At 48.7% G+C, this 107,514-nt stretch overlaps 5 protein-coding genes across 11 annotated transcripts in view; 4 read left to right on the top strand and 1 right to left on the bottom strand.

Annotated features, from left to right (window-relative positions):
* Window positions 1-2,397, bottom strand: part of LOC115639354 (SLAM family member 5-like) — a 4,848-nt gene extending 2,451 nt beyond the window's left edge. The window contains exons 1-3 of one of the 2 annotated variants that reach the window (XM_030542022.1): window positions 2,377-2,397; window positions 992-1,312; window positions 1-197 (exon numbers count right to left, since the gene is read on the bottom strand). The exon at window positions 1-197 is cut by the window's left edge and continues 70 nt beyond it. In XM_030542022.1, the coding sequence (XP_030397882.1) occupies window positions 1-197; window positions 992-1,286 (492 nt within the window). In that variant the 5' untranslated portion in view covers window positions 1,287-1,312; window positions 2,377-2,397. The other variant, XM_030542021.1, reaches the window with a different exon arrangement.
* Window positions 2,398-17,746: 15,349 nt separating this feature from the next.
* On the top strand, window positions 17,747-45,778 carry LOC115639352 (natural killer cell receptor 2B4-like). Of its 2 annotated transcripts, none has more exons than XM_030542018.1 (9): window positions 17,747-17,815; window positions 27,872-28,189; window positions 28,280-28,576; window positions 32,152-32,262; window positions 33,791-33,864; window positions 37,325-37,390; window positions 40,031-40,066; window positions 41,559-41,618; window positions 45,423-45,778. In XM_030542018.1, exons 2-9 carry the CDS (start codon window positions 27,883-27,885, stop codon window positions 45,501-45,503), a joined length of 1,032 nt encoding a protein of 343 aa, XP_030397878.1. In that variant the 5' UTR covers window positions 17,747-17,815; window positions 27,872-27,882; the 3' UTR covers window positions 45,504-45,778. The 2 variants fall into 2 exon arrangements, with proteins under 2 accessions (XP_030397878.1, XP_030397877.1); XM_030542017.1 differs by lacking the exon at window positions 17,747-17,815 and adding an exon at window positions 20,133-20,572.
* A 6,884-nt stretch (window positions 45,779-52,662) lies between these two features.
* Window positions 52,663-73,338, top strand: CD48 (CD48 molecule). Of its 2 annotated transcripts, XR_003997639.1 has the most exons (5): window positions 52,663-52,971; window positions 64,145-64,465; window positions 66,291-66,554; window positions 67,308-67,553; window positions 73,252-73,338. XR_003997639.1 is itself a non-coding variant. In XM_030541754.1 (4 exons), the coding sequence occupies exons 1-4, from the start codon at window positions 52,905-52,907 to the stop codon at window positions 67,400-67,402; spliced, it is 747 nt and encodes a 248-aa protein (XP_030397614.1). In that variant the 5' UTR covers window positions 52,663-52,904; the 3' UTR covers window positions 67,403-67,619. The 2 variants fall into 2 exon arrangements, 1 of the variants encoding a protein (XP_030397614.1); XM_030541754.1 differs by lacking the exon at window positions 73,252-73,338 and having other exon boundaries at window positions 67,308-67,619.
* Window positions 73,339-73,368: 30 nt separating this feature from the next.
* LOC115639264 (SLAM family member 5-like) lies at window positions 73,369-78,592 on the top strand. Its single transcript, XM_030541755.1, has 5 exons — window positions 73,369-73,455; window positions 74,403-74,524; window positions 75,492-75,818; window positions 77,324-77,581; window positions 78,472-78,592. The coding sequence occupies exons 2-5, from the start codon at window positions 74,476-74,478 to the stop codon at window positions 78,567-78,569; spliced, it is 732 nt and encodes a 243-aa protein (XP_030397615.1). The 5' UTR covers window positions 73,369-73,455; window positions 74,403-74,475; the 3' UTR covers window positions 78,570-78,592.
* LOC115639262 (signaling lymphocytic activation molecule-like) lies at window positions 78,575-105,964 on the top strand. Of its 4 annotated transcripts, none has more exons than XM_030541751.1 (7): window positions 78,575-78,668; window positions 93,434-93,766; window positions 94,524-94,808; window positions 97,810-97,908; window positions 100,408-100,481; window positions 102,668-102,760; window positions 103,872-105,964. In XM_030541751.1, exons 1-7 carry the CDS (start codon window positions 78,590-78,592, stop codon window positions 103,926-103,928), a joined length of 1,020 nt encoding a protein of 339 aa, XP_030397611.1. In that variant the 5' UTR covers window positions 78,575-78,589; the 3' UTR covers window positions 103,929-105,964. The 4 variants fall into 4 exon arrangements, with proteins under 4 accessions (XP_030397611.1, XP_030397609.1, XP_030397613.1 ...); XM_030541749.1 differs by having other exon boundaries at window positions 102,665-102,760; XM_030541753.1 differs by lacking the exon at window positions 78,575-78,668 and adding an exon at window positions 81,254-81,641 and having other exon boundaries at window positions 102,665-102,760.
* Window positions 105,965-107,514: the final 1,550 nt, after the last annotated feature.

Below are 107,514 nucleotides of genomic sequence, written 5' to 3'. Positions count from 1 at the left end.
ATTCAGGTGAGCATCACGGGGGCTGAGAGAGATGTGCAGAATGGACCCATTGGGTACAACAGCGCCTCCTGCTGTGTGAGTCCAGCTGTAGGTCACGTTGTCCCCTCCATCCCTGACGGTGCAGTGCAGGTTGTAGTTACAGGTTTCTTTCACACAGGTCACTGAGTCACAGACGATAGTTGGCTCTGGTACTTGCTCTGCAGGGGGGAGAGAAACATGGAATGGGGTGAAATTTCTTCAGTATCTTCCTAGTCACAGCCCGGATGTGCTGGAGGAAGCTGAGCGCAAGGAGCTGTCTGGCTCTCTGCAGCACGGTTGCAGCTAGGGTGACCAGGCAACAAGTGTGAAATATCGGGATGGGGGTGGGGGGTAATAGGAACCTATATAAGAAAAAGATCCAAAAATCAGGACTGTCTCTATAAAATCAGGACATCTGTTCACCCTATTTGGAGTACAGCAGAGGATTAGAGCGACCCTGCCCCAGCTGGAGGTGGGGGGAAGAAGGGAGGGATCATTTTGGGGTGCTGGAGAAGTGTTGGTCAGAAGGTCCAGCCCAGAGGCTGGTGGTGGGTTTGAAATTCCTCAATGAAATGTGTTTCCAACAGCAAATGTGGTTATGCTGCAATTGAGGGGATGGGGGTTGGGCCTGGGGAAAGTGGCCAGGCAGGTGAGCCCTGGCTTGGGTGAAGGAAACCTGCGTGCCAAGAGGAGTTTGGGTTTCTGATGAGTCAGGGCTGTGTGGGGCGGGAGCAGTGGGGCAGCAGCCAGGGCTGGGGAGGAGGGGAGGGAAGAAAGGAAGTTGTGGAGGACAAGTGGGCAGAGAGGCAGAGCTGGGGGTGACGGGGAAGGAACAGGAGCGAGGGGGAGGAGAAGCAGCTGCACTCAGAGGTCCGCACAGACACTGGGACCCTGCGGCCCTTCATCTCCCAGAGGAACTTCCTGAGCAGGGCGCGTTCCAGCTTCCACCGGGGTTCATTGGCCCCACGCTTACTGTACATGCGCAGCAGGAAGTGTCTGTTGCTGATGCCTGAAGCTGTGGTGATTTGAGCTCCGTAGGTGCCCGTGTCCTTCATCCTCAGGCTGGTGATCTGAAGCGAGTTGTTCTCGGGGACTCTCAGGCGTCCCTCGTAGGATGAGTCTAACACAATGACATTGGGGGGGGTTCCTGCTGTTACAGTTACTATACTCCTCGTTGCGTTTACTGTCCAGGCTACAGTTCTAACTTGCTCTGCTGGGATCTCCAGGAGGAAGGTGACGGAGTCCCCCAGAATCCGGCTCAGCTCCATCGTGCCTGCCTCTGCTCTGCCGGACCCTGTCCCAGAGAGAAGAACAGGAGCCTTTAGGACCAGATTGACTACATGCCCCATCCCGGACATAACAGGCCAGTTCCCCTCCTCTGTCCTTGTGACATGTTTCCCCAGGAACCAGGGGGCACTATATGGGACGGAGAGAGAGAGGGGACAGTACCATTTCCTATGGAGCTGGACCCAAACCCTCCCAGATTTCAGATCCTGGTATCCAGCACACCATGGCCAGGCTGCCTTCAGCCCTGGGGCTGGGGCTTGGATATTACAGAGCCAGGGGCCACCTGTCAGATGTGGGTCTGGATCTGGCTATTGAACAGGTCCGATCTCAGGGGGTTGAGATCCATTAGCAGTAGGAGGTTCTTTCCCTCTGCTATGAACCAACCACTAGAGGGGGACAGAGAGCCGCACGGTGCCAGAGCCGGTTTCAGGCTTTTGCCGGCGTTTTTCCTGCGCAGGTTGAGTGGAGGCTGATGATCCTATTACAGCCCATTGATGGCCGAGTCTGTCTATCCCCTGACCCACTGTCTCCCTCTGGGGGTACTTACACTGGGGCCCATCACCCCGGTATCTGAGCATCTCCCAAGAGGAAGGGAAACTGCTTTGCTTCCTCTCTGCCTTCCCAGCAGGCTCGAGCGGTTTCATGATCCCCACCGGACATAGCTCAGCATGCGGTGACGGTGTTGGCTTGGGGCTAATGCAGGAAATTTGGCTGAAGAGGTGAATTTGCACCTAGCTCTGAATGTGGGGAGGTTTTAGATCCTCAGGGCTGAAGGACCTGCCTAAGGGATGGTTCGAGGGTTTGGGCTCACAGAGGAGGGGGCTTCAGGATTCCCCAATGAGCCTTGGGGGGCTGGAGCTAGGGGTAGACCCAGAAAAGCCGCCTTTGGCTGGAGAGGGGCATGAATCTCCCAGGCCATGGCAGGGGTTGTTTGTGGGGCCCCCCATTTCCCTCCTAACTTTGCGGAGGATTTGAGGAGGTTCTCCCAAAGCTCCATAAATACCCCTGATGCCCATCCCGTCTTTGTGCACCTTCTGTGGGCAGTGTGAGATGAGGTCACCCCCAGCTTACCTGAGGGGGTGCATTAGACACTCTCTGTCCAAGGGCGCCAGTTAGGTAGGGAAGGAGGTGCTGCCGCCCCCCTGAGATTCATACAGGAGCTCTGCTCCTGGCGGAGCTCTTACCTGCACAAAGTTAGGCCTTGGCTACACTGGAGAGTTGCAGCGCTGGTGGTGGCTTTACAGCCCCTGCAACCCACTCACCGTCCACACTTGCAAGGCACATACAGCGCTGCATCTCCCTGGCTACAGCGCTGCATGTTCCCCACCCCTGCCTGGGGAATAACGACTGCAGCGCTGGTGATGCAGCGCTGCTCCGCAAGTGTGGCCACCAAAAGCGCTGTCATTGGCCTCCACAGATATTCGGAGGTATCCCAGAATGCCTGCTCAGCCACTCTGCTCATCAGTTCGCATTCTACTGCCCTGGCCTCAGCTGACCCCACCTTTAAATGCCCCGGGAATTTTAAAAATCCCCTTCCTGTTTGCTCAGCCAGGTGTGGAATGCAATCAGTGAATCTTTCCAGGTGACCATGCCTCCACGCGCCAAAAAAGCCCCAGCATGGAGCAATGGCGAGTTGCTGGACCTCATCAGTGTTTGGGGGGAGGAAGCTGTCCCAGCTGCGCTCCAGCTGTAGGAATTACTATACCTACGGGCAGTTCTCAAGGGCCACGCTGGAAAGGGGCCATGACCGGGACGCGGTGCAGTGCAGGGTTAAAGTGAAGGAGCTGTGGAGTGCCTATTGCAAAGCCCGTGAGGGAAACTGCCACTCAGGTGCTGCCCCCACGACCTGCCGTTTTTACAAGAAGCTGAACGCGATACTTGGGGGTGACCCCACTGCCAATCCGAAGACCACGATGGACACTTCACAGCGGGGCAGGGAGGATGGGTTAGAGGAGGGGTAAGGGGAGGGGGTTGAGGAAACCGAGAGTGAGGGTACTGCGGTGGGGGGAGACACCCCGGAGTCCCAGGAGGCATGCAGCCAGGAGCTCTTCTCAAGCCAGGAGGAAGGTAGCCAGTCACAGCAGCCGGTACTTGGTGAAGGACAAGCAGAGGAGCAGGTTCCCGGTAAGCAGCTTTTAGTTTCAGGATGCAAATGTTTCAGGAGAGGAGGCGGGGGTTGGGCTGCATGCATGCCTAGATGTGGAATAGCCCATTGATGTGGTCTATCATGTCGCGGTAATCGGCCTTGGTAATCTCTTCAAAAGTTTCTGCCAGAGCGTGGGTAATACACTTGCGCAAGTTTATAGGGAGAGTCACTGTGGTCCTTGTCCCAGTCAGGCTAACGCGTCCGTGCCACTGTGCCGCGAGGGGTGGGGGGACCATTGCTGCACACAGGCAAGCTGCACAGGGGCCAGGGCGGAATCCGCATTGCGGTAGAAGACCCTCCTGCTCTTCCCAGGTCACCCGCAGCAGCTAGATATCTTCCAGGATTAACTCCTGTGGAAAATGTGGGGAGAGTGTTCAGTGTAGGTGCCCCCTGCAGCATTTTGCTCTCCCCAACGCACAGAAACCCCTGCACAGCCCTGAAGCAATCAATACTCACCATTTCCTGCCTCCTGTGGGCTAGGTGCGCTCTGTTTGGTATGGGAAAAATATGCTAAAGTGAAGAATGTCAACTCCTTCAATGTGTGGGAATAACTGTCTGGGTGAGATTTTAAACAATGCAGCCTGTGTCCTGTTTTAATTGTTCCCATTTCTGTCTTTCGAACAGTGTCCTTGACTACTGGACTGCCCGCATCATCCACGGGGCAGAGGCTACAGAACCTCAGGAAAAAGCTGCGATAAAGCAAAGAAGACATGCTTAAAGCAGTTATGGATCACTCTGCCAGAGAGAATAAAAAACTGCAGGACTGGAGACAAAGGGAAAGCAGGCTCCGCCAGAGAAACGCAGCGGCTAAGAAGAAAAGCACAAAGCAGCTGATAAGCATCCTGGCGCGCCAAGCGGACTGTATCCAGGCGCTCGTAGCCATGCAGGCAGAGCACTACCGTGCCGGCCCCTCCCCATCCCAAAGCTCTTTCCCTTGTGCCCCAGTGTCAGCTCCAAACCCCTTTCCCCAGCATCCAGGTTCTTACCGCCACCAGCTGCCCCCAACACCTGTACGTTCACCAACCAGCCCTGAGAACTACGACCCTTACTCTCTGCCCTCAACCCCCATCACCGTGCAGTATTTTCATCCTGAAGTGCAGCAGTCATTGCAAAGCATTCCAGACAAGACATATTCAAACCTGTGACTCTACAGTTCACCACCCTACCCCCCCTGCCCTTTTAGGTTCCCAAAATGTTGTGTGTCTGTCAAGAAAGTTATTTTCTTTTCATTAAATGAATTCTTGTCTTTGAAAACAGTCTTTATTATTGCAGAAAGTGAAAGATACCATAGCCCAGGAAAGAAGCATGCACTGCAAATCATTTTAGGAAAAACAGATTCCTACTATTGTAACCACTGCACTTCACTCTCGTGCAAGGCACCAAACATTACTGTTAGTTTTCAGCCTCAAATTCCTCCCTCAAGGCATCCCTAATTCTTGTAGCCCTGTGCTGGACCTCTCTAGTAGTCCTGCTCTCTGGTTGTGCAAATTCAGCCTCCAGGTGTTGAACCTCGGAGGTCCATTCTTGACTGAATGTTTCACCCTTCCCTTCACAAATATTATGGAGGGTACAGCACGCGGATATAACTGCAGGGATGCTGCTTTCTTCCAAGTCTAGCTTCCCATACAGAGACCTCCAGCGCCCTTTTAAACGGCCAAAAGCACACTCCACAGTCATTCAGCACTGGCTCAGCCTGTAGTTGAACCGGTCCTTGCTCCTGTCAAGCTTCCCTGTGTACGGTTTCATGAGCCAAGGCATTAACGGGTAAGCGGGGTCTCCAAGGATCACAACGGGCATTTCGACGTCCCGTACTGTGATCTTCCGGTCTGGGAAAAAAGTCCCTGCCTGCATCTTCCTGAACAGGCCACTGTTCCGAAAGATGCGTGCATCATGCACCTTTCCAGGCCAGCCTCTGTTAATGTCAATGAAACGCCCATGGTGATCCACAAGCGCCTGGAGAACCATAGAGAAATATCCCTTCCGATTAATGTACTCGGATGCCAGGTGGGGTGGTGCCAGAATAGGAATATGCGTCCCATCTATCGCGCCTCCACAGTTAGGGAAACCCATTTGTGCAAAGCCATCCAGAATGTCCTGCACGTTCCCCAGAGTCACGGTTCTTCTTAGCAGGATGCGATTAGTGGCCCTGCAAACTTGCATCAACACGATTCCAATGGTCGACTTTCCCACTCCAAACTGGTTCGCCACCGATCGGTAGCTGTCTGGAGTTGCCAGCTTCCAGATTGCAATAGCCACCCGCTTCTCCACTGACAGGGCAGCTCTCAATCTCGTGTCCCTGCGCTGCAGGGTAGGGGCGAGCTCCGCACACAGTCCCATGAAAGTGGCTTTTTTCATCCGAAAGGTCTGCAGCCACTGCTCGTCATCCCAGGATTGCAGGACGATGTGATCCCACCACTCAGTGCTGGTTTCCCGAGCCCAAAAGCGGCGTTCCACGGTGCCGAGCATTTCCGTGAATGCCACAAGCAATTTCGTGTCACGCGCGTCAGGCGACGCGAAACCACCGTCGGACTCCTCGCTGTCACTTTGGAGCTGAAGGAATAGCTCAACTGCCAAACATGATGTGCTGGCGACATTCATCAGCAAAGTCCTCAGCAGCTCGGGCTCCATTTCCCACAGAAATCGCGCTGCACAGAGACTCACAATGGCGCCAAATGTGGATGGAAAAACTGTGACTGCTGGGATGTGAAGCGATGCACTACGGGGCGTTGCGACAGGAAGCGGAATGACCCGCACCCTTCCGTCCCCTTCCCACAACCCACGGCGCCAAAATGGGACGAGGTGCTGTGCGGGATAGCTGCCCACAATGCACCACTCCCAACAGCGCTGGAAATGCTGCAGATGTGGCCACACTGCAGCGCTGTCCCTGCACAGCTGTAACTCCCAGCACTGCACATTTGCAAGTGTCGCCATGGCCTCAGGGATGTGAAAAAAAAGCCCCTGAGCGCTGCAAGATACAGTGCTGTAAAGTGTCAGTGTAAGCAGTGCCGCAGTGCTGCAAGCTAATCCCCACGGGGAGGTGGAGTACATGCAGTGCTGGGAGAGCTCTCTCCCTGCACTGGCGCTGAGACCACACTCACGCTTCAAAGCGCTGCCACGGCAGCTCTCCCGTGGCAGCTCTCCCGTGGCAGCGCTCCCATGGCAGCGCTTTGAAGTTTCGAGTGTAGCCATACCCAGAGGCAGGGTGATTAAGATAAGAAAAGGCTGGTAATTAAATGAAGGACCTGGAAGTGGTTAGATGAACCTGTCAAACAGAAATCCCTGTGTGGGAATGGGGGTGAGGAGAGAGCCCAGGGGACTCAGAAGAAACACTGCCAAGACATCTGAGCCCAGGCTACATTCAGAACAGAGGAAGGTATGAGGGGCATAGGAGAAAAGAAGGGGCTGAACCCCAGGGCAGGGCTAGCAGTGGCACAGAGAAATTATCATGCTACCTGTGGTCCTAATGTGGCCCCATCACCACAGTATCTAAGCGCCTCACAGCACAGCCCCTGGGTGAGGCAGAGCTGGGCTGTTACCCCCATTGCACAGATGGGCACTGAGGCACACCCAGACTAACAGCCAGACTTTCACAGGTATTTAGGCACCGAGTGGGATTTTCAAAAGCGCATAGAAGGTTTGGTGCTTTGTAAACCCCACTAGGTGCCCGGCTGCATCCTTGGGTGCCTGAAAACCTTTGAAACTCTGTCCCTAAGGTGCTGATCTCAGGTGAGACAGGAAGTCCATGGGGGGAGAGGGGAGTTGTGTTTAAGACACTGCTGGAAAGTAACTAGCCTCTAAACAGAAGTGCAAGCTGTGTTGCCAACTCTCATGAGTTTGTCATGAGTCTCATGATAAATATTGTTTTCCTTAAAACCCCGGTGCCAGGAGTCCAGTGATATGTGATGATTTCAGCCTTCAGTCTTAAAGAACAATGAAGTTTCCAGCTCTTGTGTCTGGGGAGAAAGTTTCAAAATGTGACCCCAGTGCACCTTAAAGGCTCAAAAAGCAGAATGTAAAGGAAAAACCACCAAATGTATTATGTTTTTATGCAATCTGATTATTTTAAAGCCAATCTCAGGATTTTTGGTGAGCTGATTCTTCATTTTTGAAAATTTGGGGTTGGCAATAATCTGCAAGTGACTTGAAAGTGTCAGTTTCACTCCTGTTTAAAGTCAGTTTCTAGTCTATTATTTGTAGTGAGGCAACACCCCTAGAGCCCCAAGCAGGAGCAGCATAAACTCCCGGGGCCTTCCCCTAATAGGACGTTTCCAAAAGCTAAAGGATCTAGGCCGAGCTCAATGAGCTGCAAAAAAGAGAGAGAAAATCTTCTAGGTTCTTCTACAATCCTTTCCAGAGTTGTATTCAAGAGTTAGTAACAAACTAGGAATATACAATAACATTTTAAACCTAACCAGTGTCCTATTAGTGACCTGCCACAAGAGGGCCGAACATGTTAGTATTAGAGCTGAGTGAGTCTAATATTTATTTAATTTTCTTTCTCTATATAGGAATTAGAAACTATTATCTGACAGCATCACTGTACCTCTTATTATCTGCAAAAAACCAAGAGTTTTCAGGTGCCCAAGTAGCCTCTGGAATCACAATTAAAGTGCTGCCCTCCCACCCACCGCCTCCGAAATCTGAAATGACACCAGTGTCTGTGCCACCTTTTCCTGCCCTGGAATTCAGAAGATCACTCACCGCTGGGCTGTAAAACCAACAGGAGCAAGAGAAGGGAAGGCCACAGAGCCCCCTGCATCCTGACAGCGAGGGGCAGGCAGAGCGGGCAGCCGTCAGTCCATATAATGGGTGTCCTGACCGAGCAGAGCTTGCTGAGTGACCGATCCCTGATGGTGCCGAGGGCTGCAGAGAAATGACCCGCCTCACAGCTCTGCAACTTCCCCCAAGAGACGTTATTTCCTTTGTGGTAAGTCACTCAGTGAGCTCAAAGCAGCCCAGGGTGCTGGGTTGGGGAAGGTTCCTCTAATTGCTCAGGGCTGAAAGGGTCTGAACAGACTCGGCTCCTGCAATACTGGATGGTTCTGTCTATTGCACCGGAGAGCCTGTCATGCTAGGAATTCTCAGTTACCCGGGGCCCCTTGACACGGCTCTGGCAATGGAAAGGCCCTTCGACGGGGCACCCAGTACATTGACACCCACTGTCAGGGCCCTTGGTACAGTCAGGGGGGTGTGATGGGGGATTGGCATGAATGAGAATCTGGCCCTGCATCCTGGGGGGGCTGCAATCCCCTCTGAGCAGAGGGTCTGTAGGTTCTCTGCTAGACAGAGGCCTGCACAAAGGAATTGAAGGCGCCTCCCCATGGCTGGCAGCTCAATGCTGGGACAGGGACACAAATCAGGATCGGGTGTGAGCAGGAGGTGCTGAGCATTGTGGGCAAGATGGTGACTGAGCCTGGGCCCCAAGGAAACCCCGCAGTGAGTGTGATGCCACTAACAGGGTTACCCCAGTGATACAAGGATCATGACCCTGTGGAGTGTAGAGGTGGAGACTTTATTTACATGATGGAAAGTTATCCCGCGGAACTCATTGCCGCTGGATATTATAGCTCTGTCAAGCTTTTGCAGGATCATAATACAACACACCCTCGACCTGTCTGAATAACAAGGACATTCACGGCTCTGCTGGGGAGGAGAAATAGAATGTGGAAGGGACATTAGCTCTTTGGCACCACGGTATAAACCAGCTTCCTTTTGTGCGTGGGTGAGAAAAATTCCTGATGTGGGCAGTTTATTCCAGAATTTCCCAGCAGAGGGAGTGTTTCTCCTTCCACCCCACTGACCTGCAGAGGGACACTAGTGCAGCAGCTGGGTCTACGCCAGGCCGGAGACCCTGTTTTTAGGGCCAGTTCTGGGTTCACGAGGCAGCTGAATTTCATCTGGGACAAACTCCTCCATATCTCAGCCTGCGCACTGTTCTCCTTGGACCCAGGCTGCTCCCCATTGACCATGCAATGCTGCTCTGGTGACACAGACAAATCAGGGGCCAACTGCTCCCTGGCAGGTTTATAGGCTAAGATCTGCAGCAAGGTGGCTTCTGGGGTTGTGGGGGGCCAGGTTCTATTTGGGATCAAAGCCCTGAGACTGGTGCAAAGACAGCGACCCGATGCCAGCTCCCCCTGTGTGAGCACTGGGCAGCACGACCCTGCAGAGGGAGTTACCTGCACAAAGGCCCTTTGCAGAGGCGGTTGTGGCGCTGTTACTGACAGGGTTCTGGGCTGTGCAGGTGGCATTCAGGTGAGCATCACGGGGGCTGAGGGAGATGTGCAGAATGGACCCATTGGGTACAACAGCGTCCCCTGCTGTGTGAGTCCAGCTGTAGGTCACATTGTCCCCTCCATCCCTGGCGGTGCAGTGCAGGTTGTAGTTACAGGTTTCATTCACACAGGTCACTGAGTCACAGAGGATAGTTGGCTCTGGTACTTGCTCTGCAGCGGGGAGAGAAACAAGGAATGGGCTGGTTTTAGAGTGGTAGCCATGTTAATCTGTACCACCAAAAACCACAAGGAGTCCTTGTGGCACCTTAGAAACTAACAAATTTATTTGGGCATAAACTTTCATGGGCTAGAATCCACTTCATCAGATGCATGCAGTGGATCTCCTGTCCCTGCTCCAATGGTGCTTTGAAGATCCAGACAGCTCCTTGCACTCAGCTTTTCCCCAGCACAACCTGGCACAGGCTCTTGCTAGCCTCTGCCTGGATCTGCTGGGGGAAGCTGAGTGCAAGGAGCTGTCTGGCTCTTTAAAGCACAATTGGAGCCAATGTTTTCCCTGGGAATTGAAATGGTGTGTGTGTGTGTATTTGGATTTACAGGGTGGCAGGTCAGGGCCGATGAGGAGTGAGACCGTGAGGGTGAAGGGGGGTTGTATAGCACCATAGTGAAAACTGAAAAACTGAAAAATGTTATTAGATTTAATTCATATTTTAGAATCATCACACAAATTAAAGTTGGCTACTCAAGCCTTCTATGAAGCATGATATCTACATCCTTCTTGGTTTCTAGTTATAATTTTGCACAACTCTGTTAAGCAACTTCTTGAATGCGATGTCTTCATCTTTGGTGGCTTCTGATGTGTCTGGTACGTCCATTCCTTCAACTGATCTGCTCATTAGTTCATTCACATGATCAGGCAGAAGGCGACTCTTTCAGAACACAAAACTCTATTCAATGAGGCAAAAGAACACTCAACTGTAGCTGACGTGACTGGCAGCAGCAAGAGATGAATTCCTACTTCTTTCATCCCAGGAAACAGAACACAAAGATCGGGTCAAGCCACTAACGATGAGAAAAAAGAAGTTGAAGTCAAATCTTCATTCCTTCGTCGTATGATATTCCACTCTGTGTTCAAATTCTCCATTCTGTCCTGAGCACATGGCAGCCCCGTTGCTGGTAGTGCCTCGCTCTACTCAACTGTCGGTGTTTTATAGAACAGGGATCTGTAAAAGCTACATAGAAGTTGAGTAGAATCTAGAAGTCGATGTTGTCGATTTTTAAGAATCAAGTCTGAGTATTTTTTCAGTTGTTTTAACAAACACTTCTTGTCCTCTTCACTTAAGGCTTCAATATAAATGCCTTCATTAGTCAACTTCTGGACTGAAGTCTTTGCTTCTTCCAGTAGTTTTTCAATGGATCTCTCTGATTGATCCAAATGTAGCTTCTATTGCTGGACAAAGATGTACTACTGTTGTAGCAGATGCCCGGATGGCATTGTTTAATGACCCAAGTGGTTTCAGCAGTAGACTTACAAGAGAGAGGCTGGCAATAATCTTCTCTGAATGTATTAGCAAAAATAATCCACCCTCCAAAGCCAGTAATAACGGCTGGAGTAATTTTAAGACAACAGCCAAGGATCGCTCATGAGAAATCCAGAGGGTTTTCCCAGGTTAGACTAATTTGGACTTCAGTCCAGTAAAAAGCGACAAAGAGTCCTGTGGCATCTGATAGACTAACAGACGTATTGGAGCATGAGCTTTTGTGGGTGAATACCCACTTCGTCGGATGCATATAGTGGAAATTTCCAGAGGCAGGTATAAATATGCAGGCAAGAATCAGTCTAGAGATAAGGAAGTTAGTTCAATCAGGGAGGATGAGGCCCTCTTCTAGCAGTTGAAGTGTGAACACTAAAAGGGAGGAGAAAGTGCTTTTGTAGTTGGCTAGCCATTCACAGTCTTTGTTTAATCCTGAGCTGATAGTGTCAAATTTGCAAATGAACTGAAGCTCAGCAGTTTCTCTTTGAAGTCTAGTCCTGAAGTGTTTTTGCTGCAGGATGACTACCATTAAATCTGCTAGTGTGTGTCCAGGGAGGTTGAAGTGTTCTCCTACTGTTTTTTTTATATTGCCATTTCTAGTATCTGGCTTGTGTCCCTTTATCCTTTTACATAGGGACTGTCCAGTCTGGCCGATGTACATAGCAGAGGGGCATTGCTGGCATATGATGGTGAATATTACATTGGTGGACGTGCAGGTGAATGAACCGGTGATGGTGTGGCTGATCTTGTTAGGTCCTGTGATGGTGTCGCTGGTGTAGATTTGTGGGCAGAGTTGGCATCGAAGTTTGTTGCATGGATTGGTTCCTGAGTGAGAGTTACTATGGTGCGATGTGTGGTTGCTGGTAAGAATATGCTTAAGGTTGGTGGGTTGTGTGTGGGCGAGGACTGGCCTGCCTCCCAAGGGCTGTGAAAGTGAGGGATCCTTGTCCAGGATGGCTTGTAGATCACTGATGATGCATTGGAGAGGTTTTAGCTGAGGACTGTAGGTGATGACCAGTGGAGGTCTGTTGGTTTCTTTCTTGGGCTTGTCTTGCAGCAGGAGGCTTCTAGGTACACGTCTGGCTCTGTTGATTTGTTTCCTTATTTCCTCGTGTGGGTATCGTAGTTTTGAGAATGCTTGGTGGAGATTTTATAGGTGTTGGTCTCTGTCTGAGAGGTAGGAGCAAATGCGGTTGTACCTCAGCGCTTGGCTGTAGGCGATGGATCATGTGGTGTGTCTGGGATGGATGCTGGAGGCATGAAGGTAGGCATAGTGGTTAGTGGGTTTTCAGTATAGGGTGATGTTAACATGACCATCACTTATTTGTACCGTGGTGTCTAGGAAGTGGACCTCCCGTGTAGATTGGTCCAGGCTGAGGTTCATGGCGGGGTGGAAGCTGTTAAAAGAATTCCACCATGATTTCAGAGTCTTCTTATCATGGGTCCAGATGATGAAGATATCATCAGTGTAGCATAGGTAGAGAAGAGAGCTGAGGAAGCATTGTTCCAGGTCAGCCATAAAAATGTTGGCATGTTGTGGGGCCATGCGGGTACCCATAGTGGTGCCACTGGTCTGGAGGTATATATTGTCACTCAATTTGAAATAATTGTGTGTGAGGATAAAGTCACAGAGCTCAGCAACCAGTTGTGCTATGGCATCATCAGGGATACTGTTCCTGACAGTTTGTATTCCATCTGTGTGTGGGACGTTTGTGTAGAGAGCCTCCACATCCATGGTGGCTAGGATGGTGTTTTCCGGAAGATTACCAATGCATTGTAGTTTTCTCAGGAAATCGGTGGTGTCACGGAGATAGCTGGGAGTGCTGGTGGCATAGGGTCTGAGTAGAAAGTCCACGTATCCGGATAGTTCTTCTGTGAGGGTGCCGATTCCAGAGATGATGGAGGCTCCAGGATTTCGGATCTTGGGTAGTAGATAGAATAATCCCGGTTGGGGCTCTAAGGGTATATTGATTTGTTCCTGTGTTTGTGTAAGGAGTGTCCTGAGTAGATGGTGCAGTTTCTTAGTGTATTCCTCGGTGGGATCTGACAAAAGTGGCCTGAAGAATTTGGTATTGGAGAGTTGAATGGCAGCCTCCTTTTGGTAGTCAGACCTGTTCATGGTAAACAACAGCACCTCCTTTATCAGCCTCTTTGATTATAATGTCATGGTTGTTTCTGAGGCTGTGGATGGCACTGCGTTCTGCATGACTTAGGTTATGAGGCAAGCAATGTTGTTTTTCCACAATTTCTGCCTGTGCATGTTGGCAGAAGCATTCTATGTATAGGTCCAAACTGTCATTTTGGTCCTCAAGAGTCCACAGGGAGTTCTGCTGGTGGGAGATCTGTGTATCATAGAACATCATGGTTGGAAGGGACCTCAGGAGGAGTCATCTAGTCCAACCCCCTGCTCAAAGCAGGGCCAATCCCTAGACAGATTTTTACCCTAGTTCCCTAAATGGTCCCCTCAAGGATTGAACTCACAACCCTGGGTTTAGCAGGTCAAGGCTCAAACCACTGAGCTATCCCTCCTCCTGGACATTTCAACCTCCCTGGACACACACTAGCAGATTTAAAGATAGCCATCCTGCACAAAAAAACTTCAGGACCATACTGCAAAGAGAAACTGCTGCAAAGAGAAACTAACATGGCTACCCCACTGATACTTCAGTCCCAGTGTATCTTCTATATTTTCCAAGATCTTCAGTCTTTTTAAACTCTTGCTGAAAAGAGAATATAATGAAGACATTAAATTTATAGCTTTTTAAATGTCTTTTGAAGAGTCTGCAGCTCATACTAACTAGCTGGAGTAGATGGCTTCTGCAGTGTGTATAGGAGAGATTCAGGGTTACACTTTTCTGAGCAAAGCTTCTACTCTACCGTGTCTTCCAGAGAAGTTTGCAGCTCCGTCAAATGCAGAAGCAGCCATCTGTTTGGGGTGGTTACCTCAAAGTTCTATAAATTCCCCTGATGCCCATCCCATCTTTGTGCACCCCGTATTGTCAGGGGGAGATGAGGTCACCCCCATTAGATGCGCTCTGTCCAATGGCACCAATTAGGTGTGGCAGAAGGGGATGCTGCATCCCTCCCCCACCCCCAAGTTTCAGACAGGGGATATGCTCCCAGGAGGAGCTCTTCACTGGATTTTGAGTTTTGTAGAGGGGTGTTTCTCTCAGCTTGTGTCCCTGGGGCAGGGAGTCAGTGTTTTGTTTACGAACAGAGGCAGGGTGATTAAGATAAGAAAAGGCTGGTAATTAAATGAAAAGTCTGGAAGTGGTTAGATGAACCTGTCAAACAGAAATCCCTGTGTGGGGATGGGGCTGAGGAGAAAGCCCAGGGGACTCAGAAGAAACACTGCCAAGCCCTCTGAGCCCAGGCTACATTCAGAACAGAGGAAGGCGTAAGGGGCATAGGAGAAAAGAAGGGGCTGAACCCCAGGGCAGGGCTAGCAGTAGCAGTGGCACAGAGAAATTCTCACGCTACCTGTGGTCCTAATGTGGCCCCATCACCGCAGCATCTGAGCACCTCACAGCACAGCCCCTGGGTGAGGCAGAGCTGGGCTGTTACCCCCATTGCACAGATGGGCACTGAGGCACACCCAGACTAACAGCCAGACTTTCACAGGTATTTAGGCACCGAGTGGGATTTTCAAAAGCACCTAGAAGGTTCGGTGCTTTGTAAACCCCAGTAGGTGCCCAGCTGCATCCTTGGGTGCCTGAAAACCTTTGAAACTCTGTCCCTAAGGCGCTGATCTGAGGTCAGACAGGAAGTCCATGGGGGCTGGGGTGTTGTGTTTAAGACTCTGCTGGAAAGGAACTGGCCTTTAAAGAGAAGTGCAAGCTGTGTTGCCAACTCTCATGAGTTTGTCATGAGTCTCATGATAAATATTGTTTTCCTTAAAACCCTGGCACCAGGCGTCAAGTGATATGTGATTTCAGTCTCATTCTTCCAGTGCACCTTAAAGGCTCAGAAAGCAGAATGTAAAGGAAAAAAACACCAAATCGATTATTTTTTATACAATCTGATTATTTTAAAGCCAATCTCAGGATTTTTGGTGATCCTGTTTCTTGATTTTTGAACATTTGGAGTTGGCAATACTCTGCAAGTGACTTGAAAGTGTCAGTTTCACTCCTGTTTAAAGTCAGTTTCTAGCCTATTATCTGTAGTGGAGCAACACCCCTAGAGCCCCAGGCAGGTGCACTATAAACTCACGGGGCCTTCCCCTAACAGGACGTTTCCAAAAGCCAAAGGATCTAGTCCGAGCTTCATGAACTGCAAAAAAGAGATAGGAAATCCTCTAGGTTCTTCTACAAATCCTTTCCAGAGTTGTATTCAAGAGGTAGTAAGAAAGTTGGAATATACAGTAACATTTTAAACCTAACCAGTGTCCCTTAAGTGACTTGCCACAAGAGGTCAGAACATGTTAGTATTAGGGCTGAGTGGGTCTAATATTTAATTTTCTTTCTCTACATAGGAATTAGAAACTGTTATCTGACAGCAGCGCTGTGCCTGTGTTATCTGCAAAAATCCAAGAGTTTTCAGGTGCCCAGGTAGCCTTTAGAATCATGGTTAAAGTGCCCCCTCCCATCAGAAATGGTGTCCCTGTCTCTGCCACCATTTCCTGCCCTGGAGTTCAGACAGATCAGTCACCACCGGGCTGTGAAACCAACAGGAGGAAGAGAAGGGAAGGCCGCAGAGCCCCCTGCATCCTGACAGCGAGGGGCAGGCAGAGTGGGCGGCCGTCAGTCCATATAATGGGTGTCCTGACCGAACAGACTCAGAGCCAGAGCAGGTTGCCCAGCAGGGTCTGGCTAGTGGTCCTGAGCCCTCCTTTTCCTTTCCCGAAGTCCTCCTGTCTCCCAGCCCCAGAGTCCCTGATGGTGCTGAGGGGCTGCAGAGAAATGACCTGCCCCACAGCTCTGCAACTTCCCCTGCGAGATGCTCTTTCCTTTTGTGATAACCCGCGTGGTAAGCTCAAAGCAGCCCAGGGCGCTGGGCTGGGGAAGGTTCCTCTTACTGGCCTTGCTCAGGGCTGAGAGGGGCAGCGGGCGTGTCTGAAATGGACACGGCTCCTTCTACCTTTGATGGTTCTGTCTATTTCATCGCAGACAGCCCCCGAAGGCAGGAAAGAGTTAATGCCCAAGACGACCAGCAGGAGGCGCTGCGCCAGTGAGTCGTCACTTCCCTAAAGGTCACAAAATGGATTTCATACAAGTACAATAAATCATAATGATCTACACAAGACAAACAAATGTTAGGAATTTGCCCCTAACAATGGAGGGCCGGGGTCTCTGGACACTAGGGTCCCTGTTATCTCCAGCCTACAAAGGCCTGAGATCGGGCTTCCAGGGGCCCCACATTCATGGCAAGGCCCCTTCCCGCTGGCAGTGAGGGGTCAAGGGGCTGAGTGCCTGAGTCACTGGGAGCCGAGTGCCTGGCCGTTCCCTAGCCAGAGGCCTGGTCACAGGGATCCAATGACTCCCAGCATGGCCGCAGCGCGGGGCGTGTGCCAGAGCAGCGGCTCAGGCTGGGAGGGAAATCCAGGGCGGGTTCCAGCAGGAGGCGCTGAGCATGCGGGAAATGAGGCTGACCGAATCTGGGCCCATGTGGGCAGCTCCTGGCCTTCCCTTGCAGGTCTCTCGCTCGCTGACCAGTCCCAGCCCCGTCCACTGATGCAATCGGCACGAGCTGCAACGGCCGCAGGTCTGAAGCTGCAGGTGCCATTAGCAGCTGGTGCCAATGTAGCAAATCAGCCCAGCTCAGAGCAGTCCCCCGGCTGGCCAGGTGCAGCAGGCCCACGTCCGCCCCAGCTTGACTGTAGCAAAGTGCCCTGGGATCCTTAGACAGGACCAACAGCACTAAATAGCAGAACCTCACCCTCTCCCCACGAAACAGAAATCCTTGATGAGAACACGATAGCTTTAGCAATTGCAAAAAATGCAGCCGTGAAATTACGGAGCTGTGCCAGCATCCCCCGAGCCCGGTGATAGCTGCTGTCTGAGACCTTTCTTCACAGGCTGTACCCAGAGGTAGGAAGCAACATTCACTTCCTTGGGTGAGTCGTACCCCGCAGAGGGTGCTCAGCTCTGTTCTCTGTTTTGTCCCCCACCCCCACCATCAACATGGAGTGCCCCTGCAGCCAGTCAGTATCTAGAGAACCCATGTAGGCTGGTGCCAAAGATCACCTAGCATTTCCTCTCCAAAGCTTAATGCGGCCATCACCCTGAGAAGCTTGTCTACATGGCGAGTTATTCTGCAATAGCTGTTCCTGCTTAACTCCATGTACGGCTGCTCTTATTCCAGAATAAGAGTGTTTTATTCTGGATTATCTTCATCCATTTAGGAAGCGCATTAAACTAAAGTGCTTTAAATTCACACCCTATCTTATTCCAGATGAACTTTCATGTGTACACAATCCTAAAAAAGAGTGTAATCCTCAACGCTCACCAAACGCAGAGACACAGAACTTTGTAACGTCATCATGGCCTGATCCACTTCAACGTAGAGGAAATAGAAGATGCCGAATGACTCCTTAAAAGGACTAATCAGCAGTGAGAGATCCTCTGGGTGAAGCGACTCTGCTGGCGAAGCGAGAGCTTGTAAGTGCACCCCCCTCCCTTCCCTCCTTGTGAAGGTTAAAAGTCAAAGTTCCTCGCCGAGTCCGGTGAGAACTTCCCCCTGACTTCTCCATGTGTCTTTGGCCTCTTAGCTAGTGGTGACAGGACTGAACCCTCCGCAATTGCAGCCACTTCCATTACTTTGCGGCCTGGTAGTCCACAAATACCAGGAGCCAGGTGGTGGGTGAAGGGTTAACGGATTACAGAGCCTGTGGGGAAAGTGGGGGATAACATGGGAACATGTCAATAGCTTGGAATTTAGAACCAGGGAGAGGGGTTCGGTAGCCCTGGAGAAGGAGGTCTCCGTTTATCAGTGGAACAGGTCATATGAACATCCCACAGATCTGACTTTAACCCTCTGACTTCAATGTGTAAGATGAGGCATTTGGTTAGGGGGCTTGCTGGACTGGGGCCAGAGGGCTCATCGCCTTTACAGGATGGAGCCCTTTGCCTCCCCCAGATCTACTGACCCCGATCTCCTGACATGCAAGGGAAGCTAAGTGCATGTGTAACATACATGGAGCCCTTAAATAGCCCCCATCCCTGATTTAACGCACGCCTGCTGTTGCCTTGACCTGTAAGCAGAACTGAAAGGAAGCCAGTACAGCGTACCGGTAAGATAGTGGCCGCCGGTACGCAGCCGACTGTACTGGCAGGGCCACTTATTGGTGGGGGAGGAAGAAGGGGCAGCCCAGAGCTGCCCCCCACACACACACTTGCCCAGGACCTGCTACTGGTAAGTCCGTTAAGTTACTTTCACCCCTGCCTGTAAATGACAGTCACAGACACAGGAGGGAGCGTTAAGTAAGTGCTGAATGTCAGCAGGGGAATGGGTCTTATTTATAGCCCCTTCAGACACAGGGCCCTGCATCCTGCATGGTTTGGCCTGTGGGAGGCAGAGAGACTCTGACCATCAGGCATATGCTGTGGTGGGGAAAATCCCACCCATGTGGCTTTATAACTTACTTCCTCCAGTCTATTCTCCTCTGTGGTCCAGCCCAGGGTAAGCAGGTGCGATCGCCACAAGAACTGTGAAACTGCATGGGGAAACAATCTCTCCCTTTTTTAAAAATGAGAATATTAGCTATATAAAAATTAGGGGAGGGGTTGAGGATACTTGAATAGGCTAAGACAGGCAATGGGGGCTGGTCAGGGAATAGGAGGCCTGCTCCTGCCCTACTGAAGTGAATGGGAACTCTGCCATTGACATCAGGGGTCTGGGACCCAGTCCTGCAAAAACTGCTGCACGGGCTTAATTGTGAGGCGTCCCACTGCAGTGCACTGAGCTACCTGCAGAGGCTGGTGCAGACTGAAATCAGTGAGCTAGGACACCCAGCACTAGCTAAAACCATCCTCCTTGCCATGCATAGAGAGAAGTGTGTGCATAAGTCCAGGGCTGGCGCAACCCATTAGGTGACCTAGACGGTTGCCTAGGGTGCTGACATTTGGGAGGGCGGCAACCACGGTGGCCGAACATCCGGTCATTGTCGGTATTTTGGAAGCGGGGCCTTCCACCGCCTCTGTCGGGGGCGCTATTTTAGGGGTGGGACCTTCCACCGCCTAGGGTGCCAAAAAGGCTGCCCTGCATAAGTCTTTTCAGGATCGGGGCCTCTGGAGGGGACTGAAACAATGGTGCCGCTGGAAGTGAAAGGCCCAACTCTGCCCTACACACTCTTGCTCCAAAACATTTCTCATCAGGGGCAACAGAATGAATTCTGGTCGGAGTTTGGTAGGTGGTAGCATGGGCCAGCCAAATGAGACTTGGGACTCCTGGGTTCTGTTCCTGGCTCTGCCATGGACCTGCTGCATGCGTTTGGTCAAGCCACTGCCCAATTCTGTGCCTCAGTTTCCACATCTGTAAAATAGGAAAAGGCTACTTACCTTGGCCCTGAGCCTTTGGAGATGGAGTCTATAATAGCCTGACTTTGTCAGCCTTCAAACCATGCTGGAAGAGCCATCTTGCCCATAAACAGATGGGTGATTGCTAGCAGTGATGCAGCTTCTGGGCAGGTAAATTAATTTTGTGTTATTACCGATGCTATCGCTGGGCTATTTCATTTTATTTGGGTCTGTTTATAAATGATATGTGTAATTTAAGATAGTTACGGGAGCCCAGAGTATCGCACTCTTCTAGTACAAGGAAGTAAAAACCGAAATAAATAAATAGAAGGAGCTTTCTTCCTAAGGTATTTTGTGGTTTGCAACTGAAAAGCCCAGTTACGATGAGAAGCAATTTCTTCCCCAATTCTTCGCAAGTCACATCTACCCTCCTACTGGAACTAGTTCTTCCCCATTGCTGCTCCTGGAACTTTTTTTAGTCACTTCTCTTCCAAACTCTGCCTGGATTGGAAGCGGCGAGCAGCAAGGCGCTTGCATATAGCACTGCTCGGCTTGGTTGCTAGCGTGTGTTGGGGGCTTTTAAAGGAAGCTGGGAGGATATGGCGCGTAGGCTTTTGTGAGCAGAGCGGTCAATGTTCTACTGTGAAATGACAGGGCTCACTGCAGAGAAACCACACGGAGCAGAGGAAGTCGTTGACCGACCATCTCGAAGGAGTCTCTTTTCTGTCACTCACTGGCAGAAATTCGCCTCCGCTGTCATCTCAGGGTGTCAAGAGCAGGGAGGGAGACATGAAATATTCCAGCTTTTAACAGCGACCGGTGCAGCTGATTCTCTCTTCTGGAACCAGATCATGAGGATCTCCTTGTGCCTGCTGCTTTTCTCTGTGGTCCATGGTGGAGGTATGCAGTGTTAATTTTTACATCAGGTTCGAGGGAACCCCGCTACCTCACCGGTCATGTCACCAAGTCTGTGCAACAGACAAAGGGGAGGGGGGCTACGTGGCTCAAAGAGCTCAGCTGTAGGCTGCAGAACGCTTCACCAGGAGGGTGCCAGCTCAACTCCACCCCAGCTTGGTGGCCATGCAACAAGCCTGGGGGAGTCTCAGTCCCGAACGGATGAGCCTCCTCGGCACAAAACAGCCACTGAAGCTGGGTCTGGTTATCTCCCCTTGTTGGCACTCAGCAGAACAGTCCAGGGCCAAAGGCTTGGCTCCCCTCCCTCAGCCCCAGAGCAGGAGAGGGGGAAATGGATGGGAAGGGAGAAGATGGTAAGGGTGGATGGGAATGGGAGTGCAGGCAAAAAACTGGCCCTTTGCATCTTAATTTTTTTTGTAGTGCTGCAATGAGCCATGGGGATAATTCAGAGCAGCACCTGGGCAAAGGGCAAATTGTGAGCGTCGTCTTTAACCCCATTCTAGGGGTTGATAGAGAGAGAATCTATTATACATCTATAACAACTCTAGGAGCCTGTCCTCGAGTGGGGTAAATCAGCATAGCTGTATTTACTTCAGTGGAACGATGCCGATTTACATGTGGGGAGAATCCGGCCTCTTGGTTTAGCTAAGCTGTGCCATCGGTTTGAAATGCACCATTTGCAAACACGTATATAGAAAAAAAGCTGCCTGAATGTTTGCAAACAGCAGCTAATCACAAGGTGAACCTAGGCTCATTCGAAACTGCGAGTTGAGTTTGGCGACTTGTTTGCACTTGGGTTTTCACACCATTGAAACAGCTCTGCAGTGGAATAACAGACCTGAATTGCACAGACGCAACAACTTTCTTAAACTCTGGGGACAAGGCTGGGGCTAAAGTTACTGGCCTAAATCTTCCCAAGTGATGAGTGATTGGGATGTTTCAATTTCTAGAGGCCTTCAAGGGATCGGTCCTGAGCAAGCATCCCCTGAAACCTAGCTCCCTTTGAGGGGTCTCGAGTCGGGCATCCACGAACGGAGATGCCAGGGATAGCCAGTCTCTCTTAAAATTCAGGCTGATTCGTATCATGCTGTCAGCTCATCTGGGGCTCTGCACACCATTTTGTGTCATGGCCACTGAGGGGAACGTTTTCAAAACATGCAAATCCCACTGGCTTTCAGTAAGGCTTAAGGACCAGATTTCAAAGGTGTTTAGGTGCCTAAAGATGCAGAGAGGTGCCTAGAAGAATTTTCAAAATCACCCTGGCACCTAACTCACATAGGCACTTAGGTGCTTTTGAAAATCCCACTAGGACACCTCAGCACCTATGGGAGTTAGATGCCTGAGGGGATTTTCAAAGTCACTATGGTACCTAGCTGTATCTTTAGGCGCCTAAATATTTTGGAGAGCTGACCCTAAGTACCTAAGTCACTTTTGAAAATGGGACCAGGTTCCTAACTCCAGTGCTTTAGAAAATGTTACCCTGAGTCTATTTGTGTAGCAACATTTTTGGAAAACGCTGCCTTGTGTTTTAGCTCCCCCTTGAAACAAGGATGTCTGTAGGCTCCCAGGGCACTGTCTACCCATCTGGGGCAATGCTGATTTACTTCAATAGCCTGATGGGGCCGGTGCTTTATACTCAGGGGTGATTTGGATGGGCGGGCTGGCAAAAGATAGGCTGCAGGCACAACTCCAAAGTGGGCTGATCTCTGAAGACTGCGTGGTGTAGCAGGCTGGTATGGGAACGCAGAACCTTTCCCTGGTTCAGATCCGGTGCAGGTCTGTAATGACGGACAGGTATCGTCATCTGGAAACTGTTTGGTGGGGTGCACTGCAGGAAATGCTCTCAGCCCACTTCTCAGAATCCACATCACAGTGTTGTGCCCCAGTCCTAGTAGAGATACCAAAGAGAGCCTGAAAACTCGACCATCCCTCTCACTCCTTCAGGCTGATCCCTTTAGGACAGGTCTGTGGGGGAGCATGGGGCGAGCTTGCATTACCTCTGCTGAATCAGGTCTGAGGGAGCCTGTTCGATAGTCCTTCCCTTGGATCAAGGCCTGGATTAACAGAGGATTTGGCAAATTATTCAAGTGAACAGATGCGGTTTAAACAACTCCCTGTCAGCCAGTTCCTGCTCCTAGTGACACCTGTGTGAACCGTGGAGTCATAGCAGAATTCAGCCCAGTGTCTCTGCAATGTGTGTCTGTTACTATGCCTTGTCCTGCACCAGGGTGCGTGCTTGGGGCTGTGCAGACAAATCAAAATGCCTTGCGTTCTCTGAGCCAAAGAGTTTAGCTACTAAAGTGGAGAACCTCGGCTGGGGCCAACTGAAATTGCCTGAGGGATTTCCATGGAGCTGTGTCGACTGACACCTGCTGAGGTTCTGGCCCTTAAAATATTAGACATGGCACAAGGGAGAACAACAAGATAATAGAGGAAGGGGAGCAAAGATAAGATCTTGCAGTTACAATGGTTAGTTGTGTCCAGTACAGACGGTAGCTACTGTACATACTGTACATATACAGAGCCTGGGGCTCAATTCTCCTCTCACTTTTTGCACTAGTCTGACTTCACAGGGCTTGCTCCCGATTCACACTGGTGTCAATGAGAAGCGAATCAGGCTGGATGTGATCCTCAGCATCTGTAAATCCATTGAAGCGAGCAGTGCTATGCCAATTTACACCAGCTGAGGATCTGACCCGCGGTCTTTAATCTGGTGTGTATGGGGGAGTGGGGAAATATATCTTTAAAAGAACTGTTCAGTCCCAGAAACAGGACATGTTTCTAAAAAGCCATGATTGGAAAGGGTTAACTATAGCCTGGCAAGCAGCCCCTCCTCAGTTGATTAGCCTTTATGGAAGGAATCAGGATTAACACAGGATTTGGTAAAAGATTAGAACAGAACCTTACTTGAAAACTGAATTTCCATTGACCTGGCTGTTCACACCATCACACAAGTTGCAATTAAACAGCAATGGGTTGGGTTAGGGTGGCCTCATGGGTAGGGCCCTACCAAATTCACAGTCAATTCTGGTCAATTTCATGGTCATAAGATTTTAAAAAATCATAAATTTCATGATTTCAGATATTTAAATCTGAAATTTCATGGTGTTGTAATACATTTAAGTTGAGCCTACAATTTAAGGTGGAAGTGGCCTATTCTCAACAGTTGACAAGAAAGGAGGAAAACACCCCTTCTTGTCAACTGTTGAGAATAGGCCACTTCCACCTTAATTGAATTAGCTTCGTTAGCACTGACCCCCCACTTGGTAAGGCAACTCCCATCTTTTCATGTGCTGTAATATTTATGCTGCTTTCTGTATTTTTCACTCCATGCATCTGATGAAGTCGGTTTTAGCCCTTGAAAGCTTATGCCCAAATAAATTTGTTAGTCTGTAAGGTGCTGTTGTTTTTACCCTCAGTCAGTTGCACTGGTATCTTAACCCAAAGACAACTCTTGTAACCAATCCTGTAACAACCTAGCTAAAGGTTTGCTAACTAGGAAAAAGAAATGAGCGTTATTGACAAGGTTAAAGCAGGTGAACATACACAAAAGGCAATAGAAGCATCTGTAATAAGCAAGCTTGTATGTCCTTTAGGGCTAACCCAAGCCAAGCAGCTTGGGGGATCTCTTGCTTATGTTTAGGAATCTTTGCCCCTCAGAGTCCAGACAGCATAAAGAGACCAATTTATCTTAAACAGTCATTTTTACTCTCTTCCCCCCACATTCAAACTCTGCTGGGACATGGGCTTGCACATGTCCCCTCTTCAGAAGTGTGGGGGAAGCAAAATCAACAAAGGCTTCTATCCACAGCGGTTTGTCTGGTGTCTGTACATCTTGTGGTGGTGGGCAGGAGAGAACCCTGCTTGTGGTAAACTAGCATTTCACACTTAATATTGCTTCTTCCCTGACTGGGGGGGGATCTACAGTCTCGGCAAACTTAGCAAACATTAGAACATCACCTTCTGGCATGGGAGACAGATATTATGAGTAAGATTAATACATGCAGCATCCTACAAGCATTCCATAAAGTCCGGACACATTCTTATGATTCTATCGATGGTAATAACACACAGGTGAGCCAGGTGAGTTTCCTGCTATGCATTTGTCAGGGTTGAGGGAGGCCTAGAGGCCTTGGCATGAGCTGTGAATGAGATAGGCACAGCAAGAGGCAAGCTGATGTGCTTTGGGGATGCATATGCAGAAGTATCACGTCATGGAACAGAGAGGTGATTGTGTGTTTCTCGGTCGCTAGAATATGCGGGTCAGTGTTGGATAATTCTGTACAAGAAAGTTTACAAACTGAAGGGAATTCACAGATAAGCAGCTCAAATTATCCAGGGGCCAGAAAAACTCATTCGTGAGGAGAGGTTAAAAGTGCCAAACATTTCGGGCCAGAATTTCATTTTCATGAGGGCCCCTTTATATCCCACTGGCCATGTTAAAGAGGCCGTATGTAGATGTAAATTACAGATGTTCCCACTTTAAGGCTGCTTTACGATGGCAGAGGGGTGTAAAGGGGCCTTAGGGTAAATGAGAATCAGGTCCATAGCTGTGTGCTCTCGATGGATAGGGCTCTGGAGTGGGGTGGGGCTGAGCGAGAGCAGATCTTCATCGGGTGTAAACTGACATAACTCCATTGCCTGCAACAGAAATCTGTTTTCTGACTGACACCAGCTGGGGATCTGCCCCCCCTTCCAGGTTCTGTTCCCAGCTCCACAACGATGCATAGTGTCAGTCACTTCCCTGCTCTGTGCCTCAGTTTCCTCACCTGTAAAATGAGGATAATGATGCTGACCCACTTTTGCAAAGTGCTTTGAGATCTATGGACGAAAAGCCCTGTATGAAAAACGGGTTCTTATTTATTACAATATTCCGTTTCTTAAAGAGTAAACCTACCTTTTGGTGTCCTACCGAGCATGGGACAATACTTATTCTAGCTTCTTCCTTTTGATTGTTTTCATGTAATTCAACCTTGTCCTTGTGGCTATTTATGTAGAAGTGTGTGGGGAAGAGAGGGCAGGGGGCATGTGTTAACTAGGGCTGCCAATAGGATTGTCCTGGAGGCTCCAGGAATTCAAGATTAATCTTTAATTAAAGACTGTCATGTGGTGAAACCTTCAGAAAAATGTCCAACCCCAGGAATACCTCCAACCCCAATGGTAACCCTAGTGTAAAGCTAACACTGACTGCTCTGCTGTGGAGAATGCGTCTCAAGGAGAGGCTGACCTGCGAGTGTTATTCTTGAGGCAGCGGCTAAGTGTGTGATTCACTGTACAGTGGCCAGCCCTGGATCCTGTGGGCTGAAGTGAGACCTCACTTCCACGTAGGCCCCGTGCAAGGCTGCTGTCCGGGAGTCAGTTTCACTGAGAGGGTCAGGTCTCTGTGCTACTGAGCCCCCACGAGGCTGCTGGAAACGGGCAGCTGAGGGCTCTCCCTCTTTCAGGGGAAGTCTTGGGTGGGAAAAGCCGGTGTAGGGAATGTGTCAGGGAGGACCGAAGAGGGGGCATGCCAGGTTCAGGAGGGGGTGGGACAGAGCCCATAAAGCTCCGACAAATGCTTGGTTGCACAGGATAAGTTGGAGCAGCCCTGAAGCTGGTCTAAGTTATGCCAGGGACTGTTCCAGTCTCTGGGATGCCCAAGATAAGCAGAGAGGTAAGGTCCCATGTACCCACCCACCCCAAAGCTGAGCCAAATAGAAACTGAGCACAACTGAGAGCTGAGCCCTGAACATCAGAACCTTATTTACACTCTCAGGCCATGTAAAGGAGCCTTGGTGTGAATGACGCTCAGGCCCTCTGTGTCCTGCTTTGGCTGCCTGCATCCCGGGGAGTGGATGTGGGAGGAAAGTGTCTGTAACAGCAGCGCTGCCCTCCTACCGACACAGCAGCTTCTGCCCTGCACCTTGGTGGGTGCTGCTGGAAGTGGGAGGTTGGGCTAGATGGACCAATGATCTGATCGAGTGTGGAAGCTCCAGTCCCAGCAATCCTGCTCATTCCAGCGGCTTCCTCTAGGTCCCACCCTGTCCCCCAGCAGCTGTGATGGGAAAGAGGGAAGCTGTTTAACAGCTCCATTTGCACACTCCTGTCCCTCCTCGGAGGGTCCCTAGAGCAGATTACCTGCGTTGCTGGCTTGGAGACAATGGCACCTACTTAACCACACACAGGAAAAGGCAGATGAGCAGAAAATGCTCATGTTCTTAGGGGTTATTTTTCAAGAGCTTCTCAGCAATGCTTTGCAGGAGCTGCTAGTGCCCAGGGCCTGCTCCGGGGCTTGTGTGAAAAGAGAGCGTGGGGCTTCGTGCAGCTTCTGGGGAAAGGGGTTGGCACTGTCATCTAAATGCTAATAAATGAAAGCTCATTTCCAAACCTTGCTGACAGACTGAAGAAGGAATCTGGGGCCCGGATGGGCCAGGGAGACTGAACATCTAGCCAGGAGTATCAGTGATGATATTCTGGTAGTACCCAGGAGCCATCATGTGTGGCTGAGTGGTTAGAGCACTGGGATTATAGTCCGCAGACCTGAGTGCTTGTTCCTAACTCTCCTGCTCAATGACCATTCCCTTCCCTGTGCCTCAGTTTACCCAGCTGTAAAATGGGGCTAATGAAAGTGACCTCCTTTGGAAAGCATGTTGAGATGTACCGATAAGAGCCAGGGGTTATTAAAATGTGGAATGCTGCAGGTACACAGTCCTTGCCCCATAGACCTGACACTTTAAATAGACAGGACAGAGAGATTGGAAGGAAAGGGCATCTCATGAGTAGTCCTACTTTTAGGAAGGAAACTGAAGCATAGATAGGTGAAGCGAATTGCCCAAGGTCATCCCTGGAGTCTGTGGCAGAACTGGCAACACTGTACCCAGGTGTCCCCAGGCCTGGCTCAGTGCCTTAGCCACAAGCCCATTCCACCACTCCAAGAAGTGTGAGACAGTGGAGTGGGTGGGGCTGAGGATCAGCCTCCCCTGGGACATGGTGGAAACCTCTTTGCCCATGACAGTGAAAAGTGGAGTGGAGCAAGGATTGAACTGGCCACAGGGGCTGACCCCACACTGGTACAGGTCAGCGCTGATGCACAGTCAGGGAGCAGACAGGGGAGCCTGGGGTGCAGCCACTCTGTGGTTTAATAGAGGATTCCAGGCTGACCAGTTCAGCATCTTTCACCAGCACTAAATTCCACCTACCTAAGCCAGGCCAGGAAATGATCCCGTTTTATCCCAGGTTTCCCTGTCAAACTGAGGACTCAGTTAACCCTGCACTCACCTGCTCTTTGTACTTTTGAACCCCCAGGTTGTAAAGAAATGGAAGTGGCTGCAATTGCAGGGGAATCCGTCCAGTTACTGCCACTGAAATTGCCGGAGCCTTGGGCAGAAATCACCTGGGAGGTGACACTAGACTCAGCAGAGACGTATCGGATTGTAACATTTAACAAAGGGGACCCTGACCATGGGTCATCCCCACATTTTATCAACAGAGTCACTTTCTACCCTGAGAATCTCTCACTGCAGATTGATCCCGTTAAGAAGTCAGACAGTGGCCTATATTCCTTGCAAATTGAAACTGGAGGAGGCCTTATCGACATCACAAAGTTCCATGTCTCTGTGTTTAGTGAGTAGCAAAGATCACGTTTTTCCCTAGTGTGTGTCACTGACAGTAGCCCCCTTCCTCAGCATCTCTCACAAGGGTCTCTCCTTTCAGACCGAGTGCGGCAGCCAAACCTCACGGTGCTCTCTACCCACCCGGAGCTTGGCCAGTGCAACGTTACCCTGTCCTGCTCGGTGCCTGGCGCAGACAGAGTCACCTACAGCTGGTCCCGAGGCACGTCCCGGATCCCGTCTGACAGGGACCATCAGCTCCCTGGGAACCAATCCCTGCTGCACGTAGCAATTAATGCAAACAGCAGTGACATCTTCTACCGATGTAACGCTAGTAACCGAGCCAGCTGGGCCACAGACGCTGCAGATGGCAAATCATTGTGCCACTCCCCAGCTACAGGTAAATATTCCTCAGTAGAATAAATGTGTGGATTTTTTGTCTTCTGCATTTTAAATGCCTGGGGCTCTGGGTCTAGGTTTCAGTGATACAGATGTGTTTCCAATAGTGTGGATCTTGTTCTCTTTGACTAATAGCTCTTATATAGCACGTTTCAGCTGGAAATCTCCAAGCACTTCACAAAAGAGGGCAGTATCATCACCCTCATCTGACAAATGGGGAAACTGAGGCACAGAGAAGTGATGTGACTTGCCCAGCGTCACTCGGGGCAGTGGCAGCTTGGAAGTGAGGTAGGGATTGTGGGATAGGTAGAGCTCTTTGGGAAACATTTCTCCCCCCTCCCCAAATATGGAAAAATTTACACAAAATAACAACAAAATTGTTTCAATCTAAATTTTCCACACAACATTTAGACTTTCCATCAATAAACCAAAACCCGAACATTTTTGACCAAAGCCAATGTTTTTTTATTTTTGGGGTTATTTCCACATAAAACTCAAAATTTTCCACTGGAAGCAGATACTCTTCATGAAAATATTTTATTTAACCAAAAAAAGGAATTTTTGGTCAAAACACATGTGAAGGAAAATTTTGGACCAGCCCTTTAGCCAGGATTGGGATTTTCAAATGATCCTGTGTACATCCAGCTCCCAAACCCAGATACAGAGGACCCTGTGAGCGAAACAGTTTAGAACAGGGTAAAGCTCATCTGTGAAGGCAACAGGTTTTTGAGGTGGTCCAAGATCATGGAAGTTCCTCCTGTGGGATTTAAGAACCACCACAGACCTTACACTACTTTCGGTTCCCAGTGCAGGGGACACATGTTTGCAAGTAAAACCACTGGCTAGGGAGTTGTAATGCTGAAAAGGTCTGAGGGTTACACTGGCTCACAAATTGAATGAGTCAACAATGTAATGCAGTTACTAAAAGGGCTAATATCATTCTGGGGTGTATTAACAGGAGCATCATATGTAAGACATGAGAGGTCACTGTCCCGCTCTTTTGATCACCGGTGAGGCCTCAGCTGGAGTCCTGTGTCCAGGTCTAGGTGTCACATTTTAAGAAAGATGGGGACAAACTGCAGAGAGTTCAGAGGAGAACAACAAAAATGGCAAAAGATTAAAAAAACCTGACATGTGAGGAAAGATTAAAAAACACTGGGCTTGTTTAGTCTTGAGAAAAGATGTGGGGACCTCACAGCAGTCTTTAAATATGTGCAGGGCTGTTATAAAGAGAACTGTGATCAATTGTTCTCCATGTCCGCTGAAGGTAGCACAAGAAGCAATGGGCTTAATCTGCAGCAAGGGAGCATATCCTAGCTCCTAGAACTGGAAGGGACCTTGAAAGGTCATCAAGTCTAGCCCCCACCCCCTGCCTTCACTAGCAGGACCAAGTACTGATTTTGCCCTAGATCCCTAAGTGGCCCCCTCAAAGATTGAATTCACAACCCTGGGTTAGTAGGTCAGCGCTCAAACCACTGAGCTATCCCTCCCACCTGCAGCAAGGGAGTGTACCTACTGGGTTCTGGGAAGTGGATCCCCCGCCAGGAGATACCCGTGGTCCACCCTGTCGAACGCCTTCTCCGATCCAGGGACAGGAGGGCAAACGACAGACCCATCCCTGCACCCAAGCTCCAAGAGATCCCGCAGCAAGGGAGTGTAGCAGGGCAGTTTCCCCGCTCCTGAGAGAAAAGGCTAGGCTGGTTGGAGAAGCAGCCACAGCTGGGGCCACACCCCAATCAGGCCACAGCTGGCCCTATAAAAAGACTGTGAGCCAGGCACTGAGTCAGTCTTGCTCTAGCTCTTGAGAGAGAAGGATCTGGCTACCTGGGAGAGAAGAGTACTTGGAGACAGAGCAGAGCAGGGCTGGGCAGCCTGGGCTGATCCAGCCTGGCAACTCCCCAAGTTGCAGGTCTTGATAGAGGCCTATGCAGGTATGGGGACTGGGAGGACCAGCCTGGGATATTACAGGAGTAGATCATGGTAAAGGGGTCCGGATGGAACATGGGGCCTGAGGCAGGTGAGCCACTGGCCTGCAGAAGATGCTCTGGGCTGAAATTGAGCTAATTCCCAGGATAACCAGCAGGAGGTGCTGCACTGGTGAATCTTGACCTCTCTATAGGGAGGTTTAGGTTAGATATTAGGAGAAACTTTCTAACTCTAAGGGTAGATAAGCTCTGGAACAGGCTTCCAGAGAGGTTGTGGAATCCCCATCACTGGAGGCTTTTTAGAACAGGCTGGACAAAACCCTGTCAGGGCTGGTCTGGGTTTATTTGGTCTTGCCTCAGTGCTGGGGGCTAGACTTTATGACCTCTTGAGGTCCTTTCCAGCCTGACATTGCTGGGATTCAAATAGCTCATCCCAGTAAAGGGCTAGGCAGGGATACACCTGCAATTTCAGATGTCAGTGTTCCCAGTCAGTGCTAAGGAGGGTTGAGGTGGTTCAGTAGTCGGATGGGAGACCTCAGGAAAACTACTAATGTTCTGCAAGGAAACAGACCTGCTGTTATTCCTCTTGATTATAAGCAGTGTCTCTTTGCTATAATTATGATTGAGGTAGCACCTACAAAGTCCCAGTGGAACAAAACAAAATTGAATTTTTCCTCCCAATTGAAATTAAAATGAAAAAAGCTGCATTTTAGGTTGATCAAAACATTTCATTTCAATCAGATAAGAACATTGTGCTCCTATTTGACCTTTTCAACTTTAAAAAAAAAAAAGCATAAATTTGTTTCAGAATGAAAAGCAAAACATTTCCTTCTGAAAATGGCGTGTTTTGACAGAGGAAAAAATATAGCCTTTTGATAACACAATTTCACTAAAATCTATTTTTGTTTTCAAAAAATGCCTTTTTTGTCAAACCCTTTCAATGAACACTTTAGACCCACTCTAGTTGCAAGTATTGTAATGGGTTGTGTGCCTATAGAACGAGAAATGAGGGAAAGAGAGCTGATTGGGGCTGATGAGGAAATGTCACCTTACTCGGAGGAACCTGGCCTGTTGTAAGACATAGTAGGGAGTATTTTGGATGAGTAAACAAGTTGATTGTCAAAAAGTCAGTGGTTTATTATTATTTTTTTTTGCTGTGGATATGAATAGTATGTGCATGAGCACATCTGTAGAAGGTGTTACAGATGGTTATATACTAGAGGCTAGTGTTGCAAGCTCTTAAGCATTTTTATTACAGCCCCAACTCCTGGAGTCAGGTGACGACGTGAGACCCTCTGCTTTCTTTCATATTTAAAAAAAAAAATTCTAGCCATCCATGGGTTTTGGAGACAAATATGATCCAAGTCAACTCTAAAAGATTGGAAACCAGAGGGCAAAATAAAAGGAGGAAAAACATGGATTTTGTAACCCAAACTCAGGATTTTATTGAATACCAATGGCTGACAATATTTCTCAGCAGTCTGTTGGGCTCTGTGACAATTCATCTATCATTTACCAAAGCATCTACTGCCCATTAACTAATCCATTATAAAAATGCTAAAAGTAGGATGGAGAATAAGGGTCAGGAAAGGCTCTGGCATTCTGCAGTGTAACTAGAGCTCGCTCGACTTGTCACCTTTCTCTCTTACAGACTTTTTTCAGAAAATCCCACTGTGGGCAATTGTTGCTGCAGGTCTGGGGCTGCTGCTTCTGCTCACGGTGCTCACCCTCATCTTCCTCTGCAAGCATCGGAAGAAGCGAAGTAAGTGGTTAAAAGGAGCTCATCCAGTAGAGGAACCTCACCTTCAGGTCATGAAAGTGACTAAGATGACAGCCACATATGGATGGTGGACAGCTGTCTATGCACCTCCAGCCCGCCCTGCTGACACCTGTTACAGTGGCAGTCAGGCTAGAGCAGGGGTTTCACACTCAAATGACCATGAGGGCCACATGAGGACTAGTACATTGGCCCAAGGGCCCCATTACCTGACACCTCCCCGCTGCCACCATCAGCCCTGCCCCCACTCCACCCCTTCCATGAAGCCCTGCCCTGCCTCTTCCCATCCCTTCCTTGAAATCCTCACCCCAACTCTGCCCCCTCCCTGCCCCCAGGGGGGGTCAGGTGGGGTGTGGTGGGAGCTCAGGTCAGGGAGTGGGGTATGAGGTGCAGGGAGGTTGAGGGGTGTGGCAGGGGGTCAGGATGGGCAGAGGGCTCAGGGCAGGGGGTCGGGGTGCAGGAGCGGTGTGGGGTGCAGCAGGGGTTCAGGGCAAGGGATTGGGGTGCAGCAGGGGATTGGGGTGCAGGAGGGGTGTAGCAGGGAGTAGGGGTGTGGGGTGTGGCAGGGGGCTCAGGGAAGGGGGTTCGGCTGCAGGATGGGTTTCGGGGGTGGGCCCTGGCTCCCATTGGCCACAGTTACCTGTTCCCGGCCAATGGGAGATGCTGGGGGCAGTGCCTGAAGCAACAGCCACATATGCCCCTGCAGCCCTCCTTCTGCAGGTCCCGTCGGCTTCCCGGAGCGGCATGGGGGCAGGGCGGGCAGGGAGCCTGCATTGCCCCCGTGCACGTCGGGCTGGAGCCGCTGTAGGTAAACACTGAGGGAGGGCCACGAGGAGCTTGCGGGCCACAGGAAATAACTCCGAGCCGCGTGTTTGAGACTCCTGGGCTAGATGGTCACGCTGGTCCTCTGACTCCATTCTGGACTGAATCTATGACTCAGACATGAGAAATTGGCCCTGTAAACCCATAGTCAGGGCCGGCTCCAGGCACCAGCTGACCAAGCATGTGCCTAGGGCGGCACCCTCTAAGGGGCAGCCAATCTTGGGGTGGTGGGGCAGTGCTCAGTTTTTTGTTTTGTTTTTGGTTCAGCGGGGTGGCGCTTGGGCTAGGGTGTCTTGGCGGAGTGGCGCTCGGTGGTTTTTTTGCTTGGGGTGGCAAAAAAGTTAGAGCTGGCCCTGCTCATAGTAACCCCTTGAAACTGCCTCTTGTCTATAGGTAAGTTTTTTATCGTTTTTTTTTTTTTTTAAATGCTTGTCCTGATTAACTGCACTGCAGCCTGGAACCCGACCCTGAGGTAGGAGACCAAGAGACTTAGAGGAAATGTTAAGATCACTGGGACCAGGGTGGCTGGCTCTGGGAAACATCAGGGCTGAGGGTGATCTGTTAGTGGCAAGCTGCCCACACCCCATGCAACGCTGAGCAGAGGGCTTTGTCTGGGGTAACTTTCACCCTGTGTGAGACTAGGATGAGATGGGGTTTCTTACACAAGTTGCTTTGTTCTGCCTCTTCAAAGGCTCCTCCAAAGACGGTGACCCGTCCCTCACCATCTATGAGGAAGTGGAGGACGCCCGCCACAGAAGAAATGCTGTGAGTCCTGAGGGAATCCCTTTGTTTTCCCCCTTTGTAGGCAAGGCCAGAGCAGTATTGCTACAGCTCAACCGGCTTAAGGTGGCAAAAGCTGAAATGTTTTGCAGAGAGAGTCTCATGGAGTGCCACCCTGCTTTGGCAGAAGGAACAGATATAACTGATAGCCTTCCCACCCGGATCAGATAGAAAACTATTCCTAGGAACATGGGCATTGCCAGACTGGATCAGACCCAGTTCCATCTGGTCCAGTATCACATCTGTGATAATGGCCAGCACCGGATGCCTCTGGAAGAGGGAAGAACCCTTCTCTAGGTGTAGGATAACCAGCTATCAAGGAAGGCCTCATTTTCATCACTAATAGTCAGAGACTGTTTTAAGCCCTGAAGAGTGAGGCTTTTAGCTTTTGCAAACAGAATTTTGGGTTAATTTTTATAACTCTGAATATCCTTGTTCTCCATATAAATGTCTACCAACAGGCTCTTACTAGCTTCTTGGCCTCAATGACATCCTGTGGGAGTGAGTTCCACAGTCTAATTACGCGTTAATTGAAAAACTAGTTCCTTTTATTAGCTTTGAATGTGTCCCCTTTTACTTTCATTGAGCGTCCCTGTTTCAGCACAAGCCCAAGGGGAAAACAGAGACTTCTGCACTAACCCCCTAGAAAGTCCCATGTAATAGGTGTGGCAGGTTGGACTCCACCCCCTCCATCCAGGATGCCACCTGATGTACTGGGATTTCACTGAGTCTGTCTGCTCCACTAGCTTGGGCTCCCTCTCTCTGTTTTGCTGAATTAGGCTCTCTGGCCGCAAACACACACAGGTAGGGATGCACCAGCAGTAGAATACCACAGTCTGCAAACAGCTCCCTATGAGAAGACTCAGCTAGGAAATGGCCCAACACTCAAGTGCACTACCCCTCTGGAAAGTACACCCAAAATAATATTGTTTTGCGCTGTAGAGAAATCTATACAAGATAAGCTCATCAATTCACCCCTTCCCTCAATGTGGAGGAAGATAAGCACAGCTTCCCTTTTCCCTCCCCCTCTCCCTCCCCCATATGAATTGCACAAACTGAGTTTTGGAATAAACTAAAACAAGTTTATTAACTATAAAAGGTAAATTGTACGTGATTATAAACAATTACTGAGCAAATAAACCAAAACATGCAAACTAAGCTTAAGATCTTAATGAAATGAGTTTCAAGAAGTAATTCTCACCCTAAATGTTTTAGGCAAGTTGCAGAGTTCCTGGAGCTTAGAGTTCTGGTTATTTCTCTTTACAGACTGGACCCCTGTCATAGTCTGGACTCAGCCCTTGCCTTTCCCTCTGCTCAGTTCCTTTGTCTCTTCAGATACTTTTAGCAGCCTTTCTTCTTGGGCAGGAAGGCAATGGAGAAGAGTCCTGTTTGCCCTACTCCCTAGCCTTAAATAGAATTTACATAAGGCGGGAAGCCTTTGTTTCCAGTGGAAAAGTACCAGCAGTGTCCAAGGTGGCACTTTTTACCAGGTTACATTATCACCTGATCTTGCAGTGTCAAAGCAACCATGAAACCAGGTTTATTTGCAATGTTCACAGGAAGGAACTCCGGGAAGTTGGAGAGCCACATCTTCAAAGACTCATTGTCTTTCTCCTAATGGCCCATTAAGGCTGATCGCTTATTGTCTGGTGGGTGTCTACAAGTATAACCACAGTTGTAATTGTTAATATTCCCAACTCCAGATACAGAAATGATACATGCATACACACTGAATAATCACATACAATAAATTATAATCTTTCCAGTGATATCTTACATGTGCCATCTTGCATAAAATGTATCTTAATTATGCCATATTCATATAAGCATATTTCTATAAAGAATATGGAGCATCACATCACAATACATAACTTAGCACTTCTGTTGCTCCCTTTTACCTGTGGATTACAAAGCACTTTATGAAGTCAGGTCACCATCATTACCCTCATTTTATTGATGGGGGAACTGAGGCACAGATTGGGGGAAGTGACTTGTTCAGGGTCAAAGCTGAGTGTGAAACCTGGATCTCCTGATTCCCACTCCAGTGCCATTTCCCCAGGGCTGTGTATCCAGTTGGGGTGACTGAATTCCCCCTGAAGTTTTGAAAGCCACAGACATTCTTTCCTTCCCATCTAAATATTTGTATTTGCTGCATAGCTGTTAAGCAGCAGCTGTGCTCCACCCCAGAGCTGACTGCCTTGCAGGGCTGGGGGAAGTAAACCCTGTGTATAGTGTAAACATTGCTTTGCAGTCCTGCAGGATAAAAGTGCTATAGAAATATGCTTGTTGTGAGATATGAAAATAAGAAATATATTTTCCAGACAGGTGAATAGAACGTCTAGTAACATGCAGGATTCATTCATAAACACCTGCTGCCACCTTCTGGCCAGCTTTGAGCATAGCTGCTCCCTTTCTGATCCTCTGCTGCCCCTTGGAACTCATTTCATCTCACGCGTTTGGAGCTGTTGCAGTCTTAAAATCCTTTCCTTGTATTTGTCTCGTCTTTCCTGTTTTTGTTACATTTCACGTCTCTGTATTTCTTGGATAATTGGAGCGAATGTCAGATAAGCAATGGGTTTTTCATAATAAAAGTACAGATATTTAATGTATAAAAGCAGCATAAAAATCAGACGTAACACTGTTGGCTAATGTGTATATGCACCACTGTCCTCTACTGACTGGAATCAGAACTCACCTATGTGTCATAGGCCCTGTACTGCTATTGGCTAATGGGATTTTCCTTTAGGTCAGGTTTCAGGGACGGGGACTGCTGTAGCAGGGGGACTCTGAGCTCTACCCCTGCAGTTACTGAGACATTCTGGGTGACCACAAATTTTTTAGAGTGATCGCTGAGGGCCTGACCAAATAAGCAAATGTGCTGCTGCCTTCCAAACAAGCTGTAGGTGATGGAGCTACCCCTCCCCAGAGGGAATGGCCAGACTGAACCTTGTGGTCTGGAGGGCATGTTTGTCTGTGGAAAGTTGTCATGACTGAGTCCCCTCCGGTCAGTTTAGTCTGCACCACTGTGGCTTATCCACACTGTATGTCTTAACTTTGTGAGTTCATCTTTAAGGAGAGATGGCATTCAATGCTTTATGAAACCCCAAAGAGAGTAATTCTACCACATTCTCACCATCCACTCCTCTTGTATCTGCTTTAAGAAAAGCTGATCAAGTTTTTTCAGCATGACTACTTCTTTGCAGTCCCTCAGTGCTGCTTGTCATTCATGAGTTCATCCTCTGACAACCTGAAGTCGGTGGAATGGTTCCTGTTGATTTTCATTGCACCTTGGATCTGGCCCTAGAGGGAGGTTGAATTTTATTCTCTCAGCAGTTGAGCCACTGATCCTGACTGAAGAGACAAGAAGGAAATTAAATCCCTCCTCCCTTTTCCCCATGACTAAGATATTTAAACCAACCCAGTTGTTGTTTTTCCCCCTGTACAGAATGGAAATGCACAGAGCAGAATAGTAGGAAACACCATCTACGCTGAGATCAACTCCAACCCGCAGGTAAGTGCCCAGTGGTCCTCCCAACCCAGGTTCACTCTGCTGCTTTTAAACCATAGGTGTTCTTTTACATCAAGCTGCTCCATGTGCAGGCGTATGGATGAAAGGAGTCACCTCTCAGGCCTGTGAGACAAGATCTTCTATTGGTGTAAATTGACATCACTCCATTGACTTTTGTGGTTTTATGGAGTGATAACAATTTACGCTAGCTGAAGATCTGGCTAATGGTTCTTGAAGAATTGTAGCAATGCTGGGGTGGAAGAGCCCTTGAGAGCTCATCAAGTCCAGCCCCCTGCGCTGAGGCAGGACCAAGTAACTGAGACCAATCCTTGTCCCACCTGTTCTGAAAACCCTCCAATGACGGGGATTCCGCAACCTCCCTCAGAAACCTATTCCAGAGCTCAGCTCCCCTGAAAGTTTGGAAAGCTTTTCCTACTAGCTAACCTGTTGCCTGATTTTTGTTGAGAGGTTATTAATTATATTGACCGAAGAATTTCCAATTGATCGCTGATTAGATTTGAGGTTTGAAAGGTTCTAGTCCTGGTATCAGCACAACAGAATGAAGTTCAATGTCTTGTTGGGAACCTGGACATACACAATGATCACACTCACCTGGATGTTCTTATCCTGAAATATCCGCAGCTGGCTTCTGTTCCTATTCCTAGGTTTCCCTGATCTCATTTTACACCCCAAATTCCCTAAACACAATATTCTCAGTTCCCCGATAGCTCAGGGTTACTGTTGGGTAACTCAGTTATGCTCAGGCTCAGAAGCCTCGAAGCTTTATGCTAACTACTTAAGGGAAATAGCTCGCAGGGTGTAGATCTGTGAGTTCCTCACATCACCGCTCCATAAAATATCTTCAGGATTGCTCTGAGCTAGGCTATGTCTACACTACAGCTGGGACTGACACTCTGAGATCAATCCACCAGCAGTAGATTTAGCAGGTCTAATGAAGGCCCACCAGATCAACAGCGGAACACTCTCCAGTCAACCCCTGTACTCAAGGCCGGCGCTACCATTTAGGCAGCCTAGGCAATCGCCGAGGGCGCCAGAATAATTGGTGGGCGCCGTTTTGCCGGAGGGGGCGGCAGGTGGCTCTGGTGGAGCTGCCGCAGTGGTGCCTGCGGAGGGTCCGCTGGTCCGCGGCTCCGGTGGAGGTGCCGTAGTCGTGCCTGCGGACGGTCGGCTGCTCGCATGTCTCCGGTGGACTTCCTGCAGGCACCACTGCGGCAGCTCCACCGGAGATGCGGGACCGGCGCGCAGGGCTGCGAAATTGCCGTCCACCTAGGGCGCTCAAACCCCTAGCACTGGTCCTGCCTGTACTCTACCCCTGATGAGAAGAGTAAGGTAAGTCAACAGGAGAGTTTCTCCCATCAACCCTATGCAGTGTAGACCCCGCAGTAACTCAACCTAAGGTACATCGACTCCAGCTACATTATTCACGTAGCTGGAGTTGTGTAGCGTAGATCGACTTACCGCGGTAGTGTAGACATAGCCCTAGAGACTGGGATCTCCCATGCTTCAGATTAAGCCCGTTACTACTTGCTCTACCTTCAGTGGACATGGAAAACCATTGACCCCGTCTTCTCTATAACAGCCCTTAACATATTTGAAGACTTATCAGGTCCCTTCTTTTCTCAAGACTAATCCTACCTAGGTTTTTAACCTTTCATAGATTAGATTTTCTAAATCTCTTATTTTTGTTGCTCTCGTGGACACTCTTTCTCTCTCTCCAGCTTGTTCACATCTTTCCTAAAGTGCGCCACCAGAACTGGACACAATACTCCAGCTGAGGCCTCCCCAGTGCTGAACAGAGCGGGACAATTATTCCCCGTGTCTTACATACAACATGCCTGTTAACACACCCCAGAATATTAGCCTTTTTTAAAAGCTGCATCACATTGGTGGCTCGTATTCAATTTATGATCCACTGTAACCTCCAGATCCTCTTCAGCAGTTCTACCACCTCCTCATGTTATAGTTGTGCATTTGATTCTCTTTCTCCCTCCCCCACCACCTTCCTAACTGAAATACTTTGCACTTGGCTTTATTGAATTTCACTTATTGCTGAATTCAGACCAATTCTCCAATTTGCCACAGTCATTTTGAATTCTAATTGTCCTCCACAGTGCTTGCAATTCTCCGCTTGGTGTCATCTGCAAATTTTATAAGCACACTCTCCATTCACTTATCCAAGTCACTAAGGAAAATATTGACTAGTACCAGTCCCAGTACTGCCCTCTGTGGCACACCCCCCTCCCATATGCCTTCCCATTCTGACAGTGAACCATTGATTACCTTCAATCCATAACATTTTTGCTCTGTTCAAGGAAAGAGTTGGTTAGATTAGAACTTAAACAGCCCCTGATAAAGAGCTGTATTCTAGTGGTTTGTGCTAGTCATTGGGGTACCTAGTCTTGAATCCCAGCTCTCCAGCTGACTCACTGGGTGAGTGAAGTGTTCTAATGACTCAGAAGCACTACGTTATTGCTAGTACAAGGATCCTTGGGTCAGGTCCTCAGCAGGTGTGCATTTTGCATTGCTCCGCTGAAGTCAATAGAACTATGCTGACCTACGCCAGCTGGGCCCTTTGTCCATCATTTGCTCTTCACTGATTTTGATTGTCTTGACTTTCCCCAGGTAGCAGACTTCACGGTGTACGCTGCTGTCCAGAGGGTGAGTCTGTCTTGCTGTGGTGGTAGCAGTATCTGGGCAAGCCACAGCGAATGGCCGTATTGGGTTCTGCAGAGGTTTCATCCTATGTAGCTGGGCCCACTGGTGTGTGAAGGGTAAACTTTCAAGGGGCTTGGCAGGATTTCCCATCCACGTTAACGGGAGTTGGCAGCGTCGTTGTCGCCATGCCGCTCCCAGGATATATGAGACCAGGTGGGGAGGTTGTCTCTTTTATTGGACCAGCCTCCATTGGTGGCAGAGATGCGCTTCCAAGCTACACCGAGCTCCTCTTCAGGAGAAGGTCTTGGGATGCCCATCAGTGTGTGAGCTGAATACAAGTTGGGGCAGATTGTTAAAACGTAAGGGGTCAGGCATGTGGCAGGAGGTCCCCTGAGATGGAGCAGGCAAAAAAGGCGAGTTTGTTATACAAAAGGGGGGTTGAAGGGGCCATTAAAGGTGAGGAGGCAGGTGTGTTACACGTCGTTGACCTGGACTGGAGCACTGCATGATTTGCACCTCTAGGCTGTGGTTTGCAAAGGGCCCTAAGGGAGTTAGACACCTGCAGTGAGATTTTCAAAAGGTATTTAGGTACCTAATAATGCAGACAGGTGGCTACTAGGTGTCAACTTTTTGAAAATCCTATCTGCATTTTTAGGCTCCTAAATACCTTTGAAAATCCAACCCAAACTTCCATTGACTTAGGCCCCTTTAAAAATCCAGGTTGTAATGGTTGGAGGGCAACATTTTCAAAGGCACCTAATGACTTAGATGGTCCCCACTAGGACTTGTGCTGCTGACATTAACGGTGAAGTCCTGACCCTGCTGAAGTCAATGGAGCCAGGATTTCACTCCATCCTCTAACCTTGAAGGCTTGGCTAAGTCCCGCTGCCAGTCGATGGGAGTCCTGCTCCTACGTCGCGTAGGTGCTTTTGAAAATCCCAGAGTCTAACACACAATGCCTAGCTCAGGGTCGGCCCATCAGCGGTGGAGGGATTGTTTTGCCCATATGCAATCCCTGGATGGCCCCACAGCAGCTGCTACACAGCTACTGATAACACAGCCTCTTAGCCAGTCCCATGTGTGGAGGCGGCAGAACAGGAGTTGGAACTGAGGTGAACATGCAGATGTTTGTTGGGCTTGGCATACAGATCTCCACCAGCCTTGAAGGAGTTACAGGGGAAGCACTCAGCACTTGGCAGGATCTGGCCCTTCGCCTGCCTTTGCTTTGCCATTCTGAGTCCAGCAGCCCCATCCAACAGGGGCATGAACTGTACTATTTAGGCACCTGTCCCTTTGGAGCATTACTTTTCCTGATGGAATAAGAGCTCTTTGCAGCCCTTGTTCCCTGACGGCTTTGTCAGTGATGAATGGCGAGGCAGACTGATTGCTGAGTAACAATCCTTTGCATGTGTCCTTGCTAGAGCAAGGCAGGGAAGCTGGGGTTTATTGCCCAGCTTATGAATGTTATAACCAACCGTCTTGCTCTGCTTCTCAGCCTCCTTCTGTCAAGAGGAAGAAAATCAACCCGTCCTTCATCTCGACCATCTACACGGAGGTAAGAGGTCCAATCCTGCCACACTGAACCCCTCTGGTGCTCAAGGGACAATGAGCCCTACTGGCAGCTGAATGCCCCCTTCCCCATGCCCCACAGAGTGGCCACTAACCACAGGGCAAAATGGCTAGTCTTGTTCCCGTGACCTCACTCCCTGCAGTGGGGAGAGGGAGGGAGCGTTTACCCCTCCTCCAGCTCTTCAAAGGGAAGGAAAGAGGAAAATTCCACATAGGTGTGGGCCAGTGGTTGAAATTAGGGGAGGTGTTCGCATTTACAGGGGGTTGTCAGGACCAATGAGATATATAAAAGAGATATGAATAAAGTAAATGTTTTGTTAGGATTATGCAAATTTAACATAAGAATAATGCAAGTTACACCAAACACATAACAGGTCTAGATTTCTAAAAATATATACATTTAAAAAAAAAGTATTTAATTTAAATTGACTTTTGAAAAGTAAGCCATCATGGAGTAAGAGGAAAGTCCTCTCATGGATCAGTAACTGGTTAAAAGATAGGAAACAAAGGGTAGGAATAAATTATCAGTTGTCAGAATGGAGAGAGATAAATAGTGGTATTCCTGAGGGGTCGGTACTGGGACTATTACTGTTCAACATATTCATAAATGATCTGGAAAAATGGGTAAACAGTGAGGTGGCAAAATTTGCAGATGATACAAAACTATTCAAGATAGTTAAGTCCCAGGCAGACTACGAAGAATTACAAAGGGATCTCATAAAACTGGGTGACTGGGCAACAAAAATGGCAGATGAAATTTAATGTTGATAAATGCAAAGTAATGCACATTGGAAAACAATCTCAACTATACATACAAAATGATAGCACCTGAATTAGCTGTTAACACTCATGAAAGATCTTGGAGTCATTATGGATAGTTCTCTGAAAACATCCGCTCAATGTGCAGCAGCAGTCACAAAAGCAAACGATGTTGGGAATCATTAAGAAAGGGATAGATAAGACAGAAAATATCATATTGCCTCTATATTAATCCATGGTAGGTGCACACCTTGAAGAGTGTGTGCAGATCTGGTCACCCATCCTAAAAATATATATATTGGAATTGGAAAAGGTACAGAGATGGGCAACTAAAATAATTAGGGGTATGAAACAGGAGGAGAGATTAAAATGACTGGGAATTTTCAGCTTAGAAAAGAGATGACTAATGGGGATATGATAGAGGTCTACAAAATCTTGACTGGTGCAAAGAAAGTGAATGAGGAAATTTTATTTAATCCTTCACATAACACAAGAACTAGCAGTCACCCAATGAAATTAATAGGCAGCAGGTTTTTAAAAAACTAAAGGAAGTACTTCTTCACACAATATAAAGTCAACCCAGGGAACTCTTTGCCAGGGGATGCTGTGAAGACCAAAACTATAACAGGATTATAAAAAGAACTAGATACATTCCTGGAGAACAGGTCCATCTGTGGCTATTAGCCAGGATGGGGATGGATGCAATACCATGCTCTGAGTGTCCCTAGCCTGTTTGCCAGAAGCTGGGAATGGGCAACAGGGGATGGTCACTTGATGATTACCTGTTCTGTTCATTCCCTCTGAAGCACCTGGCCTTGACCACTGTTGTAAGACAGGATACTGGGCTATATGGACCATTGGTCTGACCCAGTATGACCATTCTTATGTAAAAATTAATAATAATAAAAATGTTTAGTACAGAAACGCCCCAGCATAATGACCTCCCAAGATAACAACAATGTGAGATAACAACCTTGGCAAATAATGCATTTACAAAATCTTGGCCTACTAGGAAACATATTTATATAAGTTTCCATTCCCAGTCACAAATCTAGCATTCTGGAGCAAAGTGACTAAAATATAGTCCAACAAACAAATGTTTATTTAACATGCCCCTCACTATTCCCTCCACCGTACTCCGCTCACCGGTGTTGTCCTTGGTCAGTGGACACTCAGAGTTCAGAGGTGCTTTCACGTGAGTACACCTTCCAGGTGGGGGACAAGAAGGCACTTTGCTTGTTCCTCCAGCTGCTCACTGCTCGCTCTGGCCACGTCTGTTCGTTGTGCCACCATTCACTCCACCACTCTGTTGCCAATGGCCCTGCGCAGTCACCTTCGGCTGCCACCTGCCACTGTGACCTCTGCGAGTTGGTCTCTTGAGGTTCCACCAGCTCTCAGTGACTTCAGCTGAGCTCTCAGTGTGGGAACCTCGCTCGCTGCTAGCACAGTGTGGGCTGTCTCTTACACAAAAACACTGTCCCCACAGGAACACTGTCCCCACCACAGGACTAAGCACTTAGACCTGATTGTCACTGATTTCCGCTGCAGTGGTTGCTTAACAGAACAGAAGATTATCTGTGGAGCCTAATCAGCTCTGTCTTTAAACAGTGGAGAGGGACAGGTCCCCACCCTCTCTCTTGATGCCTTCAGATCATCACAGGTTAAGTACAGTTCTACTGCCCTTTACTCATACAATAAGAACAACATTACATCCCTCATTGCCCCCACATTCAAGTGGTTTGTAACCCAACCCCAGCCAAAATCTATCACTTGGACAACACAGCTCTGTTTGCTGGATACCTAGGTGGATTAGATTTGAATGTAAATATAATCTGGCCCTGAAGCCTTTCCCTGCACCTGTCACTATCTGTCAGGGAGAGCTCATTTAGACTTTGCTTACAAATCATCATTTGAAATTATTAGGTTGGCCAACACCACCGAAATGAATGCACTGACATCATAAAAAACAACAGCTGTATAAGGAAGCAAGGAAGCTAGTCTATGTTCATACTTTTAAAATCTATTATACTTTTTCAGATACACATATTTTATCATACACTCTATAAGCTTTTAAAGTGTGTATTAATGTTTCAGTTTAAATTCAGATTTCCAAACAGTCACTAAATTGGTATGTAACTAGCTCACAAAACTTGGGGGGGTGTTGGGGAAATTCAGGGGGAGTGTACACCCCCCCTGGGAGGGGTGTAGGGAAATCACTGGTGTGGGCCAGATCCCTGCTGGTGTAAACCAGCTGTAATTCCATTACAACTTCTGGCACCCTAGTTTCAGTTGGCTCAGATTCTCACCCGGTGTCAACAGCTGGCATAAGTCAGCATGGATTGCATCTAAAGATCTGGCCCCATATGTTTATTTCTCCTGCCTGGGGCCTGATTCTTCCACTGCTGGGCATTAGCAGCTTCCACTAGCTCCACGGACAGTGACTCCTCTCCGGCTGCAGCTCCATTTCAAAGCAGTGTGAGGCGGTCTTGCAGGCGCAGTCTGACCCTGTTCTTTCAAAGCAACTGCTGAGGTTCTTATTCCCTGCAGCCTGTTCTCCAGGGCTCTGTCCCTTCCACCAGGCAAGCCAGCTAACGTGGGCTAATGCTTGCAGCAAGCAGTCATGCTTTCGAAGCCAAAGCCATGTTGAACAGCCTGCTAATTATAAAGCAAATGACACAAGAACAGAATCATCAGTCTTGCGTCACCCGCTTGCTGCCAGATACCAATGAATGTCTCTTTGTTAAAATTCAGGGCCAGGGTCCCCACCTACTGTACATCAGCTCCAGTTTCCTTTTCACAGACCTGCTGGGCTCATCTCCCATCCAAACACTGTCCTTGTCACTCCCCATCACTGCTTGATTTTTGACGTGGCTAATTTCCTTGCAAAAATTCTTATCCAGCCTCATGGACCTGTCTTCCATGCGCTGCCCCTCCCCGGGATTGTAAAATCAGTAGATTTGGTGCCTCTGGAGTTTGTGTTTAAAGTGATTTCCCATTGAAGCACATTCAGGGTGGTTGGTTTTTTTTGTAGGTTCAAGAAGCCCCTTCCAAACCCAGGCGTCCTCAAATGCAGCGTCCATCTTCACCTAATCCTGGGCATCTGTATTCATAGCTTCTGCAGCCCCTCGCTGCAGGACACCACCTTCCTTTCTTTAAAGGCCTTTTCCCCATGGAGCGAGCTCCTTGTTGATGGACAGACCTTCGCCTGTGCGGATAAACACAGCTTTGATCAGTGCTGCTTGGATGCACAAGACTTTGGTTTTTTTTTCCTCATTGCACTCAGAGCGGAAATATCCCAATAACAGCGTCTTCATTCATATCGTGCAGTCCCAGGCCAAACCATGAAGGCTCATTGAAAACAAATAAACTAAGGGAGCAGAGAACATACCTGAACTTGTCTTTCATTGGGAAAGATTGTTTGAGAAGGTTTGATATGGAAAGATGGTTGATTTGGGGGTATTTATTTTGTTAATTGCATCTGGTTCAACACTCCTGTGCCATTTGCACACACACGTATATGGATTTAACTGTAAGCAATAGGCATTGTGGGTTAATTACCTTATTTATAGCTTTAAAATATAGCTAAGCAGGACAGCTGCAGGGTGTAACTCTCACCTTAATGCTAGTGTAAATCGGGGGTAACTCCACTGAAATCAACTGGGCCAGACACACTTGTGTAAATCAAGGGAGCTCCAAGTTACAGTTGTGTCAAACCAGGGTAAGTGAGAGGAGATTCAGCCCCTGCTCTTCAGGGAGGTGTCTCAGGGGCAGGGAACGGCACTGGAATTTGATGTTCTAAGTTTTGGTGACTGAGTTTTATAAGAGCCCAGCCCCAGCTCTCACGTCATTCTGAGGAAGTTGATGACTATTACCAATTGTTTTGTTTTATACAAGGAGTGCCCAGTGTCTTGTTAGAGTGACCAAGAGTCAAACTGACTAGAAACAAAAGTGAAATGGACCACCAGGTTTGTCCTGACTGAGAGAAATGCAAACCGGCAGAATAGAGAGAATCAAGAAGTTTTGAACCTTCCCGTGACTTCCCACACTTGTTGGGGTGATGGCTTTGGGCTGCTCTTAATGATCTGAATCCTGGGTCAGGATATTCCCCTCCAGTTGCACCCTGTGACGCATGAATTAGAATCACTAACAGGAAGCTGTATTGAGAGCCCTGAGCGAGGACTTTCCATGCCCGCTACAAGAAGAAAGTTCAGCAGGCCTGGGGAATTGTAGTGTCCTGGTGCTCTGCAGAATTTGTGTGTATAGAATTTCCAGCCCAGATCCTAAACTGGTATAACCTGGCACAGCTCTACTGACGTTAATGGAGCTATGCTGATTTAGGACAGAGCTTTAGCTGGTATAATGTATTTAAAGATGTAGCTGTGGGAGGAATACCTCTTGTATTATATTATAGGTGAGGCCAAATGCCCAGGAAAAATAAATACTACTTTCTGATGAGTACATGTGGTCAAATTTCTCTGTAAATATCTATTGTGACTAATACCTAGCTTTTGTACAGCATTTTTCATCGGTTCTCAAAGCATCTGACAACTGTACCCTCTTTTCTGACTGTAAGTGGTTCATAAGGTTTAAGTGGGATGTAAGTATTGGGCAGACTTTGTCTTGGCCCTTGGCATGGGGGTGAATGTCAATCTCTAGACACATTTGCCATTGACTTCACCAGAAATTCTGCCCAGAGGGTTTGATCTTACATCCATTGGAGTTAATGGGAAAGCTCCTGATAATGTCAGGGGGGGAGAGAGGAAGATGACCCTTTGTATACAAGCCAAGGGGTCACAGCAACAGCTCAGCCAACAGAGCTAAACAGTAAAGCTGGTTGGGAAGTGTTTTGGGTGGAAAATGCTGATCGTTGACAACAAAACCTTTTGTGGAAATGTCCTGGTGTTCATGAGAAGGCTTTGCAGATGCAGGGTGGGGAAAGATAGTAAGACCTCCGGTCAGTCAGTAGGCTGGGGCTCCGGGGAGGGCATTCACGTGGCATGTGGAAAACCCAGGTTGAAGTCCCCATTCCAAATCCAAGCAGAGCAGGGCTTTGACCCTTCATCTTCCACCGAGTAGGTCAGAGCTATGCTGTATCGAGCTTATTGCAGAGAGGAATTCTCATTTTCCGGCCAGCCCTATTAAATGGACGGATTCACTGGAGCAGCAGTTCTCAACCCATGGCCCATATCTGCTTGCAGCCCAGTCCGCCCCCAGCTGCAGCCCATGTGACATCCTCAGGGCCATACAGGTATTATATTTATTGTGTGGGTGCAGCCTACCTAACACAGAGAGAGCTGCCTATGTGGCCCATAATGACAAATAAGTTGAAAACCACTGCACTAGAGCAATCCCAATGGGTCCTTCTTTTGCTGCCTATAAGTAGAAGCAGACATAACATAGCCTGATCTATGGATTGTGTATTGATTATATTGATAAAAGCAATTACTTAAAAATTACCAGAGGGTTGACAGGCCCCAAATCAGGACCAGTGTTATTAAAATTACTGTTCCCTTGGGAACCCTGCTGTGCACAGTTGTGACACTCACACCTTAGGAACCCTTCGGTATCAATGAGTTATCACAAATACATTTAGCAAAGTCACAAACACTCGAAGCCTGCAAGGTAGGTAGAAACAATGCGGAATGTCCATTGGAACATCCATATACGTGCACCGTCCCTTGCAGACCAACCTGAAATGTTAGTCATCGTCTTCCCCCTCACCTTCCCCCTCATCACCAGTGGCCATCACTTCCCCACAGCTACATCTCTCTCCTCCTGCCCACAGGCTGGGATACAACCTTTATAATACATTACGCTGATGCCACTCTGTCTAATGCCTGTTCAGTAGGGTTTCTCCCCTCTTCCGTGTTTGTGTTTCCTCACCCTACTAATGTTAGGGTGTCCTATAGCTTAGTATATTAACGAGCTCACCTTTTCGTCAGTTTGTTGCTCTGGTATCCGTGTGGTCAGACATTTGTAGATATTCTATCCAAAAACCGGTGTTAGCTCATGTTCCTGTGGTTGGCTGGTGTTGTTATGGACAAATTCCTCCCTTACACATTCTATTCCCAGTTCTCCAAAACTTAGAGGTGGCTATTGGGCCATTTATCTGTGCCAAAGTTCATAGGCTGCAAGCCTCATGCTAACTGCTGAAGCCAGTGTCTTACAGGAGACAGGCCTGTGGGGTCATTGCATTACTGCTGAATAAAATAAATGCTAAAGCTTGTTCTATGGGCTATAGACAGAAATTGAAGTCCTATTGCTGCCTGGCATTGAGGCTGATTCTTTTCTTACTGGGGGGGTGTAGCGAGGCGGTGGGATCTCCCACAGCCCCGCTGAGGGAAAGCCCTTCCCCAACCCCGCTGTGGGCTGAGCCGCTGGGTCCTGCACCTGCCCCCTCAGAGGTCACGGCGCAGACCAGGAAGGTTAAAAGCTGACCTGCAGAGCTCAGTAGGAGCCCAGACACCACCAGGACCAGACATCTGCGGCCACAGCCAGCTGAGCCTGCCTCTTGCCCGCTACCCTGAGGACGACTGGCCAAGCCTGCCTCTTGCCCGCTACCCCGAGGACGACTGGCCAAGCCTGCCTCTTGCCCGCTATCCCGAGGAAGGCCGGGCCTGCCTCTTGCCCGCTACCCTGAGGACGACTGGCCAAGCCTGCCTCTTGCCCGCTATCCCGAGGACGACTGGCCAAGCCTGCCTCTTGCCCGCTATCCCGAGGACGACTGGCCAAGCCTGCCTCTTGCCCGCTATCCCGAGGACGACTGGCCAAGCCTGCCTCTTGCCCGCTATCCCGAGGAAGGCCGGGCCTGCCTCTTGCCCGCTACCCTGAGGACGACTGGCCAAGCCTGCCTCTTGCCCGCTATCCCGAGGACGACTGGCCAAGCCTGCCTCTTGCCCGCTATCCCGAGGACGACTGGCCAAGCCTGCCTCTTGCCCGCTATCCCGAGGACGACTGGCCAAGCCTGCCTCTTGCCCGCTATCCCGAGGACGACTGGCCAAGCCTGCCTCTTGCCCGCTACCCCGAGGACGACTGGCCAAGCCTGCCTCTTGCCCGCTACCCCGAGGACGACTGGCCAAGCCTGCCTCTTGCCCGCTATCCCGAGGAAGGGCCGGGCCTGCCTCTTGCCCGCTATCCCGAGGAAGGGCCGGGCCTGCCTCTTGCCCGCTACCCAGGGCCGGCGCTACCATTTAGGCGACCTAGGCAATGGCCTAGGGTGCCAGAATTTTGGGGGGGCGCTATTTTGCCAAGGGGGGCGGCACGCGGGTCCGATGGACTTACCGCAGTGATGCCGGCGGACGGTCCGCTGCTGGAAAGGCTTCGGTGGAGCTGCCGCACTCATTTCGGTGGACGGTGCGCTGGTCTAAAGGCTCCGGCGGACCTACCGCAGTCATGCCGGCCGCAGGTCCACCGGAGCCTTTAGACCAGCGAACCACCCGCCGGCATCACTGCGGCAGCTCTGCCGGACCCGCCGGGGGCGGCGAAATGGCCGTCCGCCTAGGGCTTCAGAAACCCTGGTGCCGCTCCTGCCGCTACCCCGAGGACGACTGGCCAAGCCTGCCTCTTGCCCGCCACCCCGAGGAGCCACTGAGCCCACCCTCGAACGCGTACCCAGAGGAGCCGATGGTGGCTGAGACCGCTGGCGATGCCTCGACGACTCCGGTACCTGCCGAGGGGGGGAGTGGAAGTGGCCCGGGGGCAGCCGACCCCAGTCTGGCTGCAGCACTGCCAGAGCCAATGTCAGTGGTGCGGCCAGGACCCCCCTGACAGCAGCGAGTCTCTGCCGCTGCTAGGGCCCCGGCTGGGACGCAGTGGAGTGGGAGGGCCTGCGTCCCCCCTGCTACCCCTCCAGGGGTAGCAGACTCCCCCTTCCCCTGGCCTGAGGAGGCCGAAACCTACTAATACTGACTCTGTGTTTGTTGCCCGCCCTGACCTAGGGCTGGGCTAAAGGCAGCTTGTAGCGAGGCGGTGGGATACCCCACGGCCCTGCTGAGGGACGAACCGCGGCCAGGCCGCACTACAGGGGGTTTCAGCTTGAAATTTCAGCTCTTTGTGTTTCTAGCAAGCGGAAAAAGTTTAAGGGCAGCTGCTGAAATGCCACAGACTCGGGCGTCCATCAGCACCTTCGGCTCAAGTGGAAGCTGTCATGTTATCGTAACGTATATTAGTAGGCTGGTTTGCACGTGGAGACAATCTGCAGTGTGCGCTGTTAAGGCTGATCCACTGGTTTGCTACATAGCCGTAAAGTTGCGCTCATGTCTTTGCACATTTCCTTCATCAAAATATAATAAGGCACACGGTAGATGTTCGCTCTCCCACCAGTTTCGCAAGCTTAGGCTCTCTCGACCTGTGGATTTTTGACTGTGAGTATCTATCTGACTGTGTGCAATGTGAAGACAACGATGTCGCCTGGTAATGGTTTGTTCATAATAGCGTCTCTTCAGTGTTAACATCACATCTTCCCAGTAATGGATGTGAACCACTCGGGGCTGAAAGGAAAGTGGGTCAGTTCTCAGCAGGTGTCGCAGATTCCCCTTTGTTTAATTCACTGCCAGTTCATCACTCCAGCTAGGTTCTAACTCTTGGAGACTGCTGGCTTCCAGCTACCGCGTGTGGGAGCATCTTAGCATTCTCTTGTCACTGGCCTCCCTTGAACTCAGCAGCTTAAATGCACTAGCCCAGCACACTGGCTCGCAGCGTGAATTTCACCACCATTGCTGCTGACATCAGTGATTAAAAATAAGGATTTACTACTTCATGCTGTGGTGTTGTAGCAGGTCAGGCCCAGGATAATAGACAAACAAGGTGGGGGAGGTAATATCTTGGACCACGTTCTGTTGGCGAGAGAGCCAAGCTTTCACGCTAAACAGAGCTCCTCTTTGGTTAATAAAAGATATTAGCTCCCCTTGTCACTCTTTTTACTACTTTGACACTTCTGAGCCATGCTTCTGTGAGCAAGGAGCTGGATATTACTAGACTTGTGTACTGCTCTGTGGGTGATGAACAAAGCCCCAAAGTTCAGACAAACATCCCTGTTCAGGAAAGAGAGCAAAGCATGGGCTTAATTTTAGGCATATGTTTAAGAATTGTCAATGTCGATGGAGCTTAATCTCATGCTTAGAGTTAAGCAAATGCATAAGTGCTTTCCTGAATCGGGGTCTACATTGCAATTACTGAGCCGATCAGCTACTGCCCTGTGCCACCACTGAAGGCATGATCATCTACCAGAGCAGATGGTGGCTAAAACTTTATGGCGGCTGATGCTGTGAAAGAGGGCAGGCTGAGATTATCAACCCAGCATTTCCTGAACTGCCTCTCTTGTGAGTTGATCACATCTGAAGCAGAGTGGCTGAGACACAACGCATGCAGGCCCTGCTATGCCATTCGTAGGGTCACTTGTGCAGAGCCATGAATCCAGGGGGTGACTCTGGGGATTTCGAGTTCACTTGCACTTGCCTTATGGCTGAAAGTCCAGTGCAAAAGGACCACAAATGAACAACAGAGACATCAGTGGGAGAAGTTGCTAGTGATGTGATGCAACAGAGAGGGGCACCTATGTCCCTGCCCTGCAGGAAGGGGGTTGCAAAGAAATCACTAGCCAGGCTGGGAGGCTTGTGGGTTACAGGGGAGTGAATGGCGGCTGAAAAATAAATGGCCAGAGAGGCAGCTGGTGTCAACTGTTTGAGTTCTGTTGACATCAATAGAGCTATGCCGGGCTGTACTAGCCAAGTATATGGCCTGTGACCTCAGTGAAGCTAGGAATATGGCCTATTGACTGCAATGGAGTCATTAGGGTGAACAGATAGCAAGGGTGAAAAATTGGGACAGGGTGGAGGGTAGTAGGCACAAAGATAAGACAAAGCCCCAAATATCGGGACCATCCCTATAAAATGGGACATGTGGTCACCCTAGGAGCTATGCTGGGCTGTACTAGCTTGGGATATGGCCTGTGACTTCAATGGAGCTACCCTCCTTTATACTAGTTTGAAGAGCTGGGCCATAAAACAACCCCCCCTGACATGATTGCACCTCTTAGCTGAGACATAAAAGGGCTTTTGTCAAGAGCAGGGGGTTAAGCCAGAGTTCTGGTCATTATCATGATTACAGTAGCAACTACGGCCACTGGCTGAGATTGGGGGTCTATTGTGCTAGGTTCTGCACTATAGCCTACGCCTAAAACGCTGTAGTCACACACTGCAACTTGCCTCAGGAGGAAGTGGTTTTTTTGACAAATTGTCACATGCCGCAAAAGGGAATTTCAAATGCTCTTTAGATTCGTTGAGAATCCGGTCACACCCGTGCATTACACTTCCTCGGTAAAGTAATTGTTTTAGAACTAATTGGCCTGTCTCTCATTTACACCAAGTCCTTTTTATCCCAGTGTAAAGGAGTCTTAATGCAGGTGTACTGTAATTTAGTCCCATATTAAGGCCCTTTTACCTGGCTGGTGTAAGAATCAGATCCTTTGACAACGTGACTTGATTAGAGGAAGCCCTGGTTTTAGATTGCCGCCATGCTGGGGAAGATGGTAGCGGCTGTTACAACCTTTACATGCCTGATGATGCTCAGCAACTTACAAAGTAAGACAAACATTTTATGTTTTCTCTTGAAAAAGGCGCTTCCTTCACATTCCTCTTCCAGCTGTCCTGGCATTTCTCTTTATGGCTCTAAGACTGATCCTTCGCAATGGGCAGGTGCCTTTCTAATGCAAGTTCTTTTGCAGAGCTGTCGCTCCAAAACCTCTCCACCCTTTTTGGATCTGAGTTGCAGATTTAGGCTATGTGTGTGTGTGAGCCTGCTAGTGATTTGATCCTTTCTTAAACTTCCCTGCTTTGTGCTAGATAAGTTTTATCTTGGAGGGCTGGGGGTGGGGGAAGGATAGCTTGTTGTTTCCCTTTAGCGTCTGGCTATAGAAGTGACTAAGATGGTGACAATCAGAGGGAGGGAAAAATATGTTGGAAGTTTTCAAAAACTTCCCATTAAAATTTCTCATCAAAATTTGAAATTCTGATCCAGTGTTTTGCTAACATTTCTTTATAAAGTGGAGCACAGCTGCCTGTTCCTTCCAAGTTACAGTTTTCTGACTCATCACAAGAACAGGCTTAGAAACTTATTTTTGTTTTTTAAATGAAAGCCCATTTTTTCCATCACAGAGACCAAAGCTGAGTGGCGCGCAAGAGTCTTTGCATCAAAGCTGCAGAGAGATTGTTAGAAATCATTAACTGTATTTAGTTGGAGAGCTGGAACTACAGATATTTCCTTACCATGCCTAGTCTTTGTTCACTGAAGTCAGTTAGAATCATGCCCATGCACCAAAGGGCAGAAACTAACCCCAGCCCACAGACTGGAAAGCTCCAGAGAAAGCTTTTGGAGTATTTGAGTCTCCAAGGATCTAGAAGCTTGTCATTTTTTTATCGACAACATTTGTTCCTGTACACACTGAATTAAGGCCATTGAAACCCACACTTCTGGTCAGAAAGGGTTGTTTTTTCCTCCTGTGTACAGTACTACAGTGATCAGGGGAATCAGACAGGGGTTTTGCTCTACTTACTCCGAAATAGGGATTCTGTTGTTGTCAACTCTTGTAAGTTTGTTGCGAGTCTTGGTGTTTTTCTAAAAATTCCCAGCTGCTGGAGCCCTGTGATTATGTGAGAATCTCACTTTTTTAAAGAAAATTAAAGCTAAGTTTCTAGCCCTTGTTGTTGTGGAGAACAGCTTGAAAACATGATCCATAAACATTCAAAACCCAGCAGACACATAAAGATCCCCAAATTAATATTTAAAAAAATACAATCTCATGCGTGAAGGACCTTCTTCGTGATTTAGGGAGAAGCAGGGTTGGCAATATGGCGGCGGTGGAGGTGGGGTGCAACAAGTTGGAAGTTGCACTTTTTAGAGGCGTGTCAGTGCCTTCAATGCTGGTGTAAAGGCTGGTGTATTTATTAATCCTTATGTCATCCATTACATGCCTATGGCAATCACACGGTGTTTGTGGTTGCCCCCACCACCCAAAAAATGGCCTTTTATGGTAGTTCTGTGTACGGGAGAAGATGGCCCAACTTAGTAGGCTGAGCTGAAGCAGCAAAAACAACTCTGTCTCATCATCACGCAGCAGCTTACAACACAGCAGCAATAGTGAAGCACATACAGCGAATCGAGAAACCATAAAGTGGTAAAAGGAACTGAACTTCCCCCAGAGTCAGCAGCAGTCATGTGTAGAGCATTTTGCTTGATCCAAGCAAGAAGAAAAAACAATCACCCCTAGCTCTTCTCACTTATGGATTTCAATGTGCTTTTTAAAGGTGGTTGGTACTTTTGTCTCCATTTCACAGTGGGAGAAACTGAGGCACAGAGAAGGGAAATAACTTCTCCTAGCAGGACAGCCAGGAATATAAGCCAGGTCTCCTGAATCGCAGTCCAGTGCTCTAGCCACTAGGAAATACTTCCTCCAGTGAATAGAGCACACTTTGCTTGCTAAATTATCAGTTCAAAAGGTCTAACTTATAAATATGCATGTGTTTAACACACCTGATGTGTGTGTATGTCTGTCCTCTCCCACTCTGGTGCTGGTGGGTAACAATCTACTATTACTACCAGCTAATGGAGTTAGTTACTCCTTTAGCTCAAGTGTGAGACATCGGTTCTGACTGCTGATAATCCCTGACCCTAAAGATGACCCCTGCTGGATTCACTACCGATGTCACTCATGAAGATGCTCTTTCCATGATTTAAAAAAAACCAAACAACTCCCTCAAAAGACGAAATGGCCTCTGAGAAAGGAAATGATGGGGCAGAAAGTGGGTCAGCATAAAGCAGCCTCTCCTGCTAATTCCGGGAGATTTCTAGATGGGGTCAGTGGGTGGAACAGGAAATGTAAAGGGTGAGACCATTGTATGTTGGTTATTGACTAGGACCCCAGAGAACAAATTAGGGGCAGGAGAGGAATTAAAAATGGGTGCAGTCTGTCGGAGAAAAACTTAGTTCTTACTTTTTGGTTGGGTGCAGCAGAGTCAGATACTTCATTTTCTCAAGCAATTGCATAGAAGGAGGGAGTGCGCTAGGACACAGGGTTTCCCTCCTAGGCAGGTCTCTCTACAGGTAAACAATTCCAGCAGCATGTATACTTTGTTACATACAATAATAAGCAACATCTGCATTTCGTTTATACATAGGTCATCCTGATATCTTATTTTTCTCACTTCTGTTTAGATGCCAGTCTACATTCCTCATTATCAACATAAGGTCGCAACAACTTCTCACACAGTTCTTTCCCACTTGCCTCACACAATCTTCACTTCTACAAATCTCGTGTTATTAGGGTTACAGCTAGCCTGACTCTTGCTAACAGAGACTGTCATGCATTAAGATCCCCTACAAATCCCTGTCAGTTCTTTCTCTACTTCCACACAGCCCCTCCCCTTTTGTACTTCTAGTACAAAAAATATTTTCAAACCTCCATTTGCATTAAACCTTGGATATCAGATTCTATGTCAGATGTTTCAACCTTAGGGGTTTTAATTGGATGTAATGACAATGCATCATTAGCATGGGCATGAAAGGTATTACTATTATTACGTCTTTTACAACAACAATAACATAATACTAAATTAAATAACAATAATACAAAAATCAACATTCCCATAATAATAATATGATGGGGTTGTTGTACAGTTTTAGTCACAAAGCACAATACATCATACTTAGTACATAAAGTAAATACTCTATAAGCTATATAAAAGGCATTCTTTTCAACTTGATATATATTTTGAAGCATATGAATTTGCCCTTGTACTTCAGAGATTCTTTGAACCTCTGGTAAAAATGAAAGCAAATCTTTGAAATTGATCAGGCACTACTCTAGTCCAACCTAAGGGCTACTTGTAAAATTCTATCTGCAGACCAGTAAATAATGTGATTGCCTGCAGCAGTAGTGAGATTAATATGTATATCTCGCAACATGGTGGTTTCAACATATACACAGCTATCATTAGCTTCAAAAAGTAGGTGTCCTGTCAGGGTAGTTCCTTGTCCCCTACCCTCCCAGCAAATGTTGTGAACAGTGACAACTTCCCCTGGCTTCAGTTTACAGATACACTGAAGCTGTGGGGGTTCTAACAACCAAAATGTCCATTGACTACCTATTCCTATCCAAATGTCAGGTGTTATTCTAAGGGCACTGACTATTAATCAGTTAGGCATACCAGGGGTCTAATCTCCCAGATGTCATGGTGAATCATCCAGTCCCACATGCATCCTCCCCATGGATCGGGCAGGATTTGGTATGTGGGAGCGCACACCCCTCTAACCGGTCCATATGCTTGGGAGGAGCACTGTGAATGTCCACACTTCCACCCAAGTCTCCAAGTATGTCTCCATGGCCATAGATCAGATGGTACTCCTGATGTGTCTGTAAGGGCAATGGGCTATGCCTGGTGCTCAAGATCATTCCGAATGTCCATCAGCTGGTCATTCAGGAAATCTTGAATTTCTGAACATGCCAGATCCCACTGCAATGCCTTCCCAGCCTCAGCGATATTCAATACCATCTCTGTCAGCAACTTCTGGGTCACAGAAATAAGGGCGGAAATGACATGTAACTCACCAACTCCAGCCTGTACTTGGGTTAGCTGTGCCTCAGAAATAAGGCCAGTGGCCTTCTCTAATTGGCACAATTTCTTATCATGTTCTTGGCTTTTAAAAATATTCCAAATTGCTGCTGCACTGTTGGCCCCATCCCATAGGGATCCAGTCAAGTCCCTCTTTTTCTAGAGGAAATAACCCAGGCCCTCTGTTATGCTAATCTAATGGCAGCTCCCTGTGAACAATTTGGGTATGGAGAGGTGATCTGGAAACTAGATAAGGGCAATGTAAATTTGACAGTCCCTAGTGTTGTATTAATCACAGTCCATTGATATCCTAATACATCTCTCTTTGGTGTAGGACTATACTACATCTGTTGGTTGTATACCTTTATATACTTCCAAGAGGCATTAATATGAATGGCATAAGAGGGGGTGTATTGCAATAGGTACAGGTAACATTATTAGTCACTGGAATCATTTCTATACAGGTGAAATTTCCAGTGGCAAAACAAACTCTTTGGGTATTTGTTTGATTATTCACTAATTGGGTGACCAAATAACAATAAGGGCCTCTTTCATGTAACACATTGCAAACTCCAGGAACAGCCATCATATCTACTTCACTATGGAACCCATCAATTTCCATTACAGATTCTTGGGGTTCATTTGTAGTGATATCATAGATTTCTATTTCCACTGATCCATTCTTTTTCCACTCAATTGTTCGCTTATATGGGATATTCTGAACTTTAAAAAAAAAAAAATTCCAAACAATCTTTAAATAAATCAGAGCGTGAAGGCCTTGGCCATTGGTTTTATCAGATAGATGGCATTGTCTGTATTTGGATGTATTACAGGGATAATAGTGCAATGGAGGACATGGCAGGGGCAGTGGCAACAAGATGCCTTTGATACTTGTCATTTAAAATCCAATTAGGGAGGGTCACAAATGCTGAAGGATTTATCGAGACCACAGGATGCAGCCTGTAGAATAAACCCCAACATCCAATCAATACCACATTCCCAAGCATGGGTCCCACAGATTTCTTCCTGCCAGTGTATAATTCTTTGTTTCTTCACCAGGGTCAGTTCTTAATGTCTTTTGTAGTCAGGAATCCCTGGACTTTGATGGTTTCAATGGAGCAAGTGTTCCTTCTTTTTTTCCTGAAACAGTCATGGTTCAGCATCATACAGGGGAGAGGTTACCAGCACATCACCCTGTAATGGTTTTGCTTCTTCTAGAAAAATCCAAAGGCACAGTAGGTCTGTAGGTCTGCTAAGAGAGAGGTTACTAGCACTTCACCTTGTCCTTTTTCCCTGCTGTCCAGAAGGCACAACAGAGCTAGAAGGAGAAATAGGCTAATCATTAGTAGAAGAATCCTCCCGAGAAGGAGGGATGTTTTTGCAGTGAGAAGCATGGGTCCAAGCAGTCAGTCCTTGGCACTTCACAGATGTGTTGGTAGTTAGCAGGACTTAATAAGGGCCTTTCCAGCATGGAGCCGAAGCAGTCTTTCATTGGTGGACCTTATGTAGACTCGGTTTCTTGGTTTCAATGAATGACAGGGCTGATAGGGTCTTCTGGGTAGCACTTCTTTTACCTGTGAGAAAAGAAACCTAACACATTTCATTAATGCCTAGCAGTGTTTTGCAGATCTCATAGCTGCTTGAGCACATCCAAGCCCCCCCTTGTCTTTGTTGTCAGTCAAGCCTTAGCTGTGAGCAGTGTCCTTGAATGGGGCCAGCATCTTATCTTTGGACTGAGCTTGCTAGCTATTTTTTTCCCCAGTCAATTTGTTCTGTTCTTTTTCCTTCTTCCCTTCTTGGCTTCTTTTAACCTACAAAGGAAACTTGCATTCTTTACTCATACACCTTTTCCCAACAATGAGCACGTACACATTGCCATTATACAGTACATTAGTCTTATTATTCAATGTATGCCACATATACCCTTCCGTTAATATAAATTTATTACAGAGCTTTGGAGCAACAAGCCAGGACAAGCACACCCACTTTGAGGTGTCCACTCAGTACAACCTCTGGTGTCCAATAGCTTCCCATCCTCCCCAGCCCTCTGGCTGGAAATCTGAGATAGCCAGAAGGATCCCATGTGCAATATGGGGAGTGGGTTAACCTTTCATGTCCTTGCTTCCAGAGACTGTTGGAATGCAAATTTAACAACAATTTTTCACTTAAAAGATCTGGTCAATGAAGCTCCTTTTTCTTACTTAAGCAAATGTATTAGACTTTAGTATATCACATTTTCCTGATTTATCCAAACACCGTATTTCAAGTTGAATAAAACAAGTATTTGCATTTTGATTTAACCGTTCTGTCTGATTTTAAACTAGACTATCCTATGAAACTATTAAACACAACAATTCTGGCCACGAGACACACACCACAAGACAGGACTTAGAACACAAAACATAATTCCTATTGTGCCAGTAAATGCATGGTACGTTAAATGCTGTTCAGCTGGCATCAGTTTTCTCTGATTATCTGAAAGACAAAAAAACCCCAGAGCTCTACCCCTTCTGGGCAGTCAGCCTTTGCTTAAAATATACAAATACCCTTGTTGATTTCAGGCAAAACAGAGGAAATACCCCATATTTTCTTGTATTTATTTCATAGGCAGCCCAGGTTTCAGTGGCTCCTACCTTATCAGTGAGACAATTTGCATTAATAAAGATGCTTTCTGGCTTACTTCTGGATCCAAAGCTATTCACAGCTTAAAGATTCTTACTTAAAAAGAGACAATTAACTTTACCAGAATTTTGATTGTCTTTTTACTTCTAACTCCTGCTTTCAAATACACAATGATCTGAAAGAAAACACTACTTATTGTAGCCCTTTAGAGTCTAATAGGATTTTAATTAAATAGCACTGTATACATTTCTTTAGCTAATTCGACTAAATTGTTCATAGCCAAATAATTGCAATCAAGTAATTTCTTTGCCTGAATTTATTTACAAACATTTCAAAGACAGCAAGAACTTTCCTCTTTGGCAATTTTACAAAGTTCAACTGCTGTTCCCTCCAGCAACTACAGAGTTAACTTCTTACTCTTTGCTTAAATCACTTGCTTGTTTCTCAGTGGCCTCTTTTATCAACTCAAATCACCATTTCAAGTATTGTCCTGGGTATTTGAAATCCCCCTGCTTATACTTACTTACTCCTTCCACTATGCCCTCAAAATTTCCATCCTGTTTTTCCAGTCTATCTGTTGCCTGCCCGTTTGGGCCCAATCCTGTTTTCCTCGCTGAACCATCCCTTCGATGGGCACCAGCTTGTTCCACTACCAATTTAGCTAGGAGGATGGGCTTCTCAACTAGCCCCCCACCCTTCCTGGTCTCTTCCCTTAAACATTCTTACTCACAAGGCTACCCGAGTCCTCCCTCGTGTGGCTTGCCACCTGGGCAAAAACGCATGGCCCATTGATGTTTAACTATTCAATTTCCTTTTGTGGCAAACACATGGCTGCTACTGCTCCTGCTGCTTCCAGATCTTCTTGTAGTCCATCTGGGTCAGGAATCCGCTCCTTAGAGCTGTCCTTGTCCTCCAGCTGCACGATTAACTGTGCCTTGGTGAACTTTCCAATGCATAACCCTCTCTTTGTGCACAGGATCACAATGTCCTTCTGAAGGAGATGGTGATAGGCCATCACTTCACCGTTCCCAACTTGCTTTGGACTCACAGGCCTGTGTGCTCTTAGCTCCCCCATGGTTTCCAGGAAGAACCCCTGGTGTGCCAGCCCTTCTCGAGGTTACCACTTCTTTGTAAGGATTGAGCTGCAGACTCCTCCACCCTGAGACTGCTCCTGCAATCTCCAGGGGAACCCTGCTCCTGCAAAAGTCCTTCTTTCTCCCAAGGTCAAGCGGCAAGCTCCTCCGCCCCTGAGACTGCTCGCTGCAGTCCTTGGGGACCCCGTTACTCCAACAGTCCTTCTCGCTGGTCACACACTCCCAGAGGTTAATCGCCCCCAGAAACTATCCCTCTCTGAGCCTGGTCCTTGGTATCCCCCCTTTGTTTTACTGTTCCCCAGTCACTTACTGCAAGCAGCGCCATTCACAGGGTGCAGTACATCCCACCACTGCCACCAGTTGTCACAGAGTCCCTGAGCGATGCTCTGGACCTGCTCCCCACAAAGCACAAATGGTTAAATTTTGACAGGTCCCTGAGGACCGGTACTTGCTTAGCCAGTGCTTCCTTTTCTGCCTGGAAGTCCTGTCTCAAGGCCTGCAACTTGCCCTGGGCATAGGTTTGAGTTGCTGCCTGGTTCATGATCTGTGCTCTTAATTGCTCAATTCTAGTTATCGAGTACACATCTCTTCCCTTTTCTCCAACTTCTCTATTGCCCAGTCCTGCTACGACTGGAGTAGATCCACCTGCCACCCTTCCTGGTCAACCAGGGTGGAGAGAGGAATGCTAAATCCCTCTTCAGTTCTCAGACTTACTGCAGCTGAGAGTGGGCACACCTTTAATCATGCAGTCCTCAACATGTAACACCAACAGTACCAGGCAAAGCAAACATAAAATAACAAGGATAAAACAAATAGATGGTGTGCATTCTTCAGGGCTCCCCCCGCCTCAATTGCCCACCAAACTGTGACAAATTTCTATCACCAGTCTATCCTTCATGTCAGGTGATCAGGCTGACACTGCAGCATCGTTGGGAGAAGATAAAGAAAAACACACCATTACAGCAGCATTTATACTTTGTTCCACAAATCTAAGCCCACACTGGAAATAAAACCAATACTTTGCATTTCTGTAGCAACTTTACTTACCAAGGAACAAAGAATGCTGACTTCAACTGAATCTTACCACAACAGTCTGGGAATTCACTGGGGATCGTTACACAGATGGGGAAACTGAGGCACAGAGCGAGGCAGTGACTTGCCCAAAGTCAGTGAGTTGGTGACAGTGCTGTCAGGGTATAGCCAAACTTGGCAGGATCCACCTGCTAGAGCACATGAGGAATATACTGGTGTATCAGTTAAATCTCCCCTGGCAGGAAGAATATCCTGTCCCTTCCTTGCTGCTTCATTGCAGCAGTAGCACTTTGTGGGGATTCCCCTCTGGATGAGCAACTGCTGTGCATCACGGGAGATGTAGGCTGGAGGAGAACAGGGGCATGAGGTTCTGCACTAGCCTAGGTGCCCATAGATGAAGGGAGAAACAGTCCGTTTTGATTTTCCCGTGCGCCAAAGAAATAGTTCAGCCAAAATCAACATTTTTCCTGTGGAAAACATCTTTCTTTGCGGAAACCACATTTGCCGTTTAACCCCCCGTGGATATTTCTAGGACCTCGCTGCTGAAGTTATCCCAATAATTTCAACATAAGAAAGCAGCATGGCAGAATCCCGCCCCTGGAGATGAACAGCCCGTGCCTGCTCTCGAATGCCAGTTTGGGGCACCGACCCCAAGAAATGGGCATCACCCTCGTGCCAGTCTCCCTGGTCTCTGCACTTTGAGGGACAGGCAGTCAGTGTCCTTTCATCTAGCTGGGCAGACCTCATTTGGCCTGCACCTCCCCCATGACACCTGCCCCAGGGATCTCCATTTCCGTTAGTGGTCTGTTGTCTAAATGGCGTTTCTTTCCCTCTTCGCCAACATTTTCTTTGCTTCTTCTTGCTCTTTCTTTCACTTCTCCCTTTGTGGGTCACTTGCATTTGTGCTAGCTCACACCTCTGTGCAGGTTGAACCCCCAGTTAGCTCAGGCGTTAACTCTATTTCAGCCAATGTTCTAGACAATCTCTCATATGTTCGTGTACCTGTTGGGTTCTGGGAAGTGGGCACCCACTCCGGCCCTGAAGGGGTTTAAGATTGCCCTGGGAGAGGGCTGTGGCAGGGATAAAAGCTGTTAGGCTGATTGGGGAAGTAGCCACAACTGGGCCATGTGGCCACACCCCAATCAGGCCCCAGCTGGTCTGTATAAAGAGGCCTGTAGAGGGAGAAGGGCCTGGCTGTGGGGAGCTGGAGACAGGGTACCTGAATGGAGCAGGGCTGGGGAAAGGCTGAGGAGCTCCAGCCTGGAAAGCCCCAGGCTGCAGCCTAGCAAAAGGCAACAGGTCCTGGGGGCTGCAGAGGGCAGCCCAGGGGTAGGCCAAGGCAGCAGGTCCAAACCTAACCTTGCCAGTGATGAGTGGCTGATACTGCAGTCTGCCCCAGGGCGCGGGGGCTAGACAATGACTGGCAGTAGCCTGATACTGAGGTGACGTGGGGATAGTAGGTGGGGGTTCCCCAGGGAGGGGAGACCCTAAGACTGAGGGGTTAGTGCCAGGGGACAGGGCCCCACATAACAGGACACTGGGTCTGGGAGGGACAAGGGGGCCAAACGATAGTGCGACACTGGCCTGCAGAGGGTGCTTCAATGGCTGGAGAGCTAATTCCCAGAGACCACCAGCAGGAGGTGCTGCAGGGGTGAGTCCCACATTGCTACAGTTCATCCTCGCTGATGCCAAAGTCACAATGCTCTGCTTGCAGCAGGCCCCCTTGGACACCGGCAGGCCCTTGTGCATATTATATTGTTGCTGGGAAATAAATGGTCAACAAGCTTTTTAAGTACAAATCTCAGAGTGGTTCAAGACCTAGTGGTCCCCAATCAAGGCTCTGTTTTGCTAGGGACTTATGTTACAACATAAGAATCCCTAGAGCGAGGGCTCTTTGTGGCTGTAGATCTGTGATACTGGGCCCGGACATCCCAAGGGGAAGAACAGAAAGTTAGGCCCCCAAAAAGGAGCCGCTGAACCAACTGATGGCATGGTGTATTGTTGTAGTATGGGAGTATACTGAGTAAGGGCATTTGTGAAAGCTTCTAATGGTCTGAATTTGATGGTCATTATGCGCTATGTATACAGACTGTGGTTAAACTGGACTCAAGGAACGCTCCATTGTAGAACAAATCAGCATGCAGGCAATTGGTTCCATTGCTCATGGGGGGGGGGGGCTAAATCTCATTTTGGGGGGCGCAGTCTGGAACCTGATTATCACAAGGGCTCAAAGTCCTTCACAAAAGAGAGCGAACAGCATTATCACCATTTTACAGGGGGAAACTGACGCACAGCAAGAGGTATTTGCACTAGCTTGTCCCAGTTCACCCAGCAACTAACTACGAGTAATGCTTGTTCCTTTGCTTCCCATTGCAACCCTGATTTTTGTCTGTTGACAGCTAATGAGGCCACAGAGGTGCCGAGCAATCGGGTGAATGGGATTGTCCATGGCACTGTGTATCTGAACCCCAAACAGTCAATCCCAGAGAAATACAAGCAGATCACCTGGTGGTTCAAGAAGTCCCTAAAGATCCTGACTAAAAAATGGGATCAGCCAGTGTCTTACCGCAATGGCTCTTTTCATAATAAACTGCATTACCATGAGAATCACACCCTGGAAATTAACCAGCTGCAGAAGCAAGATAGCGGCACCTTCCGGATGGAAGTGGAAGACAGCCAAAGCAAGAAGTCAAATGAAGATATCCAGCTGGACGTGTACGGTGAGTCGGGAGCAGCCTCTTTGCACAAGGGTCAGGGATGGTGAGGTTCAGGGAGCTAGAAGGGCCCCAATAATGCACCCTCCTCTCCCCACCCTGAAATGCCCACAAGGCAGCGGAAGGAGCAGGTAACAGCCTGAATGGGATGAAGAGGTTCCCAGGAAATGGGCCAGACCCTCAGCTCAGGTTCTGGGTCCAATGCACCATCGCCAGAACTGCTCTATCTGGAATCTTTGTGGCTGAGGCTTTAAGGGGAGGGGTCAGGTACCAACCTTAATGACGTTCCTGTTTTGGGACCTCCCACGATGGACCAAATGGGAACAGAGGCAAAAGCAGATTGCTGCCCTGCTGGCAGAAGTTGGGGTAATTGAGCCATCCAGACATCTTAGAGAAACAGTTACACACACGCCAGAAAGCAGGGAAGACCAGCTAGTGAGCGCCAGGAAGGCCACTGGGGGAGGGAGAGGCTCCATAAAAGAAAGGAGTTGATAATCCCCCAGGCTAAGCCAGTAAGGGCCAGGAAGGATGGTCTTGTAGCTGAGGCTCTGGACTGGCACTCAGGAGATTTGGTTTAGTCACTTAGGCCAGTGTTGCCAAAAATGACAAAGGATTTGAGATGCCCCATTTTCTGGGCACACTTTAAAGGGACCTGATTTTCAAAGTACTGAGCATCTGGGCTCTGAAAATCGGGCTCCCACAGGGGACGCAGAATTGAGGGACACACAGTCACTATTCACGTTTAAAAATCTTGCTTAAGGCCTTGGCCAGGGGGTCTCTTGGTGCTTCAGAGCGTGAGGATATGGTCATTGAATCCTGAGAAGTGCTGGGGTGATGGAGGCTAAGCACCCAGACAGAGCCCAGGGTCACATGCACTCTGCTAGGTGAGGTGGTGGGTAGACAGGATCAGGGGGGATACACAGGGAATTTGGTACTGTTAATCTAATGTCTGTGATCCAAACGAGAGCTGCATTTCATGACCTCCAAAATGTGGAAGGAAAATGATGACATCTGAAAACGTTCTCTCCAATGGGAAACTTTTTAAAATGAGATTATTCTAGTAATCTTATCAAAGGGAAGGTTAAAAGGTAACTCACTCTTAAAGCAGTACCACCACACAGAAGATCTCTGAAGAGCCCTCTCTTATCAAGCTAGCAGATAAGTGTAGAACAAGATTCACTGGCTGAAAGTTGAAGCTAGAAGAAAATTTTGTATAATTTCATGTTTGCGTTTAACGGGGATGGAAATGAACCACTGAAGCAGCTCACCAAGGCATCTGGTGGATTCTCCATCACTTGAGGTCTCCACGTCATGGTTGGACTCTCTTTCTAAATGATACACTTTCATCCAGCCACAAATCAATGGGTTGGAAGCAGGTGCCACTGGGTGAAATTGTCTGATCTGCATTACACAGGAAGTCAGACCAGATGAGCATCATTCATAGATTCCAAGGCCAGAAGGAACCATTGTGATCACCTAGCCTGACTTCCTGGATAACACAGGCTGGAGACCTGCCCCAAAACAATTCCTACAGCTGGTCTTCTAGAACAATGTCCCATCTTGATTTTAAAATGGGCAGTGATGGAGAACACACCACGCCCCTGGGTAAATTGTTCCAATGGTCACTGTTAAAATTTTACACCTTATTTGCAGTCTGAATTTGTCTAGTTAATAGACCCTCTGTATAAAATTTATATAGGCAACACCCCCAGCTGGTATAAATCAGTTTCATTGGAGCACCACCAGTTTACATCACCTAAGGATCCGGCCCATAGTTAGATCTCTGTCAGTATTTGACCTGTTGTTGAATTTCTCTTTTCTCTGTTTCCAGAGCCCATCCCTAAGCCCAGTGTGAAGGTCACTTCCAGGGTCAACAAAGATGGATGGTGCAAGGCCACCCTGGAGTGCATTGTGGCTGCCACCCAAGTGACCTACCACTGGTGTGAGAATGAAGAGGATTTAGTGGGCAATAATAGCAGCACACTGGACGTTGCGTTAAAGTCAGAAAGTGACGCATCTTACAAATGCATCGTCAGCAACCCCGTCAGCGAAGAGACGGGCTTCATCTATTACAGAAGCCCTTGCACATGGAATGGTAACATTCACTTTGCTTTCATTTATCTTGCTGCGTCTATCTGGCTGTGGAGCCTAGCTATGCAGCCACTCGGGTTAGGGCTCCATTGAAGCAGGGCAGCCATGGTTTTGGTGACTCTTGAGGGAGAGTCTTGTTCTCTGGCCCCCAGTGTGTATTTTCCCCCATGGGAAATCCCTTGCTTCCTCTTCGGCGGCACTTTAGTGGCAGCTCAAAGAGGAAGAGAGGGAATGAGGGACCCACTGCCGAAGACCCAGACATGCTGCACCTTTCCATTGGCTGCCCCAAGCACCTGCTTCCTTCGCTGGTGCCTGGAGCTGGCCCTGCCCAGAGGATTAGCCACAAGGACGGTGCCATTGCAGCTGGGCACTGGGTTCCAGAGCCAGCAGTGAGGTTCTGGGATCCTGTGTCAATAACTGAAGGCTCCTCTGGGTTTTGGGGGTGTCTCATTGGCTCATTCTGCACAGAGAGGAGAGAAACGTCATCCTGGGTGACTGAAGGAGCAGGGGGGCTCTCTCTGCACCCACAGGGATCACGGGGGGGTGGAGCGTTCAGGCCAGGGACAGGGCTGCTTTCCCTGTGTTTCGCTGGGCATCCTCTCCTTGCTTCCCTCTCCATCAACCCCTGCTCAGCCTTGCCCCCAAACACTATCTCCTCCTGTGGGTATTACATGGCAGAGGCAAGGCAGACTATATGTATTATTGTTAATAAATAGCTGGCGTGGCCTATAAATAACAGGCTCTTGTCTTGTTTCAGAGAAAAACTCAGCTGTGCCCGTGTCCATGGCTCGGAAGATGGCTGATTCCATTCTGGCATTTGGATTTCTCCTCCTCGTCCATAACTGGGTCTAGGGCTGGGGAGTCAAGAGAACGCAACGAACTCCTCCATTGCCTCCGCCTGGTGAAACACACAAGACCAAAATGAACACCAGAAATAACAGCGTTCGACAGTCATCTACCATCTTGCCAACACACTGGAGATTAAGCTAGGGACTTTCTTAGGGTATGTCTACATCTACAATTTTGCAGCGCTGGTTGTTACAGCTGTATTAGTACAGCTGTATAGGGCCAGCGCTGCAGAGTGGCCACACTTACAGCAACCAGCGCTGCAAGTGGTGTTAGATGTGGCCACACTGCAGCGCTGTTGGGCGGCTTCAAGGGGGGTTCGGGGAACGCGAGAGCAAACCGGGGAAGGAGACCAGCTTCCCCGCGGTTTGCTCTCGCGTTCCCCGAACTCCCCTGCAAACCACAGGGAAGGGGACCTGCTTGCACGGGGGTTCGGGGAACGCGAGAGCAAACCGGGGAAGGAGACCTGCTTGATTACCAGAGAGGCTTCCTCAGGTATGCTGGGATACCTGAGGAGGTCAAGAAAAGCGCTGGTAAGTGTCTACACTTGATTACCAGCGCTGGATCCTCTACACCCGAGACAAAACGGGAGTACGGCCAGCGCTGCAAACAGGGAGTTGCAGCGCTGGTGATGCCCTGCAGATGTGTACACCTCCTAAGTTGCAGCGCTGTAACCCCCTCACCAGCGCTGCAACTTTGTGATGTAGACAAGCCCTCAGAGAACTAAGAGGAAGATGATGTTGCGGAGACAAGGCCCACTACTTGTGTGCTATAATAGACTCACATCTGCAGAAGGGGCTCGGCTGGGGGGGGGTGGGATCCTGGCTGTTTATTGGATAAGAACAAAGGCCCTAAATCAGTTAAAATTCAAGCTATTTATTCCTTTCTTTATTGGGCTCTGGAGAATCCAGTTTAAAAGTGTAGCCACTCCAGGTTGTGGAAACAGTTGCCAGCTTCCACACAGTAAATAAGTCCCCCAACTTTTACAATAAGCCAAAAATCAAGTTAATCCCATTTCAAAACAAGGCCAAAACAAGCCAATCCCTAAGTACCCCAACACTCTATGGGACTAGATCCCCCAGGTGTGCAGTCTGGGACTGTGGTGGGCCCACTCATTGGAGCCAACTTTCCCCAGCGCTATTGGGTGCTCGCACCCCCCCATCCCTGGCCCCGCCCCAACTCCACCCTTTCCCTACCCCTACCCTGCCCCATTCCAACCCCTTCCCCAAAGTCCCTGCCCCAACTCAGCCACTTCCCTGCCCCTATTAGACCCCTTCCCCAAATCCCTGCCCCGGCCCCACCTCTTCTACCAGCGCGCTGCGGTTTCCCCTCCTCCCCTCTCCCTCCCAGCATTTGTCATGCGAAACAGCTGTTTCACAGCACAAGCTCTGGAAGGTAAAGGGAAAAATCAGACATGGAGCACACGCAGAGGCAGAGGTGGAGGTGAGCTGGGGGTGGGGCAGGGCGGGGAGCTGCCAGTGGATGCAGAGCACCCACCAATTTTTCCCCGGTGGGTGCTCCAGATCCGGAGGTGTTACATGTTACAACCTGAGGGATTTTGCACAACAACCCACCACTGTTCTGAGTAACCAGTGAAGCTGTGGCCTCCCTTTCCCGAGGGAATTGCACATACAAGCTAGAGCTGCAGGAGAGCTGGTCTCTCACCAACAGAAATGGGCCCAATAAAAGAGATTACCTCCCTCGCCTTGTCCTCACACAGCCTTGTCTCTGGCACTCAGCAATACATAAACTTAATTCAAGAAGGTTAACCTGTATTCAGTAGGGTTTGTCCAGGAAATTGCCACACCTGTGACAAATTATGAGGGATCTGGGAGAAAGGAAACAGTCCTGGGAGAAAGAAATAGCTGGGAAGCCTGCAGCAAGGTCAGGGCAAGGAGGCTCCCCTCCTCTCTCTTCCCAGCCGAGGATGAGCAGGGAGAAGGGGGCCAACGTACTTCCTCCCAACGGGAGAGCTGCAGACTCCTGTTTTAAGGAGAGAGGTAACAACTGCCTGAATTAACCTTCTCCAGAAGAGGGTAGGGGTTCCTGCCACAAGGAGAGATGGAGGGCTAGCCCAGGCCCAGGGCACAGGGGGTGGGCTTCAGAGCAACCCCAAATGCCAGGAGAACCTTTGCTTTAGTAAATATGTTTGTTCTGGACTATTTGGCACCAGCTTTTATTAGTAAACTAGTCCTCTGGAGAGTAATAGTGAGTCAAGCGGCCTGAAGTGGAGTTACTGAGTTCCTGAGAAGGGAAACTGAGGCAGGGAATGGGACACAGCCAGGGCAGTCACACCCCATGACAGTAACAAAAGGGGCATAAGCATGAAAGCAAGAGTGAGTAGGAAACAAATAAATACTCATGGCACCACCGTGACATTGGCAGCTTAGCCCACAACTCACGCTGCTTGCTGGTTGTTGTGATACTTTGGGGAAATCTCTCTAATTTATGATTTTGGTGTGAAGTTATGAACTCACTGTATGTACCTTTACCAAGCTGCAAACTCCATATGGAATGGGCAGCCTTTTGGCATCTCTGTTGTCCTTTCAACTCCATGTCAGAACAGGTGGGCGTAGGGGCAGCGGCCTAATGGTAGGGGGTCATTTAACTTAAGTGCTCGCCTGTTGAAATGTGATCACTCTCGACAACGGACTGGCTCCAAACTAGGAAAACTAGGTTAGCTGGGGTGAGGTTGCCTGGCAGTGAAGACACTTTTTGACGGTGACAAGGGAGTCACCTAGCAGAGGAGACTGAAAGGTTATGAAAAGGGAGGCACTGATCTAGTTGGGGATCATTTTTCCTCTGCTCAAGAAAGATAGGAGAAAAGCAATGGAACATGGAGGTGCTTAGGTGGGAGCCCTGCCTACCTAACTGCACATAGCTGGATCAGGCACTGAATTAGAATCCAGGGTTCTAGTCTCAGCTGTGCCATTGACCTACCTACCTTGGGCAAGTCACTGTGCTTCTTGGTGCCTCAGTTTCCCCTCCTAACTTTGTCTGGTTTATTTAAGCTCTGCAGGTCGGGGACAGTCTGGTTATAACACCTAGCACAACAGGGCCCTGGGCGTCCTTGTGGCCTCTCACACGGCTATCGTACTAACAATACCATTGATTGTGAATTGAGACCCTTTTTACTGGTTAGCAGATCTTTACCTATGGCCCTCAGTATGTGAGTCTGCTTGTTGGATGCAAATGTTCAGTAGCTGGTTTCGATGAGCAATTTTCAGGAATTGTTCAGTTCCAGCTCTTTCTGATTGACGGTTAGTGACTGGTTGCTAGGTGCCGTGGTATCATTTTTGCTCTTGGGTTAGGTACCTGAAACTGTCTTAGAGAAGTACCCGGGATGACATTTTAGGCGACTAACCATTTACAGTAAAAGGCTAAGAATCTTTCAAGATTAACAAGCATTTTCATAATGACCTGTGAGTTCTCCAAAGAATCACAAATAAGATAACAGTAAGTCCTCCTGAAAGGCAGACAATGCTGCAGAAATAATAGCATGCAATCATCTAAGTCATGAAACTAAAGCAGACTGACTAGGGGGCAGAGTTAAGGTTGCATGGACATCACCAGGCAGAACATTTGCAGGCTTTCGAGTGCAGAGCTGGGTGAAATACTTCAGGCAAATAACTTTTATTGGACCAAAAATGCAGATTTGGGCTGACCAAAACAATTCAGGAATTCTGGTTGATTTTGGTGAATTCTTGCTCAAGAATAAAGAAACTCGGAAAAGTTGTTTCCAATGGATGTTGTGGAATTTCACTCCAATTTATTTTAAAAACTCTTTAAAATGTTTTGTTTTATTTGGGGTTTTTTAAAAAAAAACAATTCAGGTCAGGTGATAAGTTTCATTTGATTCAAAATGATTTTTTCTTTGATTTGCTGAAAAAAATAATTGGAGGGTCATCAAGTCCAGGTCCCTGCACTGAGGCAGGACCTAATAAACTCAGACCTGCCCTAACAGGTGTTTATCCAACCTGTTCTGATGTATTTTCCCTCACTAAGGAATGTACCCATGGGTGCCTCACATACACACTCCTATCCTTGTTCTGAATTTTCTCAATCAGTTGCGCTCCAAACCTCTTTGTCCTGCTCCTTCCCTATGTGTTTACATATTTAATGCCAGTGGGCCTCCATTTCTGGGCCTTCCTGGATGCAGACTGATGCTTAGACTCCACCTGCAAGGTGATTTTTTTTTCTCTCTCCTTCTTTCCCTCTCGCAGGGAAGGGGTTAAATTGGGGTGCAGACTCTTTGAAGTTGGGGGGGGAGGAAGGAAGCTGTTGGAATGTTCCATTAGCCTTGCAATGTGGGGGGAGCTGTTCTATAACCCGGTTGTAAAAACGAGCCATAATCACCAGACTCACAAGGATACGTCACTAGACATGAGTGTGCACAAATGTGAACTGAAATTGTGTCTGTGTTGGGGGGGGGGTAATAGATTCCTCTCCTCTTCATCCCCCTCCTGCCCCTCAAGAAGAGATGGTTCAGTCACCTGTTACAGGTGAGACATACCTGGATGCTGCCTGCCATGGTAACTGCTCATCATGGGGGAGAGGTTTGACCCTATTAACCCTCAGAATGCTGGTTTGCCCCAGGGACCAGCCAGTTCCTGAGGGTTTGGGAAGGGGCCACCAGGGGGCGCTGTGCTGGGGTGCTGGCTTCTGGCCACTGGCAGCACCGGGCCCTACCTATCTCCCCCATCCCGCTCCATCCATCGCTCTCCTGCACCCCCATCCTCCAGGCTGCCCCCCTCCCATTGCAGAGGACAGACAGGAGGAAAAGGAAACCGGCTAATGCCACTTTTCTCCCCTCCGGCCTGTGTGTATCTGGCAGCAGCTCGTCCCTGCCCCCTATTGGAGAGGTACAGGGGGCAGTTTGTCTGTGTGGGCAGGACAGCCAGAGCTTGGGATGCTGTGGGGATGAGACTGCAAAGGGGAGACAGCGGGGGGGGCGGCAGGGGACCAAGGCTGGGTGTGGGTGTTGGAGGTGGAGCTGCAATGGGGCTATATAAGGATGATGGGGAGAGGAGGACTGAGGAGGGGAAGAAGGGGTCAGAAGAGGCGGGAGGAGGGAGAAGTGACCGATGTGTGTTGGGGGGAGTGGTAACAGAGGTAACATAAGGATATTACTCAATGGCTAATGCAAAGCATGGCCCAGTGGCTAGGACACTAGCCAGCGACTCTGGGTCCAGTGCCCAGCTCTACCAGACACTCCCTGTGTGACCCCAGGCAATGCTCTGAGTCGATTGGTGCCTCAGTTTCCCCACCTGTGCCATGGGGATAGCAGCACTCCCCTGCCTCATGGGAGAGGGGAGGGTTAGGGTAACTTAGAGACTGGGAAGTGCTCTGGTGCTAGGGTGACAGGCAGCCAGGTAAGTAGCCGAGGCAGAATGTGAAGGTGATTATTTAGGGGCTAGTTCCCCTCTCCCCCAAAGTGATCTACAACATTGCAACATCTGCAAGAGACAAGCCAGTTGTGAGAAATCTGGGGCCCTGGTACAGGCCCCACCCACTCTTATTTGGTCTTATTTACAAAGACATTAGAGAAGTTTGGGGGGCCCCTGGAGCTCAGGCCCCCCCTTTTCCTCCTGTCATATCTGCCCTGGAAAGAGGCTTCTCTAGGGTTGGCCACGGTCCTAGCCTAAGGCAAAGTGGTGTACTGGCCTAGGTTGTCCAGATGGACTTGCCGTGTGGACAAGGCGCTTCCTCTCTCTGGGATAATGACAATCAGCTCCCTGGTGCACTGGGTAGTGCTCACGCAGCACTTTGAAAACCACAACACTAGAGATGGGCCGGGCCTAATCTGAACTCAGGAGCTTCCAGAGCCAAAGTTCCAGTTCAGTATGATGTCCTAGGTCTTGAACCCAGGCCTGGGAGTCCTTGGATAGCTGCTGCTGCATCCTGGCCCCTGCACCCCCTGTCAGCTGAAACCTAGAGTGCCCACAAGCTGGTAGGACTACAACCTCAGCCAAGACTCCACCCACGAGAATCCCGACTGGAGGATCGTCCGACTCCACTGATTGGTCCAACTACACTATTTAAGTGAGAAGGAAGAACAGGTTTGTCTGAGCAATAATGTGGCTTCCTGTTGTGGCTGCACCCAACCTGCTTCCTGTTTTGCTTTTGCCTTCTCTTGTTTCCACCCTGCTCCTGCTCCTGCTCCAGCTCTCTGTTCAGTCCTTGCCTCTCCTCCATTTCCTGCCTTTATGCCTTCAGTTACCAGGCCTGGCTCCGATCCCGGCCTCCAACTTCTGACCCCGAATGTCTTGACCCTTGGTTGTGCCGTTTGGTATCTGACCTTGGCTCTGATGCTGGTCAACTGATAGTTGCTTCTGATGCTGACCCTTGGCTTCGTTCTCCAGCCTGGATACCTGCTCTTCCCACTAGACATGACTGCTGCTCTGACTCCTAGGCCAGGTCACTTATGGCCTGATCCATAACAGTCTGTCCCATCCCAGCCACTCACCCATGTTGGACTTTGGCAGCAGGGCTAAATCATACAAAAATGGCCACTGGGTTTCTAATGACCCAAAGGGACCTTGGGTTTATGTGTCCTCTTCCTCGTTAGTTTAGAAAAATGAGGCACAGGTGGTAAAAGTGAGACATTCTGCCCTGGGAGAAGTAATATAATTGGCTTTAATTGCGTTCCTCTGGATTTATGCTGGTGTGAATGAGAGAAGAATCAGACACTAGGACTGATGTAGCTGGAAGAGGCTGGATCAGAAAAGTTTGTGAAGTCCTTCCATGACCTCCTGTGTCTTGATAAGTCACAGCCACCAGTCCCCATTACACACACACAGTCAGCCTGGGCCCCTGGTCAGAGCTCAGGGTATTAAGGTCATGATTAGACGACCAAATGCAGCCTTATGTACGTAAGTGCCAGACTTCTCCAAGAGCACCCAAGAGCACCCACTTCATTTGGGTCCTGCTGAGGAAATCCAACCTTCCAGCCTTCTGTGAACAGCTCGGCTCCCAAATGCTCACCTCGCTTTCCTCTTTCCCACAGAGCAACCCCTCCTGAAATATCCTCCTAGGACTCTCTGGGAATGTCTAGGAGAAGCCACTGATTTGGTGTTAGGATGTTGATCCTGAGACTATGTTGGCTGCTCACGTGCCTCATCCTCACCGGTAAAGAGTGTGTGTGTGTGTGTGTGTGTGTGTGTGTGTGTGTGTATAGCTGGTTGAGAATTTTCCATTGGAATGAAGAACGATTTCTGCAAAAAAAAACAAACTTTTTGTGGGAATTCTTTAATTTTGTTGAAAACGTTCATCTTTTCCAATTGAAAATTGAAGAAAAAAAAGTTCAGGTCATTTTGACCCAAATCAGAATATTTTGATCTGTTGAATTGACCCAAAATGTTTAATTTCGAATCAGTTAAACAAAATGTTAAAATAGCATTTCCCTGTCAGCCCATTGCCTCATGGGGGTTGTAGTTTGGGCCTCCATTCTCGCCTCTGGGCCAGGCTCCCTGGAGGACTACATGTCCCATAAAGCAATACAGGCTCCCTGTTACCAAGCTGTGTGGTGCATCATGGGAGTCACATGACCTTCAGTATATTATGGGAGAAGGAGCCCAGCCCAGCCCATAGGCATCCCGCTCCCAGATTAGAGCTGTTGAGAGTCAATGTGCCTCAATGGGAAAATGCCATTAATATTGAACTGATTTGAAACAAAGCATTTTGGTTCAGTTTAACAAACCGAAATGAAACATTGCCATGCAGGAATGTCAAATGTTTTCAGTCAACAGTGCTGAAACTAAATCCTTCGATGCTTCCAAACTGAAATATTCCAGGGTTTCCATTCTGCAAAATAACTTTGAAATGTTGGCTTTTCATCTTGATGTGGGATGGAAAATGAATGTTGAAATATTGTCGTTTCCCAGCGAATGGAAACTTCCAGTTTCCTTCAATTCATAGATAGGTGGAGGAATGTGTATGTGGATAGAGAGGCATGCATGGAGATGGATGGATGGATAAGATAGATATATAATATTGATCTGCATGAAATATCTCATCAGAATCAGAAATCAATCTCACTTTAAAGAACTCCACTCCATCAGTTTCCTAACCTCTCTCTTTCTTTCTGTGTTTCTAGATGCACGCACCACCAAATCCCAGGCGATCCAGCTGAATGGCATGGTGGGAGGCTCGGTAGTTTTCCCTTTCAAAGTTCCCCCGTGGGTGCCCGTGGAGACGATTGTCTGGAATTCGGTCACAACCCTCGCCACATTTACCCCCAGGAAAGGGAAACCAGCTGCAGTTAAAGTGCTGGATAAACGCTACATAGGGCGGTTGAGGGTCTTGGACCATACGTATTCTCTGGTGATTAGCAACCTGAGCATGCTGGACAGGGGCATATACAGAGCGCAGATAAACACGGAGTTCACCACCACTGTGACAGAATACCTGCTGCACGTATACAGTGAGTGTGGGGGTGGGCTGCTGGGGGGTCATTTGCACCAGCTGACGGTTGAGCTATTGGTCTGTGGGGTTGCTCCTGCTTTTCAAAGGTGCTGCAATCCCATGGATCCCCTGGATTTCAAGAAGAGATGCAGCTGCTGAGCATCTCTGGAAATCAGACCAGAGCCAGGGAGAGAAAAATCAAACTCTCGTCTCCTTTAAATTCAAATGGTGTCTGTTTCAAGAGCTTTCCTTAAACAAAGACCCCTCAGGCCAGTTTCTTCCAAGGGTCAACAGGGAGCTAGTCAGCTCCTTTGAAGCTCTTTAATGGTGCATGGCATTCCAGTGCTCAGTTTTAATGAGGGGCTCATGCTAATTTCTCGTCTTCTGCATCTCAAATGTGGATATAACTGGGTAGGTGTTTATTTCAACATAAATATATATTTTTAATGAGATTCCCCATTAAAACATCTAGCCCCTTAGACACATCCACGTGTAACACTTGTCACCTTGAAAGAGCTTGGCAAATTATGGGCCTACCCCTCCTATTGAAATCAAGGGCAAAAATCACATGGCAGCAGGATCACCAAAGCCTATTTGGGGCGTGGTTCCATGCTGCATATTTGGGTCTCCACTTTGTGGACATTTGAATCTCAGGGCAAACATTCCTGGCTGTGTGGCGGTTGGGTGAAAATTTTCTGTGCAAACTGTTTTTTGAGGGAAAACTGGGTTGTTGAATAAATGGATTTTTTTTTGCCTAAAGTATCTGTTGGAAAACACACCACCCAAAAACTGAACATTTTTTGGTTTTCACCTGAAAACAGAGCATTTTGATTTGACTGTCCTGCCATGGTGCCTCATGGGAGCTGTAGTTTGATGGCCTCACTGCCTTGTTCTCCTCCACAGGCTAGGCTCCCTGGCCAAACTCTATCTCCCATGATGCACTACCAATGTGCATGGCCTCCCTTCTCTAAGGTGAGACCATGTTGCATCATGGGAAATGTTGTTTGACTAGGAAGCCTGTGCTGTAGAGGAGAATGGGGACAGGAGGCACCTGAACTACAACTCCCATGAGGCACCACAGCTATATTTCAGAATTGAAATATTTCAGTTTTCAATTTTTATCAAAATCAGAGAATATTCCATGTGGAAACCCCCTGACACACACATTTTCTGATCAGCTCGATCTGTGACCTCCATTAACAAAGAGTAATTCATTGTCTCCAGTTAGTGGCTATATCATATGTAGAAACTTAGGCTGCAGTAGCAGACTCATATCTTAGTGACCTGGTCCTTTAATTCATGTAGTTTAGGCTTTCAGATGCAGAAGGATGGGTTCAGTCCTGCAGACGACCCCAACCAGAGGTGTTCTTCCAGAATAATCCTGCGTATATGCTATGTAAAGAGATGAGAGGGCTGGGAACCTGTGGAAATGACCTGGGATTGCACACAGGGGCTCAAAGCTACGTGCAGTGCAGGGAATCCTCACTGCTCCCTTTCCCATTTCGTATTCCCTCCGACACGCAGAGAAAATCCCAGTCCCAGATGTTGCCGTTGCCATCCTGAATGGAACCTGCAACCTCCTGCTAAACTGCTCTGTCGCCGAGGGATCGGAAAGCGCCACCTTCATCTGGACGTACACCCGCAGGAGGATCATCCAGATCAAGGAAGGACCCACCCTGCTCATCTTGAGCCGGCCAAGAGCTAAAGACATGGTCCACACCTGCCTAGCGAGGAACCCCGTCAGCCAGAGCTCAAAAACGATCTCCATAGAAGACTATTGTGGTAACTTCCTATCTAAGCATCTCTAGGATCCACCTGAGAGGCATGGGGTCCTGGGGTCAGCGTGGCCGTGGCAGGGCTGCATGGGTTATGATCCTGCTGCGTGAAATTCACCTCTGTGAAAAGAGCCTGCCGCGTGCCTCAGCCTCACCTAATCCTAGATGCAGGCCTCCATCCATATAGAACCATGGCAATGGCCCAAGCCTTTCAAGCCCTGACCTGTGGGCATGGGCCAAGTCTTCATTACAAAGTTTTGTTGGCACAGAGGTGCTGGTCCATGCCCCTGACTGACAGAGCTGAGCCAGCCAAAATCCCAATGTAGGTGCAGCTGTGCCGACAAGCGAGTCCTTTTTGCTGATTTAGCTTGTGTCGTTCAAGGACTTAACTAATACTGACAAAAGATCTCCTTGTGCTGCTATAAACTGTCCTCAGTAGGTGGCTCTGCTAGACTAGCTATACCAGTAGAGCTGTCGCAGCAAAGCTTGTCCAGTGTTGTCTGTCTAGCCTGTAGAGAGAGATGGTGGTCTGCTGCTCCAGTGCCCTGCCTCTTGCCCCATCACTTACACCAGTGGAGCGTCTGGCCTCAGGATGTCCCCAAAATCCCTTTCTCATTTCGTAGCATTTTATACCCAGTTGCACTGGTGTAAATGCCTGCACTGGGTTGTGAGCTGTCTGGGGCAGAGACTGTCGCCTTGTTTGGTGTTTGTACAGCACCTTGCACCATGGGGTCCTGGGCATTACCGCAAAGCAAAGAACAAGTAATATTCAGGGCAATAGGGAATGGGGATAGGCAGGAGCAAATAGCTGCTTTCGCAGGCAGAAAATAACCCCAGAGACCTAGAGCTGCTCATTGCAGAGGCAAATGTTCATTGTGCATTTGTCTGTTTCGACAGAAAGTGGCTCACCGGCATCCATTTTCCAAGCGCTGAAGGCAACGTGCTTCTTCGTGTTCTTTGGACTCCTCTTCAGCATGACCGATATTCTAAAATAAGGCCCACACGCTGCTGTCGAATGCAGACCAGAGTGACGGGAATGCATTCAAAGGGAAGATTTGTTGCTGAGGAGGATACAAATGTCACTAACCCTTGCTGTAAGTTGCCTGAACTGCAGCCCTTCTAATCTGCACCTCGGTGTGAAGAGTTGCCACTGCAGAATTTATTACTGTGGCTTTTTAAAAAGCTACTGTAGATTACAAACAGCAAGATGCAGAGGCATTTCCCATCTGCAGGCAGAAGGTGATAATCTCCTAACATCTCCTCCTTATGGGCATGAAGCATCACACCTGAGATCCAGCCAAAGGTGTGATTGTTTGCTCATTGTGTTAACTCCAGTTTACCAATAAAATGCGCTTCTCAGTCAGGCCTGAAATTACTGATGTGCTCATAAAGATGTGGGGCTTTTTTTCCAGTTATGCCAAGGCTCTGGGTGTCGCTGTAATTCATGCTCAGAGTGGAGTAAAGGGACCTTAGTGTAAATGAGACTCTATCCCCCCAAGATCTTCAGCTAATAAAGACCCCTCTGCAAATCAGTGGGCCTGATCCTCCCCCGGCTTGCACCTCAGGGGTTTGATTCACCATTGTACTATGCCAGTGGGTGGTGACTGCTGTGGTGTGGAGCAATCTAGTGGGCAGGAAACCCCTCCCCATTTAACTGCCAGCTTCCTCTCTCACTCATTTCTGCATTTGAGTTCTTGGCACATTTATCTGGGTGGGAGGGGGAAGAAAGCCAGTTAGGTGGGGGCAGTGGTGTCGCCAATCCCCCACATTCAGAAATCAGGAACCAGTCCATCCAGAACTCCTGCTTTGCGAATCACAGGGGTTTGTGGTTGTTTTTTAATACTCAGTTTTGGGGTTTTTTTTCTTTGCCTTCTGTGTTTTTCAGCTTTAGGGTTCTTGCTTTCAAGGCTTTTTTCTGCAACCACGGGGGGCTAGATCCTTTTTTTAAATGAAAGCCGAGATTCTCAGGAAGCCACCTTCATCCAGGAGCTGGGCTTGCAGAAAACAGGTCAAAATCTGGAGAGCTGGTAGCACTGGTGGCAGCTTCCCTGCTGCCCAAATTGTTAATGAGGGGGAGCGGAGGAAGGACCTTCCTAAGTGCAGAAGATGGGGAATCCTTTAGCTTGGCTTTTACACTCTGGACTGCCACGTGGAACAGCCACGGGAAATTCTTTCTTACCTGGCCTTCTCAGAAGCTCAGCTTGGGCTCTACGGGACAATGATCTTCACCCTGGGGTATGTGGCTTCCTGGGTATGAACTAGTTCGAGTCGCCCATTCCCGCTCCTGGAGGTACATAGAGAAGAAAACAGCAGCACTGAACGGCTAAACGCTGCGGGTACATCCATACAGCCAAAGCTGTGCACGGGTTAGCCTGAATCAGCTAGCGCAGGTTATGATAGCAGTGAGGACAGAGCAGGGTGGGCTTTGGAGCAGGTCAGGAAGCAGTGTATGTACCCAGGATCTGTGCTGGGATGGCACTGCCCATGCCAAAGCCGGCGCTGTGCTCGCTTCACAGCTATTGTGCCCTGCTCTGGCTGGATTCGAATTCATCACAATGGCAAGGTCCATGGTGGACTTCACAGAGTCTCTGCCCTGTCTCCCTTTAGACAGTCAAAACTGCATAAAAATCTCATCTACTCATGCTGTCATGGTGCTGTTACGATGATTAATCATCTCTGCTATGATAACACATCGGCGCCAAGACCCCAATGTGTCAGGTGCTGTACGAACACAGAACAAAAAGCCAGTCCATGCCCCTAAGTGCTTACGACAACATGTTAGAGACACAAGGCGGGCGAGGTCCTACCTTTGATTGGACCAACTTCTGTGGTGCAAGGTGTCAAGTGGCACTCGGCTCTTTTCTGGGCTGGGAAAGGTGCTTGGAGTATCACCGCTTCCTACAAGATTGTTTAGCGTGAGGAGTTAACACGTCACTTCTAGGTAAAATGGGCCGTTAACCCCTCTGCAGCCACAGGACAAAGAAGGGTAAGTGGGCTACAGATTGTTATCAGAAGCCATAACTCCAGTGTCCTTTTCAAGTCTAGTGAAGTTATGAATTTAAGCTCCCACGGTCCAACAGAGCTACAGCGACATTGCACCCAGCAGGCTACGCTAGTCTGCAGGCCCAGGAGACGATGCCAAGGTCTAGTAACATCCTGAAAGCGAATGACTGGCAAAATGGGATCAGTCCCCTAAATCTAAGGATGAGTGAGCACACATAATTATACCCCCCACCACCGGACTCTCACGTGACCCTGCCCTCTGGAGAAGAAAAGTGCCACTGTTTACAATGCAGGGTTTACTGAGGGTCAGCCTGGCCGCTGATATAAACCAATGTGGCTCCACCAACTTCAGTGGAGTGATGCCAGCTTGCTCCTGGCACGGGGGTCTCCAGGATCAAGCGTCACAGAGTTTCTTCAGCTGATTTTCTGAGTTTCTTTCCGACCCCCTACTTGATAGGGCAACTCCCATCTTTTCATGTACTATGTATAAGTACCTGTTACTATATTTTCCATGCCATGCATCTGATGAAATGAGTTTTAGCCCACAAAAGCTTATGCCCAAATATATTTGTTAGTCTCTATGGTGCCACAAGGACTCCTCATAGTTTTTTCTTCAGCTGCAGTTCCCATGCCTACTATCTCGACTGCTAAAATTCTCCTCCGAGGCACAACTGGGCCAGGAAGGGTCAGTAGCAGCGCCTAACAAATGCAGCCTGCCTGTTGTGTCACATACAAGTTTGTTGTTTCCTTCCCGGTCAGATCCGTGGCTGCAGAATGTCTTTTTATAAATAGCTTTCCGTGGCAATGACTGGATTCCCTGAAGCGTGGGCAGGGCTACAGTTAGTTCTGGGAACTCCATCCTTTGCACTAACTTGGTTTGCTCCTTAGCCATTCGCTCTGTCATCTCCCGCACAAACCGAAAGCTTTGCTATCGTGGTGGGGACAGGCAATGGTGCTTCCAGTACCTCAGCTGCTTCAGAGGAAGGTGCAAGGTACCCCCTAGTGGGCAGTTATGGAATAGCTTACCCCAAGCGAACATTCTTTCCTAATCTCTAGGGTTAGAGGTGAGTTTATGCCCTGAAGCATGAGGGTATATATCCTTTCTAAAAGATTATCAAGTCTAATGTAATGGTGGATATTCTCTTTATCCATATGCATGTCTAATCTATTTATTAATCCTGTTAAACTCTTGGTCACAATATACTGTGGCAAGGAGTTCCGCAGGTGAACTATGCATTGCATCAAAAACCATTTCCTTTCATCAGCTTTAAGTGAGTTGCCTTTCAGTTTAATGGAACATCCTTTGTCCTGGTAGTGTGAAAGTTCTCAGTGTCTCCCAGTCCACGTACTGTGTCAGTGTTTTGCCAGCTGTGAGGTTGCATGTGAGCCTCAACACCAAAGGCAGAAGCTGCATTTTCTCTCTTTGCTGTTCTTTCTCCCTCCCCCATTTGTGTGTGTTTGTCTTGTTTTGCCTTCTAGGAAATGGGATCAGCCTTAAACACCACCAGGAATAACAACAGCTCCAGCTCATCTCTACTAACTTCCCTTTCCCCCCAAAGAACAGTTAACAGCAGTGTTAATACCATCGGAGACTGTCAACGCAGGTTTTTCTTCTAAAACTGAAACAGGGAATGGAAACAAGAAATGTTCTAAAGTAAAAACTGTACTTAATATCTTAAATTTCAAATTCTTCTGCTTTTTCTTTCTTGCCCCTATCTTTAATAAAGCATTAAAAGGAAGTTTAATGGGGTGTTTGCCGTGGTACTAAGCAAGCTGAGATCTCTCTCTACCGAACTCCAAACCTTGTTTACCGCTGGACAGTTTCAGGGTCATGTTAACATCTTTGACACTTAGGGCCTGTTTGGTCCATCTAAATCAATACAACAGCCCTGTTCTATGTTCGTATCGTACCTGGTGCTATGGCTCCTGATCCACAAGTGGGGCGCCTGTGCTCTATATAATTATAATTAAGGCCCTACTTGAATTGCGGGATGATTGTCAAATAATCGTGGCTGAATTGCGGACAAGATGTGGAAAAGTAATAATGGCCCTTTATTCATTGCAGTCATTTGGAAAAGCCGGAAAAGACCTATTTGTTTAAGAAATGTTTGCTGGAACAATATAAACACTCAAGTATTATCTTAGGCCTGCTAATTTTTTTGATAATCAGGCAGTTTGCTGCAACTAAATTACAGTCATTAACGCACGGGGTTGACAGCGGGAGTCTGGGTGGCTGGTGGCATCGGTAAATTGCAAAATTGCAGCAGAAGCCTAATATTGCAGGACCCACAATTTCCACAATATTGCAGCCTTAATTTTAATATTTAGTAGAGGTGAACATGAGCGGTTCCAATTACTCCTTCTAAGGCGGATTGCCTTTAACTCGTCACCACCAAATTTCACCTACCATCGCGCTGCCCATTGGACTACAGAGGGGGAATACAGCTGCAGTTACCCTGCACTGTGACAGCTGCTGATGCTTGAGGTCACTGTGCTGGTAGGAAATTGATTAGATCAAATATGCCCAGATTATGCTAGCATGTGAAAGACATGGTTTCAATTCCTGCTTTGCTACATACACTTTGCATGACCTTAGGCAAGTCATTTACCAACCGGGCCTCAGTTGTTGGCCTGTAAAATGGAGCTATAGCAGGGCCCTGCTTCACACAGGCACTGTGAGGCTATTTACAGGTAAAACTAGCGTAGTGCTGTAATGAAATAAGAAGCGATGGAATGGATAAGACAGAGTCTGTCTGGGCAAAAATCACACTGGGTAAAAAAGCAACTAGAGCTTCCCCTGAGACAGTGCTTGGGGTGTGCTATAGACCACCGGGATCTGATTTGGATATGGATAGAGACCTCTTTAATGTCTTTAATGAAGTAAACACAAAGGGGAAATGTGTGATTATGGGAGACTTCAACTTCCCGGATATAGACTGGAGGACGAGTGCTTGCAAGAATAATAGGGGTCAGATTTTTCTGGATGTGATAGCGGATGGATTTCTTCATCAAGCAGTTGAAGTACCTACAAGAGGGGATGCCATTTTAGATTTGGTTTTGGTGAGCAGTGAGGACCTCGTAGAAGAAATGGTGGTAGGGGACAACCTTGGTTCGAGTGATCATGAGCTGATTCAGTTCAAACTAGATGGAAGGATAAACAAATGTAGATCTGGGATTAGGGTTTTCGACTTCTCTAGGGCTAATTTTAAAGAATTAAGGAAATTAGTTAGGGAAGTGGATTGGACGGAGGAACTTGTGGATTTAAATGCGGAGGAGGCCTGGAATTACTTTAAGTCGCAGCTGCGGAAATTATCGGAAGCCTGGATCCCAAGAAAGGGGAAAAAAACCATGGGTAGGAGTTGTAGACCAAGCTGGATGAGCAAGCAACTCAGAGAGGGGATTAGGAAAAAGCAGAAATCTTACAGGGAGTGGAAGAAAGGCGGGATTAGCAAGGGAAGCTACCTTGGTGAGGTCAGAACATGTAGGGATAAAGTGAGGAAGGCTAAAAGCCGCATTGAACTGGACCTTGCAAAGGGAATCAAAACCAATAGTAAAAGGTTCTACAGCCACATAAATTAGAAGAAAACAAAGAAAGAAGTGGGGCCGCTATACACTGAGGATGGAATGGAGGTTAAGGATAACCTAGGCATGGCCCAATATCTAAATAAGTACTTTGCCTCAGTTTTTAATAAGACTAGTGAAGAGTTTAGCGATGATGGAGGGATGATAAATGGGAATGTGGATATGGAGGTGGATATTACCGCAACTGAGGTAGAGGCCAAACTTGAACAGCTTAATGGGACGAAGTCGGAGGGCCCGGACAATCTCCATCCGAGGATATTAAAGGAACTGGCGCGTGAAATTGCGAGCCCATTAGCGAGAATTTTTAAGCAATCGATAAACTCGGGGGTTGTGCTGTATGACTGGAGAATTGCTAACGTAGTTCCTATTTTTAAGAAAGGGAATAAAAGTGATCCGGGTAATTATAGGCCTGTTAGCTTGACGTCTGTAGTATGTAAGGTCTTGGAAAAAATTTTAAGGGAGAAAGTAGTTAAGGACATAGAGGTCAATGGTAATTGGGACGAATTGCAACATGGATTTACTAAAGGTAGATCGTGCCAAACCAATCTGATCTCCTTCTTTGAGAAGGTGACGGATTACTTAAATAAAGGAAATGTGGTAGATCTAATTTACCTCGATTTCAGTAAGGCGTTTGACACGGTTCCACATGGGGAACTGTTAGTTAAATTGGAAAAGATGGGGATGAATATGAAAGTTGTAAGGTGAATAAGGAACTGGTTAAAGGGGAGACTCCAGCGGGTCGTATTGAAGGGTGAACTGTCAGGCTGGAAGGAGGTTACTAGTGGAGTCCCTCAAGGATCGGTTTGGGGACCGATCTTATTTAACCTTTTTATTACTGACCTTGGCACAAAGAGCAGGAATGTGCTAATAAAGTTTGCGGATGACACAAAGTTGGGGGGTATTGCTAATACGGAGAAGGACAGGGATACTATTCAGGAAGATCTGGACCACCTTGTAAACTGGAGTAATACTAATAGGATGAAATACAATAGTGAAAAGTGCAAGGTCATGCACTTAGGGATTAATAATAAGAATTTTAAATATACGTTGGGGACGCATCAGTTGGAAGCGACGGAGGAGGAGAAGGACCTTGGGGTATTGGTTGATAGCAGGATGACTATGAACCGCCAATGTGATACGGCTGTTAAAAAAGCAAATGCGATTTTAGGATGCATTAGGCGAGGTATTTCCAGCAGGGATAAGGAGGTGTTAGTACCGTTATATAAGGCGCTGGTGAGACCCCACCTGGAATACTGTGTGCAGTTCTGGTGTCCCATGTTCAAGAAGGATGAATTCAAACTGGAACAGGTCCAGAGACGGGCTACTAGGATGATCCGAGGAATGGAAAACCTGCCTTACGAAAGGAGACTCAAAGAGCTTGGCTTGTTTAGCCTGGCCAAAAGAAGGCTGCGGGGGGATATGTTTGCTCTATATAAATATATCAGGGGGGTTAACGTTAGGGAGGGAGAGGAATTATTTAAGTTTAGTACTAATGTAGGCATGAGGACGAATGGGTACAAACTGGATATTAGGAAGTTTAGACTTGAAATTAGACGAAGGTTTCTAACCATTAGGGGAGTGAAGTTCTGGAACAGCCTTCCGAGGGAAGTAGTGGGGGCAAAAGACTTATCTGGCTTTAAGACTAAGCTTGATAAGTATATGGAGGGGATGTTGTGATAGGATAGTTTAATTTGGGCAATCGATCTTGGATTATCACCAGATAAGTCTGCTCAATGGTCTGCGGGGAGATGTTGGATGGGATGGGAACTGAGTTACTGCAGAGAATTCCTTCTTGGGTGCTGGCTGGTGAGTCTTACCCACATGCTCAGGGTTTAGCTGATCGCCATATTTGGGGTCGGGAAGGAATTTTCCTCCAGGGCAGATTGGCAGGGGCCCTGGAGGTTTTTCGCCTTCCCCTGCAGCGTGGGGCATGGGTCGCTTGCTGGTGGATTCTCTGCAGCTTGAGGTCTTCAAACCAATTTTGAGGATTTCAATAACTCAGTCCTGGGTTAGGGGTTGTTATAAAAGTGGACGGGTAGGGTTCTGTGGCCTGCCTTGTGCAGGAGGTCAGACTAGATGATCATATTGGTCCCTTCTGACCTACGAGTCTATGAGACTATAGTACATACAGCAGATGGTCTCAGGCTGGTGCACCCTTTACACAGCTGCCTTGAAGTGAATTCCTGCAGGCTGGCTTTTCACATGTTCATCCTGCGTGGGTTTAAGCAAAGCTGAGGGGCTCAAGCCTGGCTTGTGTGGCAATAGGAGGAGGAAAGGCCGCAGCAGCCCACCTAGCAAGAAGGCACAATGCCCTTGTGGGTCCTGACCAGACTAGAATGTAAACCCTTAACTCTGACCTCTATTTGGGGCTTACCTTAAAGCTCCCGGTTTTAAGAGTTTGCAAGAAAATCTGTGTTTTCATTTCTTTAAAAGTTAAGTTTCTAGCCTTGTGGTTGCAGAGAAAATCTTGAAAACATGAATCGAGTGACTAGCAGCAACGAAGCAAAAGGCAAAGAAAAAGACCCGAATGGCAGTTATTTTGGTTTTTACAAAAAGCGCCTGATTTATAAGCCAGGCTCATGATTATGTGGGGCCTGATTGATGGGGTTTGGCTGCTTCTCTCTTGACATGTGCCGTTTACACGGGTCACTCTTTGTGTTCATGGTATGCGCTGTGTCTGCGAAAGTGTGCGGCTGAAGTTGATGGTTTGTGTTACAGTGGGAGTGAGAGGACTAGGGGTAGTGCTTCTATTGTCTGTGAGCTGACAGCACTATTCGTGATAAGGGAAAGGGAGCCTCCCAGTCCTACTGGTCATTTCTTTGCATTTCAGGAATTGAATTGGGTGGGTTTTTCTGAGCTGTTCCTTACTATTAGCTTTTTGTTTTGTATTAACTCTCCAGCTATCTAGATATCGATCGACATCACAGTCTATTTAGCTGTGAGCTGCTGGAGAGCTGTGCACTAACGCATTAGGCAGTGTGACTCTGTACACTTTGAATACTTTCCACCCCAAGAAAAAAGGAAAGACACAGCAGACTGAAAACAGGAAACATGCGTGGTTCCACGGGCTTGCTTCTTATTTGAATACACCTGGTTTTACTGTATGCGGTGTCAGCAGACCTTTAAATACTAAGTCCACTGCAAGCAAAGTTTCATATGTTGAGAGATGGACTGCAGTGAATGCATTTTGCTGATCATTTCTTTTTGCTGTGCTTGGGGTATGTATGTTTTCCTATGGTTACAAGGCTTGTGCAAGTTGATTTGCGGGTGTATGTTGTTCAGAGCCATATGACAATTGAATTTATCATGTATGAGGCAGATGCTGCTCTACTTTGTAGCCAGAATACAAATCTGCATTAGAAAGAGGAACAGCTTTCTGAAGAGGGTGTAGAGATCATATTGTTTTAATAAATGGAGGCTCACAGGACTGTGAAGGAAGATGAGACCCAGGATAGAGAGATCAATCTGTATATGTGCAGCCAGGAATCATTTTACAATGTATATGAGAGCTGGGCGACTAATTCGTAACAAAGCATTCGGGCACCTGTCTCTGCCCCCTCGCTCAGGGTGTGTAGTGCCTTATTTCACAACTAGAAGTATTTAGACAATCTGTCACTTGCTGTGATTCGCAGGGAGCCTAGCCACAGGGGGTCCTGGTCTGTGACTGGGGGTCCGAGATGCTACCACAATAAATAATAACAATGAATGGATGCCTAGGAGGAATGGGGTGAAAGTAGCACTGGGGAAGATGGAGGCTGGCTGTCAGGTGAAGTTTATAAACAGTGAGCTCTGTCAGTCAGGCTGTTGAGCGGGGGGGTCAGCCCCAAAGTTTACATCACTTAAAACTAGATGGCTCAAAGTGCTAGAAATGGATTATGTCGCAAACCTCCGCAGAGCAGCTTGTAGGGAGCCGGCATGCACTGGCCAGGGTGATCCTGGTGGGGCGGATGAAATTACCCTAATTCTGCAGGTCTTTGCGATCTCGGATCTCTATGCAGAGAAGACTATTCTTTTCAGGGCTCTGGAGATGGCTCTCCTGGCTACTATCTGTCCAGGGATGCATGTGCCGTGTCTTGCTAAAGGGAACATGTGTCTAGTGGTTAGATTGGAAGTCAGCACTGCTGGGATTTGTTCCCAGTTCACTGGGGATGTGTGGCTAGTGGTTAGAATAGGGGAAATGGGAGTCAAGACTCCTGGGGTCCTATTAGGATTTTCCTGTCATTCAGGGCAGGGGTAACAACTGTCAAAAGTGAAGATTAAAAAATCTTTCCTATTATTTGAAGTTTGTTTCAAAAGCAAAGTACGTGCAGGACAACAAGGACGTGCTTCACGTCAAACAAAGCAACAGGAACCAGAGCTGAAGTCAATTTTCTCTCTGTAACTCTGTTGTTGTGCCCCCAGCTTAGGGCTCAGTGAGAATGCTTTGCACACTCCTAACCCCTTCCTTTCATGGGTCTCTAAACCCTTTCAAGGCTTTAATGACAGAGCGACTCAAACTCCTTAGGAGGGTGGCCAGCGATATTATCCCCATTCACAGAAGGGGCGGACCAGGAAGGCTGACAGATTGCCCATAATTACACACCCAGGGAGCAGCAGAGATGGACACGGGACCTCTGACTCCCAGTCCTCTGCTCTAACTGGTAACCTAGCCGCTAGTTCAGAGCCAGATCTAGAACCCAGGAGTCCAGACTCCCACGCTCCTGTTCGAACCACTAGGAAACATTAACAATGCACAAGACACTGTCTACTGAATGTGCTGAAATATGGGGCAAAATGAAATGAGTTAAAGAAAAGAAGAAGACCACGAGACAGCCTCTGTTTGGAATTTCTCATTGGTTTGGTTGGTTCAAAACTGGCTCCGTTCCAGGTGAATACATGCTGTAACTTCCCCTTGGGTTTTTCTGTGTTGGGAGCATACCAAAGAAGTCCCACATGGCATGAGAGCTGCTTTAGACTCATTGCCCATCTCTGATCCCATCCTTTGGAATGCTGCTGGTCCTGGATTTGAGCCGGGTTTTAACCTGGATTCTGTCTTACTGGGTTTTGCCTGTTGTCAGAGTTCAGAAGAGATGCCTGCCCCAGGCTGGCTGTGCCCTGTGGCTGGGAACTCTGTCCTGGCAGAGGGATCTTCGAGATGATCTAACAGGGCTTTTCTATCAGTCGTTATTAAGATCCTAATCACAACACCCCATTCTAGGGCCTGGTTCTCATTTACACTCTGCTACTAGCATAAGTGAAAACCAAGCTCGTCGGCTATTCCTGCCACATCCTGGGAACACACAGCTGCATGCTAGGGTGGCTATTTTGTGATGGTTTGTCGTATTTACTGAAACTGTACAACTGTGTGTTTGCAAACGAGGCCGGATGGGGATCTGCTGGCTGGGCGGGAGAACCCCCCTTTGTTGTTTTTCTGTGTGGGGCAAACCCCCTCCTCTCATGGAAATAATTCACAGGAAAGAGCGGGCAGGAAAATTAGTTGTTTTTGCTTCCAGTTTAACTGACAACAAGAACCCAGTCAATGATGAGCTGGCATCCCTCACTACTAATGTTTCCTACAAAAACAAAGCGTCGGTGAGCAATAGGCCAGGTGAATGTGAATCACTGTACCCTGGGTAACGGGAGGAAAAGGGGTCTCAGGGACTTCCCCCACCAAGGAGGGCTGATGGCCTTCACAAAGTTCTCTCCAGGAGAAATGGACAGTCCTGGGCATTTTTCATTGATCCCAATCTATGTATCTGTGCATGTGCATGCACACACACACACGAGCACACACACACACACACACGCACACGCACACGAGCACACACACACACACACACACACACAAAGGTTTAAAATTGTTTTTATTAGCTATGTTTTTCCATAGCACGGATCGGTCCATTGTCTGAGCACCTAATGAGCGTTCAGCCTGACAGTAGCCCGGTGTGAAGGAGAAGTTTTATGATCCTCTGCTCACAGATGGGGGCCTGACATTTGCCAACAGGCCTTTTGGGTTCCCAACTTGTGACACTTGAAAGGCACTTGGCTTTCAGCAGGCAGGTGCTCGGCACTCTGACAAGGCAGCCCCTCTGAGCTGTCTCACGTTTCATGGATTTTAAAAGGCCAGAAGAGACGATTAGATCCTCCAATCCCACAGGTCACTCAATTTCACCCTCTGACCCCTGTACTGAACCCAGTAACTTGTGTTTGGCTAAAGCATTTCTGCCAGAAAGGCCTCCAGTCTTCATCTGAGACGTCAAGAGACAGAGGAACCACTGCTTCCCTCGGCACTTTGTTCCAATGGTTAATCGCCCTCCCTGTTAGAAATCTCAGCCTTATTTCTAAAGTTGGGTACCGAAAATCATGAGCCATGTTTGAAAATCTTAGCTGGGGAAACTGAGGGCCAGAGCTTTACCTAAGGCCAAGCAGGGAATGTACAGCAGAAGCAGGAATTGCATGTGGATTTCTTGGTGTGCAGCCTAGTGCCTCAAACACAAGATCATCTTTTCCTCCCTGTCCATCTCTTGCTAATGGATCCGTTCCATCGGCTGGTCACTGCTGAATTCCATCTGCTGTAAGATTTCATTGCAAATATTTCACAGCGCTCCCTTCTCAAGAACTGAGCCCAGTCTAATTTTAAGGGATTCAAGCGATGGGTCTCCCATCTGACCTCATAATCTAACAGACCTCACTTGAAGGAGATTTCCTGGGAGACGTCATCCAAATTTCACAATTTCAGCTCATTCCTCCCAGGCATTGCCCCTCGTTCCACCCCGAACAATTCCCCTCCTGTCAAATACTTATAGGCAGTGACCTGTCTCCTTACCCCCTTTGCAGTGGTGGTGAATGCCTGCAGCCCCTCATATTAAGGTTCCATTTAGGGTGAATGAACAAATCGACGATGCAGGCATGTTACAGACATGTGCTATAGATGAGTGGTTTCCAAGCTGTGGGCTGCGGACCCCTGGAGGTCTGTAGACTATGTCTAAGATTTCCAGTGGGATCCGCACCCCCATTTGAAATGTTTCGGGGTTCGCAAATGAAAAAAAAAGGTTGGAAACCATTGTTCTACATGGTCCTAAGCACATCAGCTGGAGGTATTCTAGCAGGCTGGGTTGTGTAATCAGCCATCCCAACAGGTCATTTATTGAAACAACTGACTTCTCATATATTAACCTTTTATCAGCTATTCATAGATAACCCTTGCAACAGTCATTTTTTCCCTCTGAACTCATTCTAATTTGTCATCCCCTTCCTGAGCCCATAGTTCCCAGAAAAAAGCACAGTAATCTAACTAAGCCTTACATTGCCAGGGACTCTCACGCCAGCTTGGAGTCTGACTCAGAACTGCTTTGAGTCAAGCAAAGGCTTTCCCCTTCATCCTGCGCTTAAAGGCCACCCCATTGTTAACTAGCCCGCCATTGTTAAAGTGAATGTAGACAAGGCCTTGGTGTGATTAGTAATTGGCCCCTCAGCTAAGCAGAGGACTGGTGAAAGCAGCAGGGACATCATCACAGAGCTGCCTTTTCTTCTGACAACCTAAAAGCGCTTGAAGAAAACCGTTGCTGACAATGAAAACTTTTTCGCTTGTGTCGATTTTTCGAGGGTTTCCTGTCAGCCCGCGAAGGGAGTGGGGGTTCTTGGTACGCGAACCAGCCCAAGTGTCTACCAGCTGGGCCAGCCCCTGCCACCCTGACCTGGCTGGGCAAGCATTGCCGCTAATTTCAGTGTGACAATGGGCCTGATCCTCAGCAGGCACCCAGCAGTGTCACAGCGCTACATCAACTTACAGTAGCTGGGCTCTGAGCCGTTGACATCAGCAGAACTCTGGCCAGACGGCACGTGCTGGGGGTCTGGCTGCCATTGACTGCAATGGAGATGAGCCAAGTGATACCAGGTGCAGATTTCTTAGAAAGACGCGTGTTGCAGGTCTTCCTGTTTTTAACCTGCTCAGAAAGAGATGGAACGTCCATTGAAAACATTTTCTGTGTCTTGCTCGAATGGGCTGGTGTGTTCTTGGCCCTGGCGGATAGTAGGGTGTTCCCAGCATTGGACCACCTGCCAAGCGTTTTCGTTAATACAAATCGAAAGGTCCGTCTACACGCACTGCACTACACTACACGTTCCTTTCAGCGGCATGTGGAGTCTGTACACCGCATGCCTTCTAGCCCGGGTACAAACAGCTGTGCAGCCAATGAGGCACTGCTTAGGCACCGTACCCTATGTTCTCGCTACATACCCAAGCTGGGCCTCCCTTGTCTACACTGTGATTTTTAGCAGCCTACTGTTGCTGTGCCCTCCACCGCCAGAGCCGTTCATTGCCATGTGTCGGCAATGGTTCCTTCTCGGGAGCAGGGCACAGAAGAGAGAAATTCAGAGAGGCACGATCAGAATCCTGCTTCCCCCTTCCACCAGCAGTGCCATCATCAACCTCTGGCCCTCACTAACTGTGTGGTGCTGGATGGTGTGCTGGGGGCAGAGCCAAGACTGCGCTCCTCCCTGCCCACTTGTCTTATTCCCCCTTGTGCACAGTCAACCTGTGGAACTCCTTGCCAGAGGATGTTGTGAAGGTCAAGACTAGAAGAGGGTTCAAAAAAGAGCTAGATATGTTCACGGAGGATAGGTGCATCAATGGCTATTAGCCAGGATGGGCAGGAATGGTGTCCCTAGGCTCTGTTTGCCAGAACCTAGGGATGGGCGGCAGGGGATGGATCACTTGATGATTCCCTGTTCTGTTCATTCCCTCTGAAGCACCTGGCACTGGCCACTGTCGGCAGACAGGATACTGGGCTAGATGCACTTTGGTCTGACGCAATCTGGCCGCTCTTATGGGCAGCAGTGCAGCCCAAGACACAATCACACTCTTAGTAATGGAACAGGGCTTGGTGGAGTCTGAACATCAAACTTTTGCTGGCTTGTTGCCAACTCTTGTAATTTTATTACAAGTCTCCTTTTTGGTGGAGCAGGAGGGAGGTTTCTTCAAACCCGAGGTCCTGGAGTCACATGATTAGGTGAGTATCTCTGCTTTCATTAGAAAAAATAATGAAAGTAAATTTCTAGCACTCCTGTTTGTGGAGAAAAGCTAGAAAAGGAAGCCTGACTGTAACCCTAAAGGCTCAGCAAGTCGATGGCAAATAAAAGAGCTCCAGAATATATAACTTTTTAAACATCTCATGATGTTTTTGAGGTCTGACTCGGGATTTTTGATCTCCTGGGGTGGACGACGCTGTGTATGTTGCCATTTGTAAAACATCAACTCATGTCTGCGCTAACTCTGTTTCATTGCTCCTTGTAGGCATGAACTCTGGGTTGGAAAAAACGGTTTATGGAAGCCTGGGGAGCCCAACGCTGCTGAGCATAACGCCCAAACTTCAGAATTTTACTGTGCAATTTAGCGACGCTCGATGGAAACGAAGTGCATTGAATGGAGGCACGAAGACATCTACCTTTCTAGCTAGCTATGATGGAAGAAATTATACCAATTACATGGAGAAGCGGATCAAGTTTCATCCCGAGAACTTCTCCTTGGAAATACTGAAAACCAGGAGAACGGATGCAGGGCACTATGAATACACAGTGAACAAACGCTTTGAGGAGCAGTCTTTGCAGTTCCAGTTGGAAGTGTATGGTAAGAGCACAGTATTCCTATGCAGGTTTGGGGAACTATGCTGGGTCCTGATAGCTGGTCTTGCTCGGTGGCTGGTCAGTTGCTAGGAGAAAAGGCCATTGGTGTGATGAAAATGGTGCATGGTTTCAGTTAGTCCAGCCTCGGGGGTCCTGGAGGGAGTGGGACAAGCGTGCTGGCTGTGGGAGGAGCTGCTGCCTATTCTAGTCCCAGCCTCTCCCTGCAGGCGGGTGCTGTAGAGACCCTGGCACTCACCCACTCCAGCAGCCTCAGCACCGTTCACACCCTCCAGCACCCAATGGCCCACAAGCCCTTTGGCACCCAGCCACCCTCCTCCCCACCTGCTAGAGACACCCCAGCCCCCAGCCACTCTCCTCCCCACCTGCTAGAGACACCCCAGCACCCAGCCGCCTTAGTGAGAGTGCCCACGTTTTGTGCAAGCCTTGCTCTGGGAGCATAATCTGACATTCATAAGTATATGCAAATTATTCACAAATATGCAATTGAGCTCTGGTATAATTTGCATAAAACGCTACTCATGGTGCTGCACCGAACTTGGCAGCCAGAGGAGGCCTTAGCGGCTAGAACTTGCTGCTCAATCGAATGGCGCCAATGTTGCTGACGTCTAAATGCCCTGGAGAAGGGATGATCCAGAGCAGGCCTGGGAGCCGCATCAGGCCGGCAGCGTTTCACTCAGGGCTGTCAGTTCCATCCTTCTCCAGATAGTCCATTCACCTCCCCTCCCCATCACTCCCTACAGAGCGGGTGTCCGTCCCCGACATCCAGATGGTCAGCAGGACCCTGGGGAACGAGAGCTGCAGCATGACGCTGAGCTGTGTGGTGAACAGCGGGGACAATGTGACCTACAGCTGGAACTGCAGTGAGGGCAACACCTCCCAGCTGCTCTCCTACAATGACAGCTTCCTGCACCTCTCCTTCACCCCGGGGGAGGGCAGCGTCTCTTGCTCCTGCACCGCCAGGAACATAGTCAGCCAGCAAACCACCAGGTTCAGCTCCTCGGTGGAGTGCGCCAACAAGCCAGGCGGTAAGTGGGGCTGGAGAAGAGATGGGCAAATCCCCTCTGACTGTGCAGTGCCTGGGCCCACCGGGGCCAAGGGCTGCTTGGCTGTTGACTGCGCTGGCACCAGGGTTTGGTTCTAGGGGCCGCATCCCCAGCTGGCATAAATCAGCTGCGCCAGGCCTCGGCCCAACATCTTTACCTTGCTTTGGGTCTTCTGTGCAGGCTCTGGATCCATCTCCACCCTCAGAGACAGGGATGGGCCCAAGTCTCTGAGCTCAGAACTGAGCCCTGGGCCCTGCCAACCTGGCTTAAACCCACGGACACCACCCAAGACATGGGCATTGAGACGGGCTCTGAAGGAAGCGTTGGTACCTAAGTGGGCCAGATCCTCAGCTGGTGCATGGCAGCACAGCTCCATTGAAATCAACAGTCCTGATTCGCCTCTCACATGTGCCTGTGTAAAGCAGGACTAGCTCAAAGGGCCCATTTCAGCAGCCAGATTGCAGGCCCCAGGCATTCAGAGCTCTGGGTAAGGAGCCATTTGTAGGGGGCCTACAAACCCCCAAGCTACACCTCATATTCCTGAGTGCCATCTGCTGGCACCTTATCTTCTCACTATTTACGTCTAGACAGACACGGGCACTGGTCCGTTTCCTCGTGAGGCCGAGGGCTGATTTACACCCGGGGCTTTTTACACCACTGCGGGTGCATAAAGCAGCCTTAACGGGGGCTGTGACAGGAATTTGCATTCACTATAAAGATGTCTTTGCCCTGTGGGAGCTTTAGTGTAAATAAAAATCCCGCCTCTGGTTTCATGGTTGCTTGGTTTTCAGAGCTAATCATGCAGCAGCCCCGGCTACAGTACAGTAAAGCCCAGGGTTGGTTATAAATCACACCTTCTGCAACATTAAATCCTCCGTGGGAACTTCCTCTCGACTAGCCTCTGGGGGAGAGAGTCTCTCTCTCATTGGAGTTTTTCTGTCACCTCCTTTACGACGCAGGGGACTTTTATGGGGTGTTTTAATGAGACATTTAAACCTCAACCTGGGACGTTTTTCTCTTAAGTCTCCATTTGAATTAACATAGTCCGACCCAGATTTCTACCCTGCCCCTTGCTGCCTTGTGTTGGGGGGAAAAACCATCCCCTCGTGACCAGCTGGACCAGGCCCTTTACAAACATAGACTGTATCACAGTCCTGCTGCAAAGGTAACTAGAGCATCAGGGCTGGGAGAAGAACCAGTATAGACATAAAAAAAGACAATAAAGAGTCTATGCCTGATTCTCAGTCACCCCCAGGCCTCTTTACACTCATGGGAAAGGGACCTTGGAGTGAGTGGGAATCAGATCCACGATTGTTTGACACTAGGACCCTCATTGTCTCCTTGGTTCCTTGTGCTCCCCTCTTTGTCCTGTTGTCTCTTGTGGTCTCCATAGATTGGAAGCTCTTTGGGGGCGGGGCAGTCCCTTTGCTCTGTGTTTGTGCAGCACCTAGCGCCAAGGGGGCCTGGCCTATGACGGGGGCTCCTAGACACCCCCCAATACCAATGATAGCTATTAATAATGAGAGAGCAGCGTTCGATGTAGTCCTTCCTCCGTGGCGTCAACCTGCCAGCAGGAGCTTGGGAAGCCAGCTGTGGGAACGGAGTCAGGCCTCTGTAAAACCAGAGCGAAGCAGCGATGGGTGGAGCAGCTCCAGGTGTTTGGAACCTGACTGGGACATGTAAGAATTCGGCACGTAGGACCACATTTTAAGAGCGCTTGTAAGCGGGTGCTCTCACCTGTAGGGTGACCCCTTGTGCCTAGACACGGCGTTACAGGGGACTTTGCCTCTCCCGTCTTCCTCCCACTGCCTTGGCCCCACGATGGCCAGTTCCAGCGGGTGTCTTCTTTCGACTTCCCCTCGGGGTCGTCAAGGGCCCGGCCCTCATGCCAAGTCAGATGACAGTTTGCGCCCCTCCTGGGGTTACTAAAGCTCCAACTTAAAGTGCACGAACAAACAACGTCCACCTCTCTGTTCTGTCCCTCTGGGACTTGACTGGACTTGGCTTCTTGGCCCCAGCCAAGGTTCTCCTGAACGACTTCCTCCCCAGCACAATTCCCCCCTGCTCCCTCCCCTACGCTACCTCAGGGGGTACCTCATCCTGGCCTCCAGCAGCTCCTCCCAGAAGAGAACTCGCCTTGTTCTTCCCTCCAGCATCCTCCTTCCTCCACTGAGTTCCCAGCTCCATTGAAGTAGCTCTGGCCCTGCTGCACCATCGCTACTTGGGTCACTAATTAACCCTTACGCTGCCGGCTCATCAGTGATGCTGACAGACAGCAAGAGACTTAGGGGTTGAATTTTGAAAGGTATTTAGGTGCCCAACTCTCAGTGGTTTCAATGGGCATTGGGTGCATAAGTGCCTTTAAAAATCCAGCCCCTAGTGACTTTTGAATTTCAATTAGATTTAGGTTCTTAAGGCCCAGACCCTCAAAGGTATTTAGGTTCCTAATGTCCTTTGAAACCAATGGGAGTTAGGAGCCTGAATACCTTTGAAAATCTGGCCCTTTTGAAAATGGCGCTTAGGTTCCTAAATCACTTTTGAAAATTTTACCCTGGTCTAGCAAAACACTAGCGTGCTTAACTTTAAGCACACGGGGAGCCCTAGTGTAGACAACAGGTCTGACGCTCAGATACACTGAAGTCTATACACGCGGAAAGGGGTTATAATTGATTCCTGTTTTTATGTCCCCTTTACTTTGCCACAGAGAGTCTCAACGGGGCTATTTACACACTTCAAGTGAAGCCTGGATTGGGGCCTTCCGTACCTTCTGCTGATTCTGCACTTCCTGTGTTTTCTCTCTGTTGTGTTCTCTCTGTACACAAAGATAATAGACCGAGATTAAAGAGATAAAGGAAGCGGCAATGTGATCTAAAAGCTGCATGAGCCCTTGCTCTTGGTTAACAATCACCTCCCCTTAGAACAGGGCACCAAGCTCAGGGACCAGTTACTGAGCAACTTCTTTTCTTTGTAAATCACCTTCCAGGCTCGCTCAGGAATGAGCTTGTGGAATCCATCGTGCCAATAGCCATTGTGGGCGTTCTGGCCTTCGGTGCAGGGGTCACATACTGGCTGAGACACAGAGGTAGGTTTTCAAGGCATTGGGAACTTGTTATATTCTTAAGCCAAGTCCATCCTGCAAACCTAACTTCCGTCGGCATACAGCCGCCGCAGTCATTACAGTGCTTGTGCGTGGCTACACCGTGCGCCTCGTGTCGGCCGTGCGCGTCCTCAACCAGCAATGCTTGTATCGATTATACTGTCAGCATGAGGCACTGTGGGACGGCTCGCGAAAGCCGGTAACAGCCGATGTAAGGCCTGGAGTGTCTAACCTGACACCACGTCAACCGAATGACATCTCCTGTAACTCTACGCTGCTCAGGGAGGTGGTGTTAAGTCGGCGCAGCAGGACAGTTAGATTAGTGGGAGCCAAATTTAAACATGGACACTTCCATACTTAGGTTGACATAAGCTGCTGCGCATCGACCTAACTCTTGAATGTAGACCAAGCCTTTGTCCTGGTCAATGCACAGTTTTTGTACTGGTATAATGCTTCCAGTTATGGCTATAATCATTTATACCAGTACAACCCTAGTGATACTAGTATAAAGGTATCTTAGTATAGTTTATTCCCCTTCCTATACAAGAATAAACACCTTTCCTACTGGCATAACTCCGTCCACTCTAGTGGGGGGGAGTTGTAGCACTATACGCCAATATAGTTAAAGCTGTACGACACTTGTGTTTAGATGCGACTTTAGGGTGAAATTTATCCCTGTGCAAAGGGCCAGCACACAGTCCTTGCACCATGTAAATCCTCCTTTATTAGCCTGTGGAACTCATTGCCACAAGATGTCATTGAGGCCAAACATTTAGCAGCATTCAAAGAGGGGTTGGACATATACACCAGATAAAGAGAACATCCAGAGTTTTGTCTCTCTAAGGTACTTACCTGGCCCCCATCACTGCAGCAAAAGCCCCTCACAATTTTTAATACAGTCATGCCCGCAGCACCCCTGTGATGTAGGGATGTGCTGGTTTTTAACACATGGGGACCTGACGCAGGAGAGATTGTGGCCAGGCCTACACTGGAAAAGCTTTGCAGGTATATAGCTATCCTGGCAAATCTTCCTAGTGTAGATGAAGTTTATATGGCAAAAAAATTGCTTTTGCTGGTGTGACATATTCTGGCTTCCCAAATGAAATAAGCCATACCCACAAAAGCACTTTTTTGCTGGTGTAATTGTGCCTATGCTAGGGCTTTTGCTGGTTTTAAAACATCATTAAAAATCACACCCCTAACCACATGAATACTCCAGCAAACGATTCTAGCGCAGACCTGGCCTTCTGCATCTGGTGCTTGGCCACTGTCAGATACAGGCAAGTGGGTTAACTAGATCCTGGCTCTGACCCAGCCTGGAAATGCCTAGTGCGTAGGTTTTGTGCTGCGTCTCTGCACATGGGTAAATTTCACCTGTATTGAGCAGACTTGCCGTGCGTTCAGTCTCAAGGGAACTCCACCTAACAGTTTATTTTAGTTTTAAAGAGAACAGAAGTCTTATTTTCCACCCAGCATACGAAGGCAGGAAGGAAGGTTAAAAAAAAAATGTAACCACTCGAATATCATTTGACTCACATACTTCATCATGTGCTCTTGTGATATGATCTCCTCTCATGACTTCAAGGGGACACGAGGGATCCTAGCCTCGATATAACATGATAGGTATCTTGCGTACATCTTAGATAAATAGAAAGGCAAGGTGCAATTAATTCATCCTTGTACTTCATCTTGTGCAAGCACTTATATTAGTGCGATGTGAGTGCAAATCAGAAAAATAGTGTGTCACAACCACTTTGCATAGGAGCAAATGACTGCACAAAGTGCCAGGCAATGGGTAATCCTTCTAGAAGTTATAGTTTGCGCACTTGATGTGCCCATTGTCTTGTATAGGCCAGGCACCTGGATGAACTACATGTCCCATGATGCATGGCTCTCTCACATCTCCTTGAGGGGAGCAGATATAGCGCAGGAATCCCTGGGCAAGGTGCATCATGGGAAATTAAGTCCAGCCAGAGAGTTCAGCCCATAAAGACGAATGGGAGCATAAATCATCTGGAACCACAACTTCCATGAGGCCATTTTAAATTGACACGTTTCAACTTTTGGCTTAAATATTTTTTTCACTATTTTGACAAATTATTGAAATCTTCTGTCAAAAGCAGCCACTTTTCATGAAAAATTTTTGTTTAGCCAAGAACCTTAATTTTCCTGTCAAAAAACCATATGGATGGAAAATTTTTGACCTGCCCGGTCGGTCAGCCTTTCACAACACCTGGTGAAGTTGATGGGGGATGTGACTGGTTTCAGGCGGCTGAACTTCCAACAGCTTGGGAACTGCTATCTTAGAGGAAGCCAGAATTTCATTAGGGCCTTATTCTGCTGACAAACACTTAGACTGCAGGCATTGGGATGTATTCTGACAGGTCCTTGCCTGTATCTCCTCAAATCTAGATCGCAAGGCTGACATGGTCACATCTGTGTGTCTCCTGCCCTAACAACCCTTGCAATTGTTTTTCCAATCAGGACAGGAAGAACATTCACAGCTGAAGGAGGAAAAGGAAAGTTGCACAATTTACTCACAAGTCCAGAGGGTGGAGGTGAGTCAAGGCCTTCCATTCATAGAATCATAGATTATCAGGGTTAGAAGGGACCTCAGGAGGTCATCTAGTCCCACCCCCTGCTCAAAGCAGGACCAACACCAACTAAATCATTAGAAGGTTAAAATCCTATCTACCAAGTGGGTGAATTTTACCCTGGGAAGAGGGCCACAAGGCTCATGTATCACCTACATCCTGCTTCGCTTGGGTTTGAGTTGTGTATAGGCGTTTCTGCACAAAGGGGAATTGACACTCTTCTGGGACTGATTTTAAACTGCATTAGCATCCAGCTATATTCAGAAAACTCACAATGTTCACCTACCTTAGGGTTGCCAACTCTCCAGGATTGGCCTGAAGGCTCCAGGAATTAAAGATTAATCTTTAATTAAAGATTAGGTCAAGCAATGAAATCTCCAGGAATCCATCCAACCAAAACTGACAATCCTAACCTAGTTCCTTCCTGCTCCCTGTAACCGCGCCCGAGTCGTGAGTCGCTGAGTCTTCTCATTTTACCGCCCTGAAGAAGGTTATGCCCTGTCTGCTGAGCAGGGACAGACGCAGCTATGGGGTGTGTGTGATGGATTCCGCTCCACCTCGCGCAGCCGCCACCAAATGGCCTGACCCCAGCTGAGTTTTCACAGCGGTAATTTTAGAGAACTGTCTGGGGTGTCTGCACTGCAGCTCTGCGAGGCCCGGGCTTGTGGACTCTGTTTCCAAGCCCACGCCTGAGCATCCACGATGAATCATAAACCTGGGCTCCAATTGCTGGACCCGGGGCTCACAGCCTCGCTAACCCATCCGCACTGCGCTACGCAGACCTTCTGACTCAGAGCTGCAGCTTGAGCTGGGTCCGTGCTGCAAAAGACAGGGCTTGGACCTGAGTCCCAGCTGGGCTTGGGCTCTGACCCTCTCCTTACCAGGGTCCCGAGCGCTCGCTGACCTGAGTCAGACTGATTTGTGTGTGGATAGAAAGGGGGCTGGGGCTCACACTGAGTCAATGCCCATAGCGTGGGGTATAGACATTCCTTATGGGGCACGGGGAAGTTCGTGCAGCTCTGAGGAACTTGAGGACTAGCCCCATGTTTCTCACCTCTCAGTGACTCCCTGATCGAGTCACTAAGAGGACGTTTTGTGCTGGTTTCCTAGCAGCCAGCCCAGCTACATTCCCCTCTGGGCAAGCCATGCCGAGTTCTCCCCTTCTTGCAAATCACCCAAGGTTCTGCAGGCCAAATTCTGCCCTCAGTGACCCCTGTGCAGCGCATGCCACAACGGTGCGATCGCAGGGCTGAGGGGTGGTCAACGAAAATGCTTCCAAGACTCCCCCATAAGGAGAATCTCGCCTGCTGCAGCATAAATACTGATAACATCAGATACAGATCTGAATGGAGAGCAACTACCCAGGTCATAGTTTCGCACGGGAAGCGGTTCCTGTCCACCGCTGAGGTCATTTCCTAGTTCAGTGAGAGTTTACCCAAAAGGTGGCTCTGCTCACTGGGCGAGTCTCAAGGAGAAGGCAAGCAGCCCTGCGAGCCAGACACTTTTGGCCACTGGGTGTCGATAGAGGCTCATCACTGAATCCATACATAGCGTGGACCAAAGGATGCTCTACAAGATCAGAATCGGGGCGGGGGGCGGGGGTGTTGCAGAAGCTGAGGTGGCTAAAGCAGGCTGTCAGGGAAGGTGTGGAGTGGCTGTGCAGTGCCTGGGGATTTCGCCTCTGGGCGGCTGGCTTGGCACCCAGCAGCAGTCACGCTCCAGCGAGATGAGTTTGGTCTCTGGTCAGGCACTGGCAGGCAATAGGCCGTAGCTGGGAGCTCTCTGCATGTCCCGCTGGGAGAGACTGGGGCTGGAGCAGCAGGGAGACGCTCTTTGAGCATGCAGCCCCTCTGCACATCTGGCCAGTTCTGCTGGCGGATGGTGGTGTAGAGAGGTGTGCTGGCCTGTATGTTGGCCTGGGAGAATCTAGCCTGTAATTCAGAAGCAGCCACTGTAATGTCAGCTTCATCAGAGAGAATTTCTCCTAAGACCCTCACAGTCACAGGTGGTTTCCTGGCCCACTTTTGAGCGTGGTCTCCAGGAGGCTGAGTGCTGCAGCTAGCACATGTGGCTCTCCCCTATCTGGGCAGGAAGTGGTGGGTTCCTTCCGCTGAAGATGTTGGGCTCAGTTTTCTCTCTTTGCACAGCAGCAGAAAAGCTCTCGCCCCCCTCCTGTGGTGAAGTGCTCTGAGTGCACCACCATCTACGTCTGCGCCACCGGGCTACCTCCAGACACGGCTCAGGTGAGAGGGAATCCGAGTGCATTTCATTGCTAGCCCCGCAGTTAATGCCTCTCATCAGCCATCCCTTCCTCGCTCCTGCATCCAGCCCTTCGCTGTAGGAGCAGATGATGGGTCACAGAAAAGAGGTTGGGCCTGATCCTCCATTGGGTTCAGTGGAGTTATTCCTGACCTACATGTGCTGAGGGGCCAGCACTGCTGGAGGTGCAGATGAGTGTGGCTGGGGATGTTTGCCCGACTCATTCGCTGGCTCTAGACGCGTCCGGCCTGGGAACACGGGCAAAGCCCCGGGAAGCGTTTTCAGCAGCCGAGCTGGCTGTTTGCACAACAGCCCCGCAGTTTTCGGTGTCAGCAGGCTTTCATCCCTGAACGTCCACCCCACAGCACAAATCTCTGACCCTGAGCTCCAGGATTAGATAGTAACATAGGACCAGCGGGGACCTCCTGGGTCCCGGAGGCCTGTCCCTGTTCTCTCAACCACCCTCCTCGCAGAATCTCATTCATAAACTTGATCAAATTCTATCCTCAAACCAATTGGGTTGTTTGCCCCTCCCCTTCCCCCCATTGCTGCTACTGAGAGCCTGCCCCAGAACCTCCCTCCTCTGATGATTAGAAATCTTCTCACCTCCTGCTTCAGCTTGCCCCTGGGCAGTTTATCCCTGTTTGTTCTGGTGCCAATATTGTCCTTTAGTTCAATGGCTCTGAGATTCCCCCCTCAGCCTGCCTTTGGCTTGGCTAAACAAGCCTCCCTGGAACGATCAGCCCTCTATTCCCCGGATCACCCTGGCAGCCCTTCTCTGCCCCGCTCCAGTTTGAATTAGATGAAAGCAGTAGTAGGCTGTTATCGTCCAATGGCCCACCACACTGACATGCACACGCACTCTGCCAGCATATTATGTCTCCTTCTTCCTGCAGGGCTGGGAACAGGACAGGCAATTCTTGAACTCAGCTCCCCGGGCTGATGGGCCAGTGGGTGCTTTGCTTCCCGCTCCCTTTAATGCTGAAAGTGGCAGCCGAAGCCATGGGGCTGCAGGGGGTTTGGTAGTGCCTCAATCCATGTGCATTGCTTGGTTTGCGCACTCACTGTCTGCTCTTGCCCTGTTTTCATTCCCAGCCCCCAAATCCAGGGCTGATGACCATTTATGACAGCGTGATGCCTGCAACAAGCTGAACCCCTCCCCGGGGAATGTGCAAAATTGGAGCCGCTCTGGAGACACCGACGGACTTTTACCCTGCCCGCAGCAGAAACCCATCTCTCCAGCTGGCTGAACTTTTACCCATGTCCACGCAAAAACCCACTTGGCTCCACAGAAGCGGGATAAAATTCCACCGTGCAATAGCAGTTGGCACAATGTGTCTCATTCAAACCGAGATCCGCGGCTGTAAACGAGAGTCACAGAGTTCATAACAGCAGAGCAGAGGGGAAGGATCCAAGTGAGGCGAGACACCCACGAGGGACTTTGCGTGAGAGGCACCCAAAGTCACCATGATGGGCGGCCGTATAAAACCCTAGGTTGGAGAGATAGAGGGACAAGCACAGGAAAAGAGGGAGGATCGCAGGTGAGACTGGCTAGGAGGGAGATACAGACAGGCTGCTCCCTGTGGCCAGAGCTGCATAGGAGAAGGTTCAATCACCACCGGCAGCCAGATGGTGCAATGGCTCTGAAAAGAGGCTGATGCTGGAGGACTAGAGGGGAGCAGAGACAGTGAATCTGTCTATTGCAAGGTCACGGAGGGTTTCAAAAATAAAGCGAATTGGTTCCTAAGGGGCTGATCCTCAGCTGGTGTAAATCAGCCTAGCTCCCTGGTCTGCAATGGAGCTACAGATTTACATCCTCTGCGCATTTGGCCCATGTGAATGCGGTCCCTATGTATTATCACCCCACTGCTGATAGAATAGAAGTGTTAGATCTGCCTCTCAGTCCCAGAGCAGGAGCAGGCTCCATGGGGATTCTGCTCTGGACAGGTTCATCTTGATTCAATCAGTTCCATATTCAGGATCAGTTCTCCCCTACTTGCTTCTGCATAGTGAAATTCACCCCGCACAGAGGTCCAGCATGAAGCCTACACTCCAGTTTGATCCTAAATCCCCCCTGCTGAATTCCCCAAACAAGCCCCCACTTGTAATCCTGGCTCTGTCCGCAGTGGGGCTTGAACCCTGGATCTCAAAGCACGAGTCGCCCAGCTCTGTTGTAAGCTCACCAACCTTGCTATGCAGACCCCTAGATGGGGACAGAGTGGCACATTATGGAGTTGTGGCCTGCACATAGAGCTGATTGGAGAGATGTCCCCAAAACCGTTTTCCATAGGAATGTGCAGTTCTACTGAAATCAACACGCCATGCAAAGTCAGGTCAATTTTTTGCTGGAATTTCATTTTGGAAGAAAACCAAGGGGAACAATTCCAGTACTGTTGCAACGTCCCATTCTGACAGTTTTTGGAACACAGCGTTTCAGTTCTTCATTGGGAAAGGCCTTTTCATTCTGAATTATTTTGAAATTTTGCATCAGATATTACAATGCATCTCACGTATTTGAATTCTACTACGGGGTTTTTAGAAAAGCTGAACTCAGAATGAAATGGCATCAAAGCGAAATGTTCCGAGTGCCCCCAAGCAATTGCAATTTGTCGTTTCGATTCAGAATGAAGCCATATTTTGAAATCTTGTTAAACAGCGCTTCCACCCTGCACATGGCTCTAGTTATGCATAGCCCTTCAGCCGGCCCTCTGTGCTGGGGTGAATTTCACCATCAGAGAATAGACCTCCCTCTCACAACCATGGGCGGACTCGTTCCTGACTTACTTAGCCCTCTGACCTGTGAGAAGGGGTAGGGATAGTCTGATAAATGACACAGATTGTTTTTAAAAGGTTCTCATGTTGCATTAACTTGGGAGGCAACATGGTCTAGCAGTCAGAGTGCGGTGACTAAGCAGCTGGACTCTTGGGGTCTAGTCTTAGCTCTGCCACCAACTCTCTGTGCGACCTTGGGTGAGTCCCTTTGCCTCCCTGTGGCTCAGTTTTTCCTCTGAGCTGTAAAATGGGCATCATGATACCAACATACAGCATGGAGGGAGAATCAACATTTGTAAATTGCTTTGGAAACCTCAGAGAACAACTTATGTTGTTTGTGCAGCATGAGCTGACTGTGTGTGCCAGCTATAGGAAAGGAGAAAAAAAAAATAACACACTGACAATAAAATCCTCCAAAGAAATTAGTTGAGGTTTTAATTGCTGAAAACTCAACCTCCCCGCTTGGAGACAGCTCCAGCCGCAGTCTTTCGCATCCTCCTCTGCACCTTGGTCTTCTTCCCTCTTCAGGTTTTTGTTCTCTCCAGACTCACGTTCCTCCAGGGAGGCAGCGGCGCCTGAAGACCCAGTATGCTGACGTTAGAGCGGCGCTTAGTTTTGTTCTTAGCACCCACCTGTGGCCAGCGCTTCCACTGAGGCTGTGGGGCTGCTCCCTGCTGCTAGGGAGGTGCAAAGAGGGATGCCCTTTGTGCTTCTGCAGAGAGGAGGTGGGAATAAACGTGAGCCTCGTGCTAACGAGACCCTGTGGCAGACTCACCCCCTGCGGTTGGGCTAGAATTGTATGCCAGCCCCAGGTTCTCCACCACGCCATGTTGTGCTCCCACCATTCTGCACCTGCCACTGGACAGGATCGTGTCCTTAGCGTCCCACCTTCTCAGGGAGAGTTGAGTCATAGGTGCTCTTTGCACATAGTTCACACCTCTCCTCCACTCCTCCGTGTGGGGCGAGGTGTCCTGGCTCATGCAGACTGAGATAGCCTTCCCGGAGATAACCTCAGACACCTTAGACTGCTTCTAATGGGCCAGGGGGTTCCCAGGCTGGGGAGGTGTCTTTTGAGCTAGAAAGGGTGGAAACTTTCCTCCTCGTTTCTTCTGCTGGCCACCAGCATCTGGGAAAAGCCACCCCTGGGATTAGCTCAGCATGCAGAGATGGGCTGGGATTAGGGATGAGGTCAGAGGTGGATTATTGGGTCAAAGAGAGACAGGGCTCCCCCTGAGCTCATTCACACTGAGGCCAGGCCACAGGGTCTATAGCTCATGACATGGGCACAGGAACATGGAACCTGCCAGACCCGATCAGGCCTTTATCTAGCCCTGTATCCAACCCCCAACAGTGGCCCAGCAGCAGCTGCTTCTCCAGAAGGTGTCAGAAGCACACATTGGGCTGAAGTGGGATAATCCATGCCCCCCAATTCTTAGTGGTGGGAGGAAGGTTTTCTTGGTATTTATCCTGGTTGGGGGGAATAAGGGTGTGGTGTCACAGACAAGGATGCCCTGTCACCTATCCATGTTGGTTCCACAGCTTCACGGGTAAATGAGGCACCTGCAGGAGACCAGTGGGGATATCAGTCAGTGCACGAGAGTTACTCCTACCTCGGCAGAGAGTAAAGCACCCTCAGGAGTTAAATGGATTCACTCCTTAGATACACCAGCTTCTCCCAGCGTAACCCAGGCCCACCAGCTGGGGCAAAGCCACCCAGATGCGATCAGCCACAGGGAACGGACAGGGCCAGGCTGCGATGCCAACAGAGGGGATTTTGTATTGACGCTGCTGGACACACACCCCAGGGCTCTCTCTGGCTCCCAGCCTGTGCTGCCTTTTGTCACCACATGGGTTCTCCTTAAATCCTAGCCTGGGCTACGCCATCCTAGAAGGAGCAGCTGGCTGAAATTCCAGGGTGCACTCAAACTCTGCTGTGCTGTGGGGTCCCACTCCCTGGCTGGGCAGT

Source organism: Gopherus evgoodei, chromosome 24 (assembly GCF_007399415.2).
Source record: "Gopherus evgoodei ecotype Sinaloan lineage chromosome 24, rGopEvg1_v1.p, whole genome shotgun sequence".
NCBI lineage: Eukaryota > Metazoa > Chordata > Testudines > Testudinidae > Gopherus > Gopherus evgoodei.
The sequence above is the reverse complement of the archived record's forward strand: the minus strand, read 5'-3'. Positions and strand labels throughout refer to the sequence as shown.

Excerpts from the sequence above, each read along its gene's own strand:
- LOC115639352 (XM_030542017.1), top strand. The coding sequence starts at position 20,305 with ATGTTCTACTGTGAAATGACAGGGCTCACTGCAGAGAAACCACACGGA. Across the intron at positions 20,573-27,871 it reads CTCTGTGGTCCATGGTGGAG|GTTGTAAAGAAATGGAAGTG; the intron begins GTATGCAGTGTT and ends TTGAACCCCCAG. Across the intron at positions 28,577-32,151 it reads GTGCCACTCCCCAGCTACAG|ACTTTTTTCAGAAAATCCCA; the intron begins GTAAATATTCCT and ends TCTCTCTTACAG.
- CD48 (XM_030541754.1), top strand. The coding sequence starts at position 52,905 with ATGCTGGGGAAGATGGTAGCGGCTGTTACAACCTTTACATGCCTGATG. Across the intron at positions 52,972-64,144 it reads GATGCTCAGCAACTTACAAA|CTAATGAGGCCACAGAGGTG; the intron begins GTAAGACAAACA and ends GTCTGTTGACAG. Across the intron at positions 66,555-67,307 it reads AAGCCCTTGCACATGGAATG|AGAAAAACTCAGCTGTGCCC; the intron begins GTAACATTCACT and ends GTCTTGTTTCAG.
- LOC115639264 (XM_030541755.1), top strand. The coding sequence starts at position 74,476 with ATGTTGATCCTGAGACTATGTTGGCTGCTCACGTGCCTCATCCTCACC. Across the intron at positions 74,525-75,491 it reads CACGTGCCTCATCCTCACCG|ATGCACGCACCACCAAATCC; the intron begins GTAAAGAGTGTG and ends CTGTGTTTCTAG. Across the intron at positions 75,819-77,323 it reads ATACCTGCTGCACGTATACA|AGAAAATCCCAGTCCCAGAT; the intron begins GTGAGTGTGGGG and ends TCCGACACGCAG.
- LOC115639262 (XM_030541749.1), top strand. The coding sequence starts at position 78,590 with ATGCAGACCAGAGTGACGGGAATGCATTCAAAGGGAAGATTTGTTGCT. Across the intron at positions 94,809-97,809 it reads GTGCGCCAACAAGCCAGGCG|GCTCGCTCAGGAATGAGCTT; the intron begins GTAAGTGGGGCT and ends ATCACCTTCCAG. Across the intron at positions 97,909-100,407 it reads ATACTGGCTGAGACACAGAG|GACAGGAAGAACATTCACAG; the intron begins GTAGGTTTTCAA and ends TTTTCCAATCAG.